The sequence below is a fragment of the Streptopelia decaocto genome, assembly GCF_964273445.1.
Source record: "Streptopelia decaocto genome assembly, chromosome: 2".
NCBI classification, from domain to species: domain Eukaryota; kingdom Metazoa; phylum Chordata; class Aves; order Columbiformes; family Columbidae; genus Streptopelia; species Streptopelia decaocto.
The window spans coordinates 46,911,013-47,055,191 of NC_138655.1; positions in this window are offsets into that span (position 1 = coordinate 46,911,013).

The following is a 144,179-nucleotide window of genomic DNA, read 5'->3' on the forward strand; positions in this document are numbered from 1 at the left end:
GAGCTACTTTAAAAAACAGTTTCAGTAGATATACATAAAATCAGCTTGCATTTTCACTAGTTTAGGAATGTAATTCTATATTTAGCCTGATTAGTAAATTTATAACAATTTATATTGAGCTCCTATCTGTTAATTTCAAATAATATACAATTTAATTCAAAATGCTTAAAAAGAACAGTTGTTCCTATTATCACATAGCTTTATTTCTCTTCCTACCTCCAAATAAAATAAATTGGGATTCTTGATTTCCTTCTCAAATCCTGCCCATCTCTTTTTCAATTAATGCTTCTGTCCTGGTTTCAGCTGGGATAGAGTTAAATTTCTTTCTAGTAGCTGGTATAGTGCTGTGTTTGGATTTAATATTAGAAGAATGTTGATAATACACTGATTTTTTTGGTTGCTGCTGAGTAGTCAAGGTCTTTTCAGCTTCTCATCCTCTGCCAGGTGCACAGAAATCTTGTGGGGAGCAAGACCAGGACAGCTGAACCAAGCTACCCAAAAGGGTATTCACTGTCATATGATGTCATGCTCAATATGTAAACTGGGGCTGGCTGAGGAGGACAATTATCACTACTTGGGAACAGACAGGCTTGGTGTTGTGGGTAGTGAACAATTGCATTATGCATGACTTGTTTTGTATATTCTATTATTATAATCATCATCATCACTTTCTCTTCCTATGCTGTCCTATTAAACTGTTCTTAAATTACAGGTTTTTTTCCTTTTCTGGGTCACTCTGTCATGGCACTTGGGAGGAGAGTGACAGAGTATCTGCGTGGTCCTAGTTGCTTGCTGGGGTAAATCATGACAGCTTCTTAAAATACGAAATAGTCATGGTGACTGGAAAACCATTGCAATGAATTCAGGAAGCGGATTAAGTCAAACTGAGATTGCCAGATGAAGGATTCAAGAAATGGTGGTAACAAATCTGGAAAACTGACTAATTTATCAATATACAGCTGAGACTAAAAGTTACTGTGCCATTTATTTCACTAGTTAATTAGTCACACTGCACTCAGCCTTGGTTTCCATTTTCTTCTTTTCATTTTGGGGATACAATGTGCTTTCCTGCAGGGTGTCAAATAGATTTGTAAAAGGCTATAGTACTATCATTACCTTTTCAGTTAGACAGTCCTTCATGACTCATTCTTTTTTTTTTCCCTTTTTTTCTTCATTTGCTCTGCTCTACTAAACCCTCAACATATAAAGTTACATAAAAATGAGAAATGTTGTCTCATCTACACCCTCAAATTGAAAAAGAAAGATTTTTTTTTAGAGTTCATCAAATCAAAGATATTATAACTATTACTAAAAGAAAAAAAAAAAAAAAAAAAAAAAGATAAAATGTCTAGCTCTTAAAAATAGAACAGAAATTTCACTCTTCCCTTTCCCCTCTTATACTAATTCATTGGAAATCTGACTCTTTTTTTAATCCATGCGTGGGTCTGAACATTTTTAACTACCTCATATGAAGTCTGGATAAAATATTCTACTTTCACAAAATGGACAGAGTAAATTTAGGATTATATACTCTAATATAAAGTTTTATATATGGATATTTATATACATGTATGACTGGAAATTTTCAAGGCAAGCAAAGAACTTTCTTTCTGAGAGAAAAAGAATTTTTCTTTTTAGACAGGACTTTTCCTATAACAGTGGTGCAGTACAAGTCACTTTTCCATTGTAACAAAGGAACAGGACCAATATATGTGTTTCAAATGAGTCAATGAGCTGCCACAGGAGTGCTCTTAAGTTTTGCTTGGTGTATATTTCTGTCTATTTAAATTAACTGGAAGATTAATTTATAGACTAACTGTACCCAGACATAGAAAGAGTCTGGGAAAGAGCATATTTCCCCTTTCTGTTGCTTATGAAATTCCTTGGGAAGAATGAGTCATTTGAGATTATGTTCTTTCAAGTTATCTTCATGAGGTACTGCTTTTTTCTTTCTTTAAATTGTCATCTCACCAAGGTAATTACCTACCTCAGACAACCAGATAAAGGCCCTATTGTTACATTTTGTTTGTTTGCTTGTTATAGTTGTAAAAGTAGATCATGTGGTCCCCACACAACCTACTACCCATGAGGTCCCTTCTCATTCTACTAGACCACTGGGGGCCATTAATTTTGGCTTGTCCAGTTTGTCAGAGGAAGTAAAGAATGATACTTGCTCACACTCTTTGCTTGCTCTGTGTTTCTCCTGAGGGATCACTGAGGTTGATCCCTGATATTCTAACTCAGGTAATCACAAATACATATACACATATTCCTGGGGCTTACAGACTGAAACCAGAATGTAATTAGTTTTTCATAAAATGGCAAGTGTATTGACCTGCTGACTAAGAACCTCCAATTTTGTTATGGAAGATAAGAAATACTGTGTCTTAAATGTTCTAAAGCACCTGAAAAGAAAAATGGGAATGACAAACTTTTTCTAAGTCTTTTATCAGACTCCAGAGAGATTTATAATGCCTAATGTCTAAGAAAAAGAATACAGTTCATAAACTAAATTGTAATACTTAATAGTATTATGATGAGCTACAACTCAATGCATTTTTTTTAAATGTAGTAACCTAAAAATCATACTGATAGCGATAAAGCATTGTTAAAATTAATTTCCAGCTAAACCATTTGTGTAAATTGAGTGAATTTTTGGCAAACAAAATACTTTAGTTGTTGAAAGATTATATTTGGTCAAATAATTTTATATTTGTCATCTCTTTAACTGTAAATATGTAACATCTATGGGGATTTAAAGTAGTTCTGTAACTTGTGTTGAAGTTGATATGTGCTGTTGATATGTGTGTTGATACTTCATTTGTATTATGTTTAACTTACGAGCACAGTGTGATGAACACATATTCTGGATATTATTTGGATTAGTAGATATACACAGTTTCCAAAACAGATATGTAAAATCTCTATCCTGAGGGAATTTGATTCTCAGTTGAACTCAAAATGTATGCAGAGGTGCTTTTCTCCTTTTGCAGTAATGTGAACGTTTCAACTGATACTAGAGTGAAAAGGATCTCACATCTAATGAAACAAACTATCAGGTTGTCACACAATGTGTCATTTTTCCCTGTGATAAAACAGCATATTAAAACTGAAAGCAGGGGCAGAAATAATACAGAAAGTTACTCTAAGTTTACTACATTTGACCATTGTTGCTAACTCAGCTCTTTTACAAAATAAAATGAACTAAAACCAAAGTAAGTAATGCTATCAAGCTTTTGGAATCTCAGTGGATAAAAATAGTTCTCAAAGGTTAATAAAGACTGCTTGTAATGGAACATGATATTACACAATTGTTATTCAGCAGTGGCTAAAAATGAAACAGATATGAACCAATATCATACAGAGTACGTTATTGCATTTTCATAATGCAGTTTAATTTTGCAGGCCTTCAACAATAAAAGTAAGTGATTCAAGTTTAATAGAAAAAAAATGGAGCCAAAGTGAATGAAATTTCTTACTTTCACAGCCATGGGAACAATTCATAATGTAGCAAATGCAAGTGTAATAATAAGTTATGAGAGCAAGACTGACAGGAAAGAAACCATTTTATAGTGTTAAGATTGTACAAAAATTAGAACTGTATTAAACTAATTAGTGAAATAACATCAACCTATACCTGAAATCACATTAGCAAAATGATTTGTATGCTGAATTAACATTACAAATGTTTTTGGTTTTGTTTGTTTGTTTGTTTGTTCGTTTTTCATTTTCTCTCTCATTAATGTATGTGTGTTGGGTTTACGTGGCAAGGTTTTGGTAGCAGGGAGACTGGAGCAACAGCTTCTGTGAGAAGAGACCAGGAGCTCCTCCCATGTCAGACAGAGATGTTTCCAGCCAGCTCTGAAACAGACTCACTGCTGCCCAAATCTGAGCCCCTCAGTGACACTGTTGGCACCTCCATGATAATGTATTTAAGAAAGGATAAAAAACACTGTGCAGCAGCTGTGAGAGACAGAGGAATGTGAAAAATATGAAAGAAACAGCCCTGCAGACACCAAGGTTCATGAGGAAGGAGTGGGAGGAGGTGCTCCAAGTGCTGGAGCAGAGATTTCCCTGCAGCTCATGGTGAAGACCTTGGTAGAGGCAAGCTGTACCCCTGCAGCTCATGGAGGTCAATGTTGGAGCAGATATATACCCTGAAGCCCATGGAGGACGCCATGGTGGAGCAGGTGGATGTAACATGAAGAAAGCTGCAGTTCATGGAGAGTCCATGCCAGAGCAGGCTCCTGGCAGGAGCTGCAGCCAATGGAGAGGAGCCCATGTAGGAGTAGTTTTCTGGCAGAAATCATGGCCCATGGGGGGCCTACACTGGAGCAGTCTGTTTCTGAAGGAATGTATCCATGGAAAGGACCCACACTGGACCAGTTCTTGAAGAACTACAGTCTGTTGGAAGAACCTACATTGGAGCATCTGGTGAAGGATCATATCTCATGAGAGAGACCACATACTGGAGCAGGGGAAGAGTGTGAAGAGGAAGGAGAGGAAGGGAAGAAGGGATGATGGGAGAAAGGTTTTTTAGGTTTTTCTTTCTTTGGCTCTATCCTACTCTGTTTTTCATTGACAATAAATTGAATAAATTTTCCCCAAGTTGAGTTTATTTTGTGTGTGACCGTAACTGGTGAGCAATCTTCCTGTCTATATCTCAGCCCACAAGCTTTTCCATCTTATTTTCTAGCTCAGTTCTGTCAATGAAGGTGAGAGAGAGGGGCTGGGTGGCAGGTTTGACATCCAGTCAAGATTAACCCACAATAGTATGTTTTTTGCTTTATTCTCTGTACCCTTAATAAATGGTCAATAAATATAGATATGTTTGGACATGGTCCAAAGCCCATTGATAAGCAGAGAATGTAAAGAAGCAGTTCTCTGAATTGTTCAGATAGGGTACTATCAGGACAAGACTCTGATTATGCCAGTTGTGGACTGAACAATGTTTTCAGCATCCACTGACATTCCTAAAGGCTAAGGTCACTTTAAGTGTCATACCCCCAGGGAGCCCCTTTAGACCTTAGTGGATTTTACATTAATCTCTGAGTCAGCCCCAGTCTTCCATTGCTAAAGATGACAGCAGAATTTACTCAGATGAACAGTAACACACCTTTATGCAATGCTCAGATGTTCAGTCTGGCAGGCACAAAAGTGTTCAAGTCCTTTTGTCTACATTTAAATGAGTTAGGGACTAAATACAGATACTAACTTCTATCAGGAAACTTTTCAAAAGGGTGAGTTAAATATACAAAAGGCAAGTTAGGATGTACCATAAGTTGTAAAAATCAGTTTCTACAGCCAGAAAACTACCTAAAGTTTCCTTCTGGTCTGTTTTAACCTTCAAGATTTTAAAGATTCTACTAACATAAAATGCTTCGTCTCTCACTTAGAAATATCCATTGTAGCTCAGGTGGTTATCTTCTGAGTTTAGACATCAATCTTAAATTCAAGTTTAAACCAAAATGCTATACTGACTCCTTGATTCTTTGTATGCCACATGGTGGCATGTCAGTTCCTTAGCTACTGCAGTCAGTGGGAACATGCAGATTTACTCTTGCACAAAGACTTTCCTTCCAAATTTAATATGGAATTTGAAATATTTTACAGCTAATTAGTCCAGAGATTCTTAAACTTCTGTATAGTTCCTGGAAGCCACGGACTGCATCAGACATGGTTGAAATAGGAAAGTGCCCTGGACAGAAAATCAGTGGTAATATTACAATTACATTCTTAAGTGCAACAGATACATCTACTTGGCTAAAGAGAAAATAAAATAAAAAAAAAAAAATCTAAGGAAAGTGGGGCAAGTTTGGGCACTGGATGACAGCTCATCCAAACTGCTTAAGTTTCCTCCAAGGTCCTTGCTTTTACCACTTCAATAGTGTGTCTTCCTAATGAATCTAAAGTATGGCTCTTGGCATGACTATAGCTCTCAAAAGGAACTTGTTCCAAAAGTCAATACTAGCGAGGTAGCACCATCTTTGGCTGCCTGAAGAGTTTTCTAGTGCTATTCTAGCAGCCTTTGTCGCTGTTCGCATCTTGGATGATGCCACATCTTCAAATCAGTGCTATAAAGCACTAGTTTGGCACATTCTTGGAAGCACTTGGAAGTGAGAAAAAAACACACAAAAATTACTATTTGTGTCTTAGGCCCACAGGACCCAGAGATAAAACCAATATTCTGTGACATAACCATCTCACACTAACTGCAAACACTGAGACACAGTAGGTGCTAGCTGGACTTTTGTATTTACTTATTAGGCTAACTAGAAGTAGCTTTCTGCTCATTTCACATACACTCAAAATGTCTGAAAGCATGTGAGTGCATTAGCAGCTGCCAGATCTACTCCATCCCACACATTTTTGGAACCTATTCTAGGCTTGAATTAAAGTACTCAGGGCCTCATAGGCTCCACTGATCTACTTCCCCAAGCTCTGCTGTCCTAGCTGCTGTAGGAATGAGAAGCAATGCAGGGACCAGAGAGAGCGAGAGAGAGGAGTAAGATTTCTTTTCTTTCTTCCTGGTTCTTAGCATTATGCATGTTTGGGCATCTTTGTGCATTTGGCAGTGGCAGAGAGAGAGAGAGTCAACCTGACTGGTAGTGTGCTGATAGCTAACATGGTCAAGGACAACTAATATTGTAGGCAAGGAACTTGCTTGGTCTCGATTCTTTAGGAAGAGATATACTCAGAAAGCTGCCCTGAAGCTACTGTAGAACTAAACTTTGCTGATCCATGAATTGAGGACAATAAAAAGGACTTTTAGCTATTTTTCAAAGACTCCTTTAATCAACTCTATTGATTCTAAAAGGCAGCAAAAACATATCTGCAATCACAAGAGCTAGTTGTTAGCCAAGTATCTCATGTTATCTAAAATATCACCTCTCCATGGCTCAAATACTTATGAAAGCATGGTAAAATGTTTGTGTCATCTGGCAAATGGATAACAAGTTTTGCTTGTGAAGGGCAGACCAACATGCCACCACCAATATGGAGAGGAGCTTTGATGGAGTGTTCTGATGAACTGTTCTTTTTCCCTAAAGATATTGCAGGGATGCAATGTCATCTTCACCTCCAGAGTTCAGTGCTCTTGATTTAGTCATACCATAGCTTCTACTCAGAACATGATATGCTGGTCTCTGTGTCACAGGAAATAAGTTATCTAATCCCAGATATGTTGCTACAATGAAAGCACAACCAAACATGATGATATAAACAACTCTGTAGAATAAAAATCTGGACAAACTCTTGTCTAATTTCCTTAACATGTCTAATTTCCTTAACTTGTCTAATTTTCCTTAACTTAAAGCAGAGAATTAAAAAAATGAAATAAGAGTTACTTGGACCTTAACTTTTTTAAACCTGAAAATAAGTAGGTACTATATATAAAATTGAACAAGAAAACACATTTTAATGTTCTCCAGTTCAGCCTTCCCACGCCCTGAGTTTGCAAGATCAGAGACCATCTTCCTTTTAATCAATCTCTATCCTCCTGAGAGACTTTTGAACCACCCATGACATCTCTGGATAAAACTGTTATTAAACCCTCCTTTTGCAGTCATGTTTTTTAACATGTTATTTTATCAATCTGCTGGAATTTTTGTATTTCAAATAAGGGCAAAGATATAGATTTGTATTTTTATACCATTTATATTTTGGAAAATATTTTAATTTTCTGTAAAGTATCATATCACCATTTTTTCCTTTCATTGTAAAGATATTAGCCTCTAACATGCTTATATTTGGTAAAAGTATTTAAATAAATTTATAAAATGATAAATTTAATATATAGTATCAGATTTTCTCAATATCCCTCAATATTTTTTGTATCAGAATAAAACACTGATAAAAATGTGCATTCAATATTTCACTCCTTTCTCATTATTCTAACCATATATTCTTGCTGCTCTGTTGCCTTCTGATTTAAACCTTTCTGATTTGTGCAAAGTCAGCAGCCAAGGTGTATACAGCTTGCCTGCTACAACATTTACCCAAATGAACACATACGGTAGGCATTCTTTATGAAATTAGGTACCAGTCATTCTGTAAGAGGGGAAAAATCCTAAATGGTGATCACGAGAAAAGAATACAAATTCTCTTCCATGGCTTCACTATTCAGTAATGTCTGGATGTACAAAATCTGATGGCCGTTAATGACACTTCAAAGAGACTGAAAAAACTCCAGGATCTAGCCGTGCAAGGTTATCAGAGGACCACAAATAAGCCTGTGGCTGAGATGCTTTATCAATTTCAAAATGGATCACCTTATTCAACTAAAAGAAGCATCAAATACCTTTGGGAGGAAAAGCTCTACACTGTTGTAATTATTTCCATTTCAGAATATCTTCTTTTATTCTTTCCCTTCAGTTTCTATGTCTCCCAACAGCATGTATTTATCACTTCTCTCCTACTTTAGATTCTTCTGGGTCTTGATATAAGGATCAAACATTACTCCATGGATATTGATATTGCTAGGTTATTATCACCTGGGTTTGCAGGTGATTCTAGACTTATTCATTATTCCTACATACACTGTTGAACTCATGCACTTGATTTCTCTCACCAAATATATGATAAAAATGAGATGTTTTATCTGTTTTTTTTTTTCCCCTTCTCCACAGGATAATAAGACATTAGGTGATATGTATACCTTAGTAGCACAGAAGTCTGTAATATAGTTTTTCATACTTCTAATTCTTCAGTACTATCTTTTACATTGTGAATATGGATACATAGACTATATTCTGTACCTGACCACCTGGGCTAAAATTTGCTTTTCAACAGAAGTGCAGTGAAACGTCCTGTGTTTCAAAACCACATACATGCATGTGCTTATCAGTTCTCTTGTTTACTGTAAAGAGTACAGAAAAGAGATAAGAAGGTCTTACATGCATCCAGTTTTCTTTCTACAGGGAGGAGGCATTCTGTGGTACTACACAAAAATGTGCCTCTCTTATTTTTTGTGGTTGCCTTTGTAGCCTTAAGGTTCTGATCACTTTAAGTATCATAGACATTTAGTAATACCTCTTCCCTCCAAAAAGACATAAAGCAATGGAAAAAAAAAATCTATTGGATGCAGTAGTGTAACAATAAATATGTCCATCTTAAATGGCAAACTAGCTATTAATAAGTATAAAGATATGGGAGTTCTGATAAACATTTCAGAAAGGAAAAAAAACATGCAGGTTGCACAGTCACTCATTTCTGTCATATTAGACCTGTACCTTTCTCTTGCTGGTTTAGGTTATACAGTAAGGTTTTTGTATGTTCACACATGACGAAAATGCCCTAGCTAAATCAGTTTTTCATGTTGCTCCACCAAATTAACACAACAGAATTCATCACAGACTGAAGCCAGCTCAGCCACTGTGTGTACCTTCTCACCTTGGTGATGTGTTGTTCATTTCTAATATTAACCTATTAATGATTTGTGCTGCTACAAAAGACAAATTTATCACAGAATTTTCATTTCCTTGTTTTAATAAAGGATTTCAAAATAATGAGTTGGAATATAATGGCCTAAAATTAGAGTGTATTCTTTTTTGTTTGTTTGGTTGGTTGGTTGGTTGGTTGGTTTGGTTTGGGTTTTTTTTGTTTGTTTGTTTGGTTGGTTGGTTGTTTTTTTTGTTTGGTTTGGTTTTTTGTTTTGTTTTGTTTTGCTGTGTGGGTTTGTTTTGTTTTGTTTTGTTTTTTTTGTTGGGTTGGTTTGGTTGGGTTTGGGTTTTTTTGCCTGCCTACAGGTCTATGAATACATTTTAATGTTGTTTTTTTTTAACATATGTGAATAAGTAAGCTATATTTCTACAATAGTTGCTTATGTTAGATCCATGACACCTGTTTTTCCTTAATAAGATGCCAGCCTCTGAATGGTAACTAGAAGTTGACACACCCTTTCCTCATCCTTGATAGGTTCTAATCTTTGCAAAGTCTGTTCTTCACAATAACTTTATTTTGGTCAGGACTCTTAGTGCCTCCAACAAAATGTATTGTTTTTTAATATTCTAGTTCACATAAAGTGCATTCAGTGTGCTGGTCAGTGCTCTCAATCTATTCTTAGTGCTCTTGTCAAGACAAAACTTTTCTTGAGCTACAGTCTTACACAGCTCTAATAATGACTATAATTTATAGGTATTTTCCTACCCAGTTTATTTCAGTCCTTTTTGTGTCCAACTGCAAATTACAGTATTTGGAAATTCTTCAGAAACCTCCCTTCTGCTTTTTTTCCACTGTGCATTAAAAGATGCTTGGGTCTTACTTTACTTAATTACTGCTTTGTGTTTTTCTAATATCATGCATCAGAGAATGTTGGTAAAAATCAGTTTCAATTTTCTGGATGCAGATATATGACTGGCTTTGATGGAATGAGATTATACCTTTGTCTCATCATGTAATTTCTATTCACCGATTTCAGAAGACATATTTCTCATTTGATGGGTGGGTCAAACATCCTGTCCACTTAGATGGGTACAGCTAGCCAGGGTGCTTGTTGCTTTTCCTAATAGAGATAAAAACCTTCCTGCAGTTCAGCTAGCCCATCTCCTCTGTGCCATCAATATGGTTTAGTAACACTCACATGATTAACTCTGCTTCACAACCTAGATTATTTTCTTCCTCTTGGCTCTCATTAGTAAGGGCAATTTTCCAGCCTATGTGCTAGATTTTCAATTTACAAAGTAGTGAAAACAACATTGTTTCCAAACTGTATTCCTCCGGTCATACCACCTATTTCTGTGGAAACATAATGCAATTGCTATTGCACTTAGTTTATATCCGGGGCTTGCTTGCTTCCTTCCTTCCTTCCTTCCTTCCTTCCTTCCTTCCTTCCTTCCTTCCTTCCTTCCCATTTCAAAACTATAATTCTGTTATTACTACTGTATATAACAGCAAAAAAGTTCAACATAAAGCCATGGCATTTTGGAATTAAGTTATGGAAATTCTCTTTTAAAAGAGCAACGAATTTTATTTATTTTTCCAGAAGTACTATATTAATAAATTTTGAAATTACAACTCAGTCCAACTGAAATATCAATTAATTTAAAGTATGGAATCAGATTATTCAGTTCAGATTTCTTATACCATACAATTTTTTATTTATCCTGAGATAATTATTTTGTCTTACAAGAAAAAAAAATGCAAGCTGTGACTTCCATATATGAATCAATAATATTTTTATGTGTACTTATAGTATGTTTTTGTTGATAATGCTGGACTGTTCTTGGCAATGGAACAAATACAAAGTAAACAAAAACTGGAGGTAAATGTAAGGGACTGCTTTCATTCAGTTATGTCTGTGAACACAAGTTCAAAAACACTGCACAGCCTTGATTCCAGGTACAGCTGATGATATGTTCACCGCAACATTAAGCAAAGCTCTTTCTATGTGACAAAGCAATATTTGGAAACTCATTCTGACTTTATTCAGTACACATTCATAACAGTGTTATGTCTTATCAGAAGCACTCTCCAGATGAAAATCAGTTATTGAAAATGAGAAATTACTCAAAATTCATTTTCAGAAAAGGTCAAATACAAGCAAGTGCAAATATCTAAAGGTCTCTTGATCTATTTGGTTAGCTATTTTATTTTCTTAGGTAGTATTAATTCTAGAAATAGAAGTCATGGCTTCAAGGGAGCTGCAGTGGAATTATGGCAATAAAATTCTTGTGACTATCAAAAATATACCAAACATAAACCCGGTATCATTTTAGGATGTATTCAAAAAGTGATTAAAATGGAGAAACCTTTCTTTTCCATTGCTCCTGACACTATTCTGACATTCCTTTCTTGCTGTAGACAGCACATGTGGGACCAGTATGTTTTATAAGGGTTTGATCTGGAGCATATCTACTGAGCATATTTGAGCTGCCCAGTCCAGCAATCATATGATGTCTCATGTGTATATAAGCATATACAGAGCAATGCCAAACCTGCTGCTAACAGGGGATGTTGTGGGTGGAAGAGCAATGCAGGAGAGCAGCAAGCAATAGAAAGAACAGTAAAAGTCCTGAGGGAAAAAGATACAGGCAGCATGGGAGAGGTTACAGACAGAAACTGGACTATAAGCTACACAGCTGGATAACAGCAACATGCATTGATAAACTTCTTTTTAATAATTTTCTCTGAAAAATAGTCCCAAGTCCAGAGGAGAATACTTCTGAGATACGCGGCCTCAAGAGATAAGAATTAAATGGAAACTTGAGAGTCAGGAATGGGAGTAATACATGTGACTCCCTGACATATGATAGGATGACTGGGAATAAATTTATTTGAGCATGGTTTTAAACTGTTCTCTAGAGTTGCCAGACTCATAAACAAACTTGTTTACTGAAACTCAGTGGAGCAGGTTAAAGGCAGACTGAAAAACAGAGTCTGTTTCAGCACAGGGAGGACAGAGTATGCTGGTATCACTCATCACTGCCTCTCAAGGTGATCAGGAAAGCTGTAAGAAAAGTGGATAGGGAGCTCCAAGACCATGCAGCCCCATGGGAAGGAGTCGATATCTCCCTAACTCCTCTTGGTAAAGGCTGTGATAGCTCTATGGCTGTCTGTGCCCTGTGGCTTGGGTCTGTCAGTGAAAAGTTGTTCAAAACATTGCACCTGAGAATTACTTAAAAGTATAATCTATCAATATTTTTATGGAACTTGGACTACTCAGTTACTAAAGGGATGGCAGAGAATCAAAATTTCAGTGCAGGGAAACCCAGATTAAAGCACTTTATATTCTAAACTAACAAAGAGTGCTGGATTCTGCCAGTTTTACATTTTTAAATTCAATAATTATGCATTACATGTGTGACTCTCAAATTACATGAGTGTTGCTGTTCTGTGCAGGGCTCTTACTTTTTGTAGGTATTTTCTCCATACCATGTTTACCTATACACTCACACTTACATGTACTCATGCAGACCTATCTGCCACCAACAAAAATTCTCATATTTATGTTCCAATCCCCCTCCCTTCAGCAATCTCTAAAAAACCTGACCCTGTCTCTGACCAAATTAAACTTAGTATCAGTGTTCTCTCATCAATTTCCAGTGTCTAGATAGCTGTATGAAGTCTTAGTAAGAAATCCCATCTGTGTCTGTGCATGGTGTGCCAACAAGGACTTCTTTCAATCCCTGTAACAGCTTCAAGTGCACTTATATTTAGCTTGCAAATGTATGTTTTTTCCATTCCTAATATTTCTGAGTTTGCTCTTAGGCTTGAGATCTTGCTTTGGACTTATTTCTTTCATCCCCAGCTTCACTAGTCCAAAGAACACACTACTCTCTTCAGAAGAACAGAATACTCAAAAAAGGAAGAAGAAAAGGGAAAGGAAGAAAAGATAGATGGAAATTTTCTGTTGCTTTTTTAATTGCTCCCTGTTTCTCACTCCCTTGAGAACCACACAACCACACCAAGCTGCTGTGTTGAAAAGTACCTTATTCTGAGAGGAGGATTATCAATTCAGTCTATTTGCATTAAAATCTTCTTTGCATTTCCATATCTCCTATTCTTAATTTCAACTAGATTTTAAAATGTGTAATGTGTCATAATTAATCACTATGAGATTCTCTGTGTGGAGGAAGATTTTGCCTTTTTGAAAGCTATTTCTGAGCGTAGGCAGGCAAAAATGATGTTTGGAAATAGCAAACAGAGGCTGACCAAGGTTGAATCTTGCCAGACAAACCTAGTCACCTTTCATGACAAAATAAGTGTGGATGAGAGAAGAGCAATGGATGTTGCTTGTTTCAGCTACAGCAGGACTTTCCTCATGGTCTCCTATAGCACCCCTATGTCCAAGCTGGGATGTTAAGATCTTAGATAAGGGGACTACTAGATGGGTGAAAATCTGGCTGGGTTGTCAGACGCAAAGTGTGGTGATGGATAATGGTTTGTATTTTGCCAGTTAGCAGAGTTCCTCAGGGGTCAATTCTGGGGCCATTCAATGTCTTTTATTCTGTTCAATATCTTTCACCTAGAGGAGGAGATGGGGTGCACCCTCACCAAGTCTGGAGACAACTCCAAATTGGGGAGTACAGATGAGCCATTCAGAAGGACTTCAACAGACTGGATGAATGAGTTGATATGAACCTCATAAAATTCAACAAAGACAAATATAAGGTCCTGTGCCTGGGATGAGACAATCTTCTTCAGAGATCTGCAGACAGTATATTGAGGGAAATGATTATTCCATTCTGAAAAGCATTGACTAGGTCACATGTGAAATATTGCATTCACTTTTGGGAGCTCCAGGGCAGTAAGGGTTTTGACAAATAGAAGCAAGTACATCTGATCAGGGGCTGTAGCACTTATCCTGTGAGGAAAGGTTGAGAAAACAGGAATTATTGAGCCTGGAGAAGAGACAGGTTTGAGTGGACCTAGCAGCAGTCTTCTCATAATTATAGGGAGGTCATTAAGAAGATAGGACCAGGCTCTTGAGTGAAGTACAAGTGAGGTCAAGGAGAGAATGAGAGACAGTGGTCATAAATTGCAATGGGGAACATTCTGACTGGATATAAAGAAAATTTGTCACCCTGAAGATAACTAAGCATTCAATTAGGTTTTCCAGAGAATTTATGGAATGTAGGTCCTTGGAGGTTTTCAAGACTTGTGTGGTCAAAGCCCTTAGCCACTTAGTCATTGAGTGTTGACCCTGCCAGGAGTAGGAGGCTGCACTAGGGACTCCCTGAGGCCCCTTCTGACCAGAATAATTCTGTGACGCTAAGGCCCATAGATCATTCCCGAGACACCAGCACTGTTGTAAAGCAGTAGGAAGCCTGTTTTTCTCATTTTGTGCATGTTGTGGGGTTGATGTGTGTCAAATTGCTGAAGCTGTTCCCCGAGAATGTCTTTCTGCCTCTTTTTCACCAGTTTAATATTTGGAAAAGGGCAGCTGATACGCCCATTAGTTGTGCTTAAATGATGAAATTCTTAGTTGACTGCAGTACTGTTCTGTGTGATTTTTCTTCTGCTTGTAACCACAATGGCAATATTTTCATGAACCGATAGATCCTTCAATCCAAAATCACATTAATGTTTCACAGATAAAAACATAAGTTAAGACAAGTTCACAGTGATTCTACTATGAGATTTCTAACACTGAAACCACTCTTATTTTTAGCTCAGTTTAACAATATGTTGACAGCTAATGGTTCTTGGTTCAGTGATTCTGTTTCTTAATGTCAGTGTTAAGAACTAATCAGAGCTTTAGTCCACAGACTTGTTAATAAACTCTCTTTCTGATTGAGATTGTTAATTACCCTCCAGACCAGGGATTATGAATGCTATAGGTGATGTGCTTAAACTCCTCCTTGTCTGAAAATTGTATGAATTGATGTTTTATGAAGTATGATTTATGTTCAGAAGTTTGGTATGCTGGCATGTTGCCTTTTCACAAGATTTTAGCATGGTAGGTTTGGCATATGTTAACGTCTCTTTCACTAAAACATTTTCAAGTGAACCTGCCTCAGTGAAGTGAGAATAATAGCATAGAAGAAGTACAAAGTTTTTTTTTAATTCTTCTCAAAGGCCTCATATAATCTGCAACGTGTTTGTTTCAAGGAAATACTATTTTTTGCACTATAAATATAGGTTATTTTATTTGATGTACTCTGTAGTTTCAACAGGCTTTAATAGTTCTTTGATGTACATCTTCATTTCAGATCACTGTAAGAAATATTTGGCCCTTCTCTTTCAGACTTTTCATTCTGCAAATGACCTACTTAGTTATTATTTTTATTTCCCATAATTTAAGAATCACATTCTCATGTTTTAGGGCAAGAGTTGGTATTGAGAGAATCTGTAAACTGATGGAACATACTTAAAAAGTACAGACTTGACCATCCTGTGATAAGAAATTTAACTATTTTCTGCCAGTACTTGTTCTCATGTCTACTTACAGTGGAATGAGTATCTGTTCACATGTGCTAAGAAATGGACTTCTATTTGAACTAGAAACTAATAACATCAAAACTTTTTAACACTGCTGAGCTGTATATCATGCACTGGAAAGACCTTCACATTACTAAGAAAAGGGCAGGGTAAAGATCAGAATCAAGAGCAGTTTTGTAGCTTGTTTCTATTTAAGGGGAATATAATAAGAAATCAACCCTAATCTACCATTTATGAGATTTCTTATAAGTTGTTAACTTAACTCCAGTTCACTGCTCCGTTTCTTGCCTTTCTTATTTATTTTTTTTTCCTCTCCTTAATTTATTTCTTATTTTGATGGAAAATACTCTGAGAGTGTGCATTTATTGATGGGGCAACTCTTGACTCATGATGTCAGAGGGACAGTCGGGCTCCAAGCACATTTAAAGAGCCATCTAATGGCAGGTCTAATGGTCCTAGCCCTTGACCAAAACCTCATCTGAAGCTTTACTTAGAAATTCTTGTCCTAGAGAAAGCATGATACTACTTCCTTCATATACCACTTGTCCAGGTTTCGGCTATTATTTTTCTTTTGCATTATACAGGTGATTCAGAAAGAGAAAAATGAAATCTAAAAAGGCAAGGTCCTGATACTGCCAAATTGTTTTACACAGGTTTCAGTACAGTCTGTGGGTGTTTCGTCATTGATAACACTGGGAGAATTGGGCTCTACATGCTCATTGTAATTCAGTGGCTCTGTTGAAGAGTTCACGGTGTCACTAATAAGCTCCCATCAGAGAACAGTAATGGGAAACTGGTTTCCTGGCACCAGCTGTGTACCTTACTGTGCCCTGCTACTGTTGAAAATGAAAATGACATATGAATTCTACTGATCAGAACATATTATAGCAACATGCAGGAGGGAGCAAGTTTCATTTTCCACAAAAGAAAGGAAGATACACTGTAAAGGCTAAATGTTCCAAAGGACAGGTATCCTGGGTATACTATGGGTAAAGGATAGGTGTCCTGGGGACACTTTGTATTAAAGAGAGCTGAGAGTCTGACAGCAGAGCAGGAACAGTCAGACGAGTGAAGCTGCCTGTAACACTAAAGAAAAAAAACTAATTACATGTTTAACAGAATCAATGACAAACATGGGATTCTTAAGATATCCTTATTGTTGTTTTTGTTGTTTTGGTTTTGTTTTGCTTTTTTTGTTGTTCTCCTTTTTTTTTTTTTTTTTTTTTTTTTAAACTGATTGATAGGCAGAGCCTTGATCTAAAAGGGCAATCTTATTATTCATCTCAATCTACACCTTTCACACAGGATGAAATCTCAGAGGCAGGCATAGCTGTAAGCACTCCTTTCAGTGCCTCTGTAGGCTGCCTTTTGAAGGTCAGGTGAGCACCAAAATGTTACCTTTTTTTTTCTTTTTTGATTTTACTGTGTACCACGAGATTCCATGCCTTATCTTTTGAAGCTTATGCTGTCTGTTGCTTCTGTGTTGCCTGTACCCCCTTCTAGTCCCCTTTACCTTTTCTATCTCCCTTTTTGATTTCCTGCTCTTCAATCTTTATTGTGAAATTCCTTGGAGCTCCATGCTGAAGAGACATGACTTGACTGCTAGTTTGCAAGAGTCACAAATGAAATGAGCTGAGGAACACTTCGTCTCCTGATGCCAAGTGCAAAAAACTTTCCTAAATGCTGTAGTTTCGTCAGTCAATTACTGCAGCCTGTGAGAAAAGCAGGGAGTAATAAAATTATAGGCAACACTGAAAGGAATACCAGAAAGTAGAAATAGTCTTGATTTAATGGAGAGAAGCATTATTGATTCCTGTCCTCCACAACAAAGCTTAAAAGCAAATAAAATCCATTATTTTCAATGGCAGACATTTTAAAAGCTACTGTCTGTGTAACATTTCAAAACACTACACTGGAGTTGCATTGTCTTTATTCTTGTACATTTCTGTCATACCATGAGCAACATTTTGCCATTATACCCCTACAAGAACTAATTTCCTGATGACTAGAATCAGTATCTCTGTGGATCCAATTGCAACTGGGTTGCCAGCTTTTCAAATCTTCTCAACAAAACAGGATCCAGCACTTCAAAATAAAATCTCCAAGAAAATCCTAGACCTTGCTGGAAATTATTTTAGAAACTTGGAAATCTCTGACTTTGATTCAGCATCATGTTCAGCCACAGTCTTTGAAGTGTTCCTGCTTCAACTAAATAAGACAAGATCACTTTTTCAAAAGCTGTGGTTTACTTGGCATTGTGTTGTCATCAGTTCTGTTTGTCCTTCTTTCTTCCAATTGTCCCTTGCAGTTTCTGCAACATTTCCCATGAAAAGCCCTTGCTGAATGAAATTTTGTAAAACTGCTGTATATTATCTTCTCTTGTTCTTCACCTTCATTTTTAAAATGGTATCTGTTTCTTCCTGTAGTAAAAGACACAGCCGAAACTGCTGTGCTTTGGTAGAAGAATGTCAGCCTCACCATCCTCATAGAAAGAGAAAGTACTGTCTTGAACATGACACTATAAGATTCCCTTGGGTACAAAAATTCATAAACACAGGGCATTATCTCCAGTTCTCTTTCTTCTTCTCCTTTCTTTTATCTTTTTTTTTTCTTTTGTTTTCTCTTGTTTGTTTTGTTTTTTTGTTTGGTGGTTGGTGTTGGGATTTTTATTTTGTTTTTTTGCTTGTTTGTTTGTTTGTTTGTCTCCTCTAGATCTTGGGACATTATTGATACTGTACTCTATACATTTTCATTTTTTATGAAAAAAAAAAAAAAAACAACAAGAAAAATGCAAACCATACTGCCTTGCTATTTTGAACTGTTGAAGTAAAGAACTGCTTGGATTTACCATATAACCCAGGTAGCTTTATCTCCTGCATTAATCAATCAGCATGATATGAATGTTCCCAGTCATTTGACAGAGAGGTGGCTGTGCAGCTGCACAATGATCTATCTGCATTATAACTAGACCTGACTACAGATTTACCTTCCTGTGTACTCTCGTACAAGACTATTTGCAGATCTGTTATTTTTCAATTACAGGAGATTTTTGTGTGTGTGTGTTTTACAAGATTGCATGTAAGGAATAATGCTATTTAACCTGACAAAAGGAGAAATCAAATTCCTTTCTGCCCTCTCACTGAAACTTTTAGCGAGAGGAGCTTGTTATCCCTCCTGAAGGACTGGTATCAGAATAAGCTGTTTGAGAAGGCAACTAAGTCTATATAGTATTTGCTTGAGCTATCCCTTCCCCAACTTATTTACTCCTATCCACTGTTGAGGACCAATGAGAAGTCTCACAGACATCTATCAGAATGGGTTTGTGAATAATTTTGCATATCATTACTTATTCCTACAAGTATGCTGCAGGGAATTATCAGACAGGATAATTCAGTGGGGAGAGTATAATACAGTTGGCCATCAACACTTCATACCTCCCTAGTGTTTCAGAACTGGAAAGAGCTGGCTCAATGTTTTTAACTTCTAACATTAATTAATTGTCCACAAGACTTTCCAATTAATTATGGTTTTAAAAACTGGTATTCAGGTTTTTGAGTGACCTTTCAAACATTTTGTTCTACCGAAATTGAGAATGTCTTTTCTTCTGTATTTTATGCAAAATGAAGGTCATTTACATAAATGAACAATAAGAACATTTGATACTATTGTGAACAAGTAAATGTATAAATATAATAAATGAAAACACAAACACACTCCTATATGTATTCACACATAGGTAGATAATCCAAATGTACATTCTTTCTCTTAGCTCTCTACTTGACATCGTAATTTATAAATCAATAAATCCACGGTAGGTGACAAAAATCTACTTTGCTTTAGTTAGAGCATTACTTTCCCTACCAATGGTATGCAAATATGCATTTATACAGCTTATCCTTCTTGTTTTGAATCATAGAGTCATCTAGGTTGGAAAAGATCTTTAAGATCATCAAGTTCAACTGTAAACTTATCACTGCGAAGTCCAATACTAAACCATGTCCCTAAGAGTCACATCTACACATCTTTTAAATACCCTCAGGGATGATGACTCAATGGCTTTCCTGGGCAGTACGTTCCAATGCTTGATAACGGTTTTAGTGAAGAAATTTATAGAAATAAAACTTGTTGGAATAAATTTTTTAAATTAATTTTTTGAAAATAAAATATTGAAATAAAAGAGACTTGAACAGACTTTCAGATGCCTTTCAAAATAGATTTCTTATAGATCTAGACTAAAGTAAAAAAGAAAATAATGAAATACTCCAAACATTTGTGGAAATTATCCAACAATAATACAAATTCTGTTCATATATCAGAGTTTTTACCATGTCTGATACTTATACTAATGGCGATGTTGATATTCCATTTAAATTCTCCGTAATTTAGACTTTTTTACCTCTACAGAACAGATCTCTTACCTTTATCCTCCATATAGTAAATAATTACCATTCTTGGAGATACTTTCAGGACTGTTACACTCCAGTGCATCTAGTATAACCTAAAAGCATAACTGATGAGAATTAGCAACAGATTCTAGTCAATTGCTCTCGAGATCATTGAGCAAGAAGCTTAACAGCCCTGATTAAAATATCCATTTACCAAGTGTTCTTGACAGCAGAGCTTGAAAATGTGCCATAAAAGAGATAAAATTAAGAATGCTTTAAATGGGCCTACACTTCTAATAAATTTATCAGTTACAGAACAATGTAGAGGCTTAGATCACTTTAGTGTTTATATACAATTACCTTATTAGAGCCATACTGGACAGATACAGCATGGTTGTGAGAGTTTTTGTGATTACACATATGAAAGAGTTCTTTGATGAACTTTGCAATCATTGTGCTCATAAATATAAATATCTAATACTTCCTTTCCTGTGGTAAGAGAGGTTCATGTTTTCTGTCTTTTTATTCTTAAAGCTGATTTCTATCAATATTTTTATAACCTGTGCAGAAGAAGTAAGATACACTCGGCTGGAACTTCTTAATTGTGACAACACTTTACACAGCAGGCAAAAAAAAAAAAAAAAAAAAAAAAGAGGATTTAAGCTTCAAAATCCACAAGGGATTTGGAATTGTACGGAATGTTTCCGGCTTTGTTCCATGGGGTGTGATGACACAAAAGCTTATATATAAAAATCTTACCTTACCCAACAAATTCAGCTCTTTAATTATTGCTATGATTTTGTATCTGCAGCTGTTTTCTAGAAATCAATTATCTAGATGAGATAAGTTCAGGCTGCAACCAAAATATCCAAAAAGATTTCTAGAGTCCACTGTACCCCACAACATTTACAGTTAATGAGGCTGGTACCAGTGATATCAACCTTTATCTTATTAGTATTTGTATGTTTTTAATGAGATTTTATGTTATTTTCACTGGTTTTAGTGCTTTAATAGTTTTCTATTTTCTTGCTGTTCAAATAAATTTGATCTCTTCTTCTGTCTCAGTAATGTATTATCCAAGTTATCATTTTTACTTGCAATTAATTTGTTTTATGCTATTAACTTTACTTGCAGCCAAGTTACTCTAACTTAAAAGAAATTTAAAATAAAAATAAAAACTCTTTGTATTTGTTTCACACATTTGAAAACCAAAATGGATCTTGGAAGACTTGAATTTCTTTTTATGTGGTTTTTTTTTCAAAAAAATGGATAATAAATTCCTCTCCTTCTGCATCTTTACTATAATGTATTGTAAAACCCAGTGTGAAAATGAGAGTTTTCACTCTCAAATGTCAGTCTATATGTATTTTGTAGAAGTGTTGACTTTACAGGTCCTTTCCAGACTAATGAAACAAGCTATCTGGTTTTATTTGCAAAATTTTTACAAAATAAATGAATCTGGTTTTACATTCCAGATTCAATAGAATTAAATATGGTCAGAATTGCAAAGCAATATATAATAATAAAGTGATACATATGTAAATAAATATTAGTGAGGTCAAGCCTTTATGTCCTGGCTTCAGCCCCATGTACTTGTATGTAACCAATGCTCAGAGGGCTACTGCTGCTGACTGTAGTCACTTCAATGAATTCTTTACCATGCTTTCTTTAAATAAATATCTTTGTAAAAAACCTCAGTGTCTTCTGGTATTGGAAATGAAATTGTATGAAATACTGGACTTAGGAATGTGTTGTGTTTTGTTGTTGTTTTAATATGATTTTAGATACCTTTAGAGAAAAGTGTTGTCCTCTGAGGAATAATTTCTCACTGCTAAATCAAGAGGTATAATTGAAAAAGGAGAAAAAAAACTATCTTTGGCTCAAGAATGGAATTCTTCTTGGTGGTGCCAGTACTAATGAAGGAAAAAATACAAATTCATTGAACAATTTATATTCTGTAAACTTCTTAGTACGAAGTAAATCGTCAGCTTAAGACTTTTGGGAATCCAAATGTAGGTTTGCTAACAGTAACAGTGTGATAGAGATGTGTTCATATCAAAGGGTTCAGTGATAAGTAGTTAGATATTTTATCAGGAACTTCAGATTGGAAGCAAATGTATTACACTCATTTATTAGGGCCTTTCATTCTTACACTGTCTTAAAATAAAAATTGCTTTGTGAAATACTGCTCTAATCAAAATGAAAACCCCAAGGAAATATTGACATATTCTCTCTGAGGGATTCTGTGAGGCAAAATAATAGAAACATGCACAAATGGCTGAACAAAGTTTAACTGCTAACAAATTTTGTCATGAGCTTGCTACAGCAAAATCTATGAGGCTCTACACCAAAGTTTTCTAGCTGGCTTCACTGTCTTAATAGGTCATGAGATTGTAGGGAAGTGAGAAAATACTTCACCTTTAAATTATATAGGCATTAGTAACTGGATATTTCCACTACTGTTCAACAGTACAAGAAAATAAATTTTGGGTTGACTAGATGAAGGAAAATAAACAATTTTCGTGTATTTTTAGCATTCATAGCTCTAGAAAAGTGAAAAAAAAAGAAAGATCTGAACAGTAGTTCTTGATTTGGCCATTAGGAAACAGTCTGAAATATAAGAATAATCCTGATTTATGACATTTCAAGTACTATTCTTGAAAATTACTTCCTGTGCTATGCAGGTCAACTCTGAAATGTTGATGAGAATAAAAAAGGCCCAAAAAAAGTCTAATAAATATTCTTTATATAGTAAGCAAGTGTTGATATGTGGTTTTAAGAACTTAAATATAAGCTCTTGCTGTCAAAAATATTGCCAAAGATCGGAAAGGCTGTCAGAGAGATTGTCTTTATTGAAATTGACACTGGTGTCTTTTTAAAATGTTCCCTAGTGAACCTCTCTCACGCAAAGTGGTGGAAAAATGAAACTTAGGAAAGATCACAGAGAAAACAGGGATCTGACTCCTCATAGATCAAAATTGAAAGTAAGGTCTGCTGAAGGACTGATGAAGCAAAGACATTGTGTTGTGCTCTACTTTTATTACAATAGTTAACCAGAATCCTAAGCACTAGTGCAAAATAGTTCAACAATATGCATATTTCTATATCCTTCCCTGTGCCCCAAAATAACAGATATCTTATCAAGATGCCTGTTTAGCAACCATTGCAGAAAAGCCACAGACTGTCAATAAATCATGAAGCTTTCTCATATTTCTGTTACTTTTCTACTACTTTTTATGAACTGGATGTTTACATGCATCCTTTATATGTGCATTTTCAAAACCAAATTGGGGTAAGATAAACTCTGTAAAACAAGCAGATATGAAACATGTAAGTTCTGTCAAAGTTAAGGATAGTTAAATCATTATTTGGAGGTTGCATGAGAGTTTTCCTAAACAATTTCAAGGGCCATAGGGCGTAAAAATATTAATATGGTCATTCTTTTGGCATTGATTTTCAAAATACATGCCAAGCAATTTGTGCTGCATATGATAAAAATGTCAGTCAGAGGTAGAAAGATGGCCATAAGGGATGATAATGTTAAAATGTTGCATAGTATCAAAATCTGGGCTTCAGTGGAAAAAAAAAAGAACAGCAACAGAAAAGTTAGGTTTCTAATATGGACAAAGAAAGTCATAATTAAATGAGATACTATAAATTTGACACTTTCTCCTCCTTACCTCAGCTCATACTCCCCCCACAAAGTCTTTGAATTACAGATTTAGTGATGATATCGAGTTAGGAGACACTAGCAGTCTTCTAGGTTTCACCTATTCCTCCTTCATACATTTCTGCATATGAAAAGAAACTGTCATGATGCAAAACCACCAAACGAACCTTTCCACATTGTTGATCAGATGGAAACTGATGCTGCTGAAGAATATGACCTAATAAAATGTCAATGTTTGTCGACAGTAGGTAAACAAGGTTAAGGTCTTCAGAGATCAAGATTCAAATACACTTCAGACTTAAATGCAGATATGTATGAAGGTGAATTTGGAAAAAAATTACTGCTCCTGATTAAGAAGAAATTAAAACTAGTAAACTACAAATGGAAAGCAAATCAGAAAAATATATTGGTTATTTTTTAAAAAATTAACACATGCTGTGTTAGAATCTAGTTAGAACTTCGAGTTTTGCAGATCTGCTCTTCAACAAATGTATTTTTCAATGGAAACTAGAAAGAAAAAGAATTACAGGTGTTTGTTTGTTTGTGTTTTTTTGTTTGGTTTTTGTTGGTTGGTTGATTGATTTTGGTTTTGTTGTTGTTGTTGTTTGTTTGTTTGTTTTTTAATAATACAATAAGATGTAGGCCTGCAATGCCGAAGTTCAATAAAAAACACAATAGTCATGTAATAATTCTATTTCTAAGGTATACAAAAGAATTATTTCAAACACATACACACACAGTGTATCTATAGAAAGATATACTGCACACATACAAAAAGAGAGAATAAGCACATATTTTAAAACATTCTTCAGGTCTTTCCAAGATGCCATATTCATAAATATGCATAAATTTTAGTGTTCACATAAAAATTATATAAACAGAAAAGAACACACAAATATAAACATGTATATGTGTGCTTATACATAAATACAATTTGTGCATACTGACAGGACATTTCTTTTGTCTGTTTTGTTTGTTTGTTTTTGTGGTTTCTTTTGTTTTGAGGTTTGTTTTTTTTATTATTATTATTTTAATTTTTAAAAATACAGAATGATAACCATAAAAGGGAGTGGAGCATCTCCCTTATGAGGAAAGGCTGAGGGAGCTGGGGCTCTTTAGCTTGGAGGAGGATGAGGGGTGACCTCATTAATGTTTACGGATACATAAAGGGTGAGTGTCACGAGGATGGAGCCAGGCTCTTCTTGGTGACAACCAATATTAGGACAAGGGGTAATGGGTACAAACTGGAATAGAAAAGGTTCCTCTTAAATTTGAGAAGAAACTTCTTCACAGTGAGGGTGACAGAACACTGGAACAGGCTGCCCAAGGAGGTTGTGGAGTCTCCTACTCTGGAGACATTCAAAACCTGCCTGGACACCTTCCTGTGTAACCTCATCTAGGTGTTCCTGCTCTGGCAGGGAGATTAGACTATATGATCATTTGAGGTCCCTTCCAATCCCTAACGTTCTGTGATTCTGTGTATGACTGTACAATATCATTTCAGTAATTAGACACATGAAAAATGTTGGTTTAATGAAAAATAGAATATCATTGACCCTTCTGCATTCTTCTTGATATAGTAAGCTTTCTAATATTTTAGTGAAGAAAGTAAACACAATTTTGACAGATATTGAATTTATGGTAATTCCTTACCAAGTTTAATGCTCTCTTTAGTCTTAAAATTGTGTCCTAATCTTGTAAGAGGAATGAAAGTATAGTCAGTGAATTCCCATTTGAAGTTAAAGTCTAATCTCTGCTACATTCATTGAATAGCCTTAATGTTGGGGTTATATTTAAACACAAGGACCATCTACATTCTTCAATGAATTCAGGAATTTGGAGAAGACCACACAGGAAATTACTGTAATATATGATGCCTGAAGTATTGAACAGAGCATTTATCAGCACACTTTGACTGTCCTAACTATTTCCATCCATTCGTAATACAACATCGTAATGGGAAAGCTCAGCAGAAAAGGCAGCTCAGGGTCATTGCTAGAAGAGGTCTGAAGCCATCTGCCCAAGGGCAGGTAGGAATTGAAGGCAGCTTTACCTGCAGCTCCACAGCAAGGTAATATTCATCCCTGTTGTGGGATCACCTGGAGCTTTTTATCCTCTCTGAAATGGCTCACATAAGACTGAGTATAGAAGCTGTAACTGCACACACGCCTTACTGTTTGCAATGAGGCTATAAGCCAAAGATTTATGAACACCTAAAGGGCTCATAAGAACATCTTTCTTTGAAGAACGGCAAATGCTACTCACTTCTCAAAAATGATATGAAAATACATTTCCTCCCGTCTTTTTAACAATCTACTATTTATAAATGCAGATACTTACAAAAATTTTGCAGTCATTGCATCAATGCAATATATTGATGTAAATCTTTCATACTGTTTTACAAGGCAAGTGAAAATGTATATATGATGCATATACATATATGTATTGTATACATATGTATAATCAAAAGTTGCCTTTGTTCTGTATTACATAAATTATGCTCTAATAGTATTTTCCAAAGTAATCCACATTAGAAAAGTCACCCTTTGCATATGTATCAGAGCCAGTTCCAAATACTTATCTCAGTCTTATGCTAGTTGAAATCACTTCATTTAAGTTGATTTACATTAGTATAAGACTGGTGGAATATGAGCTAGAAAGAAAGAATCAGGTCAACATTTTTAATCAGAATTTTAATATTCACACAGTCGATCTGGTATGTAGGTTAACTTCATAACAGCTCCATAAAGTGAATTGATATACAGTACTGTATCATGCCAACATAACATTCCAATCTATAATTTAAAACTTTTCCTTTGAAACTAGCTAAATACAGATTAAGAAGATAGATGGAAAAATTCTTATCATCCATCAAATAAATAAATCTATACATCAATGAACATGCACAGGCATTCTTCTTTGTCATCGCCTGTGCTCTGTGTGACTAATACATTCTTGATTAGCTGAGAAACTTCTGTAGATGTTTACAGTTTTACGTGTTTCATATATTCCATGGAGTAACATAAATTTATGTTTAATCATATTTACTATATGCCATAAGAACCAGCATTGTCTGTTTCTTCACAGAGAAAATGAATTGGTGCTATAATTCTTAAATGCTTAGTAATCAAGTTTCTCCACTTCTCAGCAGGAAAACGAAGTACCAAAACCACTAGTTCTAGAGATCATGTTGTGTAGGTGTCTGTCATATATTTTCAAAGCAAAGGGCTACTGCTTACATATTTTTTTTTTTTTTCTGCCATGGAAAACAAAAGTTGTCCTAGAGATTGGAATGTATCAAAATCTGACTGATTTTTTTATTTTTTTAAGTCAGAAAAGGTTGAACACTTTGGTCTGGTTTTGATCAAAGACAGAGTAGTTTCCATGCAGAATCCATGTGTTTGAGATTAAATACTGACAGCTTATCTGTTAACCTGTGCTGTGGTGATTGGTATTTCCTGGAACTGGGGCAACAAATGTACTCTTATGAGCATCCTGTTGGATCATAAAGAAAAATATATGCAGATGTCTTATCTTCTTTCCGCTTTGTTCACTCCTTTTGTTCATGTTGTTTATTCATGCTTAGATGCCCCAAAGGAGACACTCTGTATCCAAAATGACCATTCAAATTCAGTATCCACATTTCCAGGACATTCCTGGCTTTCTTCTTTCACCATACTTGCTTTCTCACCCTAAAAGAAGGAGTCTTGGTTTGGCCTCAGCTTTTTTCATGACTCATATTTCAGTGCTACATAACTATCTTCTCCATCTCTGCTCCCAGTGGGCTTAGTACAGTATATCTCCCCATTTCATCAGTCATTAACAGTGAACATGTATGTGAGAAATTATGTTGATGAGCCAGGAGGGAAAGCAGCCTGCTTATCTGACTACCATTTCCTTTTAAGTGATAAAATAAAGCATTCCAAAAGAAGAAAAATCACATTCTGTGGTTTACCAGAAAATGCTCCCTCTGTTCTTGTGGTAAATACACAAGGTACAAAGTTTATGAGGACTGCAGCTAACTATTTTATCAACCTTCCTTTTACAATGTGAGAAGTCTCCTAAGCAGGAGAACTAGCCTATATATTTTGACACTTTTTACAAGTACCTGTAACTTTCATATCCTTTTCCTGGACAGAGTGGCAGAGATCTGAAGGAGAACTACCATCACTGAAGTCTATGTTGTCAATTATAACTATTATGTGTCTGTTTATATCATCCAACCTTTCCTATCCTTTTGGCTTAGAAAAAAATACTAATGGATTGGATGTAAATTTCAAGATTTTGGTAGTGTGGGGTGGTCTGCAGGGCTAGCATGTCTGGGAGGAGGTCAGAGGCTGCCCTGGGCCAAACACAGGTGTTTTCAGCTGGCTCTGAAATGGCTGCACCACAGGACACAGGGAATTCCACCAGCAAAACTGGTGGCACCTCTAAGGTAACGTATTTAAGAAAACACCAGTGAGGAAGACAAGGATGGAACAAAATAGTGAAACACAACAGAAGAAACTATGAGGTCAGAGGAGGAGGAGGTGGTGCACACACCTGGAGGGAGTGTCACCCACGGAAAACAAATGCTGCAGCATAGGAAAAAGGCGATAAGGTCAGCAGAGAGACACCACTATGCACTGACAGTTGCCGAGCTGAAGACACCAAGTGTAACCTGCAGCAATAACACTGGGCAAGGAGAGGTGTCTGAAGTGAAGTTGAGCCTGGCAAAGGAAGAGGAAAAGTGTTTCACCAAGTATCTAAATGTTTGTCTTTTTGTTTACTAGTATGTGAATCAGTAGTTTAATGTTCATGTTAATTGGCAAATTAAATTCATAGAATCATAGAATGTCCTGAGTTGGAAGGGACCCACAAGGATCACTGGGTCCAACTCCTGTCCCTCAAAATTTGCATGTATCTGAGGGCATTTTCCAATCACTTCTTGAATAATGAGTCAAGACTACTTTGCCTGTGATAGCAGCTAGTAAGTGATCTCCCTGACTTTATTTTGATCCGTGAGTTTTTCTCTCTGTTCTTCTTGCTGTTTTCTCCTCCATCCAGCTGCAGGTGGGGGAGTGAGTGAGCAGCTGTGTGGGTGCCTGGCTGATGGCTGGGGTCAACTCAATACAGTTAGATAGGCATGTAGTTACCAAGATCCTCCTAGGTGAGTATCCTATCAGTCTTATCAAATGAAGGACTACTGTCCATTATGCACCATGTTGATTTGGCTTAGGATGTTTTAGGTTAAATGTAACACCATGCATATACTTACATACTTTTTATCTCCATGCTGCTTTAACTGTAAAATGGCCATTAAAAGTTCCATAATATCAATTTAATTGGAGAAGAAGGGGTTAAAGCACAGACAGACTTGAAATATTAGACTTAAAAGGAAAAGAATTCAAGTTAATGAAAGAAATGAAATATAAGCTGCAGTCAATATTGCTATCAAATCATCAAAAGCATTTGAAGGGACAAACCTCATCAGGTGAGAAACAGTTCTTTAATGAAAACCAAATGTCAGAAACATATGACATTTCATCACATTCCTTCAAAAAATCTGCTAGGAAGAGCTACAGTACAAATCACCATCTGTTGAATCACCTATGACATCCAAATTCAGTCTTTTGATAATGCCTTTTCAATATCATCTTTATACTTTAAACTCTGTTAAATACTGGATTTAAACAGTAGTTTTTTTCTTTTATGTCACCTTTGCTAAGGCAAAGATTCTTTTTTTTTTTTAATGGGGGGGGATCTTCATTGCTCTCTAAATACTTATTTAAAAAAACAAACAAACAAACAAACACAAACAATCACGTAAAGGTAAACAAATCTTTTCTAAGCCCTAAATCCATGAAATAGATTGTATGCATCCAAAGAAACCGGGTTACAGTCCTACTCACATAATAAGTCTGTTTTAATTACTGAAAGAATGCTACAACATCTTCCCAGAGCTTTCTTTTCTCCATGCTGATCAACCTCAACTCTCTCAGCCTTTCTGCACAGGAGAGGTGTTTCATCCCTCTGATCATTTTTGTGGCCTCCTGTGGACCCTCTCCAACAAGTCCATGTCTTTGCTGGAATGAGGACTCCAGAGATCAATGCAGTACTCCAGGTGGGGTCTCACCAGAGCAGAGCAGAGGGGCAGAATCACCTCCCTTGACTTGCTGAATTAGCTTCTCTGAATGCAGCCCAAGATTTGGTTTGCCTTTTGGGCTGCAAGTGCACATTGCTGGCTCACCAGCACCCCTGAGTCCTTTTCCACAGAGCTTCTCTCAATCCCTTCATCCCCCAGCCTGTATGGATACCGGGGGTTGCCCCAACCCAGGTGCAGGACCTTGCACTTGACCATGTTGAACCTGATTATGTTCACCAGGGCCTCTTGTGATAGGGCAAGGGCTAATGATTTTAAACTAAAAGAGAGGAGATTCAGGCTAACATGAGGAATAAAAAATTTACAATGAGAGTGGTGAAACACTGGCACAGGTTCCCAGAGAGGTGATAGATGCCCCATCCCTGGAGATATTCCAGGCCAGGCTGGACAAGGCTCTGAGCAATCCGATCTAGTTGAAGATGGCCCTGCTTATTGCAGGGAGATTGAACAAGATGACCTTAGAACATCCATTCCAACCCAAACTATTCTATGATTCTATAACATTTAATATTAAATAGCAAACATAATGTATAACATTTATTCAGGGAAAGGACTCTTATTCCCAGTACAGATTAATATCTTTCCAACATTTTAATACAGCTGCTTTGAATAAAAGCTGTACAGGTATTTCTCAGCAACAGCATAAAAAATCCTATTTTTTGACTGCCTGAGATAAATATAAACCAGTCAGAGCAGAGAAATATACTTAGTCATCCTGTGGTTACTCCTTGATCACCCTGTTACCAAGGTGCAAACTATGAGGATCTAACTGGCTGGATCAACTACATGTCTTGAGCTTTTTTTGAGGTGTTCAAACTCAATTATGTATCAGAGAGGTGAGCAAGGCACTGGAAAGAAACACTGAAAATTAATTTTTTTGAGTAAAATTTACCTTTTTTTTTTGAGTTAAGACTTTAAATAGATAAAATCTTTTAAGTACATATGTTTTCTTTTCCTTTCTTCACTTATTTTCACTGTTATAATTTGTCTAGGCTCTTCACTCTTAAAATTACTACCTACCTAGTTCATTAACCTAAGCATTGTTGTAGGAGTAGAGATATCTCTCCAGCCTTTCATCCCATGTATCTATAGATCGTAACCTACCCTAAGTAGAATGCAGGGAAGGCAATTCTCCATGGACATCTTTTGCAATTGACTAGGTAATTGATGTATTAAGCTTCTTCCTTCAAACATCATGAGAGGCTGAAATATCTGAGGATAACTGCAGCTCAGAAGAACTAGGACATAATTTTTTTTTCTACTTGGGCGCACTTTTTCCTTGATTCAGACCTCTCTAAAGAGATAAAATTTACCTTTATATTTGGAGGAGCACCTCTGCCAATATAAGTTAAAGATCCTTGCAGACAGGCAAACAGAGGAAAGGGGTTTAGAGAAGAGAGTATGTAAAATATGAAGGAAATCCAATGTCCAAACCATTTTTTTAATTATTTTTTCCTAAAGCCGGGTTTATCAATTTTAATTTCTTTCTTCTGCTTAGCTGGGTACTTAATGGGGAAAGAAAAAGAGCAACTGTATGGAGAAAGATAGGGAAAGGCATAGGCTGGAGTTGATTCTTGCCTTATCAACAACAGATATAATAATAATTTCTTTAGCCCTTTTCATCCCCAGTTATTCAGGGCAAGGAGTGTCTAGCACCTCATAAGAAGGAAGCATATTGAGACAGTGACAATAAACATCTGATGCTTGCAGCTGTCTTCAGTGAGTCTATTCATGTGATAACAGACCAACGGTTTGCATAATAATTGTATAACAGGCTCACATGATTGCCTGTAAAAGCAGAAAGAAACCCTGGATGGCCAGGGGATGCTAGGGGATGCTAGGGGAGCTAGGCATAGGAATGAGCACTGCTAATGAGTCGGAAGGAAGACTGAACTCAAACATTTTACAAATAAAGGTCCCATATCATGGTGGTGATAATGAGTACTATTGAAAAAGTATGCAACACATTGCTACAGTAGGAGAAAGAAATCCATATTGCTGCTACTTATGCTGTACCTGTCATGTGGATAAATACAGCAAAGAACTTCTGTTTTGCAAGGCTGCCAGTCTAGCAGCCTTACTGAGTACTACATTTCAAAGGGAAAAATAGCATTTTATTACTTCACTTATCTTCTCCCCATGGTATAAATTGCCGAAGAGTTACCTGGGGTTTCAGCTGCCCAGTTTCTATTGACTTTAATGATGAAAGCATGGTTAAAACCCTATGGATCTCTATAAAAATTTACCCCATGTGTTGCCCTAATCATATCTGCTTAGTTTACTGACAAAACCAAGTTGTTATTACTGTCAGTTCAGCACAGCCAATATAACTGTTAAAGAGCAAACTGAATTGCACTCTGCCTTGCATATTATTGACAAAATTGTCAGCCAGCTTTTGATTCCAGAGATTTTACAGCTAGTGATGATTAGTGTTGTGCACAGCTAGATGACCAGGCAACTCAGTTTGTTCTGGATGAAGCCCCAAAAGTTCAAAGGGTTCTTGAAACTTTTCCAAATCCCATGGTTCTGCAAAACTGAGCCGGCATTCTTGTGAGCACTGTACACCCAGATACAAGTTCACTAGTACTTTATGGTGCAGGTCAGTTGGAAAATGCCGTGAGAATCACTGTTATCTGTCACTCTGACTCTGCTGTCAGTGTTGTTTGCAGTAAGGATGTGAGAAGGTTCAGAAGTGTGGATTTCATATCAAAACATGTATATGTGATATTTATTAACAAAAAAAAAAAAAAAATTACTTGATCTGGAATAGAAGCATTGTCCCTAGCAAAGCTATGCAGAGTGCTCAGAAGCAGCAAGAACATGCTCAACTCATGGGAAACAGGTGTGAGAACAGGCAGTGAGTCAATAAGGTACTGCTGTAAGTTTAAGTTTTCTTTACTAGAATGGAGTAGCAATTCTGTCTGATGAGTGAAGGGTTATAAAGGAGATCATCACAGTCCTCATTAAGGCTTTTTGACTTATCAAAATGGTCTTTCCCCCATATCTTATCCTCATGATTGATAAAGATTTTTTTTCTGGAACCTCAGAACTAGAGCAATGACTGAATTTCATCCACCAACAGTGGTCTGTGGAAATAACATTAGGATGACAACTTTCTTGCTGGTATCTCACATGTTGTTAAAACCAAACCAAAACAAAAGAACACTTTGAGGGAGTTTTTCTGAATGTGTGAAATCTCAAAGTATTTATATATATACACTTCATAAAGCTATGATGTAAAATACTAGTGTTAACTTAATTTTACCAACACAGCTTTGAAAACAGATCAAAAATTAACAGCAGCTGGTTTTCCTGTCTTATTTTGAAATTTGTACTTCTTGTTATTATATATTGCTACTAGATGGTGTGACAGAAATATCTGGAACAGGAAGACTACCTTGAAAAAATAACCTCAAAGATCAGACTGCACTTTAAACCTCTGTAAGTCATGAGTCTCATAATGCCTAACAAGGAAATACAGAGCTAACAACACAGCTACATCTAAAATAAATTCAAATTGTCACCTTAACATTTGTTTTTGCTTTTTATGATGTCGTATGTGTGTTTGTGCAGTAAGGGCAGGGATGTTGTTTAAAACAAGTTACACACACAAAAAAAGAAGCCTTTCTTTTTTCTTTCTAAGATCTTATAATTATGAAAGAGAAACAAACAAACAAACAAACAAGAGATTGATGGGGAATGAGAAAGGAAAGAGCTGGGTGCTCAAATACAGTGACATGCATTGTTACATGCACATCTTGTCAGCTATTTGCTTTTATTTTAATTATATTTTTTGAGAAAATGTTCTGTCATTGGAGGAGATGAAAATCATGGGTGTTGTCAGAAGACAACAGGGAAGTCAAGAAAGGAAGGCCAGGGCAAACACAATGCACTAACAGACATTTCTGATGTGGAAGGCAGGATGAGAGTGCTTTTGGACACAGCAGCACATCCATTCTGCCTAAGTCTGATAGTGGTGTCAGTGGGTGACTCACATCAGAAAGCTCAGAAAAGTCTGCCCCCTTCACTATTCCTTTCACACATGCTATTTTTTCTGGAGTTCCTACCAAATTCCCTACTTTTTTTTTTTTTTTTTTTTTTTTTTTTTTTTTTTTATTTTATTTTAAGGCTTTCTTGTGCCTTAAATTAGGCCCACTCTGAAACAGATTTTCCCTAGCTTTTCTGGGGGTGTGCAACAGCGGAGACATGAAATCCACATGAGCATCAGGCAGGATTGTACTCTGGATGTGACACAAAGACAGCTGTGTCCTTGTTCTTTTTACAGCTCACTCAACCAGGTTTTAAGATGGTCCCTGGGATAGCACCCAGTATATATGACTGGATGTTCAGTGAGCTGTAATGAGTCTTATAAATGGGCAGGTTCTGAGGAAAAATTCTTCTTCCTTTCCATGTGAATTGCAACCTCCTGATGTTGCTCAAGCAACATCAGCCATCCCTCCAGATACAATGTCCGTATTTATTCCTTAGTTACTAGCAATTCAGGTCACATCTGTCTTTTCATAGTATTTTTAGACAAATTATCCTGGCCTTCTGTTCCTTTGTCCTGTAAAAATAAATAAATACATGGATATATCTTGGAAAATGCTGTGTAAAGACGGTCTTGAAGTTAACAGAGGATGGAGTACATGAAAATGCAGTTCTATAATATAACATAGCTTATCAAAATCTATTTCTTGAGCTAGACCTTCAATTTAATGAGCATGCTAACATTTCAGCAGTCATTATACATTGAAAAAAGATTCAATAATTAAGGATAATTGGCAGCAAAAATAAAATGAGCAGATGATAATGGCTTTGCAGCAGATTTCATAGCTTTCTCTTTCAATTTGTGTTGGGTAAGGCAACAGAGGCAAAAGTTTTTAAGTGGCAATCCAAACTGGTCAACTATGTCTTGATTGTTATTCACCTAATTTTCTATACTCTGTAGCTCTGCCTCCATTTTTCATTCACTTTGCAAGGTGTTCTTTCTATATTTTTTTTTTCCTGGGCTGCCCACAACATAATATTCCAGGGTTAATTACCAGCCAAATTAGGTCTGTATTTAATGATTATACAGTGTCACAATCTAAGCTTCTATTAGCTTTCCCTCTAATGCCATCATGCATAAAACTAGTCACTTTCAACATCCTGAATAACCTGTAGTGTCAGCTTTTATTAGGTTTTCAGATGAAATAGCTTTAATATGTAATAATGTTGTTGAACATATAAGGATTTTAATAGGCTGCACAGCATTTTCCACAGCTTATGGACCTTTTTTATGGTGGAGTAGGGGAAGAACAGGAGGACACTTTATAACATTATAGTAAATGCACTTCGTATCATGGTTGTGTCAACTAGCTCCACTGTGGTTAAAGTATTTCCACAATGTTACCTTTCATTTTCATTAATTTAAATATTGTCTGTTAAAAGTTTTTTGCAGAACGGAAAAGGAATACAAAAGGGACAAATTCAAGGACTAGAATCAAAGACCTTACAGTATTTGTTTTGAAACTAAGATATCCACTTACCCTTGAATCTCCCTATGATGCTGCCTATTGCAAAATGGTGTCTTTGTAAGAAAATTTAAACATAAAAAAAAAAAAAAAATATGTTACCTTTGTGCTTCAACCCTTCAACCTCAGGAAATGTTTATCTGGACACAGTTCTCCATTCCATCCTGCTGTCAATCAAAATGGCTCTAAAAAAATCCCACAGTTATACATGAATACAACAAAAATAGCGAATTATCTGATCTGTTTGTAACACCATAGCGTGACAAACCTAAAAATCACAGTCTCTGCCTAATTTCAGAGGGAATTTGAAAGATGTTGATTTGGGAATATCACTTAGTTGTTGAGTAAAAAAAGCTTGAAATTACCTATGCAGGTCATTTAAAAAGTGACAAGAGAGCTTTACAATTGCAATTTGCATCAATTTTTAAAGCCAGGAACTTTATTTACCTTGAAACCCCTTCACAAAACTCAGAATGAGAAAAATGCGTTTTCTGTTCATAATTATGTCATAGTCCTGAAGTCAGCCTCGTGAGCCCCAAAAGGGATAATAAATTGAATGAATCTCTATTTCTTAAAAGGACAAATCTTCTCCAGCACAGCAGAGACACAGTATCCAGTTTAGGGCTGAAGCTTAAGCTTTTAGTCCTAAAATGTTGTCACTAGGACTGAATCACTTCTGCTTGGCGAACTGTAGATGTATTATTAAGATGAGAGTTTTTATATTTCAGAGAAGAGGAAAAATGAGCATTTTTGAGATTTCCTGGTTTAAATATAACAACTATTTCAGTCTGCTTTAATGGTTTGCCTGTGGAATAAACAAATTGTTGAGTAGTAGAGAGGAGAAGCTGTGAAAAGTAATGCATAGATACAATTATTTTGATCTCATTAACTCATTGTTACCTTTTGATAATATCAGTACCTATATGGCCAACTGTGAAATGTATTTAAACCCCTAATGATTGTGATGAAGGGTTTAGTTTTGGTGAAGCTAGATACTGGAATTATGCATAAGAGTTTTCTTCATCAGCCTAAGCAAACATCAAACAATAATAACAGAATGAAAGTTCTTTTTTCTCTTTCAGGGAAATGAAGACATAGAACGGAAAATTATGCATCAAGTTATTCAATGTAGGACTATAAGAATATAACCAATACGTTTCTGTTTAATAAGTATCTATGTATGTAAGCATTAAGTATTGGGTATACAAGTACATATAATGTTTTCTGGGTACACAAAAATCTCATTTTAGCTGGTCATTTCAAGCTAAATTTTGTAGTTTTCTCTGGAGCTATTTTATGTATGAGTACCAAATGAATTAACTGTCTGTGAGATTCTTCTTAAACACACAGTTTGTGGCTTGAACAGAAAGAAAAATATATTTAAAAAAAAAAAGAAAAAAAAAGAAAAATAATCAGTCCTTTGCTAATTGTAGCTATCCACTCTTGAGTGGTTTGGAGAATTGACTGAGCCAGATTTGCATTAGAACGCAATTCTTTTTTTCAGTGTCAGTAAGTACAAATGAGTATTCACCTTGCAACTGGACATTGAAAAGTTCTTCACATGGTACAGGCAGCATCATTCAGTCCAAACTGTAATGGCAGGCCAGAAAACAAACCTCCTCCAAATTTCTTTTACTGGCATAGTAGACATATGAACATAAACACAGGGATCTAATTTTATATAGTGGAAAAAATGTAGGTAATATTTTGTCCAACTGGTTACACCAACTTCTGTGAAATATAAAAGTTATCTGCCATATGAATATAGATAATTTGATTGTTCAGTGTTCTACAGTTAGGTTTTAACATATTTTTTTTGTGTTGATTTACAGTACACATAGCTTTCTATAGGTTTATAAGGCAACTCAAGTTGGAAGGGACCTCAGGGTCTCTAGTCTAACTCCCAGTTCAAAGCAATGTCAGCTATAGAATCAAGTGAGGTTATTCAGGGGATCAAAACAGATTACTCAGGGTTTTTTCCATTGTGACCTTGAAAACCTGAAAAGATGGAGATTTCACAGCCTCCCCAGGCTTCCTGTACTGCTACTTTACTGTCCATTGGTGAAAAGGTTTCTCCTTATATACAATCTGAAACTCTTTTGCTACAATTTATGATTTTTTTCCTCTTGTCCTGCAACCATGTACTATTGTGAAGTGGCTGGTTCCATCTTCTACCCACAGGTACTGGAAAGGCTCCTATTTGGTGCATCCAAAGCCATTTTGTCTTCAGGCTGAAGTTTCTCCTCTCATGACAAATGTTCCACTTTGTGTACATCTCGGAGGTTTTCCACTGAATTCTGTGTGTGGTAATGAAGTACTCCGTGAATTGCCTATGTTTAACAAATGAAAAAAAAAAAAAAAAGAAAAAGGAAAAAAAAAAGCTTAATTGATATACGGGTAGAAGTTCTGTGCAGCGGGTTTGGGGAAAAATTCACCTAATTACAACTTTACAGAGGCTTATACTGATGATGTAAAGAAAAGGTGATATTTACAGAGATGTTAGACTCTGTACATGCTGTATATTGCAAGAAATATAGAATCAACTGATACTGGCTTCAGACTTCATATAGCATGAATTTTCACTTATTCTATTTTTTTCTCTTGCTAGATGTATGCCATTTTGTTTACTTGAATAGACATACCATGGTGAGGCACTTTCCAGCAATGGAGCCAGTTGATTTACCAAAACCCATTCTGTTGTAATCAATTACATCAGACAGAAAGTCAAACAAACAAATTGCCTTCCATCTTTTTATTCTCCTAAAAGAAGCATGACAAAGTGATGTCTAATGAGACTGGATTTTTTTTTTTTTTTTGTTCACAGTATCTGACAACCTATTTGAGAGATAAAAGATATAGCTGGCCTATCTGCCCAATCTGTTTAACTTCTCCTACTTATGGCTTTGGTCATTACTTTTTCTACCAGACCTTTAAGTTAATGTAATTGTTTGGGTGAGAGTATCTGGATAATTTCTGAAAAGGAAAAAAAAATGTTTTCATGATATGACATAAATAATATTTCACTCTCTAATGCCATTTTGTCCAATCTGTTCTGTCTTTGGCAATACTAATATTAGTGTTTGTATAATCGCCCCTTAATTTTTGTCTCTCACTACTTTGTAATTATCATACTAAGAATGTACTTTCACTCAGGGCAGATGACTTTGTACTTTGGCTATATTTAGATGAATAATTACAGATGTTTGACCCTAGCATTCAGAAGAAGGCTCAGATATCAGAAGGAAGAGATGGTTTTCTTGTATTTCAAATCTTCAAGTAGTCAATTGACAGACAAATGTACTGCCAAAATAAGCTCCTTTAACATAGGGGTCACCTTACCTGTCTTTCTGTATTGACTGTAAAGAGACCTGGGCAAAAGCAGACTCCTAACAGAGAACATGGGACTTAAAATCCTTTCTCACCTTAAAATAAGTGAAAATCATTTAATCAAATTCAATGCAGCCAGTGAAGAGAATACTGGATTTTCCTACCCAAGTGGTGCTCTAGGAAGGCCTTGAGAATTACTGGAAGAGTTCCAAACTGCTAGAAAGGCTTTAGGCAAAGATTGTAGTTTTAACTGCAGAGGAACTAATTTTTTTTCTTTCAGATTTCAAAGAGAAGTGCTCTCTGAAAACAGACCCACCACTCTGCTCACAGATTATTGATAAAATTAAATGGCAAAATAAAAATAGCTTTTTATCTCTTTAGAAAATAATTACATAAAAATTCAAATTTGAAAGGGATACTCACATAGAAATATTTCTTCAAATAAGTAAAAAATAACAGGAGCTGTTCCATAGTTTTGAATAAAAAAAATAAAAAGAAGGCAAAGGTGTGGTTTGGTTAATTATTTCCAATATAGATGATCAGTTCAATTCATCCTGAAAAGTTACAGCTGAATTCTTATTTGCAGTAAGACGTCTTTAAACTTCTTCAGAAGTGTACAGGGGCTTTGAAATGCACGTAACTAACTGAAGTTAGAGCAACATAAAAAGGTCTTAGTGCAGTTGAGAGTAAGGTCTTTAATTTACAATGTTTCAGATATGTTAAACTAACTTAAAACACTAAACTATATTAATATTTTAAAGTGTTTTAAAAAGAATATAAATCAAAGGGGGATGTGTTTAAAAAAACATAAAAACTAAATATGAAGAGATTAGTTTGCAATATCCACTAATCTCTTCTGGTAATTTTTCTCAACATTTAATAAGGTTTTTTACTATATTGTATAAAGCCTAATGTTCCTTATGTACATTTACAGCATTCAATGCGGTGGCTCTGAAAGAGTTGGTATGGCTTATTATAAACAAAACAACTCCCTTGGCCCTTAGAAAGAATCAATCTAAATGTAGAAACTCAGTTTTTGGATTTCAAATATTAGAACAATTTAACAACATGCTTAAGGATGCTATGGAAATCTTATAGCTTTAATATGGTGTCTATCCATCAAATAGTAATTTGCTGATATATTCACTTAGCACCAGATTAGGAACAGGACCCAGTCACTGTGAAACCGTTTATTCCAGATTAAGCACCAAGCTGTGGGTGTGGAAGTCGCATTGCAGAAGTTGGTTCCCATGACTGGGACTGGCAAGACCAACAGGCTAAACAATTTTTTTGGATTCTGGATCTCCTCAGTGCAGCCTTTAGTGTGGTAACTTTGTGGACATTGCACATTTTACACCCTGACACTTTGCCTTGAAGAACACAATATGTAGTTGGATATGTAGCACTCCTTTATTGAAAGGACAATGTTATCTTTTCTCCCTTCTGTGTAATAACAGAATGGTTAGAACATACTCCCAAGAAAACAGAGTTGGGTTCATTTGATCAGCAGAGGAGCCCTTCCTATTTCTAAGAAAGAACTCTAACCATCAAGTTATAGACTAGATCATGCACAAGCTATCCCTCTTCTTGGAGCTTGGCTGCTGTTCACATATAAGTGTAGGAATCACAGGACAAGAAAGAGAGCAAGTAAAATTCTTGCTCTGCTAGAGGCAGAAAGCGGACTGTTCAGCCTCAATAACTGCAGTCTGTCTGCACCAGTGGTCTTGCCTGGTATAAGTTTATTGGAAGAGATTTCCTGCCTAGAACTTCCAAGCAGATAAAGGAGATTTCTTACTTGTTATCTTAGAGTAATTCTACATCCCTCAACCAGTCTAAATTTCACTTCTGGCTGTCTATGTTCTTTGGAGATTGTCCTCAGCCTTTTCACATTTCAGCAAGTGTACAACTAGTTTGAATGATTTAAAATACTTGCTGAAAAGACCCAGGGTATACAAGAGTGGTTTTTTCCTGTTTACAAGAGGGTAAATGTTCTGGATGACTGAAGAGAAGGAGATGGAGAGTAACTTTATTGTCACATCAAAAGATCTTTGATTAAAATGAAAGATATTAGAGCTTCAGCTGAAATAAGAGGTCTAGACTGGTGGATAATGCAGTAGGCTCAGGTACTAGGTAGTCAATCAGTTTGCAGTAAAAGCAGAGTCTGATCAAACATGGTCCATGTTCCACTTTGCTGTCACATAAAGAAGCATAGTGTGATCACTCCATCTTTCATACAATACCTCTTCATATAGGAGAGCATAAGATAGCATGATACAGGTCCTCAAAAGGTCACTTACACTAGGATCACCACTGACAGGTACTCTGGTAAACTTCCCTGATATTATATGATTAAATGAGAAGTGAGCTTTGTTAAAGAGGTAATAACAAAAATGTCATACGAAAGCAAGTATACTGTTTTGGCTAACTGAAGCAAGCTGTAAGACTTTAACAATTAATCCTCTTTTAAGGAAGAATGTTTATCGTTGTTTTCCCTTTTCATTTACTGCCACTTAAACACAGAACAGGGAACCCAGTTTTCTACCACATAGACCATGGTTCCCTTTGCCTGCACCTATCAATGGGAGAAGAATCTCTAACCCAGATTCTGAGACTGAGAGGATAAGCAACAGAGTTAGGACTCTATACTTTAAGACTACAGACTTTAGTCAGAAACAGACTTTAGCCAGGAACCCCTGGGAGACCATGAAGATGAGCAGAGTTGTTTTGGATGGCTGCTGGATTTAAAAAAATAATAGTAACTATTAGTACTCAGGAACAAAGTGCCCTGTTCCACGGGAAGATAAGACATTTTTGCAGGAGGCTAAGCAGGAAATTCTTAAAGAACTGTATCTCAAAGAGAGAGGATACATAAAGTGGAATCAAGGACAGGTAATAAAAGAGAAGGGCAACAGCTTTTCTTAGACATTCAAGGGTGAACACAGAAAAGCCAAAACCCAGCTGGACTGAGCCAAACTATTTTCTTTAGAGACAGAAGATAAAACAAAAGGCAACAGTTACAAGTTAGGGCTTGGGATCTTCAGAATGTCACGAGGAAAAACTTCATTATAAAGTTAGGGCAGTAGAGAAACAGATTGCCCATAGTCCTTCCAAGACTCCACTAGACAAAACAATGTAATCCCGATTCAAGTTGGATGGTGTCTGGATGACTCTAAAATGTCCTTCCAGCCAATATTTGCATGATTCTAAAATGTTTATGTATAAGAACTTTTTGAAACCTGTTTCAGAGTCAAAATTAGTCACAGTAACATAAAAACAATGGTGTACTATCTCTTTTTGCTCTTTGCTATGTGCAAGGTCATCTTCCTTTTCACTCACCACTCTTCCTTGCATCCTTTCACTGACTCTTCTGTTTTTCCATTGCATCTAGTTCATCTGCTTGCTCTTACCTTTCATGCTTTTCAAAGCTCTGAGTCTCCCTACCTATTTGTTTTCTGAATCTAATGAGTTGGTCTTTGACATTTCCACTCCACCAGTGATAGTAGCCCAAACTATTCACTTGACACTTTCTTCCACAGGAGTCTTAGCACTTTCACAAATAGAGCATACTCCTTGAATTAGTGCATAAAGCCATTAACCTCTCATCTTTCAGTTCCCATCTGGAGACCCACAGGATGTGGAAATGGCCAACTGATAATGGCTAGGTAAAAGGACAATGGGGACTGCTGATGCCTATTTTGAGAGTTTACTATGGTGTAGAACCATCAGGTTCAAAAATAAGATAATAGATAACCTTTATTACAATTATTATAATCTTATTATAGCTCCTGTCCTAATGTTCTGTCTTATTGTAGACTTGCCCCCTACCTATACTTCATCTTATATTGCAAGTTCTGCAAGCTAAGCAGCACACTTTCCTTCGTCTTGACACAGCATTTCACAAAAAAATGTCATGTTCTTTTTAATCTCATATAAACTGATGAATAGAATAAGCCTCAGTGTCACTGTTTGTGTTTAAGAAAGTTATTTAATCTTAACATTGTTGTTTCAGAAATTAAGAATAATTCCAATAAGTATGGTTCAACAAAGCAGCTGTAATTTCCTGCCACTTTTTATGAAGAACAAGCAATTTTTATTTAGAAAATAATTTCTTTCATGACAAGGTCATCCAAAGGACCCACAGGTTACCATAAAAGGGAAGGCAGATAAAACACAGTATAAACAAAATTTAATATTAATATAAAATCTACATAAATGCAGTAAGCCTGGATAAATATTCACAGTGTATTGGACTCACTATTTGAGGACTGAACTGAGATTACATCAAACTCATTACCAGTCTTAGATGGCAGGATGAGAAAAAAGGACCTGCACACTTTTCAGTAGAGATGTTTTATGTTGGAGTGTGACTTGGCTATCTACCCTGAACAGCAGCAGTTCAAGGCAACAGTATCCCAGGAGACCAAAGGAAAAAATCATGGCTTGGAGGTCACAGTCTTTCCCGGAATTCTCTTTGCTCTGATGAAGATGTAAGTCACTTCATTCTTCCACATAAATCATCTTATTCTTCTTAGAGCATAAATTCAGCTATATACATAGGTTTTGCATCCCAAACTTCCTGCTCCCTGCTGATGTTCTTGCATGTAGAAAAATTGGGTGCAAAGTCCTTTTTGCTTTCTCTGAGGGAACTCCATGCAAACAGATCTTTTGCTTTTGAATGTAAGAGTTTATTCCTTCCATGGTTTAATCCCAGCTAACAACTAAGCACCACAGAGCCGCTTGGTCATTTCCCCCCAGTGGAATGAGAAAGAGAATCAGAAGAGTAAAAGTGCGAATACTTGTGGGTTGAGATAAAGATAGTTTAATAAGTAAAGCAAAAGCTGCGCATGCAAGCAAAGCAAAACAATGGATTCATTCACCGCTTCCCATCAGCAGGTGTTCAGCCATCTCTAGGAAAACAGGGCTCCATCGCAGGTAACCATTACTTGGGAAGACAAATACCATCACTCCAAACTTCCCCCTCTTTCTTCTTCTTCCCCCAGCTTTATATGCTGAGCATGACATTGTATTGTGTGGAATATCCCTTTGTTCAGTTGTAGAAACAGGGAGATAGAAAATCTATATTTTCTTCCACGTTCTCCTTTCTGTAATTTTGACCATTTTCCCATTCTGTCTTTGTTTTCTCCTTTATAAAATGTGATTAGAAACAATTAATGGAGTTTTTTTAATTAAAAAGGAAAAAAAAAGGCTTAACGATTTAGCTTTTCTTCCTAAGAAAAAAATGGAAAAATATTTCTTTTATATTTATGGATTTCAGAATCAGCTTGTGAAACATTCACAAGTATTTTTCATGGTTTCTCAAAGGTGTGAATACTATTCTCTTTTGATTATTCATGAAAAGCAACAAACAGCAGATGCACGATACTTTGTGCTTCATAAAAAAAGGAGCTACTGTAAATATCCTCCTTACATTATGTTTATTAGAACAGGATGAACCACATGATGATGTCTATTTTTCTTTTTACTCATCCCACAGAGAAGAGATTCCCACATGTTTGCAAAAACAGGTGAAAACCAAAATATGAAGCCCAGGTCCTCAGAAGCAGTTACTGCAATTGTCTCATTTGTATAACTTTTGTGGCTCTTCAGCTCAACTCCTCAACTGAGCTTTGGGCAGAAGATGTAGTTTGTCAAGTTTTTCTGTGGCATATCTTGGATCCAAAGGAGGATATTTTTTTGTTTCGTTTCATTGGTTGTTTGGTTGCTTGCTTGCTTGGTTGTTTTTTTTTTGTTTGTTTTTGTTTTTGTTTTTTATTTTGATTTTGGTGTGTGGGGTTTTTTTGTGTGTGTTTTGTTGTTGCCGTTGTTGTTTTTGTGGGTTTGTCTCATTTTGTTTTGTTTTGTTTTTTCCCAGTTTGTTGTTTCTTTTAAACTCATTGAAGAAAAAGCCAGCAGCAGACACAGTGGTGGCAGCAGTTCTTTGACTGCCTGGTCACAGGAGTTAAAAAAATGAGGGATTTCATTGCTGATCCGATGACCTCTGAAAGACTGTCTCCAAAATTAGTGCTCAAGATGCACAATCTTTGTTATAATATCGATAATGTGCATTCAAGTACTTTCTCACATTTTTCCTGTATATCTTATATTTTTCTATATATGTTATAAAGTCTTACATACAGTTACTTACACCAGTTATGCACAAAACTGATTCTTCAGCTATGTCAGGAAGCATTTCTTATGCTTGTCCATCAGCATAAGATTATATATACTGATTTGGTCCTGAGGTTCATAGCTGGGTCTCTTGCTTCCAACAGTGACTGTAGGAAATTTCTAGAGAAATGCAGAAACAAGTCAAGCATATTGATATTTCACCTTGACATACATTCTTTCAGCTCAGAAACTTGTAATAGGATAGTATCACTCATTATGTGATTGCCTTCATTGATTTGCAGCCTACACTATTAAAAGTTTGAAAATTCCCTGTCTTAACACAAGGACTGTTCATGAAAAATACATACTGGGAATGCTAAGAAATAATTTGCTTTTATCTCTTGCTAAGGTTGGACAGATTATGGAAGCATGGAGAAAAGGTCAGGCAAAATATGCTTTTACTTGCGTACATCTTATTCTGATCATTTGCTAATGAGCGCCATTAATGTTCAGCTTTGTGGGATTTATAGCAATGGAAGAGAAAGTTCACAAGGTTCAGTATCATAAACTTATATCACTTCATGTAATGGGTCTTCCTCCTTAAGCTATCACTGCACACCTTAGAAGTCTTACATGCAGCTGATAGTTTTAAGAAAAAGGGTATAATTTACAGAATAAAAATTAATCAACTCAGTAAATCTTCCAAAGCTATGAAGGATTCTCTTTCAATCATTTCAAAATGATGGGGAGAACTGACTAGCTACAGTCTCAATCACCTGATGTCCTCAAGACCCGTATTAATGTGCTGAGTGTTATTAAGACATATGTCTGTAGCTGTGTAAATTCCCTGTGATGAAAAAGTATCTGAATAAGCAGGAAATTAGTCCTGAAATGTTGTAAAATCCTGCACTGTTAATATACCCTGAGGAAGATGTTACAGCTGAGGTTTAGATGTACTTATATAAAGCTCCCTATCTTGGAGCTAATGAAGAGATACTGACAGTTTTGCTGCAGTGTCTGTGAAGTGTTTTAATGACTACAGATTAATCAGTTTCTAAAGCAGCATTCCCTAGTGGTTCCCCACCCCAAAAATTATAACCCAAAACAAGTAACTGAACGTCATTAATAATTAAAAAAATAAAGAGAAAAAAAACAAAAAGGAAAAAACAAAACCAAACCGCCAGCCCCTCACCTCTCGCTGTCATGAAAGCTGGAAATATTTATAGTTGTATTCTACACAGGAAAAAAAGCCAGAGATGACACTGGATTTAGTGAAGCAGTCAGTTAATTGTTACGGTGAGGGTTTTAATTTTCTTCTCAATGTAAATTACAATTGAGGAAAGCATCTGCCACCTCTGATATTTCCTGTGCAGTAAATTTAAATGGATTAATCACCCTGCTTGTTCTGAAGTTCTGAAGAACGATGGACACTTGCCAATGGGCTGTGGAGTCCCTGGCTCATTGATTTTTAGCTGTCTGTGGGGAACTGGTGGGCCTATGGAATGATTTAAATAGAAATCAAAAAATAAATCATGCTCAAACATTTTTTGCCCACCCATTTCCACGCCCTATCATCAGAAACTGATTAAAATATTTTCCTAGAGACTGAGTGGGTTTGCTAGCAGACTATCAGGATAAGATTATGCTTGATCAAAGCCAAATGAGGATTGTCATGTTGACTTTGTACAGGAACATTTTTACCAGCCCAATAGAATTCCTTAACGGAATACAATACAAAATGTCTCAGTCAATGGCTATTTTTCCAAATAACTTCAGTGAGATTTGTGCTCTACCCAAAATTTGTAACCCCCACTCTGGAGTTCATGGAAATCTGGCAGTTTCCAGAGCCCATCTGAACCATTCATAAACAACTGTCTTTTCACATGGTGCCTTTCTCTTTCTTTGCAATTGCTAAACCCTATTAAAAACAGAGGTTGGGGCATGGGGAAGTGAGGTGGAAGACAGCTTTCACAGTCTGCCCAGTATTCAACTTCCAGGTAAACTATGTCTGTAGCTGCAATGGGGTCTTGCACAATTCTAAATGTGAGAGAAGATGGTATGAGGAACAATCTGTCATTTAAGAAACAGGCTGCACCGTTGAAGAGAAACTTCTGATCCAAAGAAAGACAGAAAATATGAAGCTGGGAATTACAAAACACATTATGATTCACCTGTAAGAAACCCTGTGCTTTTCTAAAGAAGGTACATCATACTTTTGTGCTTTTGATCTTTTTTCATCCTTTTTAGAATGTCTTTGTGTTCCATATCTTCCTCCTTTCAATTTCATTTATTTATTTTATTTATGCATTTCCGTGCCTTACAGTGCATTTCAGAAAGATAATATATATTTGCCCATTCGCTATTTTATCAAAAAATGACTGTTCTATCAATAGACATTCTCTAGCATTTCCATGTGATTATTAAAGCGAAAAGATTTTTTTCCATGTGTTTTTTTTTTTTTTGTGTGCCTGAGCTAAAATTAATCTAACTGAAGGCCTATAAACTATTCAAAAACAAATGCTGCCAAAACTCATCAGTCTTGCAGAACTGAAATAATGGGAGGATAAATAGTTGCTTTGGCGAGATTAATCACATGTTTATGTGAAAGAGAAAAAAATAATATAAGGTTAGGTCATGAATGTATGGCAGAAAACTCTCCTGTTTTCATTTTCTAACTGACGCATTGATTTAAGCAGCCTGTGAAATAGCATGAAGTATAAGCAGATAACTGCTTTGGCTGTACAAATTAGCTGCTTTTAAAGGTATTAATGTCTATGTAGGTATGATAGAGAACATATTTTGCCTAAGGATCTCAATGTGCCTCATGTATATTCACTAATTAAGCTTCACAATAAGCCTGCAAGTTAAATAGAGAGTATGAAGTGATTTTTCCATGCACAAAGCCGTATCAGATTGGAAGACAGTAGCTATTTCTGAATGTAAACCAATATTTGTCAAAAATATGAAGGCAATTCAACTTTATAATTAATTTAAAATGGATGTGAGCACTTGTATGAAGTATGTCTTAGTAATGTTACCATGAAGAATGTAATGACCACAAGATTTAGATTCCTATCACTGTCCCAAGCATAACAAACAAACAAACAAAACCACAACAAAACAAACAGAAAACCTCCTTTGCAGGAGCATAATTTCATCAACATCATGCTGCCTTAGTCATGCTCAGATGAATCAGGATTGATTCACAGTAAGGACAGCCAGATGCTGTATTTTCCTATCCCAGTGCCAACATAGATATGTAGCTTCTTATTCAGGTTGGAAGTACATCAGAAAAAAACATATGGTTGTTTGAACTGAGTTTATAATTTACAACATGAATGGAAGGGTATAAATTACTTTGATTTTTCTACTGGGTTTATCAACACATGAAATAAAGCAAAGAGCAACAGTCTCCATGCCAGTAGTGTAGTATTTAATCCAGACAAGATAAAGACTGGATGATTAGGCTATGATGATGTTCCTAAGCAACAAAAAAACCTTCTTTATTTTTTTTTTGTTTTGCTTTGTGTTTGTTTTGTTTTGTTTTGTTTTGTTTTTCCTCGGAAATACTTTTCTAAAAATAGTTGGAAAAGTATTATCTTTTCTCTCAGCAATGCATTTGGTCTGACCAGCTCTTTCCTTCCAGTAGTGGACAAGCAATGACATTTTCTTCTCAGAAGGTATTTTGAAGTGGGATTTAAACGAGAAGAGATACAGGCTTGGTCAGACAAAGGGATGGTGGGAGACTGAAGGGCAAAGAAAGGACTGAAGAACACACAGAAAGGGGAATGTGATTTGTCTGTCTACAAAGGTGACAGGTATAAAACATCCCCATGTGTTTCCCTATACAAAGCATGGGATTATTAAAACAGGTAAAAACAGTCTTGGAAAAAAAAAATCACAGCAATAACAAAACAAACATTAAAAAAACCCCAAAACAAAACAAACAACTAAAACAACCAAACAAAAATCCAGACACAAATAAACAAACATAAAGGCACCTCTTGCTAGGAAATTCTCCAGAGAGTTAGGTTTCATGAGAAATCAGTGTATTAAGTGAATCTTAGTTATTCTGTAGGGTTGGTTTTGAATATGATTGTTTGTCTTCCTTTTTGTTCAGGTGTCTGCCTGGACAAGTGTATGAGACATATCTACATAAATTCCTTGATGAGATAAAAAATACATAATATGAGTCTGAATTGTCTGGATTGAGACAGCAACAGAACTTTATGCTGCTTTTGTCTGCCAGGCCATGGTAACTTGTGGCTGCCATGCCACATACAGCTGAACCTGTAGTGCGAGCCGGTGCAGGTCAGATCTCCCTGCACACCATTTCACCTCATTTCCCCCAGATCTTCAGAAGAATAGATTCTCCCAAACCAAACCCAAGGCAGAGGGAGCAGCAACAAACAGAGAGCAGCTAATGGTTCAAGGGAAAAGCTGGTTCTGCTAAAGTGAGAGCTCGAGACAGGTGTCCTGGGCTGTACTCTCCCATATGCATAATATAAATATATTTATACTGTTGTTTATGTATAGCTGTGATAATTCTAGGTGGGTAATAATGAAGTATATGGTAGATATTTGTAAATTTATCAGCGAGAAACCTGGGGAGAGAAGCTGAGAGTATACAGTCATATAGCTCAGTCTGATTTTATTTAGACAAAGAGAGCAATAGGGAACAATATAAAAATCCACTGGTGGAGGGCAAGGATTTGGGAATGCTACAGGCAATGTTATTAAGACAATATAACCTAAATTTTCTCTTGTTAAGTGTATTACAAGAGGATAAAAGACAGTTACAGTGGTTTTGTGAGGAAAAGATCAAAGACGTAAGGACAAAAGCTAGCAGAATTGAAAAGAGGGGAATCTTTTCAATTTCAATTTCAAACCAAGGCTATGGAATCTGAAATTTCAACATCTTTGAGGCCTCAGTATCAGGCCAGGTTTCATTTTTCTCCCTTTTTCTTAGCCTGTGAGAGGAAGAGGTTGTTGTCCAGCCTCTGCTGAGACCCTCATCAAGGTCCCGTCTGCTGGCCTGGACAAAGGGATCTCTAGGGTAATAGGACACGTCACAGCTCCTACTCACCCACTTCCTCAAGGACTGACATTAAGTGTGTCTCCTCAGATGGTGCTGACCATGTCTGCCCACGTTTGGTGGTCACCAGATGAGGCACCCAGTATCTGTTTGATATTTCTTTGTTTCTTCTGCTCATATCAGAAAAAAGCATCCAAGAAGGGGAGTTCTTAAGCAGAAGGTACATATTGCTTTTGCAAAGCTATGCCGGTGTGTGTAGCACTTCTGCTTGCTCTCTTTCTAAGCTCCTTGTGTGACTCATACATTTGGGAACCATCTAACCCTTAGTTTATAGGCTCTTTGGTGCTTTGAGTGTCTTTTATTCTCTTGTTCTGTACATACCACAATGTATCTCTGATTTTGATGCTCCCAATGCTCCTGTTGTAGAAACAAATAATAATAATTACAGCAATTTGTCTCCAAGAAATTACTCTTTTAAAAGTAAAATATGTGTTCATTTCAAAGAGTTTCTTATTATACAAATATGGCACCTGTGTTCAGCTAAGAGCAGGATCACAAGTGCTATGATTCAAGGAGTAGAGCAGAGACTCAGGAAGTTAATAAAATGTGTTGATTGCTTTATGAAGAAGTTGCAAGCTTATGAATGCTTAACATTGTGCAATTAGTGACTAGCAGTGAAAACACACCCTCCTCAGGACATCAGCAAATCCATGAATTTCAATAAAGTAACAACTAAACCAATTAACAAGTGAACACAAAATCAATTATTGTGAAACAAGCTAGAACAAAACAATGACAAATGTTCGTTTTAAAACAAGAACAGAAAACAGAAATTAGCATTTCAAACAGAAGTAACAACAGTCTACACGTATTAATACATAGAAGAATGATAAATCTCATACGAAGATTTGCATGTGCACACAAAACACATCTGAAACCACAGCATTTAAAACAGAACCCACAACCAGTCCTACCTATATAGATTGAAAGGTGATTGATCTTTGATCTCAGGTGATAAAAAAGATCCCAAACTTCTGGCTTAAAGGAAATAAATACTAATGGGAATAATATATGTAGAAAAAATATTTTCATCTTTCCTTTTTTAGAATTTCATAACAGCAGCTCTACTTACAAACAGAGAAAGCCAGCCATGAGGGGATATGATGCACTACAGAGATCATAATCCTTCCTTAAATGACAGCACACAGGAGCTTGCTGGCTTTTTAATTTTTATAATGAGGTGTTTCACAGAAATGTCTTATATGTGCAGCCTCTAAATATCTGAGTATATGATGTCACTAGCTCAACATATAAACAGGCTTGCTCTTGAAAATTATGTCAAATACTCATCGTTCATGGTCAAGCTGCAGTGACTTCACTGAAAGGAGTCCTCTCAGATGCCAGGTAATTAGGGAGCTAATGGAGACATTCAGAGACTCACTGCTTTGTATCAGATTGCTCCTGTTGATTACATTTAAAAGGCTAGATGGCAGCATTGTCAACTCTCATGATTTTTATCATGTTTTCTGATATTTGGTATTTTCCTTAAAATGCCAGGTGTCAGAATACCAACTTTCAATGAAAATCTCAGTGTTTATTTAAAGTTATGTTTTCAGTTGTCTGATTGTCAGAAACACGTCTGGAACTCAAAAAGGTGGCATGATAAAACTGGGTGGGTCAGAGTCTAAGGATAATTTTATGCAGTTGACAACACCGTAATCTAAATCACTAAACAAATCACTTGAAACACTGAACTAAATGATAGTGAGAGGAAAATAATTCTCTAGTTCCTCTCTCAGAAATAAGACGTAACACCCAGTGTAGATGAAAAAAAGAATTTACCTCTTTTATTCTCAGGATTAATGGTTATTTTTTAGGGTATCAACTAAAAGACAGTAATCTTAGACTTCCAAAGAGCTTTATCAATTAATCTGTTCTTATCCTTTCTCCACTTTGGCCTATTATCATTTTATATGAGATCCTCAAGTCAGAGATAATCTATTTTTATATCATTGCCAAATGCCAGATACAACTCCAATGTGAAATAAATAAAAAATCACAGTATTAATAATGTCAAGTGTTCATTAAAAACACTGTCACAACAATCTTCCAGGAGTAAATTCTTTTTATACTTGTAATCAGTTATGAAATATTCATTTGTTGTTGATCTTGTATACTGCAATTAATTTGCCCATAATTATATGAAGAAAGTTACTAAAATTACAGTGCTTGAATACCTATGCTGCTACCAAAGCCATACTTGGATTATGAGCTATCCACTACTTAATATATTTTAGCTTTCACGTGAATATCTCATTTAGATCACTTTACTTGTATTTTTCAGTTTCTTTAAATGGCATTAACCTTTCTTATACTCACATTAAATGTCTTCACTTATTTCAAATACATGAAACTCATTACATGATAAAGTAATTCATGGTATAACATATTGCCGTAAACTCTAACTAGGACAGTTCAGCTTTGCTTAAAGTTGCTGTAGAAGAATAATTCTTCCCAATCTTATATTGGAATTCTAACGAGTCTGTACTCACTTTGAATATGCTTTGGAATATTTTGAAATATCATGGATTTTTGTCCCCTTTTCATATTCAGCTTTCAACTTCAAATTGTGTATTTCATCATGTATTATGATTCAAGAAGTTTGTTTTTCAGTCTTCAACCTCTAGACACCTAAAAACACTTGCAAGAGAGCTCTGGATCCTAGCATAATTTACACGTATTGTATATTCATTTCACTACATTCCTTTCTCAAATGTCCATGGGCTGAGCATGCAGAGGCACTGATTTTTAGAAACATTAATACCAATAACCTCTCTTGATGAAAATATTAAATTGTGCAAACAATTAGTTCTGTTCACTCTATATAATTTAGTGCAAACACTTGCTTAAACTGCTATTGTTTAAAAATGTATTCTATATTGAATACAGAAAGCCAGGGGATTTGACAGCTGGCAAGGAACTTATGTTCAGAAGAAGTTTTTATTTAACAAATGTAGTTTTCGTTATATATAAGAAAATATATAAACCAATATAATACATATACGTAGCTATACAGGGAAATTTAGGTGGCAGATTTTATTTCAATATGAACTGACCAAAAGAAAAAATTTTTTTTTTTTAATTGCTTACCATGCTGTTTCAAATCATCTGACAAAATAAGCTGTATCACCCTATCAGAACATCACAGTATGGACGCTGCTCTTCTAGACCAAACTCCAAGAGGGTTAATACATTCCTATAGTGAAGTTTGTATTTTCCCATGGTTAAGTTTTTGGCACATTGTGAAAGCCACAGTATTCTGAATAAATGCTGTGAATTCCAGTAAAATGTTAGAACAATGCACAGACTTTAAATGTAGATTTTCATAAAAAAGTAACCCTTTCCTTAATGTAGCTGAGATAAGAGGCAATAAAAATATTATAAGTATAGTCAAATGATCCGACTCGTTCATAAACTTTATCTTATACAGATAAACTATAAATTATGTTCAATTACCTGGTTCAATGTAACAGTAAAGAAAGGATTCTTTGGTTTGATTTTAACCTGCATAAAAGCAGATATGCAAGGTATTAGGCTTCCCCCCCTCCAACACGTAAATAACTTTATCTAGTTTAAAATACAAATATAGGTTATTAAAAAAAAAAAAAGAAATGTGAAAGTTGAAAAAAAATTCCTCTGACTTGCAATTAAACTTAGGATCCAATAATCCATTATTGGAAATGAGACTTGAGACTTGAGATTGTTCATTCAACCTGTTTACCTATTTTTTTTTCTTTAAAAGGGAAAAAAAATATGGCTCATTGAAATAAAAGTAGTCAGATTCCTCTCCATCCTCAGATAGTACCCTGGAAATCTTCCTAGAAAAGTCAGATTAGTGTAATACTCCACCTAATGATTTCCAGCTATTTCATGCTAAAGGTTAAGGTTACTCTGGACTCAACATCTGGAAGAGAACCAGCCTAGAAAATTAAGTCTCGCATACTGCAGTCCTTTTTCGCTTTGGTGTTACAAGAACTGACCATGTGCTTGTTGCAGCTGCCGATATATTACTTTTACACCTAAACTGAGATGGATTTCAGAAATTTTTATCTGCTACCTCGAGTACCTCTCTGCTGAGCCAGCCACTAAATATCAGCCACCCAAATCCAAGGCTGGCCAGGGAGCAGTGGGGCGGGCTGCACTGCAGGGTTCAGGGAGTCCTCATCCACACAGGATGCAGCCCCACTATACCTCAGCAAGAAAAGCAGAGCAGGTCTGGTGATGGTACCCACAGCCACCCAGAACCCAGACCATCAGGCAGGACCAGGATCAGGAGGACATTATGATAGGAATGGACACAGTTGCAATATTGGTCAGGCAATGATCGAGTGCAAGGGTTTGGGTTTAAATGAAGGTTCTGAGCAAAAAAGGATGGAAGAGATGAGGGAGGTGGTCCTTCCTCTCAGCTCCACAAAACAGCTGTTTCCACACAACTTAAAGTTAAGCTGCTGCACACCTGAGAGCCAGCCTTGCACTGAAATCAGGGCCTCAACACTGTCACTGGTGATGAAAAGCATTCAGTTCAACAGGTGTACTATAGTATTTCCTATCTCCAATATCAGAATGAACAATTATAACAAATTTCCAGGAGCTAATGGTCTGAAGACTCTGTAATGAAATACACAACAAGGAGTAATAGCAATAGAATTTTGGTTGATGACAATGGACATTCAGTTAAAAGTCAATATGTATGGAAGAAATCATTACCATTTTAGCTATCTCAGTATAACCACCATGCCTTTATAAAAGACTTTACCAAGCCTTCATAGATCTGTCAGCCATACCTGCATGATATAATTTCTTATGGTTCTCCAGAAAAGTGTTCTCTTAGTGGGTGTCATTCAGCATCAAAACTGAAGGGGATGGTCTTTGAGGAAAAGTGAAATGAATCAGATAGATTTAGCTTCCCTACACAATAGGAAGACCTATAGGAAAAAGACATACTTTTCTGTCTTGGAGGTAGAGTGTAATGAGGCCCTTGTGTTGTTAAATTCAGGTAGTCCACTGCACTGCCTGTTATTCTGATCACTCTTGAGACAAATACAAAGAGCAATAAAAGGCTTATAAGAGATGAAAGAAAGAAAAGTATGGAGCCTGAATTTCAGCAGTAACTGCCTAATAGTCAGGACATTAGAAGGTTTCAGGTTATTATTTGATACATTAAACCAATGGGATTTTTAAGCAGCACATAAAGATTGTACAGAGGTTTCAGCTTCACTGCATGTGTCACTTAGGCACTCCAGGACAAAACAATTCAGAGTATACTGCTGGGAACAACTTAGCATTAGAAGAAGAGAATGATTTTGTAGCCTAACTCTTATGGCTCCCTTATAGTCTGGTTTCTTTGTGCAAGTGGCAGCTCGCCTGAGCAAAGAGAGTATAAGAACCGTGGGATTTGGTTTCATTCTCCACTATAGCTGTCATTTTGCAGTCCAGTGTGAGTCATCACAATGTCTTTCAATAACTATTGCATTTGATATACCCCCAGGAAATGTATATTAAGACTGTTATTTTTAACTGTATTTTAGGTCTCGTGAAGATATTGATTGTATTTTATGTTTTTTTTTCTCCTCCTCCCCTAAACTCTACTGAGCTCAGTTTCTATTTGTCGTCCGTATTTTAAAATGTCGACTTACTTTCTTGAAGCTGAAGTGAAGAGTTCTGACAATAAAGCACTTCTTCCTTTCTTCCTCCAACTTTCATTTAAAAGGAGAAAAAAGGTAGATTTTGCACTTCACAAAAATCATATTTTGATGACCGAGAACATACGGGAGATTGCTGCAAGTTATATGAGGTTGAATGACTACATTTAAGTGTTCATAAATAAAGCAAAATAAACAAACAATGGATTGATACAGAGGAGATCTAGAAATCTTGAGGGTGACCTATTGCTTGACAATGCATTAGCTCCCAGTTTGTTGTCAAACAGGGACCAGAAGTTACTTTTACTTGAAGTAAATGTGTAGTATCTATAATTTTGGCTTTTGATTTCTATGGTCATAATATTGAGCTGATAAAAATAAATGACTAAGCTTAAACAACAGCTTTAGGCATGAAACACTGCCTGAAAAAAAATTATTACCTTCTAAGTCTGCTTAGGCTATGAAATAACACATTTGTTATATACCTAGACAAAAATTTATCCTAAAAGATAAAAAAATGCATCCAGCAGTTGTGTGTGTTTTATTTTGTTGTGGTTTTTTGTTTGTTTGTTTGTGGGTTTTATGTGGTTTTTGTTTGTTTATTTCTTTATTTATTTTTTTTTTCCTCCCCTCTTCTGACAATCATTTCCTATTTCTGTTGACCACTTGGATGATGTCTCCAGAGACAAGTTTTTTACTATCATTTCACTGATGCTGTGATTAGCTCATTTGGGAGTTTCTCATTGCTGCCTCAGAACGCAGCAGCTTTTTCCTCTGTGAAGAAAATGTTCCTTCCTTGTAAGGAGATTAGTAATTTTTCCTAAACAGACAGTATCACTCTAATAATTTGAGCTTGGGAGTGGAAAGAGATTGGAAGCTTCTTGAAACCCTACTCAGTTGGTAAGTCCTTTCTTTCTCAAGATCAGAGAAAGGTTCACTTCTTTTCTGAATGTAACTGAAATTTCAAGAATTATTTGTTATAAAATTGTCATTTTCCTAATTACATGTTCAGCTGTTTCTTTTACGGTCAGATTGAAATCTCTGAACACATGTATTTTTGCAGAAAAATAATAGGCATATATGCAGAGAGAAAACAATAGCCCAATTCCTTTTACAGAGTTGCCTAGGTATGCCTTTGAAATTTTCTCACATTTTCCAAAATGCTAAGAAGATGATAACATTTCAATGATCTACATAATATCACTTCTCACTTTAGCAGCTCTTAATAGTTCCTCTGCATTCAGCAGTTTGAATATCCTGATGGCTTACTGATATGTTTTCGGCCATTGTTGCAGAGGCTTGATTCACTCAAGAGCCTAACGAGCACTGAGGCTTTACAATGAAGAACAAAATTGTCAAGCAAACTGAAGATCTGCAAACAATTTGGTTCAGTCTTACATTACACAAAAAAATCAGGATTCTGGAGCAGACCTGATTTACAATTTCTGAACTATATATAAATTTAACAATCAAAACAGTACAAATCACAATAGAAATAGAAAGGACAGAGACTCCTGGTAAAAGAGGCACTTGCTTGTACCTAGCAAAAGAGTTACAGGTTATGGAGATGTAATAATAGGGATGGAAGCTGATTCTATTTCTATTGTAAATTTGTATGTCAAAAAGGAGAAGATTCACTGGAGACTAGGGAGTGTTTTTCATATCTGACATTAGACAAGTGGTAAACATAGGATATAATCTGGAAAAGTCCTGAAAGCACACTTGTTTTATTTTTAAAACACGCCTTTACATTGAACAAAATATTATTAGTTAAAATAATCATTGAGTTATTTTTCCTATGGATCTAACTGCAAAAAATGCTTTCTATACAAATGTGTTGTACAGATCAACTTTTTTTTTTTTTTTTTTTTTTTCCCCCTCAGTGGTAGTGTTAGTACAGAAAGAGGAACATTTGAAGCAGTTTTCTTTTTCATTAATAAAGATTCCACCTTGAGCCTTTCAACATAACTCTGACAAGACAGCCAGAATAGAAACCAGCTTGTTCTTATTTTCTGTGCTTTACTAGTTCCATATTACAATGGAAAATACTAGAAATTACTGCTTTGCTCAAAGGAAATCTAACTCCTTCAAAGTCAACTGGACCTAGAAAGAGAAGCCAGGTGTGTTACACAGCTTAGCCCACATCTGACCTGGTTTCAAAGGACAGAATTGGGTTTGTGACCAATGAATACCCAGGACATAACTCTATTTATGTGGTTAAACCAAAAGGGAAGAAACTTTGCTAAAAGGTGTGCTGATATTAAAAGCAGTAAGTGGTTTTAATTCATATAAATGGACAAAGAGCACTAAGGATCCTGAAACTGAGTAAGAAACTACAGTCCTAAATATAAATCTCCTTATATCTCAAATAGGTCAGGTCTCACCCTAGACGTTTTTGACCTACTGGAATGAATATTAGTGAAGTGAAATATGAGGTGGGTCCTTCACTTATGCAGGTGCAGACTAAAGAAAGAATGAAGCTCTATACAGAATAAGGAATTGTCCTCAAAGTCCTCTGGGACATCTAAATTTTTTATATGCCCTTGACCCTCCATCAGGAGAGGGCTAGGAATTCTTGAAGGTTTTGAAGAGTGTTAAGCGGGAATCAGATAATAAGTCATTGGGCAGAGAAATTTAGGGAGAACTTTGACCAACTGAAGATGGTCTCTGGTTTATGAAGATTCATGTAGGGAGCAGGAAGGAGCCTCTTTACACCCACAAAGAGAAAAAGCTAAATTCTGTCAATGGAAACAGCAATGAGCGTGGAGTGATCCTCAGTGGTCTGATCCAATATGCATCTTTGTGCTCCAGCTGTGCATTTTCTTCCTGTGAGCTCTGTGCAATGTGTTTCGTCTGTCCTTTTGATGTTTCATTGAAAATCCCACAAGTTAAGTGGTAGCCTCCCTGGAAAGTGAAATCAAAGCAGTCAATATGTTGGGGTGGAGGACGAGTCTGAAAATATCTTTTAAGCTCATGAAATGACACTGAGTGTGTTTCTTATTTTTGGTAATAGCTTTTCTTTTGTAGCAATGACAAGGTGAGCTAGAAATAACAGTTGTTAAAAGTTTACAGCCTCTTTGCTGACCAGTTGTAATGCATGTTATTTTTATTGCACTAATACTTCAATAGAAAACTTTTTTTTTTTTTTTTAAATACAAGTTATTGGTACTGGTAAGTCCAGAAGATTTTATTTTGGCATGTATTTTGCAAATCCGATATCATTCCACCCTAGAGCTGAAAAAGAAAATGGTGGCTCTTAGGTTCAACTGTTTGTTTGGTTGTTTTTTTTTTTAATCTTGAAAACTCTTGATTTATACAAAGCATTGCTATACAAAGTATTTTTTTGACAAAAAAATAATGATTTTGTGTCATTTTAAACTTTTCGAGAAATACAGGTGAGAATCCAAACAAGGCTGTGTGTGACAAAAATCACCAAAATGTCAAATTTAAAAAATGGAAAGTTGATATACATAATTTAAAAAGTAAAACAAACAAACAAAAAAAATGTAATATATTTTCATAGTATTGAGATTATTTTTTTTTTAATTCCAGTGGAGTTCTTTCAGGATTCATTTAATTTAGATAGGACCGTAGGTGTTTCATGCACAACTGCTACAGTTTTCTATTTTTATTATCTGCTGGACATACATTAGTAGCATTTTAAGATGCACCAATTCAAACTAAAAAGGAATACAACCAGTTCCCCATCTCTATCTTAGTTTTTCGAAGTCATTATTCAACATACTGAACAAGTTAATCTAATGGATACATTTAGCTGAATTTTCTTCAGTTAGCGCTACTCAAATTATTTGGCATGTTTGCTTACACCTGAGCTGAGTTTCTGTTTGTACCCAATGATATCCTAAAATAATCTGTAATAGTTTACATGACTGTGAGAACAACCCAGTACATTGAAGCAAGAGCTGGGGTCCATGTCTTTGGAACCATTTTGGGGTTTGCAGGACTCTCAATCTGTGCCAGCATAATGCTGGAATCTGTGGACTAGAATCAAGGAATTACATTATACAAGAAACTGCAATAGAAGAACAAAAAACACCTGGAAATGCAAAAGGCTTAACACCTACAAACCTATCTGCCTTTGCAGAAGGCTATTTTGAGGCCTTGCTAGGGATGGTGTTGCACTGTGTTATTTTATCAATATTTCTCATATGGAGGTGTAATTTATAGAAACACCCTGGACGGGTACAGTAAGCTTAAACAATCCATTTTGCAGGTGAATGTGCACAGGGACCTAAGCCAAGAGAGACAAAAAAGCCAGTCTGATATTCCATCCTGTTCTTTGCTAACCTTCCTGTTCACAAAGCAGTGAAGCTTACCTCCAAATCAGTACCCATGTGAATGGATACACAAAATAGATGCACAAATAGAGCATTGTGGAAGCCTTATTTCCAGGTACTAAAAATCCTGGTTGGATGTTCAGAAGCAGCAGTGACTGCAGCTGATGTCAATGGCTTTTATAATTTAAAGAACAGGTCGACCCTCAGATTTAAACATGTCAGATTGCTGAATCTGGTGCTAATTGTGAATTTCTCAAACTACCAGACATCAGCAAAAAAGCACCTGTTATGCTCAGAAGTAAAAAGCTCAGCATACGACTATAATCATAGAGGAATACTGCTGTGATTCACAGCTACTCCTGTTTATTTTTGCTTATTATCTGCTGAAAACATATTAAGAAAATTTAAAACGAGTTGGCTGAAACTGAAAAGAGAAACTTTAGTCCTTCATCTTAAGTCTCTGAAACTGATTTAACATAGCATACAGGTTTAAATATGATCAAAAATTATTCTTTGCATCATTTTGCCATGTTCGGTAAACCTGGGATTACCTACTGCAGAACTGAAGTCTGAGTTCTTTGACTGGAGAAAGCATCTTGGTCCTCACCTGCTTCAAGATTAATAATATCACTCCAAAGAGATTAGAGCCATTACTCTTCCTGACCTGACCCAAATGGTACAAATGGGATTTTAAAGACAGCCTCTACTGAAAGATCCAGCAGAATGATGAGGTGCACAGAATAGCTACCATGAGGAATCAGCAGTGATAGACTGCCAGTGTTATAAAGAAGATACCCTATTAGGTTTAGCTATTATCCCAGAAGAAGATTATAGTCATAGATCCTGACCTTTAATTAAATGGACAGCACAAAGAGAGAGAGAAAGATAAACAAACTTGTGCAAAAAAAAAAGTAGCAACTTTTACTGTCTTGTAGCAACTTTCTGAGGCAGAAAAAAGATGGTGACCAATGGGAGATTTTGCAGATTGCTTTTTCTCACATTTTGTGAAGAAGCAAAAAGTGGTGATGACATAGAACAAAAAGTCATGAAAAGTTGTGCTTTATTGGCTAAATAGCAAAATAACTTGGGATTTCCACAATTAGAAAAGGAAGAGAGGAAGAGAGGAAGAGAGGAAGAGAGGAAGGGAAGGTAAGCCATTACTTATATCAGAACAGCACATATTTTGAAGGTGTCTTTGTTTTTACTTTGTAGAGGGCTAGTTCACTTGTTGCTAAATTCCAATTAACACAGGATAAGCTTTGGCATTCACTTGTCCTGAATGTCCCTCCCACTGGACCACAGTATGGCAGGGTAGCCATGCGCATCATCTCCTACCTCACATTTTCTGAATAGTGAAAATTATACTCAATGAGAAAAAATGTTGTTGACTTCTGAAGGTGACATGAAGAAATTATATTTGTCTATTTGCTTAAGGTATTTCTTTATTTCTTAATTATATTTTTGTATTTATTTCTTAAACTTTGATTATCCAAAGACACTCCCATAGAAAAATATCTGCCAGGATGTAATTCTTAGATACTTGTGCTTATTCAGAATGAACTATGCCTTACTTCATGATCAATCCTAGGGTCATGTTCTACTTGCAGAATAAGCTCATGTAAGCATGAGCAACACACAACACAAGCTAATCTGTCAATTGTTTGCAAACAGTGTGATAAGAATTTCTGAGTTCTCATAATTGTGTTTTGAAAAAAGACAAATGGTTTCACGTAACAAGACCTAAAATCATGATAGATTAAGGTTCTATTTGCTCTTACTCTGATCATCTTCATGCAGAGAAGCTAGAAAATCTGGAATTCTTCATTGTTATTTACTTTTACTGTTCTCCAGACCTGCACTATAAAAGTTGTAATGTATAAAACACCCCATGACTGAAAACCTTGAAGATGATGCAACTAGAAACAAGACTCTATTTCTGTGAACTCCAGGATAAAGGTTTGCATACCCAGCAGGAAAAAGCTATAGCTATTGACATGCTTGACAAGTAATGAACCTTCCCAGTTGATTTAAAACAGGTTCCACAAAAAGTAAAAAAAAAAACCAAACAAATTATATACATTAATGGCAGGTCTTATTGCACTTATTCAGCATATCCTGTTTAATATTTTATACATATGGGGGAAGTCTGATATAATTCACTGTAACTTATTTCAGCTATTTGAATTTGAGAAGATTCCCCAGGCATTGTGGAGCAAGCATACATTTCAAAAGTAATTCATAGCTGTAAAGGTTGAGGGCTGCCTGGGTTGCAGTGACCACGAGATGGTGGAGTTCAGCATCTCATGTGGCAGGAACAGAATAGCAAGTAGAATTGCAACCCTGGACTTCAGCAGGGCTAACTTTGGCCTTTTCAAGCAATTGCTGGGGGAAATCCCATGGGCAAGACTGCTTGAAGGAAAAGGGGCCCAAGATAGCTGGGTGGCATTCAGTGATTGCTTCTTCCACGCTCAGGATCAGAGCATCCCCACACGTAGGAAGTCAAGGAAGGGAGCCAGGAGGCCTGCGTGGTTGAATAGGGAGCTGTTGGGTATGCTCAAGCAGAAGAGGAGAGTTTACAGGTCATGGAAGCAGGGGCTGGCCACTTGGGAGGAATATAAGGCTGCTGTTAGAGGATATAGGAAGGCAGCTAGGATAGCCAAGGCCTCCTTAGAATTACAGCTGGCGAGAGGGGTCAAGGACAGCAAAAAGAACTTTTTCAGATACATAGCAGATAAAACTAACACCAGAGGCAATGTAGGCCCACTGATGAATGGGGTGGGTGCCCTGGTGGCAGAAGATACAGAGAAGGCAGAATTACTGAATGCCTTCTTTGCCTCTGTCTACTCTGCCGGAGGCTGTCCTGGGGAGCCCTGTACCCCTGAGACCCCGGATGAAGCCAGGTCAATGGAGGAGTTTGCTTTAGTCGATGAGGACTGGGTTAGGGAGCAATTAAATAGTCTGGACATTCATAAATCCATGGGTCCAGATGGGATGCATCCGCGGGTGCTGAGGGAGCTGGCTGAAGTCATTGCTGGACCGCTCTCCATCATCTTTGCCAAGTCTTGGGAAACGGGAGAGGTGCCCGAGGATTGGAGGAAAGCAAATGTCACTCCAGTCTTCAAAAAGGGCAAGAAGGAGGACCCGGGTAATTATAGACCGGTCAGCCTCACCTCTGTCCCTGGGAAAGTAATGGAACAGCTTGTCCTTGGTGCCATCTCAAGGCATATCAAGGATAAGAGGGTTATTAGGGGCAGTCAGCATGGCTTTACCAAGGGTAGGTCATGCTTGACCAACCTCATAGCCTTTTATGAGAATGTAACAAGGTGGATGGATGGTGGCAGAGCGGTGGATGTTGTCTACCTTGACTTCAGTAAAGCCTTTGACACAGTCTCCCACAGCATCCTCACAGCTAAGTTGAGGAGGTGTGGTCTAGACAATAGAGTAGTGAGGTGGGTTGCAAACTGGCTTAGGGAGAGAAGCCAGAGAGTGGTAGTCAATGGTGCGGAGTCTAGTTGGAGGCCAGTATCTAGTGGAGTGCCCCAAGGGTCAGTGCTGGGGCCAATATTATTCAATATATTCATTAACGACTTGGACGAGGGAATTGAGTGTACTATCAGCAAGTTTGCTGATGACACCAAGCTAGGAGGAGTGGCTGACACGCCGGAGGGCTGTGCTGCCATCCAGCGGGACCTGGACAGGCTGGAGAGCTGGGCAGGGAATAACCTGATGAAATTTAACAAGGACAAGTGTAGAGTCCTGCATCTGGGCAGGAACAACCCCAGGTTCCAGTATAGGTTGGGAGATTACATATTAGAGAGCAGTGTAGGGGAAAGGGACCTGGGGGTCCTGGTGGACAACAGGATGACCATGAGCCAGCACTGTGCCCTTGTGGCCAGGAAGGCCAATGGCATCCTGGGGTGTATTAGAAGGGGGGTGGTTAGTAGATCGAGAGAGGTCCTCCTTCCTCTCTACTCTGCCCTGGTGAGACCACATCTGGAATATTGTGTCCAGTTCTGGGCCCCTCAGTTCAAGAAGGACAGGGAACTGCTGGAGAGGGTCCAGCGTAGGGCAACGAAGATGATTAAGGGAGTGGAGCACCTCCCTTATGAAGAAAGGCTGAGGGAGCTGGGTCTCTTTAGTTTGGAGAAGAGGAGACTAAGGGGGGACCTTATTAATGTTTATAAATATATAAAGGGTGAGTGCCATGAGGATGGAGCCAGACTCTTCTCAGTGGCAAACAATGATAGGACAAGGGGTAATGGGATCAAGCTGGAACACAAGAGGTTCCACTTAAATTTGAGAAGAAACTTCTTCTCAGTGAGGGTGACAGAGCACTGGAACAGGCTGCCCAGGGAAGTTGTGGAGTCTCCTTCTCTGGAGACATTCAAAACCCGCCTGGACATGTTCCTGTGCGACCTCACCTAGGTGTTCCTGCTCCAGCAGGGGGATTGGACTAGATGATCTTTTGAGGTCCCTTCCAATCCCAAACATACTGTGATACTGTGATACTGACTGAGCAAAAGGATATTTCTTTTCCAGCAAAACAAGGAATTGCTACTTTGAGCAACCTGGAAGTTTCTGCCACATCTACTAAGATCTAGAACAATGGTGGGTTCTTAAATTTCTGGGTTCAGCTGTAACAACACATGATGCAGTGAGTGGTACTTCTTGCGCTGTGTGTAGAGTCATGATACTATAGCAAAGCACAGGGTCAGTCCCATAGCTCCAGCTGTAGTACCCAATGCTTTTTATGAACGGAAGACTCAATTTTCAGTCCCAGGTCATGACCAAGTCGGCAGTTGTCACGTAATACAACTGCTTATTATAGTAACCTAGTGACTTGCATCTGAATAAGAAAACATTTGTGGAGTTTGAAACAAAATAATAGCAAAGATACATGATATAATAATTTAATGAAATGTGCTTTCACCTCTGGAAGCCTAACTGCAAGTCCTGAACTGGTCATCTGAATCATTCATTATAACAAGTCCCTTGTCACATTTTCCTTTATTTCTCAGTGAACAGCAGTTTTCTTCAAAAATTGCAACATACTGGCAACCTTTACATAGCAGAATCAGAGGTCTAGAATAACAGAAACACCCTTAAGTATTAAGATATTTTAGTATCTAGGTAGATTGGCAAAATATCTGCCTGAAATATTCACCCTTTCAAGTGTTTAATTGCAGTATATAACAAATATACATATGCATGTTCTGATTAACATGATGTCAAATGATATTAACAGGCAGCTTTGATTTTCCATGGTTAGAAAAGATTGTTAATAACTGTTTAAAGAAGTGACAAAATTTCAAATCATGTTGCATAGAAATTTGACTTTTGGAAATATTTATATTTAACACCTATAGACCATTCTGCACATACAACTAATTTTAAAATAACCCCAAAGAAAAGACAAAAGTTAAAGACTACTACTAAGACAGGGATGAGGTTTCTGAAATATAAGAATTTACCCATGCAAACCCTTATTCATATGAATAATCACATTGGCCTTCATCAAAGTACTCACACAAGTAAAGCTTTGCAAGATCAAGCTACTATCTTGCTGACTATCCTTAAAATCAAGGACATTCAAGAAACGAGGGACACAGAACAATGATTCCACCATATTAAACATTAAATCAATGATCAAATATTAAATGGAGGATTACAGAAAATGACTAAGATGCATTGCTCTTAATTGTGTAAGTTATGGAGCCAATTGCTGGTTTCATTTCAAAAGGGAAATCATTTACAAGGTTAATTGCAGTGTCACCTCACAGCCTCCAGTTCTTTTTCATGTTGTGCAAAGCAAGTGTGAGCAGATGGACAAGAAGAACATCTGGCAGAGAGAAGCGGGATCAATGCTACTGACAGTCTTGACTGATTTCCTTTGGTGTGCACACAAAATAATCGGTGACTGAAAGGGCGGTCCAAGCCTAAAGTGAAACTTTGCTGATGCTGTTAGGGAACAAACTAACCTTTACTTTGATGTCTAAAACTACCATGCTCTAATTTAAGCTTAATTTGTGGAAAGGTGTACCTGCAAAACAAATGTAAGATTCTTCCTTTTCATCCACATATCACTGTGTCAAAATACAGTAGATCCTATGAACCACAGGTCTGAAAAAAGCATCCAAGACTCCTAAAGCAAACTTGTAGGATGTACATTATCCTGCAAGTTCTTCCAATTATTTAGAATAACTTTTAAACACTTATTTTAAAACGGTTGTAAAATAAGGACTTAGCTGATGTAATTTCATAACCACTCTCCAATATCTCGGAGTGGTTGTAGTTATGAGAAAGTGTCCCTGGTTTATCTTCAACAAATGCCAGAAGAAAGATTTGGGATATTACAAGCTAGACAGCCTTACCTCAGTTCCTGGGAACATGTCATCATGGAAGACATTTGCAGGCAAAAGGAATAAAAAATGTTAGGTAGAAACTAATAGCACAGACTTCCTATGGGGAAATCATTCTTCATCAGCTTGATAATCTTTTGTCATAAAATGACTAGATCTATGGCAAGGGCAAGGCAGTGGGTATCATTTATCTTGACTTTAACAATGCTTTCAACATAGCAGGAAGACAGTGTTCAGAGTGACCTTGATAAATTTGAGGAATTGTCCAAGAGAAACAGATTAAAGTTCAACAAAGACAAATGCAAAGACCAGCCTGCAACCTGGCATGGAAGAATCCCAGGTACTGGCACAGGCTAGAGACTTCTCTGCACTGCCAGGAGCTCTGGCAATATGAAGATGAGTCAGTCATGTGTCACTGTGAGAAGTAACCACATTCATAGCTAGTAGATCAAAGGATGTGATTGTTTCCCTCTCCCTGGTACTTGATGAGGTTGCATCTGAATCTCTACAAACAGCTCTGGACACAGGAAAGTTTTCAACAACCTCAAAAGAGTCTGGTGGAAGTATTTCTAAAAAGCTGAGGTAGCCGGAGCATGTAACATAGAAGAGAGACTGAGAATAGGTTTTGTTTAACTTGGAGAAGGCTAATAGGAGATCTATTTGTTGTTTTTCACTCCCAGAAGTGAGAAGATGGAGCCAGAAATTTCTCTGGGTTGCACAGTTAAAGGAAAAGAGGAAATGGTCACAAGTTGCAACAAGGAAAATTATTAGTCGTAAAAAGAAAATAAAAATCCTTACCTTGAGAGTGGTTAAATATAGGTTGTCCAGAGATGCTGTGGAGTCTCAATTTCTTGAAATTTCCAAAGTATAACTAGGCCATGAGAAACGTAAGTTTGGAACAAGCCTTGCTTAAAGAAGGAATTTGGACCAGAAGTCTTGAATTCTATTTCCAATTTTCCGTTATTTGATTTTCAGATTCTATAAGGCGAAGTCCATTCTATTCAGATCAGTATTCCAGAAATCCTGAGTCTTAAAGAACAGAGGAGAAACTGTTGAGATCTAGGAATCTTATTCCAGAATTGGTAAAATGGACAGAGATGATGATGATGATGACATAGAAAAGTAACAAGGGAATGGTGTTCTTATGAAGGACAGGGCTTACTACTCAAATCAAGAAGAGCAGGAGACCTGTATTTACAGAAGGATTTCAAACCTTTTTCATCTCCCTCTCATCCTCCCTCACTGAAAGTATCTGTCTTGTTGTGTTCCAGCATCAGACAACCCAGTTTCTTATTACCTTCCACTATAAAATCAGAGCTGAGACTGTCTATGTATGAAGAGTCTCTGCTGTTATAACTGGAAGAATCACTGTTATAGAATAGACTTGTTTGATTCTGATTTCTGGCTATGAGGAACTTGGGAGGTGACGTGGAGAGGTTACATCCTTTAGAGATCACAGGAGAATTCAATTTAGAAGGGACTTCAGGAGCTCTTTAGTCCAAACTCCTGTTCCAAGCATGGTCAACACTGGGTTGAGACCAGGTCATTCTCTCAAGCATCTCACCAGAGCGCCAGACCTCATCTTCTCAGTAGGCTTCCCATAGGCATTGGGGAGCTACTGTGAGGCTCCCTCCAAAGCTGTCTGTTCATCCCCAGTCCCAGTTCATCACCATCTCCTTAAAAGCCAAATTCTCCCGCCTCTCCTCCCCAACCCAAATAATCTTGTTGACCCACCAGTGAACTCATTCCAGCTTATCAAAATCCTTTGTGTCATGGAGGTCCCAAACTGCACAAGGTATTCCAGAGGCAGTCTAAAAGATGGGTTTCCAAGTCTTTTGCTCAACTGGCTGCACTCTTGTTGACACAGCCCGGGTTTCCATGAACCTTCTTTCCTACCAGGACACACTGCTGTCTGTTGTGTAGCCCACTGTCCAACAGGATCCCAGAAAGTGTTCAGCAGGGTTGGTCCTCAGATGGTAAGTCCCCAGCTCATACTTTTTCAGGCATTAGTTAATCCCAGGTACAGGAATTCACTTTTTTTTTTTTTTTTAATTTAATTTCATGAAGTTGCCCTTCATTCTTTTCCTCCAGCTTTTCTGAATATCACACCTGCTCTTGTGTTTATCAACTGCATCCCAGTCTGATACCATTTAAAAACATGATGAGAGTACACTCCATCTTTTCTGGGTTGTTTATAAAGTTATCACACAGAGCAGGTCTCAGGATAAATCCTTGCAGGATTCCACTTGGCAGGATATGAAACATTAAACACCTTTCTTTGATCCTGACAATCCAGCCAGTTTTCAACCATCCACTGGACCCATCATGTATACTATAGCAACACAACTTGGTTACAAAGCTTCTTTTTTCATACCTTAACATCATAACTTCTTAACTTCTTCTCTTCTCTTCCTCTTTCTCTTCCTCTTTCTCTTCCTCTTTCTCTTCCTCTTCCCCTTCCCTCTCCTCTCTCCTCTCCTCTCCTCTCCTCTCCTCTCCTCTCCTCTCCTCTCCTCTCCTCTCCTCTCCTCTCCTCTCCTCTCCTCTCCTCTCCTCTCCTCTCCTCTCCTCTCCTCTCCTCTCCTCTCCTCTCCTCTCCTCTCCTCTCCTCTCCTCTCTCTCCTCTCCTCTCCTCTCCTCTCTCCCTCACCATTTCCACAAACTCTTATGACATTACTAGGGCAGTAGTGTTTTTTCCCATGCTGGAAACTGCAGCACAGTGTTGGAGTAGGAACTTGAATTCTGATGTAATTTTCTCAGGACTATCGCAGCTTTCATGCTGGGACCTGCAAGATTTTGCCTGCTGAGCTTTGGTTCTTTGTAGGGGAAGATAGAATATGCAGGACCCAGGGAAAAGCCTGACTCCCATCCTTCTTGGTTCCCTATAAGTTCTGTGGAGAGGTCATGTGGGTGGCAATAGAGAAGAAAAACACATTAGGAAGTTTAAATAGGTCTGTATGTCCTGCAAAACAGTTCAGATTCAGTATCAGATTCCTATTAGGAGTGCTGTCAGTAGTGGTGCTTAATGATTTCTTGTAAGCTTGAAAACATAGTCTTTGCTGGCATCAATATTCTACTCACCACTCTAGAGAAATTTCTCTTTTCTGTCTGATGATTCTAAGTAGATAATTTTCTAAGGAGGTCCCCAAAGCAATTCATAAAGACCAATTTTGCTGGTTGGTCAACCAACCTGAGGGAGCCTGTAAGGGTCATTCTAGACACAGCCAAAAGCATCTTATTAAAGCCTGTGAGGCTCTATCTGCTCTAGCCCACTCAGTGATATACTACAGCATTTGTATTTTGATATAGAGAGGTGAAAAAAAACCAGAAAATATAAGCTCTTCTTGAAGACAGGAACATGCATAGGACTGAAGAGAAGGAGAATGAGTCTTGGCGGGATAATGGAAAAAATATGGGAGACATTAATGGTTCGTAAGAACTCAGAAGAAGTGAAAGGAATTTCTACAGGAAAAAAATGTGTTACAGCAAAATGGCCATTTTCTGGCACTGTGCCAGATCATGACAATTAAAACTAAGGCAGTCGTTGAGTATTTTTTCTTTGTACATAGAAAGCAGGGGAATGTAAAACACAAGAAAGAGAACTCTGTTTAAGATAATGAATATCAGAATTCCCTCAGAAAAATTCTGCATTCCTTGAATATGAATGAGAAGGAAGCTCTAAAATGTGGATAGAAAATACTGAAGAAATACATTAAGAAATATTAGACAACATTTAAGCACATAAAATAGATAGACATATGAAATGTTTGTATACCTCTTTATAAATGTTCAGAATCTAAAAATAAAAGGGTTAATGAAAATCTCAGGATTAAAATGGAAATATAGTAGATTTCTCTAAAGTTTGATGAAAGCAAGACAGTAAGTGAAACTATTTGTAACTAAGAGATAATCATGCCAGAAAAGACATGGTACCTTATGTTAACAAATGTTTAAGTCATATGTTTGTGTAATGCATTGATGACATCACAAAAGACCACAAAAAAATAAAGTTCTGTATTGAAGCGGGGCAAATACAGTATTGGGGTTTTACCATCAGTCATCTAACACAATAACAATGGGTGTGAAATGTAGGAGACATTTGAAAAGATGTAAGTGTACCAAACAGGATGTTTTGACTTTAAGTGAACTGAGTCAATTCCATAACACACCATGGAGCAATGATAACATTTTTGGCACCGTAATTGAAGATTTCTTGAACCAGAGAATTAGCAAATTCAAGATCTGCTACAGTCTTTGGTTGTGTTTTGAGAATTGTTTGGATGACTATTCAAGATAAAACTGCTAAAGGGAAGCTCTATATCGGTGTCAATACTGCAGTGAAATTCTAATCCTTGTAGGAAAAAAGGGGAAAAAATAATGTAGTCAATGTCTAATTTTAAAAGGGAAGTGAACAAAATGGGAAAGAAGAAAATCAAAAGGCAGGCCAAAAAGTAAAATACCTGTTTGGCACACAGAGAATGATCATTGCTGCCATAGAGGTTCAGTGGTACAAACCACATATCAAGTATGACTTTAAAAGAACTCAATAAAAGTTAATGTGATCAAATTGAAGTATTGGAAAATGATTACAAGCACAGACACCCCTCAGAAATAAAAAGTTGTGTCTTAATGGAGAAAACTGAAAAGAAAAAACTTTGATACCTTAAAAGTAAAATAAGGTGTATAAGAAAAGATTTTTATGGGCAGCTTCCTCATCCCAACATACTTTAAAATGCCACAGAAGTATAAGTTGAAAGTGTAAAGCACTAGGTCATGAAGCTTGTAAATTATGATGCTATAAAAGAGAACTAAAGTCTTTGCAAGACTAATTAACATTTTTCATTGGTTTACACAGAAAGATTTAGGGAGATTCTCACACTGATGATTTTTCCTCTGTACTTACAATGATGAACTGTGTAAAACTGAAATGTTGATAGAAATGTTTTTACAACAAATTGCTAAACTTTATAGAAAGAAATTACCAAATATTTTTAAGAAACTTATGTAAGACTTAAAAACTCTCTACAGTGCATAATCTGCTTTTTATTTTGGCTTGAGTGTCAGGGGAATAGAAGTTAGTTTTTAAAAATAAGTTACATTTACAAAAGCTACCACAGCCAACACAACGAATGAGTGTGATCCTTGCAGAGGGAAAGCTGGAAAGGTGGAAGTCAGGACCATAACATTACTTAGAGTCATAAAAGTGAATACAAAGCTCTGGGTATGGACATCAAGGGCATGGGGACCATGGTGGTCTCCTCAATCCTTCTGGTGAGGGAAAAGCGTGTGAGGAAAAGGGCACTAATAAAACAAGTTAATAATTGGCTGCAGAACTGGTGTTGGCAGCAGACTTCTGGTTTCTATGGCCATGTGACCCTGTCTGCAGAACAATGTCTGCTTGGGAGAGATGGGTAGCACCTTACTAAGCAAGGAAAAACTGTTCTTACCCATCAGATGGCTGACCTTATTAGGAGAGTTTTAAACTAGGAATGATGGGGGAGGGAGAGGGCAACCAGCAGGCCTGTGAGGGATTGCTGAGAAAAGGCCATGGAGCATTGTGATGATAGGCAAACACAAAATCAATCAAATAGGGATTGAGTGGGGTCACCTCCAGCACCTACACACAGTCAAGGGCTTGTATACAAGGTACCATTCTGGATAAATGCCCCAAACATTCTCTGGGAACTCCACATGCTGGGGTGCTCTGCCTAAGTGCCTGTATACTAATGCGCTTAGTATGGGGGATAAACATGATAAGTTAGAGACCTACATGCAGTTGCAGAGCTATGATCTTGTTGGGATCACAGAGTTCTAGTGGGATGGCTCCTATTACTGGACTGTTGCGATGGAGGGATACGGGTTCTATAGGAAGAACAGGAAAGGAAGACAAGGAGTGGGAGTTGCCCTTTACGTGAGAAAGCAGCTGGAGTGCATGGAGCTCTTCCTGGGCATGGACAAGGACTCAACAGAGAGCTTATAAATTAGGATTAAAGACAGGACAGGCAAAAGTGACATGATGGTGGATGTCTGCTATAGGCCAACTGACCAGGAAAAAAAGGTGGATGAGACACACAGGTAGGAGCAGCTTCACATTCACAGTCCCTCGCGCTAGTCAACCACCCAATATCTGTTTGAGAGACAATACTGCAGCACATTGGAATCCAGGAGGTTCTTGGGGTCCATTGATCACTTCCACTTCCAAGTGATTGCAAAGCCAATGAGAAGTACTCTGACAGACCTCATACTCACCAAAAATGAGAGGCTTCTTTGGGGATGTGAAAATCGAAGGTAATCTCAGCTGCAGTGGCTGCAATATTATGGAGTTCAGGATTCCGGGGGCAGGGAACAGGGTGAAAAACAAGCTCACAACCCTGGACTTCAGAAGAGCAGCATTTGGTCTTTTCAAAGCTCTACTTGGAAAAAACCCATAGGATAAGGCCCTGGAGGGAAGCCCAAGAAAGCTGGTTAATATTCAAGGACCGCTTCCTCAAAGCTCAAGAGAGCTTTATCCCAATGAATCAGAAGTCAGGCAAAAATGCACGGAGGTCTGCATGGATGAACAAGGAACTCCCTAGACAAACTCAAACACAAAAAGGAAGCCTATGGAAGGCGGATGCAAGGACAGGTAACCTGGGAGGAATACTGAAACTTTGTTTCAGTGTCCAGGGATGAAGTTAAGAATGCTAAAGCCCAAATGGAAATTAATCTGGCCGGGCATGTCAAATACAAGAAGAGGAGCTTCTATTATATAGGCAACAAGAGGAGAACTAGAGAAAATGCAGGCCCATTGCTTAATGAGACAGGGGATTTGGCTACGCAAGACACGGAAAATACTGCAGTACTCAATGCCACCATTGCCTCAGCCTTTACTAGCAAGACTGGTCTTTAGGAATCCCAAGTCTCAGAGACCAAGGGGAAAGGCTTGATTAAAGATGTACTCCTGGTGGAAGAGGACCAGGTTAGGGAATACCTAAGCGAATCAGACATACATAAGTCCATGGGCCCTGATGAGATGCATTACAAGTACTGAGGAAGCTGGTAGATGTCACTGGGAGGACACTCTCAATAATCTCTGATTAATCACGGTCACTGAGAGAAGCGCCTGAGAACAGGAGGAAAGCAAATATCATCCCTGTCTTCAAGAAGGAAGACCCAGGGAAGTGCAGGCCCATCAGTTTCAATCCCTGGAAAGGTGATGGAGCAGTTAATCCTGGAAATAATGTTGCAGGTACATGAACAGCAAGGAAATAATTGGGAGTAGTTACCATGGCTTCACTAAAGAGAAGTCATGCTTGATCAACCTGATAAACTACAACAAAATGACTGTCTTGGCATGAGAGGAGAGAGCAGTGGTCATTTTCTGCTGGGACATCAGTAAGGCCTTTTACACTGTATCCCATGAGATCCTCATAGACAAACTGTTGATGTACAGCCTGGATATGGGAACAGTGAGGTGGATTGAAAACTGACTGACTGATCAGGCTCAGAGGGTTGTGATCAGCAGCACAAAATCTGTTTGGAGGCCAGTGACAAGCAGCATACCCAAGGGGTTCAATACTGGGTCCAGTACTGTTCAACACCTTCATTAATTATCTGGATGAAGGGGCAGAGCACACACTCTGCAAGTTTGCTGATGACACAAAAATGGGATAAGTAACTGATGTACCAGAGAGCCATGTTGCCATCCAGAGGCACCTTGACAGGTTGGAGAAAAGGAGGGTTCCAGAGTCTCTAAGGAAACCTCTCTGGAACCTCCCTGGGCAACCTGTACCAGTGCTCAGTCACCCTCACAGTAAAAAAGTGTTAATAACCATCCTTAGGTTGCAGAGTCTCCAGCCTGGCTCAAGATGGCCCTGGTTGAGCAGGGGGATTGGACAAGATGTTCTCAAGAGGTCACTTCCAACCTCAGCCATTCTGTGATTCTCTGAAAAAGTTCTGTACTCAGACAGATAAACAAATTCACAAGTGATCAGTGAGAAATGGACAGTCATATGACAAAGCTTACAATAATACTGAATCATTTGGAGTTCAGCTAAAACAGATGGCAAGGTCTTACAGAAAGTTGAAGTTATTTGTTCCTGTTCAGCATGAGGAACAGGATGTTGAGCTGGGTGGACTTTTGATCTAACCATACATAAGCATTACTATATTATAGACAGTTTACCAGGACTAGAACATACAAATGGAATGTATATGGATTCTTCAAACACTTTCTAATGGACAGTTTTTAACCTCACTAGTGCAACAAGACAGACAGGAAAATGCCCACAGCCATTCACACAAACACCAGCCTCTTCAGGCAGGCCAGCAGTGCCTGAAAAAGTTGAACATTAATTCTTCGGATAGCAGTGTCTTTGAGTGAAACCCCTAGTGACGCAGGATTGTGTTATTTTTGAACCTGATTTATTCTGAAATTAAAGCAAATGCAAGAAGAAATAGGCTGTCACCTACATGGCACTAGTTCTCTCCAGTTTTATTCTAGATAAAATTTGTTGTTGTTGTTGTTGTTGTTGTTGTTGTGGTGGTGTGTGTGTGTGGATATTTTCACTTCAACTTGTGATATCCAGTGCTACAGCAAGAAACAAGAAAAAATCCCAAAGATACAGCCAGTAGGTACCAAGAGGCACCAGCTTGTTAGAGTGAAATCTGTTATAGGAAAACATAATTTTGGAAGAGATTTTGTAGAAGAGACATGTGTGCTTCATTAATTTTGGGGTTACTGCCAAGAATCTGTTCAGTGCAGAAAAATACTAGGAAGTAGGCCAGAGGATCTTTAGCACTATATAGATGGAGGATCGACACCTTTGATATATATAGCAGCCTTTTTGTATGTATCATCCTAAAATAGACTGAACAAATTTTTTTGTCTGATTATTTTTGCTATCATGATAGAGTGGATTAAAAAAAAATAGTCTTGCTTCCACACAGCATAATTTTTGCGAGATTACAAATGACACTGTAGCCTGATGATTTTGAATCCCATTTCACAGGGACTGTGTTATCCTCCCCTGATTTTTTCCAAGTCAATAAGTATTCTTACTAAACTGTCTAGGACTTTGCAGCCTCAATTAAATCGGGATGCCAAATGTTACCCACACATAGTAAGTGACTGGATCCTTTCAGTAAACACAAAAGCAGTTAAAGATTCATTGCTGTAGGTAGTGTTGTGCTGAACAAGTAAATAGATAATAATTGCATAGCCTGTCAGTAGGATGTGTTCTAGAAAAAAAAGATGTTTAAAAAAAAAAAAAAATTAAACTTTCCAGTAGAGGCCATTTTAAATGACAGAGATGCTATATTGAAGCAGCCAGTTGCACAGACACAATGCTCACTCTCATTTATGAAAGTCTAAAAGGAGGTAAGGATTTGTCTATTGTTTATAACGTGCTCACTTATCTAATTCAGAACAGGAAATCTAGATACTTTATACTTTGACCTATCAAGATAAAAGTGATTTGTCAGTGAGAATCTGCAAATATTTCTTGCAAAGTTCTGGCAGCACAACAATTACAGTGACAAGTAATATGGTATTCTAGAGCTTTCTTAGGAAAATAATTTCCATTCAGTGTCAAATGGACACTTGTCAAGCCAAGATGAATGTACATACTTAAAAGAATATCGTCCATCTAGCTTGACAACTTCTATAGGCTGAACAAATCCAATATGCTTCAGATATGATAGTTCAAGTAAATGTGTGAAGCACCATATGGAAGAAGTGAACACCTGCTGCAAGGTGTCACCTAGCAATATTGTATGTGTCTGATGGAAGATTGCTGACATAATTCACAGAAGGGACAGAGTTTGTCCCCTACAGATGAAGAAATGATGGTAAAGTGACTCACAGGGGACTTGAAAAAAGAGCAGATCCAAAATCTGTCACTTTTAGTAATGAACATCAACAATTGCAGTTGCTGTTTTTGCAAGGTGTTTTTTTTAAGTGTTCTCAGCTGCATGGCTTCCTTTAGTCCTTTGGTTTACAAACTTGATTTATGGGGATAGAGGACATAATTTCCCTTGGTATATGATTAGGCATTCTAGAAATCACATTGAGACCTTCCCAGTACATTCTTTCTTATCCTCACTTATACAGTCTCACTACATTCACATTTATATAATAAAGAACTGTTATGATAGAGAATTTGGATGATGCCCTATTTTATGGATTGTTTAGGGAAGGCTCTGTGCTCCTGAAAAGTAGTAGGAACACAAAAAGCTTTTGGCACAATATGATAACATTGAATAAAATGAAAGTGTTATCACACAGGAACACCAAAGATATTACAAATATACCTGAGGTCAAAGGGACGTAGAGGGCGTAGAGGTCTCTGGAGGGAGGAAGTAGAGGGGGGGATACAAATAACACCGTTCACTCAGGGTATCTTACCCTGAGAGGATAACCAACAAAAGAAAGTTGGCTGAGAAACTCAAGATGTACAGCACACTGAGTGGATAATTACTACTCCTGTAATTGTTATAGGGAAAAAAATAAGACTACTATTCATTAAAATAAGTAGGAAAAAGAAAAGTTTTCTAGCAGTGTTTTTGAGGAAGAACTTTTACACAAAGGGCAAAACACCGTCTGGCATTTTGACTAGCATCTGATCATTGTTTCTTTGTGATGGTTTATGGGGAGGATTTTTCTTTCTTGTAGCCAAGCATATCAAGCTTGGTGAGAATTTATATGAGTGCAAGTAAAGAAAAAAACATAGAATGCAGGAAGATGACAAAGGCAAATGGTGCTCCTGCTATTCATTCTGGGTTTTGCTCTTCATTTAGTTAGATTTATGTCATGAAAAAAAAATGCTGTACATAAAGTTCTGGGCTCTCCTACTTAGTCTTTCAACTGTATTCTACATCCAGCAGGACTAAAAAACAAAACAAAACAGAACAAAACAGAACAAAACAGAACAGAACAAAACCAACCAACCAAATAACAACAATAAAAAAATCAGCATGAATAAATTAACTCAGGTTATCCAGCCAGTGAACAACATAAACCCCAGTATTTTCACTAACAGTTGTTTCCTAAAAACAGCGTTACCTCTTTCTGAAAAATCCTTATACACAAATGGCTTTGGCTGTGTTCCTGAACTATTCCTGAATCAAACCAAGTCACAGAGATCCAGTACTATTTACAAAGATATCCTCCTTGCAGTGTGTATCCAGATAGGGGACAGAGAAACTCTTAATCAGTTCTCTGACTTAGGACTAGAGAGACAATAATGACCAGCAAATACAAATATACAGCACAGATTCCCCTAGACAAGCACCCCGCTTGCACTTTTGTCTTCTATGCATGACTAACTTTAATCTGTCATGATAAATTATGCATTGTAATTACCCAATGTTTAAAAGGCTTTGGACAGCAGGAGCCAGATCTAAAAGCAAAGCTAATGTAAGTCTGCAGCAGTAGCTAGATATCAGTGATACAAAGCTGACTCTCATACTTTTTAGTGTGATCACCATCAACAGGCAAATGAGTACCAACAATGTAACAAACCCAAAATTCTGTGATTTAAAACTGAACAACCAAAGAGCTGTTGATAAGGAAACAGTTGGACCTTGCCCTACTGTTTCCAACTACTTCTGTGTTGACCATTTTTATCTACTGTATCATATGACCATTTTCCTAAATTTGTTTTTCTTCCTGTTGAAAAACCCTGGATTAATTAATTCTCAGACTTTTTCATGCATGATTCTAAATATATTTTTATATGTGAGTTTGTGTTTGTCAGAAGATATTACTGTGAGGTAAATATGCATGACTGCTTAATTCCAGGGAAATAACCTATGCATCATCTGGCAAGGAATAAGGGCACATAGGTTATTATGAACCCTGCAGCTACATTAATTTAGCAAAGTTTTCATAAATGTGTCGCTACATTAACAAGGAAACTATTTCTTTGTCCTCTGTCTTGTGTTTGTTTTGCAATTGCATTCCTTCTGAGTCTACATAATGGAGAAGTCCATTTATACAAAAGAAAAGGTGCAATGAGTCATCAAAATAGGGTAATATTATAAATAAAAGGTTGTTCTGTAATAATTCGTTGCAAAGTTGGAAATAATTGAAAGCAATGTTCTGAACACTTTCCATAAATATGGCATTCTGGGTAAAAGAATTATTGTTATTTTGGAAATTAATCTAATTTTTGTCTGCACGTTGTCATTCATGTGAATAGGACTTGTCAGCTTGATTTGTTACAATGCCTGAATTGCTTGCTTAATACCCAAAATATAAATAAAACATTTAATTGCTTTAACTGGGAATGTTAACCCATTCAGTACTGCTGTCTGAGTGAGAATCTCAGGAGCAAGTTTTATTATTGCCTTTACACATTTCAAAATATGATCTCAATAAGGTTATTGGAAAAATATGAAAAACAGACATTTAAAGGAAGTATGACTCACTAAAGAATCCTAGGGTGTGGGGAACAATATTGAATAGAGATCAAGTCTCTTTCAGACCAGAATCATCCCTACAAAGAGCACGTGATATTTGCAAGTCAGCTCCATTAGCTATGGTGAACTGATCACAGCGGTCAGACTTATAGAGATGAGAAGGTTATCAGACAATCCTAGTCAAGGAGTCTGGGAGTTTTACATTAAGTTCTGTGTTTTGTGCTTTCCCTGAAACTGAAACACAAAGAGAGAGAATTCATATTAACAGTATTTCCAATTGGAAAGTTGTCCAGATAGAAGCACTAAAGACTGACACAGAATAAGTACCTGATGTAGCTTTTGCCAGTAGCATCCGGTATGCTAGTCCTGCCCTCTGAAACAGAAAAACAGTAGGGATCTTCAGAGACTCTTCTGCCTTCACGCTCAAGCAATTCTGAGAGCAGATAAATAAAAGATGGGGTGGAGCAGCCATATTTTACACTGATATTCACAGTTGTTCAGCATCAGTAGAGCTACTTTATTAGTACACTGGCAGCAGTTGCAGGAGAGCTAGTAATTGAGAAGCAAAAAGCTCAGGAGAGTTATCAGTTGAACTACAGCTTAAGAAAGCCTACAGGCTATCTAGATCTGTCAGTGAAAAATATTGCAGTGTAAGCACTCAAGTTTAACTTCTCTGAGAAGAATGCTGTGTACAGCCAGAATATTAGAATGTAGGTGGTATTTGAAATTTTGCTTTATAATGTTATATTGAGCAAAAGCTATGATCTTATTTGATTATTTTATCTTAAAAGAATTCTTATGTGTAATCCAGGTGTGCATTGGCAAACAAAAGAAGTTGTTACAGTTATCAAATTGCTTTTTTAGAATAGCTAAAGACTGTCCAAATATTAAGTAGGTTTATTTTTACTTCATTTGCTTATGCTTATAATGCTGGAATAACTCAACATATTTGTTCAAACCACAGGAAATCAGTGTTAGTTATGACTCAAGTAGTCCCATTTACACTCTACTTGAGAGAACAAGGATTATTTTTTTTACAGTAATCTGTAGAAAAATTAAGCGACTCTGATTGAATTTATTTCTCATTACATTTATGTTGCTGAATGGCATAAACTGCAGTTTTGAATCATTTTTATGCAAGATTTCTGTGCTAAAGCCATGTGAAAAAAACAAAACAAACCAAAACATTATAGATGACAACTGTATACTAACTACGGTTTCACGCTGGCTGGTAGTAACACTTCAGGAAACACTGAGCTTAAGAACATTTGTAGCTGTAATGTTAATATATAGTAGTGTAACTTTATCTTATCAAGATTTTTTTTTTTTTTTTAAAGAAGATTTTGAGGTTGTCTATGTGCAGACGTGGCTTTCAGAAAGGACTCACATCCCTATACTTTATTCATTTTACTTCTTTTCTGAATTGCTTCTAAAACCAGGAATCTTATTCTACAGGAGATGGACTGTTGGGAATATTCTGTGATTGTCCCGTCCCAACAGATGGGATGAGGGATGAGTTAACTCTAGACGCAACACGCGCCCTGACTCAACAGATGAGACCAGGTGTGAGTTAACTCTGGGTTAATTCTGCACAGTTACGTGAAGTGAATGACAGAGAATCACCTCTGGGGTCCAATTCAATTGTGAGTTTTACTAAAAGTACTTGTTGGAATATTGGTTACAGCGAATGGTGACTTGGCAAAAGTATAACCGAACTTATCAACACCTTAACAGCGAAAGTCCTACTACGAGCAGTGTATTGGCAACCATCAGTAGCTATAATATGAAATTTAACCAGAAATCAACAGCAGAGCTTAAAGATGGTGTTATCCTTATATGTACAAAGGGGAGAGCAGTAGAGAAGGAAGGAAAACTAAGGTACAAGGGAGAGAGAGAAAGAGTAATATATATATACAGAAGGAGAGGCAAAGAAATGGGGGTATAGGAAAAAGGAGAGAAGGAAAGAGCAGAGAGAAAGGAAAAAAAAAAAAAAAAGTGAGGGATCCAGTCTCTTACGGCCCCAGAGTGTGGATAATAGGACTTGTATGATGATGTGTAGCCTCGGTGTTCCACGGCAAGGATGCTGGGGTCAGGAGCACAGCGTCCTCCGATGTCTGGTTCAGAGTCAGGGTCCTCAGGGTGCTGGTATTCTCTTCGTGAGGCCAAGCTGGTATTCCCTAAACCATGCTGTTTTAGGTGAGCTTTTTATAGCTCCCAGAGTAGAGGAAAGTCGGGGAGGGGCGGGGAAGTGGTGATTGCGAAAGAGGGACAAGTCTGGAAAAGTCCTGGGCCACGCTGAGGGTCTCCGCCTTGACCCTTTATGTCAAGCAGAAATCCAGGGGGAAGTGGTGATTGCAAAAGATGAACAAGTTTCGACAGGTCCCGGGCCATGTTAAAAGGGTCTCAACTTTTCCCCTTTGTTTGCCGAGCTGGGCATATCACGAGGTGGGGCTATGTGCCCTGCAGCACATCCTCCATCTCCTGTCAGTCAGCCGGCCTGATCTGTGGCTCGTTAGCTCGTCGTTGATGTGTAGATCGCAGTTTCCCCTGCTCTGAATGTGTCTCCTCCTGGCTGAACTAGTTTTGTCACAATGTTTTCAGCCATGATCCTTATCAATGCTCAACAGTGATCAGCTACGCTGTAGTATTTTTAGGCTGGCAAATTGTACCACCTGTTAAGTTTTCATAAATCTAGCGGAAATTACTTTCCCAAGTTCACAGTGTTCTGCTTGAAGGTTGTAATTGTGTAAACAGCACATAAAAATCAAGGAAAATATGGAGTAGTTTTTCTGCAAAGCTCAATCAACTTAATTCATTTTATAATTTTATAACATGCTTATGGCATGGATCTTAATGATGTTGAACTATTGGCTAACCAAATCAATGATATATTGTAATACCACATAAAAAAAGCCGCCTACTAAAACCTCTATTCGTATCTTTAGGAGCTAAAAATGCCTTGAATATCCCATGGAACACAGTTAATTTTATTTGCTTTTAGAAATAGTGTTTGTTATGTTTGTGAGCCTAAGAGAAGGTTAATTAAAGTCAATACAGACATATTAAAACCAGAAAATATTAAGGCAACATACTTCCTACTGCAAAAACTAGTGAGTAAAGTAGGGGCTGTCTTGCTAATGGTCCTGTTCTCAATCTGAACTCACTGAAGGTACTTGCATGTGTATTATTATCATGCAAATGAAGTGGAGTGGCCTGGAATAAGACTCAAAGGACTGCAGAAACTGCAGTTCCTGGTTGTCTCTTCTTAATCTTGAGGTTCTTGCACTTGGAGGGTGCAAATGCTTAGCATCCCTGCTATTCTGTTTCTTTCCTTTCCCTTTCTGTAGGTTGAAGCTGTAGACTGGCTACCACTGCTCAGAGGGCAGCTCTTTGAGAGAAGACGAGATAGAGACAAGGATGATCACAGCACAAGTAGGGGTGATGCTCCCTGAAAAAGAGGACACTGTCCCTTGGCACCCCAGTAGGGCCAGCAGGGCAGGGCTCCTGGCAAGGACTGTTCCCACTGACAGTCCAGTGACCAGCAGACAAGCAGGAGGGGGTGGCCAGGTCCTCAGTGAAGGAGGGGCAGGCAGAAGGCCAGCAGCAGCTTGGGACAGTATTGGCCCCCACCTGCACTTGGTACAGCTCACCTGGGGCTGGGGACTCAGGTCTGAGCTTCAGAGGGGCTCCTGTGCAGGGAGGCAAGGGATGGAGGCCTGAGGAGAGGTGGTCAGAAAAAATTAGGACCAAGGGTGCACTCAGAGGCCTGACTTTCTGTGACTAAGTTGGTTGTTATTTCAGAAAAAAAAACACCAGTTCAGTAGGAAAATAATTTTGTTTTGCTTTTCCTCATTGTTTGGCTGGTTCCTTTGGTGCTTCCTCCTGCAAGCACACAGGCTTATGAAGAAGAGGCATCTGGAAGAAGTTCAAAGTGAGGAGAATGGCTTCATGTAGATTGCTCCTTCACCTATTTGCTGTGCTGCTAAGCCCTGTGAGCAAGAATGTCATCCCTGCTGTAGGTGAACATGTTGACTTTTGCTTCAATGTGTCTTTATGCTTTCCCTTCATTATGAGATTACCTAAGACAAAACTTGCTCTTGTTAATACTAGTTGAAATATAGAAGAACTTCCCAAAGCCAGCAAAAGCCAAGATTGCTATTGGAGTAAATAAGGAGAATTTAGTTAAGCATGCTTTTCCAAACTGAATATACTCAACAGTTTAGGTTTTACATTAACATTTTTGATTTTTTTTTTTTAAATTAAATGAAATGTAATAGCAACTGAATCTGTCATCTGGAGAGATCTTGAGAGGTCTCATTCCACTAGAAGTTTTCTAGAGAGAAAGAAACAGGTATGAACTTCAGGCTGTGCTGAATAATAAAAATTTTCCTTTTTCCCTCTGGTTATGATTCAGTGCTGCTGATGCCCTGATCTGCTTCATGAGGAGGTTTCTTTGCCTGAATTGTTCTCTGGCCACACTGGATAGAGTCAGAGAGAAAATATCACAGTACCATGGTTTTCTAAGTCAGCTTAAACTGATAGTATAGACAGAGAAAGAAAATGCAGAATTAAAGTCTGAAACTCATTAAGTCACTCATTGCTACTAAGCTAACGGTGTAAGAGTGGGATCATGCATACATGGCAGTAAGGATTTAACATATTTTTCCTGGTTATTAATGATGGATTGCTGTCATTATTAACCTGCTGTGTTCATATGTGAAAGTCATTTCACCTCCTTATGACTTTCTCATTTTCTTGGCTTTACCTTACATTTGTCTTATCTAGCAAAATTGCAAGCAGCATGGGAACCACCTCTCAGTCCTTGTCCACAAGCAGGCTTTACACAGGTGTAACTACTTCAGTTAGGAATAAAATTTACACATATGATTCTTTTCTTACAGGGTTGAAAGAGATCGATCTAAGCATTTTTATGCACATTTAATGTTTTGACGCTATGCCGCTCATAGTGTTTATGTTGTTTAGTTTAAACAATACAACTGTTGCATGTATAATAAGGTTTGCTACATTCTGCATGGTACTTAGTACACTGGGGACTTCCTCAATGCAGCTGCCAGGCAACTAACAATAATTATTGTTAGGAATAAAGGCAATTGCTAAGCACTTTGTACATTTATAATACTGCATAAAAAGTAGAAACCCATATTCCCTAACCCAAATGGCAATTTATCTCTAGCCACAAAGGTTACTAGTCTTAACCAGGCACATCTATAGTATCACTTTTACAGAGACATTTTAATGCATGGTTCTTCTACTATAGAATTGTAATGGAGGTTTACATGAAATAAAAAAATAATTCCTCCCAGAAGTTTATGTGAGTTGACTGTTCCACTGGAGCCATTATGGTCTATCACGTATTTAAGGCCTTCTAAAATATGAATTATTGATAGACTCCAAGGAGCAATGTTTTTTTATCATTTATAAATATTTATCTGCTGAGTTTCAGAATGGGTATTGTTGACTTCATATAGATGTTAAGGGCTCCAAGTGGTCTATTATGCAATAGAATATGACATTTTTAAAATCTCATCTTATATTTGGTGTCCTGGAAGCATAATAAAGTGTTATTAAAATCCAGAGAACAGGGTAACTTGCAGTTATACTTGCAACCTGCCTTTTTTAAATACACAAAAATAAAGTCTCAAATTCAGCTGCTTAACAATAATTTCAGGTATTTCCACTATTAACACATTCACGGGTACTTCCCTACTTTGCGCACATCTCAGAATCTTTTTTTTCACTGTGACCTCACTGAACACACTCCATCTTCTTATATTTGATGTTACTTTGATGTATGTGACAGAAGGTGTTTGTGACATCAAAGACCAAATTGTGATGAAAAAATTAGTTAAAGTAGCATAAGAGAGCCTTGAAATTTGAGGGTCAATGTTGACCTGTGCAGTCCATATATTACACTAGGTCAGGAGCCTCTCTGTTCAGACAATTTTTTGGGGGAAGGGGAGTGGGGGGGCGGGGGAATGATTACTTATGTTCTCTCTCTATACTACAGGGTTAAACTATTTTTAAAAAAATGCAGCTTTTAGTTCATATGCTAGAAAACCATCTCCTTTCTAATTTGTCCCTACCCATGCTAACAAGCCTTTTTTCTCAGTGTGAAGTAATGTTAATAAACCGAAACTTCTGAATAAACTTCTGAAATGTAGACTTGATTATGCTTATTTCTTTTAACTCCACATGCTGTACATCACATTTCTTCCTACAAGAAGCAAAGCTCAGTATGAGGGTTTCAAACACTTTTTACTTTGTATGGTTATGACATAAATAAATATTAGGTACATTAGTCGCTAGAGCTGTGTTATTGAAAAAGAGGCCTGGCATGACATTTGTGTGGTGACAAATGGAAAAGACTCACTGATTTGTTTAGGAGATCAAACATTTCAAGGAGCTTTGATGCTGGGCACCATTTCCTTAATTCCAAGACAACATGATATTTATAACAACAATTAAAGATGTCTCTTGGAATCAGAAAATGTGGTTTTATTCTTTTTCATATTCAGGGAAAAGCTGTAGACCATTATGATAGAATTCAAAAAAGTCTATTAAATATCACACCTGTGATGCAGGGTGTTTGAATTATAAAATAGTTGTGTTCAGATGGATTTTCCATATTATTTATAATAATTCATAAAACAGCCGAATTCCTATTGAGGAAAAAATAAAATGGAATAATTGGTGTCTCCAAGTTATAAAACTCAGGTTAAAACAGTTTGAGTAGCTTACATCTAAATGCATGTGTTCCCCTTAGTTTCGTTAATAAGCAAAGTAGCTGGATAAACACTACCATTTAGTGAGATAATTCATTTAAAATATAAGGACTGGATTCTTCCATCTCACTCAGAATAAGTAGTATGTAATTCCAGTGAAACTTTTATGATTTTCTTCTGACTTATTCCTTAGGCTAGTAGTAGAAAATATAAACAGGTTTGCCATAATTAGTCCTTAATAATATCATCTTCTTTAAGGAAAACATTCAGATTAGAGACTATGCTTCCCACTTTGTGATGTTATTTTTTATTTTGAGATTTTGAGTAATTGTGGATTCATGATCTAAACAAGACCGGATGTTTCATATTCCTTGTTATTCCAAAATCCAAAGTAGGTATCACTGGCAATGTAAAACAAGAGACCCTTTAGCTTTATTGGCATTTTAAAATCTGAATTGTGACAAACTGGGGAACTGAAATTTCTGAGCTTGTGTTTATGCAGTGTGTGAGGGAAACAAGCTTCTTCCCAGCCCTTGTTTTACTAAAAAGCTCAAAATATCTCTCCTCCTCAAGCAGTAAAAAAAATGTCCCAGAAGGCTCTTTTCAAGCAGTTAAGAGTGTGAGACAAATTAAATTCTTTCAGAATCTAATATGGAAAAGCTTCTTGAAGAACACTGTTGCAAGTAAAGGCTGCTTTTCTGAGTTACCAGATTTTTGGGAAGGAACACAGCAGTTTTCAGCTGATTTGACTGGAAGTCTAACTACTGGACCAGTTTTTCCATTTCTGTGACTTTTGAGTTATGCAAGCTAGTTATACAGGGAAGATTATAGAAGAGGTCCAGAGGAAGAAACAGAAGAAAAGACTTTTGAAATTCGCTTGTTCACTTTTTTTAAGTAGGACTGCATAGGACATTGAATGTAGTAGAGAAGTGAAAAGAAAAATAAGAAATAAATGAATAATAACTCTTAAAAAAGAATTGGCAACAAAAGAGTCAAGAAAAGCTTTATTGGGGTGAATCAGAGAATCCAGATTTCAGGTCCTTGGTTTTAATTTCACAGAAAATAATGAAATGAATAAGTAGTGTAAAAATAAATAACTTGCTTGTGGCAGCAAATAGAAGAGCTACTACTAATGGAAACATAATTGTAAAATGAAAGTGAAGTTAAATAAACTGAACACTGTTACTTCTTGCATTCATTGTCAATAGTGTTTTAAATAAAATAAAAAGATTAGAAAAAGAAACACAGTGTAATTGGTAAGAAGTTTGACAATTTTTAGCTTCCAACAATATATAGTGATAAAGGTATCTGCTTGTCAAGGTTTTAATTTCTTTAAAGTAGGATCCTCATGGTCTGGGTTCCTAGCAGTATGTTTCAGTAAACATAGGCACAGTTGTGAAATGTTCGAAGGGTGTAAATCAACAGATCATTGTTAAAGACAATCATGGTACAGAAAACTCTTATATTTTGCTGGTTTGCATTGTTTTCACAGTATTAAGTGGCTGTATATATTGGATGTTTAAAGGATCCATTAAACCAAGCTTACAGCTGCACTGAAGTAGTGTCTATCAGCCAAAAACTTACTGGGGAATAAGGTTTAATAATTTTTAGGCAGATATTATATATAACAGTTATCACCTCTGACCAAATGAATTTAACCATGTAAAATGAGAAGGGAAAATTCTTTGTTCTAGATTTTGTCAACTTCCCAGCATTTCTGTTTTGGAAAGAAAGCAAGTAAGCAGCTAAACGTGTGTGCGTAAAGTCTCTAATTCTGACATAGGTGTGTGCAGCTGGGAACTATTTTAAAAAGTTTTTGCCTGTTTGTCACTAATGGTTGATGCAATGATGACAGATGTTCAGTTAGTCAATTATCTATTGAACACCATGTAAATATAATAACAAAAAAATCACAGTCCTTTAGTTCTGATCAACTCTTTCATAGGTAATCAAAGAAGTATCATAGCTTTCATGATTAACTTGATTCATCAGTTTCAGTGGTTCCAGGGTAAAACCAGCTTTTTCAACACATACAACCAAATATGCAGATTTTTTTTCAATGTAATGATTTTTTACTACTCCTACTTTAAAATTAGCAGTGTTTAATGTTGAAAGTTACTTAGTCAAAAGGTATCCCAGTAACTGCCTACCTTCCTACTCTTTTTTCATGACTGGTACATGTTGTACACATACTTCACAGGGAATGACATTCATTTCAAGTTGAAAGTTGGAGGAAGGTTTTGCCATTTATGGTCTAACTTTTTCATTTCTAAAAGAGTTCTTTCTCTCTCATTTGTTCTCCACACTGACAGGTAGAAAAAACTGGAATTCTCAGACTGACAGTTTCCATATTTATTTATTTCAGCTGAAATTTTGTAATGCCACTAGAGAACTTTCATCACTGTAATGTACTTTTCGCAGTTTGACTGCACCACCTTCCTTCAAGTCCCTTATGAGGAAAGGCTGAGGGAGCTGGATCTCTTTAGCTTGGAGAAGAGGAGACTGAGGGGTGACCTTATTAATGTTTACAAATATATAAAGGCTGAGTGTCACGAGGATGGAGCCAGGCTCTTCTCGGTGACAACCAATGGTGAGACAAGGGGTAAGGGGTGCAAACTGGAACACAAAAGGTTCCTCTTAAATTTGAGAAGAAACTTCTTCTCAGTAAGGGTAACAGAACACTGGAACAGGCTGCCCAGGGAGGTTGTGGAGTCCCCTCTGGAGACATTCAAAACCCACCTGGACACCTTCCTGTGTAACCTCATTTAGGTGTTCCTGCTCTGGCAGGGGGATTGGATTAGATGATCTTTTGAGGTCCCTTCCAATCCCTAACATTCTGTGATTCTGTGATTCTGTGGTATTATAGGATCTCTTTATTTTTTAAAGATTTTATCTGTTGGGTGGACCAAAAATTTGGTTTTGCTCACTCAGATCAGACTGTGCAGAAGGACTATGCCAAGAAAAAATGGATCAAGGAACTCTTAAAAATCTCTAGACTCTAAGTAGATTGAGAACAGAGAAGATAAAAATAATATTAATACAGCTGTATTAACAAACAGACCCTTTTAAAAAATGGAGTTAATTTTTTATCCCATTGTCCTTTTTCTTTTTTTTTTTTTTGTTGGACAGAAGGTCCATGTTCTACATGTTTCCTAATGCTCTAGATTGTTTTGGACAGCCTAATTTTAGCTCAAGAAGTGAGGCAAATAATTCCTATTATAAACCTGATATTAGCAACCTGCTAAGAACACCTGAGTGAAGCCAGGGCCAGGTGCTGTGGGGTGATGTAGAGTCTACCAGTTCTACATCTCACCAGACAGAAAGGCTGCTTGTCTCTTCAGGCTTTTTGAAATACTGGCAGGACCAATATGCAACCCAGAGAAAATATTAAGACAAGCTTAACATCAGTGTAGCTCTCTTTTTTTCCCCAAGGCTGTGAAGTGTTGTATTTTTGTGGTGTTTTTTTTTTTTTTTTTTTGTTTTGTTTTTTTTTAAAAAAAAGAGCATGCAGTATAGAATTTCAGCTATTATGTTTAGGAAATAAGAAACCATAATCCATAAGAGGATTTCTGGATGTAGCTGTCTAGACTCCTATTTTATTTATTTCTATACTGCCCATCTTAATATTCTTTCTTCAGAAGTCAAAAGACAATAACAAATACATAACTGAACAAGTTCAAGCAGCATTCAGTGCACATAATGCATGGACAGAAACAAAGAAAGTGGAAAAAAAAAGGAACAGCTAAAGAAAATGAAAATTCCACTGGTGAAGTAGAAAAGCTTTGCACTGGCATTCATTTTCTGGTAAGGTTTTTAACATTTTATTTAACCACAATTAGCTGATAGATGCAACTTCTGCCTGGAGTATTGAATTCAGTGCATTCAAAACTCTACTGAGAATCATGGAGATTAGATCAGAACCTTTAAATTGACCAAAACATCACTGATTCTAGCCACAAAATATATGCTGTATTTGGGCAGTAGGCAGAAATTCTCTTGCTTAACCATTGAAGAAATTTTCATATCATGCTCTCATTCTAATTTGAACAAGTAAAATACAGTTAAATGTCCAAGCAGTAAAGAAATTTTCTTTTAACCACACTACCTCTTCCAAGCAGAAGTGTCCATCTTCTTTAGAAACTATGTTTTGGTTAAAAGACAGAGATAATTCAGAAGCTATTTCATTTGATTCTGCCTGTAAAATAACTAGAATACTTCAAAATGCTAGCACTAAAAAAAAAACCAGACATTGCATAGGTTTGAGCCTGTCTTTGTATCTCTCTGGCTGTCATGCCAAGAAATCAATGTCATTAGCCATAACAATAACACATAGCTCTGTGTCTCTCTTATTTATCAAGAAATCTAAGAGCTTTGCAAAAAGTCCTGATAACAGCTCTTCGTAATTGGAACATGCAGCATCAGCTTGTCTTTGTTAGATCACTTCTTAATGCCACTCCACCATACAGAGATATTTCCCCAGGAATCTCTAACCTTCACAGGCATTGTCTGATTCGAAACCTTAATGCAGCCTGGGGATTTTCATACGAAGTTACAGAGAATGCAAGGAAAAGTTCTGATAAGTTTTCACTGTCGCTGTGGTTATCTCTAATTCTATGTCTGTGTCAGTTCACAGAAGAAAATTGAGTCAGATTTGCTACTCTTGCATTTCCTCTCATTTCCCACTCATTTAAGAGGTATTTCCATTTTCTTTAGTAAGCCTGAATCAAAATCAAACTTTATATCAAGCATCAGAATATATAGTTAACATTCAAAAAAAAATCACTGTATATAATTATTGGATATTTCTATACTTCTGAGTTCTGAATGAGTAAAAGAGTTTGTATTTTGCACTAACTAGAGGCAGTCTCTGCAAGAAAACTCCAGAGAAATTCTGTCCTTGTGTGAATTGCAATGATATTTTTCCTGTTACCAAAAAACCTTTACAGTACAGAATTTTAAAAAGAAACCTTCTATATATTTTGAGTGCTCATATGGGTCTAATAGAAAATAAAAAATGCTTTTATGGAACCCATGTCATACCTAATTTAATTGGAAAAAGTTCCACTGTTTTAAATACAGCTCTACTATTTAATGCTAGTCATGGATTCACTCCTGTTAGACTCCTGAGTACATTTAATAAATCTGAATAATAGACTTGAGTTTTGATTCTTCAGTTCATTGAGTCACTTCTGTGGAATGAGCTAACTTCACAGACAAGTTAGTTACAGTGGTCTAAAATTATTGTCACAGATTAATGAAATAACCCCAGTTTGACCACTCAAATCAGCATTTGGTAAAGACTCTAGTGTAAGATGTTCTCTGTTTTACATGTATTTTGAATAAAGTGGGTCTATGTCTATTGTTACTTGCTCAAGCATAAACCAGGAGTGCTTCCATTAATGTCAGTATAGTTATATCAATTCAAAATTGTCATGACAGCAGAATCCTTCATGGAAGTCACAGAGCCAGCAGAGTGCATCTAGCATCAGGCTGCAGATGTGATTTTTAAAGAGGTGAGTTGTTACATAAAAAGATTCATCCTTGTTTCAAAGGATGACCTGATAGACCTTGTGAGTCAGACGAGGTGAGAAAACACCAGTAATCTGACAAGAGAAGAGAGGATTAAATCATACTTCATACAAGGAAGAGTGAACATGTAGAGGCTGAAAGCAAAGGAGTGTTTTTGGCCACTACACATGGCTAAGAAGTTTTTATAGCTCAGATATTTGTCCATGCAGTTTGGTGCTCAAAATAAACTGTTCAAAAAGCATCAGTATCATTCCAAAGGCTAGGAGTAAGGCTGATACAAATGTTATGATCAAGTTACTAGCGCTAGGCTGCTTTCTTTTTTTTTTTTTTTTTTTAAGTGGTTAAACAGATGCACACACATGTGCATACACACATATACACAGAATATTTATGACCTCTTGGGACATGTACAAAAGCCTGACAAGGAAATAACTTTTCCTTTGAGCAATGACTTGCACTGAATACGGTTATAAAGCATCAAACAGCATTTCCTCACCCAGCTGAGAAAGGATTAATTCAAATACTTGTATGTGCCAGAAGTTTAAAATCATATTCTTTAGATGAAACACCATTCCTCACAGGAAATCATATTTTAAGATGGCATACAAAACCACACTGAGGTTAATACATGCTAATAATCTACAGCTTTGTTCTTCACTGAGCAGTGAGACAGAGAAAGCAGCGGAGAGCAGATGAACAAGGGATGAAAATTTTTGAGCAACGCAGCGGGAGCAGGAGGTGCATGGGGGGCCCCGCTTCCCTCTGCACTGTAGCCCCTTTCTGTGGTAGCACTTCAGCTCTATGCAGCATGTGCCCCTTTCTGTGAATGGCTTCCACTTTGCTCAGACACTTTGCTATTCCACTGATGCTGTAAGATAATTACCCTCTTTAGCTGCAATAATGTTCATGTATATTCCACTGTCTCTTACGAAGGAGCAGCAGTAGGACACATGGCTACCCCTTGCACTCTTTTGGTCAGAGGGTGCTGTGATAGTAGGAGAAGAGCTATCACACATAAGCTTCTTTTCCTAGAGATCTGCGTGTTTTGCAGGTCCTCATGATATTTCATTTATCTCTTTGTTCCCTCACATCTCTCAGGAGGGAAGCAAACTTTGAGAGTGCCTCAAGCTGAACTTCTCAATCTTCCTTGGCTATGCTTTCCTTACTTAAAGTACATAATGTTTATTGCTGAAAACCAAAATGTGTTAACATAAGGAAAGCGATATAAGTCCATAAAAAACCTGTGTCTCTTTTTCTCTGGTTTACTGTAGGACTCCTACTGTGAAATTAAAGAGCTACAGTCTGACATAAATATAACTAGGTTTGAAATTACAGTTACAGTCAAATCAAATTTAATTTATCCTATATTGTGAATTAAATAACTTACTGAAAAATTTGAATTGAATTTCCCTTCATTTCCTGTTCAGATACACAGACACCTTGGTACTATTGAAAGAAGGGGAATTCTTGGGGAAAAAAAAATGCAGTTTTTTATATCCATATGCAAAAGAATATTGTGAATCAAATTGTATCAAATGTGAAAATCACAGGTTTCCATCAGCTGTGGAAATAAATTATCTCAAGAGTGAACAAAAGGCATTCAATCTCATTATATCTCTAAAGATGAAGAACACAGAGAGATAGGTGAGGCTTGAGGATGCCTGCCAACCTTGCCTACATTCAATTCTACATTATATTCTTATTCACTGAGTTTGATTACATAAACATTGCTGTCCGGAGCCTGTTCCAATTTCAATGTATATACTTGGATGTGAAATACGATGGGAGCGATTTCAGAACACGCATGTATTCATCATGATCAACTGATACTAGAGGTCATCTATTTTTATGCCACTCAAAGTTGAAGCTATTATCACTGTGCAGCTGGTCTAGGTCCAATACTGCAGAGCATTCCTAATGAACAAGAGGATCATTGCAAAACTAGGGCTTGAAGTAATAGTATGTGAAGTCTGCTGATCCTCTAGTAAGGGAGCTGGAGAGGCACTCCTTTTCTCAACTAGGAGTATTAAAAGAAGTGTTGTGAGAGGGCCCGAAGGCCAAGTCATATATTTTAGGAAAGGTGTCCCCAGTTCATCCTCTTCTGTTGACTGAAGGAAGTTCTTTCTGATAGGGTGTTAATATTAATATGTATCTTTCAGTTGTTTCTGCTTTTAATTAATTAACTCAAAGAGCAGCAAAGTCCAAAATCAGTCTCAGTGAAAGTATTATATCTTGACCTTTTTCCAAGAGTGATCAAGTTTTTTTACCTCTACAGCCAATTTTTATGCTCTTGTCCAAAATCTTCAATACAGAGTTAATGCAGATGAGCAAGCCCTACCCCAAAGAACTCAAATATTTTCTGAAGTTGAATTTGATTAGAACACATTAACCTGTAGGTAAGGAAGGATGTTCCTGTTCCCAGAGGATTTTCCTTCATTTGGGAGTAGAATGAGTGCCAAGCAGCGTACCATGGTGAAGTAGGCTGCATTATGTTTCACTGTGTGATAAGGTACATAAACCAAACAGTTTAAGAGCGAAATGAGCATTTTGCCTACTCACTTCTATGCATTATAGTCACAATCACAACTGTGTCATTTTTACAGTTTCTAATGCCTTTCTACATGATACCTAATGATAGATATTTGTTTAGCAAAATCCTTTGTCTTTTATACCAAAGGAACATTAGTTTTCCTGCTCTCCCAGTCTTAAGTCAAGATGGTATTGGAGTGTGAAAAGTTCTACCATTTAGCAGACAAAGAAATACTAAGACCAAATTTCAAAGTACATGCTGAATATTTTTAGGATTAGACAAAAATATTGTGTTGATTAGAAGTATGGTAAAGGCTTGAAACGTTTTACAAAGATCTGTGTGGATTCTCTGTAATGTGAGCTTTTAAAATGAAAACAGAACATTTTCTGAAAAACACTGTTTCCTTTCAGAGGTTATTTACTTCCTTTTCTGTGAGTATTACTAGGAGAAGTTCTATGACCTCCATTGCTCGAGAGGCCCTAATGGTGTCTTTGGGTCAACAATCTTACAAACCTGTAAATAAAACCAGGAGACCTCTATGAGTACCTAGTTATCTGTGAGTCATTACTCCACAACTAACTTGCCTGTTCCACCCAAAGTCTTGCTGCCAGCTATTACTTAATCACATACACACACAAAAGTAAAAAAAAAAAAAGAACCTACATAGCATGTTGATATGTCACAGGCTCTACAGCATGAATTTGTGAGGTTCCTTCAGTTTCAGCTTTACATATGATGCTAAATAGATACATTTAGGGTGACTACAAATCTTTTCTTACTTTTTATGCTTAACTGACTTAGTCCAGTTTTGCTGTGAAGCTTGAGTCTTAATCAATTTCTCAGTGCCCAACTGGTTGCTTTTAATAACACAGAACTTTCTGAAATAACTGTACACTTTTTACAAATAACTAATACAAAATAAGGAACTTGACTCAAGTGAAGCTTTCCATACATGCTGCTTAATCTAGACACCTTAAGGCTTTCCAAACAAGTAATCTGGTACTAGTGGAGGATTGGTGAAGAAGGTGCTACTTTTTTGCTAAAGATAATAAGTGAAGCTCTAAAATTGCAGAAGCATTTACTGGATTTCTTGATTGCAAAACAGGCAAAGGCAAAATCAAATTCATTAAACAGGGTACTACATCCGCTACGTGTCTGTTGCTAGTTTAGAGATTTGTAAAGATGTTAGAAAACCTCTTTGATTTCCCTTTTCTAGTTTAGACATTCTTAGATGCAGTTAATACTGCATCTGTGTATTCTGTTATGAACACTGAAATATGCACTGAACAGATAAGAGATTTATAGAACTCTACAGCAAAGGATGTTAGAAATGCTAAAAATTTGTGTGGCTTCAGGAGGAAACTGGACAAATATGAGCCAGAGAATCTCTAGATAATTACCAAATATTACCATACCCAAAAAAGGAAGATACCTAGGATGGAATTTTTGTAGACTGGGAGAGCAGGAGGGGAAAGTATCATGTAGGCTTAGCCTGCCTTTTCTCTGCCTTAGGTATTTCCTATCAGGAACAGGATCATGGGCCAGAGTGACAGGATCTAGTTGGACTATTCTGATGTTCTTATGTACAGGAGCATCACCATCTTTCAAAAGTGCTTAGCAAGGCCTTGCAGGATCTTTAAGGCCTCTTTCTTTCATAACTATGACCACTTCTGTTGCAGAGGTATATAACTACAGTAAGTCACTGAAGAAAGAATTCAGTTGTAATATTTTCTTAGCACTCTTGCCTTTGAAATACACAAAAGGAAGGCACATCATACTCTTCCCAGAATCATCTTTTTTTCTTTCAGATTCTCTATATCCATAAATTCTTAGAGACAAAAACATCTCATTCAAACTAAGGAGCCTTCTTGGAAGAGTGAATGGCCTCTTGAGGAGTATATTAATCATTCTCCAGGTGACTAGGTAAGGCCATCTCTCATCTTGCAGACAAAGCAGTCCCCACTGACAATTCCAGCCACACAAAGGTACAATGTTTTCGTGACAAAATATTCAGGCACAGAAATCACCATTCTGACAGAATATGATAGAAATATAATATCTGGGGCCTAATCTAATCAAAATAGAGACATATTTGGTCATGGAAGTATTCCACGTGGCTCTCCAGAGAGAAAAGTAGTTTATGAGATCTGACAGTTTCAGAACCCGTATCTTTTCTTCCTCATTGATATAAATGATAGTGAAGAAAAGATATTCAGGTTTGATAACCGCCCTTTGATATGTGCTGAAGAAAATGATGCAGGATAACCTAGACAGATGCATGTTCCTTCTTTCTCAGTGGCACGGAAAAACAGTTTTACTACACAGCACAACGTTTTGCCCTACCATGTGCTTCTTGACTGAATTTTGCAAAGTGAATTGATGGCATACAGAAAATAGTTCATAAACTTGTGCATATTGCTACATATGTCAGAAAGCTTAAAAAGCAACCAAAAAGCAACCAACAAACCAGCCAACCAAGAAAGGCTAAGACTACCACTATTCAGACTACCACGGCAGTATATTTGGGCATTAAAAGGTGATTTCGGGAAACATCAACATTTTGCTGTCAACTAGAATCTTATCTTCATTAGGCTACCAAAGGTAATGAAAAAAAACCCCACAAAACAAAACAAACCAAACAAAAAAAAAGAAGTAGTGTCAAAGTTCTGATTTGATGAAACAAGCTGTGGCCTCTATTATGCTATAAGAACAATCACAATATTGTCTTTATGTAGATCCTTCAGCTCTGAAAAGGCTAAAGGAGGTTTACTGATATTGGCAATGGAGGCATCCTAAGTCTCTTTGCTATTTACAGAAGACTCCTACCACGGGCAATTCTCATCATGCTTGTTTACATGAAGAATACTTACCTAAAGATATTTCCTGTCTGTTTGAATAAATATTTACACTTGCAAGTAGCTTTACATGTGTGAGTAGTCTCGTGTGATTTCAGTAGGGCTATTGACATTCTTGTGAAATGAGAGCAATCTTTTGTAGGCTGTGAAAAATCTATATCCTCTCTACCTATTTCTCAGCTTGATAAAACTCCTCCTATGCACTCTAGTGTCTGAGCAAGCCCTGAAACTATCCAATATAGACATATAGACATAAATTTATATCCATTAAAGCAACCTAGAAAATATAGATGGAATGCCTTTGGTTTAGAAAATCTAGTTTTGCATTTTTTTCTATTGTGCAGCTGATTGCTTATTATTACAAATGTCAGCAGTAAACCAATATTCAAATATGTAATTTACTGGTATTTATCATATGAAAGAAAACTTTTTTTTTTTTTTTTCATGTTGTCATATACTTAGAACAAGAAAACAATTTGTAGTGACTGCATTGTAATTCCATGGAAAAATGTTCTTTGCCTCTGTACATTCCTGAATCTGCCAGCAATTAGATAGATTTTTGAATAGAAGATAAAACAGGCACTGCCATTCCACAGCAAATTCAAACAAGGCATGCATTGCTGAAATAACTGAAAAGAATCTATGAAATGTATTGTTAAAGATGTTAAGAGTCAAATATATTCAACAAATTATTTCATCTTTCATAGAGCAACTTGAGGTCTGCCTTCCAGATGTACAGGATGCATTTTCTCATGCAGGAAAAAATAGATTATTTCAAAAAAACACAGAAGGAAAGCTATTCTGTTGTATTCATATAAATATAGAATTTAAGAGTTTCAAGTCATTAAGTTCTTTGTAATTTTAATTCATTTTTCTTTAACTGATATTAGGAAATACTATATCTGAGTTTTTTACATTTATAGCAACAACTGGATATGTACTGACATTTGAATGCCAGACTATACACTTTATAGTTTTAGCAGTTTCACTAGCTCTTTAAAGAATAAAAAGAAGGAATTTAAACCTCCCTCTGCTGGAGCAACAGAAACCAGCTACCTGGTTACTTAAACTGAATCTTCAGATTTGGCTAGATATTAAACTAAACAGAGTAAGGTCCTACTTGTTACTGAAAATTAATTGAAATACATAAAGTATTCAGAGGATTATTTCTTTTCATTTGAATGAATTCTAAGGACATCTTATTTTGTCCTCAGATTTTTTTCATTTTTTTTCCAAGACCATACCTTCCAAAGATAAAAGAATGCAGAAAACAAAACAAAACAAAACAAAAAAACAAAACCAAACAAAACAAAACAAAAAACCCCCGCAACTTTAGAAAATGTAGGATAATAAGACAAACTCCTGCTAGTTTCATTCATTACCTGTGATTATAGCAGGATTCTGTGAGCAATACTTCTGTATTCTTCTCATCCACTGTCTTCACGATTTCGTACACCTTGATGACATTCTCATCCTCCAAACTGATGATTCCCAACATTTTAGCCCTTCTTCATGTGTGTGTCCTCCACCCCTTTAGCTATTTTATCTGCTTTTCTCTGTATGTTCCCTAACTCTGCTACAAATTTCTGAAATACAAGCACCAGAACAACACACAGTACTCAAGATGTAGCAGGTACCTTCTCTCTTGCTCTCAGTGATCTTCCTGATGCTGCCCAACATTTGGATATTTTGGCTGCCAATGGACATTTGGATTATGGTTTTGGAGAAACGTAAATGAGGACTCCAAGTTGTCCTTCTTATGATGCAACCATCTGTAGACAGGAAAAGATTAATCATGTAAACAATGTCTTTTCAGGAATGGCTCACGCTTTTAGCTACTCAGACAAGGTCAGGGTGGTACTAAAGCATGAAAGTTGTATGTACCAATTCGATTTTCTATTTATTTTAAAGTTGTTTTGTAGAGAGTTCTAAACCTCCAAAGTGACTGAAAAAATTGGTGCATTTTAAAATATCAGGATATAAAAACATATTATTAAAAATATAAAAGCTTCTGAAGCTAAATTTTTATGATTCTACTAAGAAAATTAATCCCAAAAAGATGAGCACTGAAGCTCAAAAAGGAAATTAAAATGTCATGTTTTGTTTAATCAGCTTCTTTTCTTTGAGATTCTATTTCTTACAAGTGGTGATTCAATATTATTGCTAATACTCAAAACAAAAGTTTATATTTTACTTCTTAAGAATTTTACGCTTTATTCTTTAAGAAGAATTAACAGTCTCAACTATGTCTTGTCTTTAAAATAGGAAGAAGTCCAGGAAATCTAGCATTATTTGGCATATTTGGAGAAGTACCTTGCATCACGTAGATGTGGATAGTGCATCTTTTAGCCAGTGAATCATGCAATAGCATATTTCTTGGTGTTGAGTTTGAAGATTATTATTGTGCTAAGACATATCAAATAATTGAATGTATCGATAAGAAGAAAAGTTCACACTGTAATGTGATTTACTCAGTGATTAAGTGCCAATGGAAGGGAAAGATCATGATATGACTGTAGTCCTGGGACTACTTCCATGGCATGGAAGTGATATGCATTTGTTTCAGGATGTGTAAGAGTAGGTGATGAAATAAACAATATTCAAGAGAGTATGATTATTCTCAAAGAATAACTCTGTGAAAAGTTTAGTGCCTCCAGAGGTCTGGTATACTGTCTAGAATGGATCCTGAAAGTTTGTCCCCCTCAACACTGATGGCCAAGCTTTTTTTCATTCTAATTGGCAGAGAAATTTGGGGTAGCAGAGAGCAGATTTCCTTGCAGATGCACAACACATTTACATTGTATAAGCAGCATTAGGGAAATTCTCAAACTCTTTCTTCTAAAAGTAATAACTGTTGGTCACCCATTGGTATCTGACCATAATTCTCCAGAGGTTGTGCCACAGGACTCCTTTTAAAACCTTGCACCTGCCACTGTTTCTTTATATCACAGTCATGTGATACAGTATGTAAGAGTTTTATGATGGCATAGTTTTATTGAGGTAATTTGATAAAATTCAACCTGCCAGAAGCATTAATAAAAGGAAACATCCCTTTCGGATTTGCTGCCTTGAATAACCTTTGCTACAAAATCCAAAACACACATTAATGTGAGCTAATTATTGCATCTGAATAAGTACATAATATACCATGGTACATTTTTGATGACACAAGTCAGTGCCATTTTGCCCAAGACAACTGCTAATGGTGACTCATAGTAAATTGCAATTAGAAAGCTTTGTTATGTCATGACTTTTGCAGTATTTCTGATCTGTGGATTCCAGAAAGGAGCAGTGAACCATATACTCTGGAACAATCCATTTCTTTTTGGTACAGAGTCAGGCAAGCTACTTAGTTTATTTAGCAGAATTTTGTATATGTAAGGAAAATTGTGTTGCAGTTAACGACTTTGTACATCCATGTTGAGCTACCAGTCATCAACACCAGAAGAGAGTTTTGTTAAAAGAAAGTATACAACCTGATAAAAACATATGTCTAAAACGAACATATCAAATTAAAAAGTTGAAGAATTTTTCCTGAAAGAGATTTGCATGCTTTCAAATTCAATAATGTAGCCCAGTTAGTGACGTTCACACTAGGTATAAATTTAACATTTTAAAGTAAATAATTTGAACAACTTACTAACAAAGTTGTTGCATTCTTTTTCAGCAGCAGTCTTTAATGAGAGGTGGGTAGCTTTTTAAAAGAAATACAAGGCTCGACCAGAAGTCAGGAAACTATAAAGTCTATTACTCTATTATTGAATGCATAATGGAGGTCCCACTTTATTATGTCTTATCTGAATTTAGGGAAAAACAAACAAACAAACAAACTACATTTAAGTAGATATTTTTGTGGGTTCAGTTTTGGAAACTGTAAAGCTTAAAAGTTATCTAAAATTAAACTTTCTAAAGAAATATATCTTAATAAAGGAAGCAAGTAGTAAAATAATAAATAACAATTAAACAAGTTTTTTAAGCAAAAAATGTTGTCTGTATTCTGCTAACTAGTTTTCAACAGCTAACATTAAGATTTCCCTGGGATACAGCTGTAGCTGGAAGAGTCTCACAGAATCACAGAATCACAGAGGCACTCTGGCTTGCCTCTCAGCTATCAAAAAGCAAATGGAAGATACAGTCACCCAGCATGTCCAAGGAACACGCAGTCTACTGCCAGGACTGGGACTGATGGTTAGCTTTCTAGTTTTTAAGGTTGTTGCTAAATTCATAGTAACCATTGTGCTTTTTAGATTTCAGTTTTCCCACAAAAAACAAAACAGGGAGTTGAAATTTTGCATCAATCACATCTTGGCTGTAATACATTAGAGTTTATTGAAATGGCATTTATAGATTTATAGGGGTTTGGGATGAGAAGAATTATTTGGGGTCTTTAAGTAATGCTTCTCAATCTTGAGGAAACAGTGTATGTTTCTAATCAGAAGCTATGGAGAAAGGGCAAGAAGGTAAGAGATTTACCTGACCTTTTGTTAAGAATACTGCAGTTTTTCCTGATGCTTTGCATAAGACTTTAATGTTGTTAAGAGAAACAACTAACAATCTACATACTGTGCTTCTCATAGACACACAGCAATAAAACCAGCAGGGAGTGGGGCTTCTTAAAATATTGTTATTTTGCAAGACAGTTGGAGTGCAATTGAATTTAAGACAAACCCTTTACATGAGTAAATACACCACCATATGTACATACTGTTAAAAGAGACATGTTTTATTTTGCATCAAGTGTACCCTTTAAATTTCTCAAAATAAAAGACCTTCATTGCCAAACTTTGGGCTTTATCTGGCATGTTGTTGACTTGCATTCCCTAATGTTTCAACACATTTGTTACTTAGACTGAAATGTTCTTCTGGCTGTTTGAGATTAAAGTTTTGGATTTGGGAGAAGGGGGTTTCAACACCAAGTGGAAGAAGCTTAAGTTACTGCCATGTTAGCAGCAAAGATGGGGTTTCTATCTGTACAGCAATGCTTGTTTGTTAGAAAGAGACTTCCAGAATTAATCAGCTATCAGTTTGGGAGAGGGTGTGGAGGGTGGAATGGTGTTTGGGTTTTTGCTGGGGAGGTTTGGGAGCAGGGAGGTGTGTTTTTTCTTTGCAATAGTTTTCTTGCTTGTTTTGTTGGGTTTTTATTTACTAGACCTTAGTTCTTGATATTGTGAAATCCTAAACTACCAGTGATGAAAGATTTCAAGTCATTTAGTTATATAGTTATAGATATGTTTATATTTACTTTTTAAAAATCTATTTTCTTGATGTTTAATAGTATCTCCTGATTTCAATATAAAAACATTTGTAGTGAAATACAATTACTGCTTCCTCTTTCTCATACCACTATTGTATTCTGGCTCCAGTTTGCCAGCTATAGTGGTTTCAGTGGCAAGAAGCTCAGATAAACAGTGTCATTTGTATTGCCAACACAAGTACCAGTTCTGGGACAGATCATCACAACTGGTAATCTCTTCTTTCAGAAATCTCAGCCCACGCAGTAGCATCCAGTGAGAAACTCTGCCTCCGGAGTTTAATCTAATCAGGGACCAAGCCAGAGAACAAATTCTCCTGCTGCTCACACAGCTATTTCTAAATGCAGAACCTTACGTGACAAAACCAGCTACAAAACAACATATTTTTCAAAGTCTGATCACATGCTAAGGAAAATGACTTGGAGGAATATGTAGAAAAGCCTTGCTGCTGCTTGTTATTGTACTGTAAGCACTAAATCTTGTTGCAAGGATTATGTACTGTAAGAAATGTCAAACTGTGAAAACGCCTAGGAACCAAATGAGAAAATACTCGTGTAGTATAAGGGACATTCCAATAGTGAGAATGACGTCTCTATTTTCCAGGCTGGAGACATGTATTTGTATTTCATAGACTTTTTTTTATTCTCTTAGACTCTCATAGTCTCTGTAACAGCATTTTGTGTGTGATATGGTTGTTTTGAGGATTCCAAAGTTTGATCAGTCTGTGGCACTGTGACATGCTATTGTCTTTTAGCACTGGTGGGAATTAAGGGCCATATGAATCATAACTATAATGAAACTCCTTTTTCCTCTGGCTTATACAATATCTATAATTACTGCATCCTCATCTTTCTGCCCATTAATTGGCTTCCACTAGAAGTGGAATGTTCTGTCAAGTGAAGGCCTACTGCGTTCATGTTTAAAATTTTAAATTCAAATCAATCTTTAGTATGCTGTTACCAATGTCCAAGTTTACAGTTCCTTTTCATGGAAATTTTTTCCTAAACAATGGATTATCCAGGATATCCCATCTGTCTGGTCATTAAATTTTAAAGAGCAGACAAATATGAAGAAATCTCATTTACATAGATATACACATAGATATACATTTATAATTTATACACATATATATGTGAGGATATGTATATGATTACATAATATGTGGATTTCCTAATATGAACTGTCATCTGTTTGCTCAACTATATAATTGATAATGCAAATTGAATTTGAACCTTCTGGGCTATATAGATAATTATTCCATTTCAACATCAAAAATATCAGGACAGAAGGTATTTTCGGACTTCTATAATGATTATGCCTAAGCTGAAGAAATTTTATTAAAAGTCATTTAAGTAAAAACCCAGAATGTGAGTTTTATCATTTAGACACTTATTTAAAATTTAGATAATAACAATTCAAAGGAAAGGATAAACCGCCATATCAGAGTCCTAAAATTATTTTTATTCAGGGGAGAATTTTCTGACCTGGAGGGTAAAATCTAGAGGACACTATGAAAGCCTGTAAAGGAAAAAAAAAAAAAAAAACATTCTGGTAAAGATACATTTCCTACTTCTTGTAACATTCGTAGAAATGGCATATAACTAGAAAGGAAGAAAATCCTAGTAAGGCATTTCAAGTGCTCCAAAGAAAAATTTTCTTGATTTCCAATTTCTTGTATTTTTCATCTTATATGCCCTGACTGTAATTTTTTAAACTTTATTGTAGTCTCTAGTTTGACATTTATGAAGAATGTGAAGATTTTGAAGTGGACAAAAACCCAGATTCACAGATAGAGGCATAAATATTCCCAATAATATTTTTTCATCAAATTTCCTTCACTTTCTCTGTATTCTAATCATATATCAGAATGTCACACTTATGATAGACAATAGGCATCACGTGAAATTAAAATTTTAATAACATTATAAGGCATACTTCGCACTGTGCTTAAGCAAAGAGAAACCTATATTAACCAAATTTTTAAAAAATCATTGTTTTGAGGAAGGGTACTATTTCCAAGCACAATAATTATCTTGATAACAAAAAATACTGTATGCAAGAATATGATAAGAAAATGCAAATGATGAGTAGCAGAAGTAGTAACAGTAGCAGTAGCAGTAGTGGTAGTAGTAGCTTTAAATGATAATTTGATTAGCCAACATCTACACATAAAAATAAATAAATAAATAAATATGAGGTAAAAAAGTAATAAGTAGATTTGCAAGTGAAGCACTAGATGATTCCCTTATGGAACAGTCCCTTAGGATTTCTAAGCAGTCAATAGTACTGGCGACAGTCAAGTCTCATTTGTAGATGACTTGAGTCAGCACCTGTTCCCTAAAGGCTCCTCTGTTGTCTTCTTCCAGGCTGCTCAGCGGATGCAGACTCGGGAACGCCATCAGGCAAACAGCTGCCTGTCGACTCTTACAAGCTGAAGGTGGGTGTCTGTGCACCAGCTCCTGTCTCACACTCTCTCCTTTGCTGTGTGCACTGAGATGTTGCTCGCTCTGTCACTCCACATGCCAGCCATCCTGTGACAGGGTCCGTCTGGCACATGGGTCACTTACTGGAAGAGGGATGTGGGGTTGCATCTAGGAGTTTACTACCTAATGGGAGAGCACCATCCGAAGACTCTTGGAAAAGGTGAAGACAACGACAGCCCAGACCTAACACGTAACCTACCTGAGTTTCACCTCTCATCATATTGCCCAGTGCTTGGGTCTTAAAGGTTGAGAGAAGAGAAATTAGGATATCTTGAACAAGTGCATTGCAGCCAGTTTCTATGAGAAGTACTGAAGTAAGAAGACACCCTACTTCCGTAATTTAAGTAGCATGTTCAAATATTTCCATGAAGCAACTTGCAGAGTACCAGTTTAACGCCTTCAAACTTTGTTTTTTAATTGATGATACCGTTTTATATTGTGGTGGTACTCCTGTTTTTTCCTATATAATGTTACAATGTGATTTTTTTGGTTTTGCTTTCTGTATTGGGCCTCAGACCGTACAAAATACATACAAAATCAGAACACGTGTTTTTTACAATGATTGCAACCTATAAAACTGGCCATTTGCAGACTCTTTTGGAGGCAGAACTTGAGTTCTAATCAAGTCTCATGACTGAATGTCTGTGAGATTTATTCATGGGTATTCACATATCTGGGTTACTGTTACTTTTGTCAGTATTGTCTGTTTACAACAGAAGCTCTCAGGAAGAATGAGAATATCTCTGATTCAAATCTCCTTGACTCTAATAGATTCCATCTGGAGGGACTACAAGCTTGTAAAAGCTTTAGTACAATTGAGAGGGCCCTTTGTGTGGGTACTTTAATGTAGCCTTCTGAAAACTTTAAACATTTCCAAGACAGGTCTCTATTCCATTCACTTTCAAATGAGTTATTCATTTCAATGAGATTACTTCAAGTCTAGCAGCATCTTTTACATGACAAAAACTAAACCAGAAATCCAGATAGGATCCACATCACGAAACAGCATAATATTTGGTCTAATGATTAGGCTAAGAGCCAGAAAGAGTTGGTTATGCAAGCTCAGAGGCAATGAGCTCTCACTCTTCAGCATCTCACTTCTTACACTGATTTATAGCAATGATTCTGTGATTTTGCAGCCCTTGATTTTCAGGATTGCCATTAAATTGATCTTTGAAGTTGGGCAACAATTCCGCTTAGTTTACTGCAGATGAAGTTATTGCATGTGCAACCTTACTTCTACATATCCTAGATCCTGATTAAAACATTGACTCCATAACCACACTGTTCTTTCATACACTATAGCTCTATAAAACTGAGCTTCTTATCTTAGGACACTAAATAACCTGAGAGATACTTAACCCTCCTCAGTTGCTTGAGGGTTTGATTACTTACTGCATCACAGTAATGATCAAATCCAAGACAAGAAAATCTAAAAGCAGGGAAACTATGCAAAGACAGCACTGTAACAATGTAAAGATACTAAAAATAGTTCTTACTCTCTGAAGTAAGAACTGAGAATTTTTGCTGTGATAAATAAATAGAAGTATCTGTGATCCAAAATACCTGAATAGCCTTATTCAGACCTATAATTTTTTAACTCACATATTTGATGATTACTTTTAAAGAGTTATTTTCTTAAATAGAGTGTTATGATCCTCAAAAGAATTTTTGATTAAGTACTTCCCACCTGGTTTTATTTTTTTTCTTAGAACTAGCAGGTTGCATTCTATCTGTAGTTCAAGTGAGCTCTTCAGATTTAGAAGTGTCAGAATTTAAATGAAGTCATTCATTTCTGTTTTCTTCTCTCCAACAGCACAAATAGGTATTCGGTATCAACGTATCTGGATGAAAAGATCTTCATAAGCAGTAGTGAAACCCAGCTGAGCTGAAAGAGATTGGACTGGCAGGGGAAATCACATCAGTCCAGAACACCTAAGGTTTGCAAAGTACAGCCACCTCTACATACCTCTGGAGTCCTGACTTCTGATCTTTCAAGCCAGTAACCTTCTCAGTGTACACTGTGGCTTCTATCCAGCTCTCTTCTGCGAAGATAAGGGGTGTCTGAGCAGAAAGATTGGCATGCATGCTGGTATTAAGTGGATATGGAGTTGGGTCTTGTCCAGGGTATATACCTAGTTCAGGTTATCAGCCTTTTGGAGCCAGCCAAAGTCAAGAGATGAAGTAACCAGTTCCTGAATACTTATGTTGTTTGTTCATGACACACTAGATCCCAAGCATGTACCAAGGACTTCTTCAGTCATGGTGTCTCCCTGCAACAGAAAGGGTTGGTAAAACTACCAGACTGAATGAGAGACTACTAATCTTGCAGATTGCAGCCCAGTATAGAAAACATTGTCATGAAATGCCCAGTCCCTCTTTAGCTGTATTATACATATCAGGTTTGTTCTGTGAAGTTATGATGGTTAGGTTTAAAAATGTGTATTTATATATGCTGTGGATTATGCATCTTGACCAACATTTGATAATGTTAAAAAACAGTGTCTGCCTGTAATACTGTAGCTTCACTGACTCCACACCCAGTCATAAGCTAACAGCTATTCTGGCTACCATTAAACACCAGCTCGGTTTGACTGGTGTGTTCCAGTAATTGGCTTTCTGAAATCTCTAAGAAACAGTACTATCAATGTTTTATATAGAATTAACACAACTCCAAAAATTTCAGGAACCATAGCTTTGATTTTTTTGTCTTGACAACCAGAACCATATATTTCTGCCTTTTAAAGAAGTCACCAAAAGTGATATCTGTGTAAATGTTTTCTAGAGTTTAGGGAGAATTTAAGGAGTTGTCCTTGATAGAATAATTTTGTATGACTACTGAGATAAATGTGGTCATTACTGCACCAAGAAACATCACAAATATTGCCCTGTGTGGAGGAAGTGTTCAAGTAACATTTGGCGATATAGATAGATATACACATAAAAACACATATATAGATCCATATTCCAACTATATATATATATATATAAATGTAGGATGCACACACAATGTGGTTTTGCAGAAAACATCTGTTACAGATTGTGGTTTGACTTGCTTCCACAAGGCATTAAGTTCCTTTATCATAACCATCTGTCATTTCTGCCGTGTACACTGAATTAATTACAGAATGTTAGACAGCTCATTTAAAACAAACCACAAACAAAATTATTATCTGGTGAGAGCAGTTTATGAATAATATGTGTATTCCTACTGTGAGGACAGTAGCCGCTGTTAAGATTCAGTCATTCAACTCCTCTGAACCTTTAGTCCTCTAATGTAAAAAAGCTCATGCAGTTATGAGCAAACCCCAAATCCTTCAGAATTGCAGAACCACACACAAATCAAAGTAAAGGGAAAATAAATTTAATCCTTAAACTTCATTTCTTCGTGCAACAGTGGGAGATAAAACCTTTGAATGGTGCTTTGATGACAAATTAACTTTTGGCATAAGTAGGAACTATCCTCTGAGTCAATAGAAAATACCATTTACGTTTGCTGATGTAGAGCCCTGGATTTACTTTAAATCTCCTTTTTTCAGCACAGGTACAGGAGGTTTGCTTTTAAAAAGCTTTCCTATCTTAAACCTCTGTATGTTTTAGGATGATTTGAAGTCTTCTTATTATCTCGATCAATGCTATAATATTGTGGGGTAAAGGGGCATATTGGCCCCTGTACAACGCTTTCTCATTCCAGTTTCATGCAGGATAAAATGGGAGCAAATACAAAAACTGTGACCGTCTCTTCTGTATGTGAGCATTCATGACTAACCTGCATAATAAATATTAGAAATGGCCAAGCTATTTTGTTAAGAAGGCATACCATCTTACATTAATTATTTCTGAGAGAGTACACAGTGGAAATATTTGGGTAAGTGCTTGCCAAGAGTCAGGGTTGAACAGTCTAACTCATTATTCTAATTGTGTTCTTTATTCCTTTGTTTTTATAGTCTGTACCAATTACAGAGACATTAGTAAGATTAGATGTCCCCAGTTCTGCCAATTATGTGACAGTACATCCTGATTTTTGATATGGGTATGGTTTCAGTTGAATAATATATCTGGTGATTCTTATCCTTCCACTTTTCAAGACAGCCTCTGACAGACTATAAACATGTGGTTGGGCTACTTTATGCCTTCATTTGCTCTCTTGTAAAAGCTCTCCACCTTCCCACAAATTGCTAAACAATTACTTTGCTTATCATCTGCAATGTGCATTATAATTTCAACATTTTCAAACTGTTTTTTGCTGAAGATCATGGGTTCCTTTGATCTTTGAGATAAAAGTAAGTTTCTCAGTAAGTATGCCTTTACTGGCATCTTTCCAGCTGTCTTTTTGTGTTCTCTATAACCAAACAACTGCATCTCAACATTTTAAAATACGGAGCTGTCAGTGTTTTAAATACTCGGTCCCATTTGCTCTTAATTATCACACATTTAAACTGAAAATTCTACATTTCTACAGATGATATAGGCTTGTGTATATTCTAATTAGGCAAACTAAATTCATTTTGACTACATAATGAACTAAAGCAAACAAAAAGAAAACTAAAGTTGGAAATAAGTGTACAGAAAAATATACTTTATGAATACATTAAGAACTTTTAATGCTAGAAAGTTAGGAAATGTCATAATCGAAGTTGCCTATTCATTAAATGATTCATGATAGTCTTTAACCACATAACCTTACAGTACTTTTTGTGCAACTATAGGAAACACATGCCTTGAAGATATTATTCCGATTCATCTGTAGAAAAGGTCTGGTGCTGTGCAAGCTTATTTTGGGAAAAAAAATAGTGTGACCATGTAATTAAAAATAGTATCATATAGTGTACCACAAAAGTACAAACCTAATTTAAATCCTCCTTTCTGGAATGACTTTATAACCCTGACAGCTGTCATTAACAGCTTTATTCTGGTGTGTACTGTATTTAAGACTCCTCTTTTCAAGACTGATATCAATTTCTGTCTTATAAAGTTCTATATGGATTACAGCAACAGTGTGAATCCTTATAACCATTTAAACTATGGCTTCTGATGGCACGTGTGTCATTATCTGTGCAGGACATGATCAGATTTAGCCAAAAGGTGTCAGAAATATTTACTCAATAGAGAGGTATTCTACTGACTTTTCTTATGCTCTTGTCCTATTGTACTTTTATCAGCATATAGAGGCCAAGTTTTCTTGTTGGCCAAGTCACCCTAGGTCTGAAGGCTTGCTCATCAGTGTCATGAAAGTGACATAGCTGCTCCACCTGAACCTCCTGACTAGTCCACCGTGCCATCCTGTGCAACCCCCTAGGCTTCATGGGTGGGTTCACACCCAGGAACAGAACCAGCAGAAGTGGTCCCGGGCTGACCATGCTTATCCCAGGAAGCAGGTTTGTGAGGTTTACAACACCTGATCTTCACATTTCAGCTTATTTGAGTACATAGCCCTGGTTTATCTGCAAAGCAAAGCAGCTTCCAGTGCCATAAAATCTCCTTTCCATTTTCTACACTGCCTTTTCTGTCACAAGAGCTACAGGTTTCTGTACTCCAAAACACTTCCATGTGAGACCCACTAAAGAAGGTGACGCACATATCCACAGCAGAGGCCAGAATATTTGTCATTCCTCTCCCAGTGGTTTAGCTTTTGTGCACTGGTTTCATCTGGAGCCTGTGGTCTGGCATTGCCCTTGAGCACTGTAACCACAGATGCTGAGAAATTCAAATTAACCAGGCAACACTGGTGAAACACAGTATGCTGGGCCAGCCAGCATCATACACAAATGCCATAGTGCTTATGCCAGATACCACTGAGATCCATAGCAGTTACTCTACAGTTCCTGCTGGTACCTGCCTAAGCCCAGTCTCTCCCTGCTGGTAGATACTGAACAGCCCAGATACACTAAATTTTAACAAGCAATAGCCCACACCTGCAACAAGGGCCCCTTCTTCTTTTGTCAGGCATAGGAACAGGCTGGTTGAGTGGAAGTGGTTGAGGGAAGTGGTTGAGTCACCATCCCTGGAGGTGTTTAAGAGATGGGTAGATGAGATTCTTAGGGACATGGTTTAGTGCCACTGTTAGGTTAATGATTGGACTCAATGATCGTGAGGGTCTCTTCCAACCAAAATGATTCTATGATTCTATTGTCCCTCACCAGAAATACAAGTAGAGAATGGTCTGATGAAAAGCAGAAAAGAAATTCTTTACAGAGGGTACAGGAACTGCTGCCAAACCCCAATCCTACGCTAACAATGTTAATATGAGCAGTCTTATGCTAACAGTGCTGTTAATACAAGGAGTCAGGCAGAGTCCTGAGGCAGCATCCAGGAGCATCTCATACAAATAGATCAGGGGAGAACTCATAATGAGTTACCAAGATGATTGGTGTACCAGTGGTGTGGCTGAGGATACTACATATGCAATGCTGCAGGAGCACAGAACAGAGCAGCAAGACCATTTAGGAGCAGCCTAACACCAGCCCCACTGCAGTGCCTGCTGAAGATCTCAGGTTTGTGTGTCCACATCATTCTCCTGTCATCCTCCTTCTTCTCTCTCCAACCCAGCAGTCCCCGCAGCGATGGCATATGAGTAGCTGGGTGAACACTCAATACCATAAGAGGCTCAGGCAGGTTCAGGAAGGCTGAAATTTCCACAGATTTTAGCACATAAAAGACAGACAAAATATAGATTAAACATTTTCTGAAATGCAAACTCGCCTATTACAGATTAAAGAGATTCTAGCTCGAAAGAGGGCACCTTTGAGGAAGTTGAAAACCTGACTGACTCCATGTCTGTGTGTTGTGCAAGACTGAAAAGACCCTTCTTCCAGACAAGGCCAGTCACAGTACAGTCATGTGCATGTATGTGGAGCATATAGTCAGTTATAAAAACCAGTGCCAATGAACCCTTTTAATCAACAGGTCACTATCTGTGCATATAATGAATATAATCTGTATTAACTGTGTATCAATATAACCACCATGTCAGTGGGTTGTTGCTTCTGAAGAAATATTTACATTTTTAACTGGGAGATAAGTAGTGAAGGTCTTAATTTAGAACTGATTTTATTTTTCATGTTCTATTTATTTATAATTCTGCTGAGAAATATACTACATAATGACTTTACATTTTGTTCTCAGAGAAATGTATTACAAGGCTGCATGCTGACATTTGTACAATTTTATACCACATGGTACATACAGAATAGACTAGGGAAATTAGTATGAGATTTATAAACAAAACTTCTTACACAAGTGACTCATTTCAGTTGAATGTGGATGGCCCTTAATGGGAACACATATGTTTATGCTAAATAACCTGTAATACCAACTGAGGTGGCACAGTTCTCTCTGCCATTAGGAAGATTGATTTTGCCTTGGAGTACCTCTGTTCAACAGAAGTACCCTTCAGGTAAGCTGAAAAAGTTATCAGGCATGTAGTGCAAATGAGCAGTAGAGATTCTGGAGGTGGAGGGAAAATGTAGCGTGTCACTGAAAACCATTTTCAGTTCCCTAAAATGCTAAATGTTTTGCATTAAATAAATAAATAAATTTTTAAAAATCACCGAATCACAGAATGGTTTGGTATGGAAGGGACCTTAAAGTTCAACGAGTTTCAATCCCCCTGCCATGGGCAGAGACACCTTCCACTAGACCAGGTTGCTCAAAGCCCCATCCAACCTGGTCTTGAACACTTCGAGGGATGGGGGATCCACAACTTCTCTGGGTAACCTGTTCCTTCAGTTCTAAATTTTTGACATTGTTTTGACTTAAGCCAAAACAAAGTGGCAAAATAACGAAATACTTCACAGGTCAGTCATTCCAATAGAGGAATTAACTTCTGTGGAGGAATATTTTTTTTTTAGTTTTCTCGAGACATACAAACCATGTTTTTATCCTATTGCAAAAAAAAAAAAAAAAAAAAAATCTTTTTGCTCCTTGCTTTTCCACCTATTCTCATGGAGCGAAAAGGATTGGTGAGAGGAGGGAGGGAATAAAGAAGGGAAAGCTTGATTGAATCACACAATTGTTCCACAAATACACATAAAAATCTACTGTCCCAGGCCACTTAAGTCAAAACCCAATTAATAGCTCAAGATGGACTGTAAAGTCTACTTGTTATCAGAGTGATGTCAAAACTGAATCTGTGAGAGTCTACATAAACCATTTATTATGTGATGAATGGGATGATTGTTAGTTCAACAGAAACACTGAATCCACTGACTGTTGTGAGAAGTAAAGAACACAAGAACAAAGGTCCTCTAAGCAATCAGGAAGCAAACAATATAGGATGCTGAAGATCAGTTGTCAAAGGTTATAATAATAATAATACAACTTCATAATGTGTCAGTGTAGTCTTTGAATGGTGGTGTAACATATTTCTTATGCTAATGCCTGTAAAATGTTGACTGCTACTCATTAGAATGTCCTTGGCATGTCCATTTAGGACACAAACACATAGGACAAAGGCAACAGTTCCTAAATCAGGAATGGAGACTGTCTGTACACAGTAAAAAATAAACATAACAGAATGACAGATTTTTTTTTTTTTTTAAATGTTGTCTGTTTGTATTAAAGGGGAACAATATTTTCCAGACTTGGAGGTCTCCACACTTGCTGACATTTATTTATCTATATATTTATTTAAATCAAAGTGTGCCTTTGGACATTAAACATACCTGCATCCATACTGTCTACAAGTTTCACATGCAAAGAAGATTTTTGGCTTCCGAATGGACAAAGTAGTCAGGAAATCATCCATAATTTTCTCTACAACACCACTGTTCTCCTCTGTGTGCGCCTCTTTGCTGAAGCGCACAGTAGAGCTCTGACCTTTTGGAACTATTCAATGAACTGTTCACAAAATTGAATCTGTACATAACCACAGTATGTTCATTATATACAGTGCAAATACATGTAACCATAGTCAGTCATATAAGTAGCTGCCTGACATCTTCAATGAGTGAATGCCATACAATTCATTTGTTATTATTTCTCATGGAGACTTTTCCTCTCATCTTCTAAAGTGGTTACTCACATTTTTACAGAGAACAAGATGAGATCTTTGGGTAGGAGTGTGACCCTTTCAACATGGAAACTTCATCTTGTACATATCTTTAGAGATTCAAGATACAAACAAGTTTTCAGAGCCCATCGATGTATTGCATTGGAGACCGCTGAGCAAGCTGGTATGTCTACACACCAAACTGGGGTGCTGAACATACATACTTTCCAAAACAGCACAGCAGGATCAGCACAGTGCTACATCCCAGCTGAATAGATCTGCTTGTTAGCGGGGCTTATTAGTTCTCAGCAATCACAGGCATCTGTGTGTTTATACGTCTTGCAGCTCTGGCATTCAAACAGTTTCTGCTAGCTTGGGGGCCTCTGCACTGCAACCTGCTGTGGAGAGCAAAAGCACCAGTCTCTGTGCTCTAGCCACAGAGCTCTCGTACACAGTCTGCAGAGCTCAAAAGGCAGAAGGACCTCACTCCTTCCAAGTTTATTTCCTCTGCCAACAAAAAGCAATTTAAAGAGCTCCATGATTAGTGAACTCCAAAGACTCAGGTTAGCAAGTTACTGGTCCTCAAGTTACCTGCAAAACAGCCAGTATTTTGCAGTGTATATTAGAAGTGCTGCCAATATCGAGATCTACACATAAGATGGTAATCTGCTAGACTATTATAACATCCTCTCCCTGTGAGAAAACTTTTCTCCATACACTGAGAAAATATTTGATAAAAATGTGCAGATATCTACCGTAAACAGCTCTACACTGATTGTGCCTAGAGGAAATTTTACCTTTAATAATTATCCTGTATATAAATTTCATTCCAAAGCTCTACTTAGCATCAGAGAAGACCTTGGGTACTCCCATAATTTTTCTTCTACATGTATAAAATATGGATCTAATATAAAATGCATTAGAAAAGTCATATCTCCTGACTCTATATGGCTGACTTTTACTAATAAGTTAAAACTTTTTTACCCTTGGCACTTTTGGTTCAGCTTTTGAAAGATAACACGATGTACTTACTGTTATCATTGCTTAGTGTAAAAAACTTACTCTGCAATTTCAGAGGCAGCTATTGAACACATCAATTAATGTGCACATTTTATGCCTGTATATTTCTGAGTCCTTCTAGCTGATTTATTCAGGCTGTACTCTATGTATCTGCAAGGAAATTGTTTTTCAATAAAGACATGTACCCTGATTTCTTAAACAGATGCAGCACAAAGGGTGTGAGTTAACAAATAAGGAGCTTCAATACACAATTGCCAGATGTGCAAGTATTTTCAAACACAACTGCTCCACTTTCACTCCTTGTTAGAAGATCATCTTAGAAATCTGCACTAGTAGGTATTAAAGAAATGTAGCACCTTTTATTCAGTATTTTTTTCTGTAAACATGGAGTAGGCCTAGACAGATACTGAAATATTCAACTTCTCTTGCTGCCTGAGTAGTTTCACGGATGCATAACCTAGACTCAAGAGCAGCAGGCTGTTTTTCTTCCTGAAAGCACTGCCTCTGAAAGATATAACTTGCAGGAGTAATGTAGAGAGAATGGGAAATGTGTCCTGCTTCAACTACCAGCTCTAATTCAGCTTTCTGGAGCTATTGCTTTGGTGCTGCACTGGGATGACACTGGAGTGCTGAGCTCAAGTTCCCTTACTGCTAACAGTAGCCATTACCATGGCAAGCTTGTATTCAGTTTTACTCAAAAAGAGCATAATGAAATTGACCTGTTGGTAGGTAATATGGAACATGTGAATGTTGATGAGCAAAGACTGCAAATTAGATATTTCTCAGCAAAAGATGAATCTTCAAGACCACATTAACACTTCTTCCAAAACTAGAATGAAGCAAATTAAGGGAGTTCCTAAAAGTGTATTCCAAAACCATGAATCCTTTGTTCAAAGTGGCTATTCAACTGTTTTGTCAGAGGATACGATAGAAAAACCTGCACACTAAAATTATCATCTTCAGTTTCAGCTGAAAATACTCTAAACAGAATTAAGTATTTGAAAGATCTTTCAGTGGTTGAAAGTAAAAAAGATGTCGAAGCCAACATGGCGATTTTTTTTATTTCTCTAACTCTATCTTGCTTAAAGCTCTTCTGATCTTCATTTATTGTATAGCCCTTTGGGCATTTGTGAAGCTCTATGATTTAAGTGACAGGCACGCTAGCAGATCCAGAGGCAAGATCAGGGCACAAGGTGGTTCATAAATAAATGTAAGAAATGCAGCCTCTTGGGCCTGTGAGATTTGCAGCTACCAGTTTCTCATTTGGGAGCAAAAGGTAAGTCTTAGCTTTCAGTAAATACGGAAAGTTAACATAACAGCTCCTCTCAAAAACGTATGTACATAGCATAATGATGAAAACTAGCCTTAGTCAGAATGAGCCAATTATATGTCCCAGATATTCTACAGTTAAGTGTGAGTCCTGGACATTGAGGCTTTGATCCTTCAACAGCAACTGTGCTGTGCAGTGCACCAGCCCGCCCTCACTCCTCAGGCTTTTTCTGGTCCAGGAGCCCCTGCTCAGTGCTGACACAAGTGTTTATGCAGCCACAGAATGGATTGGATTGATGACCTAATTTATGGTAAATTACCTTTGCAAAAAATGTTTGAGCTCTTTTACAGCTGGATCAATTCCCCAGTTCAGTGCATGAACAGCTGGATGCAACTGTGGGTAGCATCAAACAGAAGGCAGTTTGATGGTGGGAAAAAGTGCTTGGGAAGAGGGTGGATATTAGCTTACACAGTCATGTCACCAAACAAGAATCTAGCAACCTAGCAGAAGAGAAATGGAGCCTACAAAACATACAATAGGTTAAGATACTGCTGTGATAGAAAATGTGGTATAACATAATTTTATACATTTTATTGTCTTAAACTAACTTCTAAAGTTGCAACTTTTGCTGTAAAACTTATACCAATTTAGCATTAAGTTGGATTCAGTCATCAGCCATGATGACTACGGTCTATTATTTGTCAGGTAATAATGGCTCCTCAGCATCATTCAGTAAATACAAACTTCAACATATAAAAGAAAATTAAGGTATCCTAGGGCCTAAATATTTATCTTACTGTTTGTATTTGCTGAATAATGTTACACATAAACACAGTATATTTGAAAAGAAAAGCAAAAAGGGATACAAAAATCTTCAGTGAGAGAAGGTGTTTATGGTACTTAAGTGGTAATCTGATAATTACCCATGCATAACCACTCAATTATAAATATGGAAATGCTTAATTAATTAATGTATTAAATTAATCATAACATAAAGATATCAAAGGCTACAATGGAGCATTTAGCTAGAACTTTGATGTTTCTGTACAGCTGCAATGATCCTGGAAAAGTTTAAGGACAAATTATAACTGATGGTACCACAACTTCAGAAACCTCTATATACAGGGTGTTTCAAAAAGATGGACCTAATTTGAAATCACTGTATCTTTGAAATACTGAGGAATTTCTCACACTCCTGAGGTGCTTTATGTTTGTTCTGAGGGGAGACAGGATCTTGCCTTTTCCAGATTAGTTAAACACACAGGAAACACTTCTTTTTTTTTCTTTCATGTTCCCAGCTGTGGGAATACTGAAGTCCTCGGGGTTCTTCAAGAGAGAAGCTAGGGTAAAAAACACTACATCATCTGTACCTCACGGTGGTTCTGCAGGAAAATCAGAGGAATGCTATGAATAACATATATAAACATTGTTTACATTGTTCCTTACAACTTAGGTGAAACTGAATGATTTCTGCTCCCAAGAAATCTGAAAATACTCATTTACATTTTTAAATCTATCACTGTGGCTGCACATTAGTGTCATTTGTATCTCTGCTGCTGTTCAAACTAACAACTTTGTTGGCATGTTGGAAACTGAAAGTTTTAAGTAAACATTAGGGAAAATTATAAAAAATAACCTTTTATTCTTACTTGTGTGCTTACCCTGACTATCTGATTCCAGAAAAAGTATTAATTCCTACAAAACTCCAAAACAGAAGCTGCAGTGAAAGATGTTGTTAGCAGCTTTTTCTGGTGAAAAAGTGCTAGATAAGGGTTGTATGTTGTGCTTAATTTGGTGAGTCATGTTCAAGCAGTGGTTACATGGGATTGATTCTCTAGGTTGAACAGGTATCCTGAAGCACAACCAGGGCAAGACTGAAGTAAAAAAGCTGAGGCTGGAGAAAAAGGTTGGGAGGGTGCAATGTTGCTCTCTTGATTTAATAGTTAATTACCATGCTGTAGTTACTATCAGGTTCCAGTAGTACTTAAAACAGAGGCACGATTTTAGACCTCCAGCTGGCATCCAAATTGTTATAGAGCAGCTCCAGTCAGCTTTTTATCTTCTGCAGTTACTTTGTGATACAGACTCACTGTTTCACATGCTTTTATTTTCTATGCATTGTACAACTCTACTGTACAAAATATACCATGCATTTAACACACTCTACCATATAGTTTATACATCATACTATTACACATAGCACAAATTAATAGTAGGATAACAAAGTAATGGAAACATACCCAAAAACATCTTTATCTAAATACCAACTAGCACTGTATCTTAGTACTATTCACAAGGCAAAGATGTTGAAATGCAAACCAGATGTTCAGAGATTATCAGTGATTGTCCATTCACCTTTTAATGGAATTTAAAGAACTTGGCTATGGTGTATAGTAATTTAAAGTGGCCTGAGATTAGTTTATAAGAAAAATCAATCACTGTCCCTATACTTTATTACCCATTGGGTCAGCAGAAATGCTTTAAAATATTTTCTGCCTTAATAAAAAAGCACAAGATCTGTAACTTGAACTTTACGATGCAGACATTGGAATATTAAAACTGCTTTCCTCTCTTGACCATAGTCATCCCAATATTGTGATTCTTCAGGGAAAAAAAAAAATAAAGGAAAAAAAAAAGGAAAAAAAAAAAAGGTGAGGTTCTAGTTGATAAATTACAAACTAAGGATAATGATTTACAAAGTTCCTATGAAACAGGGTTTTTTTTTCTATTCCTGAGGTTTACTTTAATTATACTTATTCCACAATGACTAACAAGTCTTCACTATTACAGTAAGTAAACAACTCAAAGGTATAAATACTAAAACTTAATTAAAAAATCTTGAGATTTGATGTATTTTTAAGCTCTTAAATTATTCAGAAGCCTAAATCTTTTCCTGATACTGCATTTGAGACTCATTTTCCATGATATGCAGTAAGATTTATGCCAGTAATTGAGTAAGTCATATGTCAGAATAAGGCATGGTCCTTTAAATCATGTAATTTCATTTATTATCATAACAACTTATGAATTTCAGAAAAGATAACACTCCTTGTTAAAGTCAGAAATTGTCTGTATTAACAGTAGTAGCGGCAACCATTGTTATGACAGCAACTTTGTCAACTAGCTAATTGAGTATCATTTACAGTGTTGGTAACACTGAAATTTTGCAATTAGTTTTATGCTCACAGTCTGCTACTCACTTCAAAGCCTTCTGGGCCACCAAGCCGGGGCCAGGATATGCATAGTTGTGAATCTCCCCAAAGAGTCCTCTTTCCAAAGAAGATAACTGTGAATTTCACTTTATACCTGTAGAGTTGAAAAGGAAAGAAAAAGAGTAACAATCTTGTAGAAATAATTAATTTAATTTGGTTCCAAGACCTCAGAAAAGCACTATGAGCATGTGATTTTCATCATCCTACTGCTCTGATGATAGGCAAGAGATGAAAGTCTAATCTGCTGTGTGACACTGTATAGAGCATTCCCATGCTGGTTTAATAACATCATTATCTATGATTACTGGAGCTCCAGCTATACATAGAGCATACTAACAGAATCCTAATATGACATTATAAATCAGGGCAACTATTTGGAGAACCTGGGCTTTTTTTCTTCAGGAAGAAATGAGTTTATGTATGTGGTGATTGTGTATCAAATGGGTCCTGCAGAGAAACAGGGACCCCAAGAGGACCTGAGACGGTAAGGTATGGATAGGCAGTGACCCCAAGGAAGGATCTGTGGGAACACCTAAAGCAACAGTCCTATAATCTTAGGGTCCATGGCAATCAGGTCACTGGACGCCCTTTGGTATCATCAACTGCTAGTCACATTTTTCTTTGTCAGGACCTTCACCTCTACTAGACCAGTAGAAGGATGGCACTTTGTTAGGTCAAGCATACCAGCTGAATGTACATCAGTTGAACCCCCTAGCTGTAAATTTGAGCTAGAGGTTCCAGTTCTTCACAGAAATTGCATGCTGTTCATATAATGACATATACCAGCGACTGGCGTACATGAGGCAGGATGTCAAAGCTCTATAATTTTTCATGTTGAAAAGTAGCTCTCGAATTGTCAATATGATTACAATAAAAACCAAAAAGACAAATAATTGTCTACAATAAAAAAAAATAAAATAAAATGATGAAGTTTATGGGTTACTTTTGATTCTACATATTTGTGAAAAAACAAGTACAAATTCTGTCTATGGCTTTTTGGCCTACATGCAACTTCAGTGCTACTCTTCAGGCATTTATACTTAAGTACTCATTAAACTGGGTTGAAACATCCAACAGCTTTAGTATTTCTTACCTGCAGTTCCAAAGTCTTGAGATAGTCTATTTTAATTCTTTTACAAAACAAAACAAAACATGGAAGAAACATGCAAATTTCCATGCTTTTCTGTATGTAGATAACAGTTATTAAAACTCATTACCTTCAAATAACCAGTCCTCTAACTAACAATCCTCAAAATGAAAAGGATTTCAGTAAAAATCACTCTAATTTTACAGTATTTCCTTATATATGTAACTTGTATTACTCAAATTCATTGAATCCATGTTTAAATCCAATGTTCAGAGCAGAATTCAGAAAAAATAGAATTCTACTTGAGAAGATGCAAACAAAATATGTACTGAAAATAAGCAACCAGTCTGTGGATACTGACGTGAAATTTTCTACTGCTTAATATACAAGCTAGAAATGACACTAAAAATTAAAATCAACATCTGGTATTTAAAGAAGTCAACAATATGAAAATAAAGCCACAATTAAAATTTAAAAAATGGGATTTTTTTTACTTTTTCTTTTTTTTTAAAAAAATAATTGTACTTCTTAGAAACTATTATTATTATTATTGTATTAAAAACTTATAAGCAAAAAGACCTTCATTTATTCATATTCACAAGAGATAACCAAATAAATGAAAGTTAATACTAGTCTTGTATGGGTTGCCTTGGTGGCATCTCAAAGCTGAAAAGCAGTCACCATTTTCTTTATCTCAAAGGATAAGAGTGTCAAACAAACAGATTTTCTTTGGTTCTTCTCTTATCTGAATAGTACTGGATACCCTTAATAGCACAATATAATATGGCTTGTATGAGATACTTGCCACGCTGCAGCCACTTGTGTAACTTTATAACTCTGAAATTAGATGAATTAATCATATAAATCTCAGAGAATATAACATTGTTATATCTATGTTATGTTACATGATGATTAGTTTGGAAACAGGACCAATGACCATTTGCATGGTAATGAAATATTCTTTTTAGGGTGTCAAAAACAATCTAAGAGGCTAATGAAATTTTATGCAAACCACCTGCTGGTCACCTTCACTTCAATTAAATGTCTTTGAGGGAAACAGGAGAACCTTTCTTATTAAACACAAATTAGAACGCAGATAAACATCAGTAATGAACAGAATAAAATGTAAAGGAATAAGACCAGTTGTGTTGTATAGAAGAGCAACCATGATTACCCTATAACAAGAACTACAATTTGTTATTGTTGAGGGATTAAAAGGACAGTAGAGACACTTCTGTGTGAGCAGCATTTATATAAAAATGTCTAAATCCAGAACAATAACTCAGTCATCCTTCTGGAATCTGCATTTCAAACAGAATTTTTAGTTTCTGTAAATGAGTCAGTGCCAGATCACAGAAAAGTGTAAAGGACAACAAAAGAAATAACAACAGAATCAGAAAAAAAAAAATAAAATAAAATAAAATAAAATAAAATAAAATAAAATAAAATAAAATAAAATAAAATAAAAAAAAAGAGAATTCAATCTTTCTCTTATAAAGCCAGAGTTTGTTTTCCCGGTTAAAACATTCTCAGGTACACAGACACTCAGGACTACGGCATCTCATCAAAGCCCATGGGTTAAGAAAAAATGCTGTGTACTTATTGTGTCCTTTTAGCAAGATATTTGGATTTTAGGCAGGCAGCAACATTAAGAATTTCCTATTGTCATATACTACCATACTGAGTCAATTTTCACTCAATATTAATTTTATTTAAGTATTTAAAAGTACATCATATGATAATATTGAAAACCTTTCAGAAAGATCATTCACCACAGGTTCTTAAGATTTTGTGGATTAATAGTCAAATAAATGATCACTTTTCAAGCACATTCCACAGGGATTTATGCCTGGAGTTTCACTGTTCACCATATTGAAAAATAATATGTAGAAGGCGGTACTTAGTGAGATGACAAAGTTTCCTCGTGATCCAGAAACACTGAGAATAATAAAACCAGTTGGCTCTAAAAAGCTATGGAGAATAACATGGTATCAAAGGACTAAGTGGTAAACTGACAGATGATATTAAGGAATAATAAAATCAAAGTAATACATATGGTGAAAAGAAGCCCTAAACATATGTGCTAGGTGATGTGTTCTAAGCTACCTACTTCACACAGGAAAGAGATCCGAGAATCATTCTGAAAAATGTTAATCAAAACAGTGTTCAAAATGCAGAAATTACTCAGAAATGAATAGAGAATTAAATCCTATGCATCATTACACAACTGTGTAAATCTCTGATGTGCCTGCTTCTTGAGTGCTAAGTAGTGAGAACGTGGTCACCATAACTCAAAATATATATAGACAAAACAGTTGCCTTTTCATGAGTAACGATCAAGTTGGAATACAATGTAAAAAAAAAAAAAATCCACTTTGAAAAGAAATAATGAAGGGAGATGTTATGAAGAGCCATATAATCATAGGAGGTGTGCAGATACTGAATGATTATGCAATATTTCTGATAATGAAAGTACTAAAATTAATGCAAAGAAATCATTATGCAGAACTTTAAAACAAAAGCAAGTACTTGTTCTATGCTGAGGATAGACTGTGAAAGAGTCTCGTAGCAAAAGGAAATCATTAATGTCAGATTAGAAATAGATACCAAAAAAAATAAAATAAACACATTAATTAAGTAAAAACTATTTAAAGTTTTAAGCCAAAAGATCATATCCTTAACTTAAGAAGATTCTAAGCCATGGGGTGCTGGAAGATGGGTAAGCATTACTGTATATTCTATATTCTTTGCTTGAGGACTGCTATCAGCTTCTGTCATGAAGTAGATAATAGTCTTTCCTGACCCAGAATTACTTGCTTATGGTTCTTTATACTAACAAGTCATGTGTCCTTGAGAAGAGAAATTATATATTATTGTGGGGAAAGAAAGAAAGAAAGAAAGAAAGAAAGAAAGAAAGAAAGAAAGAAAGAAAGAAAGAAAGAAAGAAAGAAAGAAAGAAAGAAAGAAGAAAGAAAGAAAGAAAGAAAGAAAGAAAGAAAGAAAGAAAGAAAGAAAGAAAGAAAGAAAGAAAGAAAGAAAGAAAGAAAGAAAGAAAGAAAGAAAGAAAGAAAGAAAGAAAGAAAGAAAGAAAGAAAGAAAGAAAGAAAGAAAGAAAAAGAAAGAAAGAAAGAAAGAAAGAAAGAAAGAAAGAAAGAAAGAAAGAGAGAAAGAGAGAAAGAGAGAGAGAAAGAGAGAAAGAGAGAGAAAGAGAGAGAAGAGAGAAAGAGAGAAAGAGAGAAAGAAAGAAAGAAAGAAAGAAAGAGAGAGAGAAAAGAGAGAGAGAAAGAGAGAGAGAAAGAGAGAAAGAGAGAGAGAGAGAGAGAGAGAGAAAGAGAGAGAGAAAGAGAGAAAGAGAGAAAGAGAGAAAGAGAGAAAGAGAGAAAGAGAGAAAGAGAGAAAGAGAGAGAGAAAGAGAGAAGAAAGAGAGAAAGAGAGAAAGAAAGAAAGAAAGAAAGAAAAGAAAGAAAGAAAGAAAGAAAGAAAGAAAGAAAGAAAGAAAGAAAGAAAGAAAGAAAGAGTCTCAACTTTATAGGATCATGGAAAAATATTTTACTTCTTTTTGTCGTTTACTTTTACACATTCAGAATTTTAGCCTGGAACAGTCTTTATGGGTACTTTTAAAGTTTAACATCTATTACTAACATGTTTTTATTGTTTATATCTAAAAAAGCCACATATTTTAAGTCTCAACTAGTGAAGTACTATAACATTTAGACAAGGGTTTGAGTATTTTCCATGTTCTGCCTATGCATTTATGAATGCAAAATAGATAGCAGATGATTCAGTTGGTTTAGCTGGGTGCTTAAAAGCCTATTTTTTATGCACAGTTTTACTGAACAGATGTGAATCTGAATTTCGTGTTTGTAATTTCAGGATCTAGAACAACTGCATATTTGTTCCTTACCTCTTTTAAGTAGTTTGAAAATTACTTTCCATGAATTTGGAAGAATTTATTGTAAACTTTTCAAGTTATTTTGTTTTTTTCCCTGTAGGAACACATTAAAAGAAACAAAGCATTTCCTAGAATTTGAGAGAGAGATTAATAAATGTATACTTTTATCAAAGGATTTTAGTAATTATATCAGGCAGGAGAACAAGATTAAAATAAATGAGAATTTATAAATATTACATATAAAAGGACATAATCAATCTTTTCATGTTTCTAAGACGTCATTAGAATTAACAGAGAATAAAAGAGCGTCAGCTTGTAAAACAAAATGACTTTTACCTAGAAGCTTGTTTTGTGCTCCTCGAAGGGCAGGGAGAAGAAGAACATCCTTTCTTATAGGAGTTTTGAGGGCTGGGATCTGCATGAAAAAAATATTTGATTTTAGAGGCTGTAGGTAGAAATTCAGGTGTACTAAATGTGGCAAAATAATGTGCTTTGAGATTTTGCCCAAAATTCTAAAGAAAGCTATCCCAGACTAAAAAAGTGGTTAAAAATTTCTGATAGAAGCAAACAGAGAAAACCATATTTCTTTCTAGCTCTATTAAGGCTAACTTCAGAAGCATGTAAAGACCAGTGTTTAAATCTCCTTTTTGTCTGTTTCTTAAAGAAGTACTGTCCCAATAACATCGCTATTATAAGAAAATTAACATAGTAATGGTATATTTAGTGAGATAGTTTATCACATTAGTCCATCTATAATTTCTGCTTTTTATCTGTTTATTTTAAATCACTCCTAAGCAAGTATTTAATATGACCCAACACTGCATGCAGGAAGCAGTTTTGGGAGCATTCCCTAAATTCAGGTCTAATCCTGAAACTCAGTCACTGATGGGAAATAAGAACGTCTTTTCCCACCATTTCCCTTATTCTGTTCAGCTCTGCTCAGCAGTTGCTTGTTAATGCTGCTTAGTGTCCTTCCATGGTTAACTGATACACCCAGAGACCAAATAAGGCACCAGAATCTACTTTCCTCTTTTGTAAATGTTCTCTCATAGGCTTGTAAAATTTTCACTACTTGCAGCCAAATCATTGCTAAACACAGACCATTGATATAAACACCACCAATTTAATTCACTCTATTTGCCCACTACTAAAATACCACCTTTATCATATTGTGATACTAGGATATTTACAAAGTATTTGTCTATACTACTGCCTACAGCAGAGTGGAAACTTCCCCCTCAAGTATAGAGAACATTGACCAGAAAATACAGAAATCTGTGTGCTCATAGAATCATACTCAGTATGTCTGCTCTGTAGCAAAAATTATGCTCTTCCTGTCTACATTTATCCAGGCATTACAAAAGCTTGCTTAAAGCAAAGCAGAAAGCACATTGCAACTTGCTGGAATTTTGGTAAAAAACAAAAACAAAACAAAAAACACACACACAAACAAACAAAACCCCAAACAACAACAACAACTCCATGGGATTTAAATTCACCCGAAGCACAGCAGCACATCTCTCCAGTTCAGTTACAAAATATGTAAATTCCAGGTAATAGAAAGTGATTAGGAGATGCTGGGATTAACCACTTTATGAACCTACTGAAAATTACATTAACATAGACACATTGGTGGTGAGGAATATAAATGGGCTTACAAAAGAAGAATACTGCTAATTTCCCACAATAGTTATTCCTCAGTTTAACAGCTCTGAAAGGAGTAAGTGAAAACAGACACAATCCATTAAAAACTGATTACAAATAGAAAAGAATATTTAACTATAGGCCTCTATCTAGTACAAAAATTTACTGAAAACAGGCCTAATTAACACTGGAAAAGTTTTCTTCCCTAGAGGTTACTTGCATTAATGGAAAAAGAAAGAGATATGTGCTTATTGTACACAAGTACACTCCAGAAATGCTGCTCTTATCAAAAGAGCAACAAACTCAAATTACGTTGTGGTTCAGTGACTGCAGAAACTCTTAACTAATCTTTAACATCTGTTTTACTGCTGTTTTTTCCAAGTCAGTTTTGAAAGCATGTTATCCTCCTTCTGAAAGCTCCTCTGAAAACAACATGAAAGACTCAGTCTTGAATTTATCAGTTGGATACTCTTCCCTTACCAGTTTTAAGTCATTGTAACACTTTTGATTATACTGGGGTTGGTTATGAATAGCAAAAGCATGCAAACTGAACCTAACCTGCTAGATTTTCCATTTTTGTTCCCTTTCATTGTCATATTTGTTACATTACCTTGGGTGAGATGGGAGGTTCCCTTCTCCTGTACATAAGGATAGGGAAGAAACAAAGAGAACTCTAAATTTTTTATTGTCTGAGCACATAAAAGGTGCTGGAAAAGATGTTATCAACATTTAACAGTTTTCTATCCAAAGTAAACATAAGAAGCTAGGTAATTTTTATTGTCTATTTAGGTGCCTACTTCCCACTGAAATTTCAATATTGGAATAATTTTAAATTTGAAATGAAAACTGAACTCAGATTACCTAATGTCCAGAGCAGTTTCTTCTCTCAACATTTTAGTCACCAGAAGTTTTCATTAGCTAGAATGATGACAGAGTGTATAAACATATCTTTCATGGTAGAAATAATTAAGGAAAAAAAATAGAAACATCCCAGCTTGTTCACAAACATAAGCTTCTGAAAAATTATAGCTAGGCAGCTAAGATAATTTTTAGAATAGAGAGATAGCAAATAGCTACAGAAAAGCATTTGAAACTGACTTTAGAACAGAACAGGAACTTTTCTAACTTTTTTTTTTTTTTTCCCCATCACTGGATTCGCCCAAGAAATAGTGTCCCCATATCTTACAGGTTTTAGAAATGCCAATAAATCTCATGTTTAGCAGAGTGAGATTTGTGTTCTTTGGTTCTACCTCTTTAATTTGCTTCCTTTCAGTACCGAGCACTAGGTAATACTTTAAGCCTAAAAAATTTCTGCTGATGATATCACCATTAATCAGGAATGATTCAGTAAACCTGGTACCCTTGCTCACACAACATCTTTGATCAAACCAAAAAGGTTAGGCATGCAGTATATGAAAAGGAGTATGCGTTAGACAGGCACATTATCTACAGTAGCAACAGGCAATGTTATTGCCATCTTCGCAAGGTAACATACTACGTTTTTGCAAAAGCCTAGGAGTTTAATGCTGCCAGTAGCTATTGTTTCCAAGGAAGATAATTGACATCCAGTTACTACAAGCTGGTGTGACCCCAGCTTGTGAAACCACATGCTGCTTATTGTCTGGGAGGATGATGTGTGTCACCACTAAACATTCAATTTCTGGTTCACAAAGGAAGAATCTTGTGGTGTATTCGCACACTAGAAAATTACATGTTAAAAATGTGGCTGGCAACACCTCCTTTTTTGATCATTAATTAATTGTAGCAGCTTTCTTTAATGAAGGCCTCACACCTGCTTTGTTTGTTTCTTTGCTTTCTTGTTTTTTAGCAGAGCAAGAAATTCAGTATTTTCTTTCATGAAACAAAAGCTAAATCTGCAAGCTAATGTGAAAACAGGTCTCCACATTTGTACTTGTACAGTGAATGGGAAGGAGCAACCTTTATCTTCCAGAAAATTTAAGTAGTTCATGCAGTTTAATGCCTTTTATGTCGTCATTTATACATTGAAGATCTTGTGTATGAGTGGTGACACGCAGGTGGGCTGCTACCCTCTTGTGAAATCAGTGGGGCTACGTAGAAGGATCACTGCTTACCATGCAGGAAAAAGGAAACAGACATTAAGTTTCAGTTGTATCAGTGAAGGAAATAGAAAATGGAAGCCAGATTTTGAAAATACAACCCCTGAGGTGAAAAATCAGTGGATTTGTATACATATATGTATGTGCATGCATGTGTTCATGTGTTTGCACAGTAATGAGGTGTAGTAAAGCTGACATTTGCATTAGATTAGATGTGCATTATTTTATTATAATTTACAAACTTCAAGAACATGATGGAAAAAGCAGAAATAGAATTATTTTCTTCTACCATATTAGTGAAAGTAAACTCCATCACAGAATCCTCAGGAACTGCTATCAGCAACAGAAAACTGTTAGCACCCCATTTAAAATATGCTATGCAGACTTCTTACTCCTAAGGATCTCAAATCAGGGTCTGACAGAACAAAATAGCATTAGCTCAGCCTGGGGCATTGTGGAAAGGTGAGCGTATTTCTCTTCAGGGTTTTCTAGACACATGTCCATATATGTGTGTTTCTTACAGGGTAGGCTTATGCCTTTCCTCCAGAAGGAAAACCTAAGCTGACAAAAGAGAAGGGTCTTCCCTTTCATAAGCATTTCTAGTGCTGTCCTCCAGCACTGAGAGGGACTGGAGACAGGATTCTGGCCAGCCCAGTGACTTCCCTGGAATAATGAGGAAGCAGAAAACAATCCCAGTCCCGTTCAGTCAATCGCAGTAGCTTCCTGCAAATCCCATTCTGGTTCTGTCAGCTTCTTCCATACCCTTTTATGTTCGTGTAGTCCTGGTGTGATGCCACCCCACATTCTTGTCTTTATTATCTCTGAAGAAATCCAGCATATTTCAGATTTCTCACCTCTAGCAGGCGGAATCTTGTGTAAGGATAGAAATGAGGTATTTCAGCTACCCTTTGCCTATGTCCCTACCCTTAGGCCGAAGAGCTCTACACAGTCCAGCACAGCATCACGCACGAGCTGGATGCTGGTAGAGAGGCAATACACAGACTCCAGAGCTGATTCATCATGTAAACCTTCACCTTAATCTTGAGTATGCCCACCATAGGGTGAACATTTAGGTCCCTTGACTCTACACACTGGGGAACACTTCCCCACTACACACTTCCCACTTAGGGAAACGCTGGGGTGGAGAAATAAATGGCCACGTACAAGACGCTTTTGGTAGCCATACAGCATGGGATCATGTTGCTTTCTTCCTCGGTCCTCAAGTATTGCCAAATCTCTCACCAACTTCATTATTATCTTCTAAATTGAATTAATACTTCATCACTCAACACACTTTGTAAATAATATGCTCTATTGCTTAATGTTGCTTATATACTGCCTATTACTATTCAATAGGCAGCATTTTATTAGATGCAATGGGCCCAATCCTGCAATTGCTATAGACGTGAAAAAAGCTAAAAAGGGGTTTAAGAATCATGCCTGCAATAACAGATATCCTCAAAGAAGCAGGCAACTATTCTACCTCACCACTTGCAGTTTCTTCTGACTCATGTAGGTGGAGAAAGTATAATCATACTATGCTTCACTCTAGCCACCCTAGACAGTAGGAGTGATATTAGGATATATTTAAAATGCTGTTAAACTTGAATGTAGATGCAGTTGATCTGAATTGCACTGATGGTCAAATCCTTAAAATTTAGAAGATCACTGATATGTGAACAAAAAATGGCTTGTGATCACGTAACTAAAAATTACATGTATGTAAAAGATAATATCAATTTGAACAGGCAGAGTTAAGTCTGAAATTTCCTAACTTTAAAATAATTTACAAGCATAGTGTTCATGTGCCATTCTTATATTTTCAGTAAATTCTCAACATAGCAAGAAGTGTGCGATCCACACATACAGGGGCACAGGAAAAACTGCAGTACTGAATGATACCCTGCTCTGCTTTGCAATATACACTCTACTGTTTGAAAACAGTAAGTCCTCCTTAGCAAGTTCTTAGTTATTTGTAATAGTATGTTAAAGATGAGAATAAAAACAAAACAAAAAACCCACAAAGCCGACAAAATAACTACCTGCCATGAGATTGAAAAGGGCCAGTTCATGAAAAATAATTAAGGAACTCGCCTTTTTTTTTTTTTTCTGTGAAGTAATCTAAAAAATGAAAGACAATAGCATATACAACAACTTATGAAGGATTCTGTTACACTTGCCACAGAGGCACTCCCCAGACAGTCTGGCACCTTCATAAAATGGTGACAAAAACATCTGAATGCACCTTTAACATAAAGGTACTATACCACGTCAACTGGGGCACAGCAGACACAAGCACACACAGAGACCTGTGTTCAGAGAAAATGCTGCCTGGAAAGTGCTTTGAGAGTCACAGGGAGTCAATCCTGTCTAACTCATTTTGCCCAGTTTCTAGAACAGGAACTACCTTTTTGCTGTTGCTTTGGAAGCCTTTGTTCCATTGTTCAAACACCTGAGGATTAGAGAGATCACTCTGCAAGTAATTAATGATTTTCTGACATTTAGGTCTGTGATGCACAGATCTATCCTTTCTCTTTTACCAATATTGGTAAATGAAAATACAGTATTCCTTAAAAATTTCATTGTCTTTTTGGCATATATCCATTTTCGTTTAAAGTGATTGCTTAAAAAAATTGAAAGGTTAATCTTAATTTCTGGAGGTATATTAAACTATTGGAAGAATTGCAGAAAGTAAGCAGAATTTTCAGACGCTTACAAGATATCCTGCATCAAATTTTGATGCCATCAGGTACATAGCCATCTGACATTTCCCAGGAAATAAAACAAATAATGTTTCTTACTTATTTCAGTTTGGGTTTGGTTTTGTTTGTTTGTGGTTTTTTTTTGTCAGTTTGTTTGTGGGTTTTTTTGTTGCTGTTGTTTTGTGGGGTTTTTTTGTTTGTTTTTTGGTTTTGAGCAGGGGTTGGTTACGTTTCCATGATGTGGAGAAAAGTAGAAGAGGGAGCTGAGTGAAGAAACGTATTCATCCTTTAGAGTCCCATATGGGCTTCTCTCTTACTGTAAATGATAAATCTGGAATATTTGTAAATATTGATATTATTATTATTATTATTATTATTATTATTATTATTATTATTATTATTATTATTTTTCCTCTTTTGGATAGCTAAATCTTTAATATATTGAAAGCACAGGCACTCTCCCAAAAGCAAAGAAGTATCAGGCTTCAAGCACACTCACAGCTGAAGAATTGAAAAACCATGACAGAAAGAACAATTATCACATTAGTGATAACGGAATAGAAAGTTTATCATGTGCCTATGAGTGGTGGAATTTTGGGACTGACAAATACCAAGTTATCTGCATGAGACTAGCCTCTAAGCCAAACAAATTCCTTTGTATGACTTTACTAATATTACTGGAGTTATATCAACAGAGAATGTGATCCTCTTTATTTAGGTGCCTCAAGGTCAAGAGAAGTGTCCTTATTACACAGCAGACACAAACATGCCATAGTTCCCTTGCTTGTGAAATTTGCAGTTTATTTTTTCTCAGTATTTTATTTCCCTTGCAATCTTTGGATACAGATTCTCATATCTGAGACCCAGCTTTCCCAAGAACTACATTATATTTTCTCAAGCTAAGTCATATGGAGCAGAGGAAGTTCAGGCTGAAATGTAGTAAGAAGAGAAAATCCAGTAAACATAATTTTCTAATTACTAATAAAAGGTCTTAGGTTTTTACTAAATTTCTAGGGCATCTGCGCGCAGTGGGGGAACAAGTTAGGCCAACTCAATGTGAGTGATAACGCATTGTTCAACTTTATTGCTGTTAACGACACATATTTATAGAGGTTACAGTAATTATGCATACTTGTCACCTGCTGATTGGCTTATGTCCAAAGGTTACATTTGCCTTGACCCTCCTACCTGCGGCTAGCTGGCCGCCTGAGTTTCGCGCCTTTTCAACTCCCCCTCCCTGGAGTTGTTTACAAGACTTGTCAAGGTCACAGTGTCCTTGCTGTTCCCTCATGATCAGCAGTCTCTGCTGAGGCCTACTGAGGCATTGAGGCCTGGTTATGCTAAGCTCCTAAAACATGTCAGACCATTAACTTATCAGAACACAACTCTTATTAGAACAAACTCTGATTGTGCAACTGCTCCAAGGATTCATGTCCTTTATCTTTAAGCCACTCTCTAACAGGCATCAGGACTTGTTGGGCTTATCTGGGCTTGAAATGTTTTTAGCTTATTTTAGCTGTGACAACGATCATGTAGTGGCAAAATGACTATTGCCTGCACTTGTTTTAGCTTTGGGCAGTTACGTGGTGTAACATCTTGTTATTTACTGGACAGGAATAACAAGTAGTTAGTCAATGTGGAGTGAGGTGTCTATGAACCTAGAACACAAATATGGTGCAGGAAAGCAAAGATGCTTGGTGATACCAGGAACACTGCACTGTCAGCACCAAGCACAGTGGTCAGTTACTGATCACTGAAGGAGTACAGACTTGTAAGCCAGTGACCATCCATGGTCCCAAGTGTGAGGGAGAAGAAACCCCTGTCATATTTCTCCCAGCAAACGACTCAGGATGTTGACAACTTGCTGTAACTCCCATTCTACCCCTTCTTCTTGAAGCTCTTGCCTTTGAGATCTAGAGAGATATTTAGAGGGTGAATTTACACTGGAGGAAAAGATTAAATACTAGAAAGCTTGTGCATAGAAATCTTCAGTGTATTATTAGTTGCAAGAGTTAGTATCATTGTAATTGTGCTAATAATAACTAGTAGGAGATTTAGTTAGACTGTTCAGGCCTTATTAGTCTAGAAATAAGTTATTCAATAAGAGGTTTTCCCTTTTTCCAACACAAGATTAGTAATAACTTCCAAACTCTAATATGCAATAGCTGTCCCAAAAGAAAAACTTTGAAACATAACAGTGGACACAGAGGAAGGCAGAGATAATTCAGTGCACCAGAGGTCTTTATTTTGTATAAAAATGGTGACAGCAAGAATGACAATTTAGGTATACTTCCACTCTCTATTTCCATCTGGTCCTCCTCCTTCTTTCTCAATAAGCATAGTGTTTTTCTGTTTAAGGGTTATTCACCCATTTCCCTAGTTTTATTTAGTTTTAGTTTAAACAAAATTTCATCAGCTATTCTCTGGATTATGTTATGTAATGCCAGAAGTACCCACAGTGCTGAAGATTATTATGTTTTGTACTTCCTGTGGTGAACTCACATTCTTTTTCACCTGTGCTACTATCTTTAACAATTTTGGTTTGAAAGAAAACATGAAATCTTAAAAATCTATAGAGACAGCCACACATTTTTATATTTACACTCCCCTTGAGACAAAAAGGGATCAGAGGAGTCAGAGATAATATGAACTCTGGTTGCACCTCCACAAGGGATCCATATCAAATTTGGAACTCTTTAAGTTCCACCCCTGATTGGCCTTACCAAGACAGTGAGGCAAGCAGAGATATCAAGGTGGCAAGAGAATGAAGAAGACAGTTTTTAACAATAAAGTTTTTTATTTTAAGAAACAATGCTGACAGTAAAACTGTCTGCCAGAGTTTACCAGTAGTGATGGTTATTGCTGCTGCCTGTTATAGCTAAAATTTGGCTGCTTCTATCCCAGACCTCACACAGTGAAAATAGCATCACTTATTTTTACACAGTGTGCACTGCAACTACAAAACGTATGTTCCCGAAAACTTTTTGTGGCTATGATTCTCAAAGAAAAGCTAGATGATGGTTGAGCACTTTGCAAGTATTGCCGTTATCAGGTTGATCAGTATTCATGTAATATTTTCTTGTGCTCCAGCAATCTGTACTTTATCCATCCGTTGTCAGTCATTTTTGGCTGAAAGCTTTTAGAGGTGGCACTCTCTTTTGATCATTCATTTTCATCGGATCTTGCACAATGAAGGTACTATTATCAATTCAAATAAATGATAACACATCAACCGCCACTGAAATAGCTGTTACCCATCCAAATGGAGTGCAAACAAGTCTTAATGTACCTCAGCTACATATTAATCTACAATTGAATAACCTGAAGAATTCTTAGGGTTTTTTTCTGCTTACTGGAATAATACCAGGTCTGTATTAGTTTTCTTCATTTCTACCTGATATTACATGTAAGAAGAAACATATTCTGATGTTGTCTATTATGCTTCCTAGCTTCAAGAGGCTCCTATACAGAACTGCTACATTCTGCTGTGCTCACACATACTGATAAACCGTAATGCCAGCTTTCCTCTTCTCTCATCTCATAGACCCCAGGGTAAGCAATCACCCTGTCACTAGTGGCTGGTATCACTGAGGCTGAGGCTAGTCATCTCTTGTGCTCCTTCCTTTTGCAGAAGCCAGTGTTGATAGCAACAATGTTGGAAGATGTCACTGAATCCAAAAGGACCCCTCATGTAAACACAGGGCTGAAATAATCACCTAATCTGAGTTTTCCTTAGCTTTACTTTACATAGCGTATTTTTATTCTTCCATAGAGATGTCACTCACTCAAATAGTTTTCTCTTTAGCTGTTGAAATTCAAATGTGGTATATGTTTTAAAGAAGTTAACCAGAGCATCCTTTTTAATTTCCTCAGATGTGTCTCAAGGCTAAAAAAGCCTCCCAAAGCATTCTCTGCTCTTGGTTAAAATTGTATTTGTCACTGTTCCCATTAGTTTTCTAACGCAAGCATCATCAAAAGCCAATCAAGATTTCATCAGTAGAGTTTACATGCTGATATACAAAGAAAGAAAAAATAAATTAAAAAAAAAAAGAAAAAAAAGAAATGAACACTGTAGATGAAGTCTTTTATCAAGGTATTTAAAAAGTGGTGAACTTTTACATGTCTGATTTTCTTCTTTTTTTTTTTTTAATTTTGATACAGATAAATTGTTATCTAATACCCTGACATCTTTTACATCACATCCATAACAATAAAACCTTATTCTCTAAGTAGAGATTTCAGATGAAAGTGAATAATGGAAACAGCTCCAACTTTTTAAGAGCACTTAATTTTGAATTTAAAGAATTCTTGGAAGGGAAGTGACTGATCCCTCAAATGCATCTTGCCAAGCTCTATGCACACAATCTTTTTGTCAGTCAGAATTCTACTATCTTCAGTATCCATGCTTTAATTGTGGACAAGACCTTGTTATCAATGATAGTTTATTTTGCAATAGCCATTTGATCTCACATCTATTATTGTACTATACTGTCAAATAAGTACATCATGTCACAAAACCATTTTCAAATTGCAGACAAATTGTTATCTTTTGGACAGCGTCACAAGCTCTGTAGACAGCAAAGACTGCAATTGTGGAAGCAACAGAATATATGGCTGCATTACAGTCTGCTTCATTATTTATTTATTTTTTTTAATTTTCTGAGTCCTGATGATGTTGTGGCTGAAGTCAAGCAAGCTGCGAATGCCAGTATTGAAGTTTAACCAGTGCTTTGATACTCTGCCTATTACACGTGGCATATAAAACAAACATACAATATCAGCTCTTTCATGCTTTTCAAAGGATTGTAGAAAGTAAAACAAAAAAAAAATGCTGAACAAATTCAAAATATACACAACAAAAGTGAAAAAATAGATCTGGGATGAGAATGATTAACAATTTATTCCATTGAGAAAAATGATGTTGAAATAATATTAAGACCTTTTAGAAGAAAAATGAAGCATAACTAGAATAAAGTTTGATATGCTTGTCTGAACTGCCAAGGTTAAGAATAATGAAAAGAATGCAGTGTAGCCAGTGCTCTCTGATTCTTCATATTCTTGGTTAAGAACAGAATACTTGGTACCCTATTAAATGTTTCTGAAAGTCTCCATACTGGAAAAGACTTCCTTCTCAGTAAGAAGTTCACAGCATCTTGCAGTTGTCCAATATTTTCTAAATAGATTCAGGTTCATTAGAAGCTCCTGTCTTATACAGGTACAGTACTACCAGAGCTGCAGTACAGAAGTACTCTAGCTAAGTTTTCTTTCCAGATAGTTAGGAAACAGTATGCAAGCTAGAATCACAACAAAGACATGAATTCATGATACTTTAACATAAATACTTGCAATTTTGCCTCAAGAGTCTGTCCTTCACTCTTCTAGGCAGTATCAATGCTGAGAGGAGTTATTGGATACTGCAGTAATACAAAAAAAAGGGATTCTCTATATAGCTTTTCCTCTTGTGAGGGCATTAATAACATTTGTTTTTTGTCTTCTCAAACCTGCCTTCTGTATTCCTGAAGCTTACAGAAACTCAGTATCTTTGAGACTATTAATCTGCTGTGAAATATGATTAAAATTAGCAATTTGATATTAAAATTATGAAATACAGAATGGCAAACACATGACAAAGTAAAGAGCACATCTCTTAGACTCGGCTAGACCTCCTCAGAATCTGAGGAAGGCAGTTAGTTAAACTATCAGCAAAGGGAGAAATATGCTGTGATAACAGCTCCTTCCACTAAAAGCACTTGATCTGCTGAGCTGAACACATAAATTAATAAGATGTCAGACAAAGAGTAAGAACAGGACTTGTAATTTAACCTACACCCACGTGTCTTGTGAATTTTAGGAATTAGTCTTTCTGGTGTATCAGCAATGATATATGCTTGTATTTGCATTGTAAAATGAGATAATTGTGGTCTGATAACTATTCCAGAATTCTGAATGGCAAGCATTCATCCAAAAAGGGGTCTCAAATGCTCTGCTTTTGAAATACTTAATTATTTAGACTTATAAACGTTAATATCCATGAAGGGTTTTGAAGATTAATGTTGCTTGGCAAGAGAAGTTCTCTATGTATATTACAGAGCTGAGACAAAAATAGCAATTCCATTTCATAGAGGACTTCAGCATTCCAGAAATTGAGTTTCATGCCAAATGTGAACAAAACATCTCCAAGATTCTGGAGAGAAATGTCTATTCAGATTTATTGAAATGTTACTTTAGGAAAATCAAATCTCACGCACACACACCTTCTAGCACAATAAAAAACTTCAAAAACATTTTCTATAACAAACTTCTAAATGTGTCATGAAAAGGACACTTAAGGATACTTATCCATGCTTTCTGGCAAATTTTGCACACTTTTACAGAACTTTTTACCCCTGATGAAATGTTCCATCAGCATAGTAACAAGCAGTTCTAACAGCATGGACCTTTTCTGAAAGACTGCAAGAGAAGTTACTCTTACAAAGAGACATAACCAAACTTAGCCATTTTACCTCAGAATTTTCTTACTAGGTTTAGGACATTTTCCAAATAAGTTCATATCATGCAATTTCACTGATGTTTTCACTGCAGACAGTTGAAGATACTATTGCATCATAACACCAGCCTCAGATTATTCTTTTGTTCACCTCAGTAGGTGAGTACTGAAGTAAATTATACATTTCTGGTAAACCATCATGACCTAAGAGAAATAGAACAAAGTTACTTCCTCTCTTTAACATGTCAGTGAGACTACAGCTGAAAAGGAATGAGATGATCGAAGGGCTTTGCTTGTTAATGAATTGTGTCTAGGAGTACTCATAGGAAAAAAGGTGTAATTCGTGACATGACTTTTTTTGGTTGCAATGTCTCAGAATGAAACTGTATTTTAGAATGGAAATACAAGTCTATCTGCAAAGGAGCATATCATTCATATCATCATTTTACATGCTGGTATGCTCTCCGTAGGTTTGTAGTGAAATCCTTGGAGTGTCATTGTATCACTTTGAATCCAGTAACGGAACCATCACACTGTCTCTATGGATTTGTTGTGAAAGTATTTTGCTATTGCAGCTTCATATTGTAATGGCTTCATAAAGGAATCCCCTTAGAGTGATATGGAAATCATCTTACCATCATCAGCTCAGATTCTAAATGGCACCATAATAGGGTCTTCATTAAAGAGGTGCATTAAAATCTTATAGAAATTGTTACTATGTTATTGTCCCACCAAACAGACTGGGGATGTATCTTGGAAAACTACTGGCAATGTTCACTAATTACTTTCCAAAATGACCTTTAATATTTTTAATACAACATATTTTATTTACTCTTTTTACAGTTTCTATTATCACTATAATTTTTATTGTTCTCTGATGTACTTTAAACACTTTGTCTTTTTTGTAATAATCGCTGATATTTTTTTAAAATACGTGTAGTTTTTTAAGTCTACTAACTGCAAGATGTTTCTTTTAAAAAGCATCGATAGCAGTATTTAAGAAGTATAAAGGAGGTTTCAAGAGTACTGTCAGAGAAGCAAAGCTCTGTATAATTCTTTCTTCTCATTCATGTGACCGAAAAATGTGACAGTTCAAACCCAGTTCTGCTGAAAGAGAAGAAAACAAAACAAAACAAAACAAAACAATCTCCTGAATCCCAAAATACCGAGTTGTTTGTTTTTATATTATGGTGGTTGCAATCTTACTGTTATGTTCAAGAGACACCAAATCTCTCTGAATTTTGGAATATTTGAAACATCCTCTGAATATAGTTGAAATGAGATGTTTACCCACATGCTTTACATACAATGTATGGACAGACATGCTAGTGGGATCACAGCTTTATTTGAAGTCCATGTTCAAATATATTCAAAACTGCTGCCAGGCTGGATGGGTGGGAGTGAGGGCCTTCCCCAAACTGTGTCACAGGGCTTCACGTGTTTGACAAACCTGATGCAACTCCATTGGTATTGAAAAAGAGACATTCTGGTTTTCAGCATCAAAGAGGCCTAATAGCAGTACCCCACTGGTGTATTTTTCAAGAATTGCATTCACAGTTAATATTAATCAGCAATGAAGAATGTCCCAGAGGATCCAGCATTAGACTTGCTTGTGAGGATTAGTTGTGGCAAATTACTCAAGGGATAAATAATGCGTTTAAATTACTTGAGGTCTGAGTGGTAGTAGGAAAATCTGAGTTCTGTGCATTGCTGCCTGGAAATACATAGAATAACCTTCTGACTACTGGAGGCAAAAGGAGGAAGACACTGGAAAAAACAGAGATGCTAGTAAGAAAGGCAATAGGCACTATGTTATTCAAGTTTTGGTAATGCTTTGTTGCAGATGGAAATCAATTAATGCTGAATTACAACTGAACTCCTAAGAGATTACAGATAGCAACCCTATGAATACTAAGAGAATTCATCATGATTAATGGTATTACTGTAAATATCAGAGAAAGGAAGATATACTATTTGTGTTTGCATAGCTCTGCAATATTTCTTTTATTCCATTAGGGGCTTTATTGACAAAAACATACACAGGCATTACACACAAAAATATGTATATATATATATATATATACACGCATATATATGTATACATTTATGTGTGTGCATAAACATTCACATGGATGTATATGAAGGAGGGGTCTTATTTTTATTTATATTCAGTTTCACATTTTTCTAAATGACAACTATATCTCCAAAAGGAACACATCTTGTTATACACACATTTCCCTGTCCTATCAAGCAGTCCAAAAGTGATTCTAGGAAAAGCAAGTGTTACTAACACTTTTAGTTCTGTGTTAGAAATGGGCCTTCTGGTAGTGTTAAATGGCTGATGTTGAATATGACAGGGTGAGAGAGCTTCTGAGGCTTTTTGTCACACAGCCAGACCCGGAGATTTTGGGAAGATGGAGAAGAAAAATCTTGCAGCTCGTAAAGAAATGCCTGGAATCTGCATTTTAAAGGAGAAAACAGGATTCATATTTGGATCCATACAGCTTTAAGCTCTTTGCAAACCCTGTCTGTCTAGAAATATGAACTTTAGTTCAGCTTTTAGCAATGCCCTGAGAGCTGTTCTCAAAAAAAACCCCAAACAACATGATCACCTTAATGACTGAAACCACATATGTCATCTGGTATTTTCTTACAATCTTAGAGTTACTTTCTGAAATTTGTTTTTTTTAGGCAGTATCTTTCAATAGCCTTTAAAAAAATCATTCAGGAAATTCACAATTTTATTTCCTAACAACCACCTCTTTTTATTTTTTTTCCTCTTTTTTTTTTTTCCTGCTTCATGATAACAAGGCTGGTCTGAAGCAAACTGAGTGATTTAAATAGTGGTTGTTAAAATTATTTCAACAGAAAAAAACAAATTGCAAGAATTTATCAGATTTGTAATGTGAAATGAATTATTTCAGCTGAGCCTTGAACTGAATTAAAATACAAATTATATAATTTTGGCATGCTTATCAAGCAGAATGATAATTCTGGTTTTGGTTTCTGTATTCATTTTTAATTTGTGGTCTTTACAGAGCACTGGGTTCAACAGATACTTTTCAAGAAAGAGAGCCAGTTGTGTGATACTTGGGCACAATGCAAGTAGTTCAAAATGCTGAGGGTACAAGCTGAGGCTTTCTTCAGGTACTTAGCTCATCAGCTAATTAAGAGGTAAAGGAAATTAAAAAGCTCACTTGTTACTTTTGTAGGCTAATTAACATTTAGAAAAATTTTATTCCCAAAGGCAGATACAGCAATGATTAATTATCATATTTTGATTAAGTCAGTGATATGATGTATTTTCTCATTATGTGTAGTAATGTTCAGACAGGCTTCACAGTTAGCCCCAGGTTAAGGTCAGAGACCAGTTCACTTAACACGAATAATACTTGTAACCTGTATTCAGTCTAATATATCCAGAGTGCCATCCTCCAGTTTTGTCTTAAGATTTTTTTTCAATAAAGTGACATTTTTTGTCTTTAGGTTTTGATTTGAAGTCATCTGAGTCTCACTGTAGTGTCAATGACTTTTTCATTGAGAAGTGATGAGATTATAACAAGATTATACTGAGATTTTTTGTTGTTGTTGTGTTTTAATTGAGAATTGGCTCTGTAATTTTTGCAATGTCTGTGATCATTTGGACACTAATTTCTTAGCTATCAGAGTTGAAAAGTGCACTGTTACCAAAGATCCTTGGCCTTTCAATTCTTCTTGCTTTTAAGCCCCAGGCTGATCACAACTGCCATTATCTCATCAACCATGAGATTATTTTCAGTATTTTAGCTGGTAGGACTAGCAGTGGATTTTCTCAGACCATATAAAGATTTTAATTCAGCTGAACATAGTGGCAGCTGCTACTACTGCCTCCAGCTACAATTGCTTTAGCCCTAAGACAGTCTCTTTTGCATGTTAAATATGCAGTGTAAGTGCCAAGTTATCTTCAGCCTTTAACAAGGTTTTTTTTTTTCTCCTGTTTATTGTAATGCAATATAACTCTTCATACAAAGCAATTTAAGCAAAGAAGAGTTATGAATGGTATCTAGCCAAAATCATGAACTTCCATCATGCAAATGAGAATACCTAATTAAGAGCCAATGGTCAAAATTTCCATAATGATGTAGCCAGATGAAATGTGTTCTAGGTTCCCTCAGGAATCTGGATAGTTTGTCTTGCATTAATGTCTATTACAGAAAAGCACCTTGCATGAAGATATTTTTTTTAAAACACTAGGGCTAGGAAGACTTCTTTCTGTTTTCTTGCATTTTACTAAATCAATCTTTAAAAGTTAGTTGACTTCTCTCCCTGAGATCTACAGCAATCTTGAAATTAATGAAATGTCAACATCATTATACAATAAGAATGACTAAATGGATTCATCAAAGCTGTTTATGCATTATGTAATATTTTGAAATTGTGTAATTTGGCAACTGGAACAGAGTATTTTTATGCCTTTTTAAATTATACGTTATTACTCAGAGTGCATTATTTTGGACATTGTATCCAACGAATGTGATCAAAACAAACTCTAAAAGAGGTGGCTTTAAATTAATATGTTATAATTGAAAGATTCATGCCAGTGAGATAACATAATGATTTAGTGAACAGAACAAATGACTATGGCCATATCCAATATGAAATATTTTCCAGATACACCACCCTTCATTAATTGTAATGAACTGAATAATTTAAAGCTGTGATGTAGACCAGTAAGTGGATTTTATGGAGCTCCTCCAGGTCAGTGTAGCAGCGAGTATTTTATGTTATCATACACTTAAAAGTATGTGCCTGGAATCATATATATATAAAATAATTTCTGTGTTGCAGTGGTTCATTCATACAAACACAGATTTTATACAACACCACCCATCTACTCATTCAACCACTCCCCTAAAATTATGAAAGCATAGAATCATACAATGGTTAGGGTTGGAAGGGACCTTTAAAGATCTCTGCCATAGTTAGAGACATCTTTCACTCGATCGGGTTGTTCAAAGCCTCATCCAAACTGACCTTGCAAATTCGCAGTGACAGGACATGCACAGCTTCTCCGGGCAACCTGTTATATTGTCTCACCACCCTCATTGTAAAAACTTCCTTGCTTATGTCCAATCTAAATCTACCTTCTTTCAGTTTAAAACCATTAACCCTTGTCCTGTCACTACAGGCCTTGGTAAAAAGTTCCCATCTTTTTTATAAGCCTCCTTTATATATTGAAAGGACAGAGTAGGTTCTTCCTGGAACCTTCTCTTCGCCAGCCTGAACAACCCCAACTCTCTCAGCCTGTCCTCACAGGAGAGGTGTTCCAGTCCTCTGATCATCTTGATGGCCCCTCCTCTGGCTCCTCTCCAACAGGTCCATGTCTTTCCTGTACTGAGGGCTCCAGAGCTACATGCAGTACTCCAGGTGGGGCCTCACAAGAGTGGAGTAGAAAGGCAGAATCACCAGTTTTGACCCACTGTCCATATTCCTTTTGATGCAGCCCAATACACGATTGGCCTTGTGGGCTGCAAGCGCACTTTACCAGCTCACTTCCAGTTTTTCATCCACCAGTACCCCCAAGTCCTTCTCCACAGGGCAGCTCTAAATCCCTTCATCCCCCAGCCTGTATTAATAGTGGGAGTTGCTCTGACCCAGGTGTAGGACCTTGCACTTGGCATTGCTGAACCTCATGAAGTTTGCATGACAAACATTCCTGGCTATCTTTTTTAGCACATCTACTGTGAGTGTTTGCATGAAAGAACATTGAGTTCTATTCATGTGCTATCCTCAATCTTTTAAGTTAAATTTTGGAAATACAGGAAGTAAAATAATGCCATTTGCAAAGTTGTCTCTTTCACAACATAGAACATAGATCTTGCTTCCAAGGCCTACAAAACTTCTACTTATTTTCCCTATGACCAGAGTCCAGGGGAGCCACATGCATAACACCACATGAATCAATGAAGTTTTATCTGCAAAAATTTCATGCTCTATTCTAGATATTAATGAAGTAAAGAATTGATAAGAAGCAGTGATTACATTTTTTGAAATCATAGTATTTTCATAAAACTGAAGAGAGTAGAACTTCTCCTCTCTAAAATGCATATCAGTTTATCATTACATATTAACAGTATTGTTATTGATGTTGTTTATAGAGCCTTAGTCACAGACCTTGGCTTCTCTAAGCCAGAGAATACAAAACAAACTAAAACAAAACAAAAACAAAACAAAAACAAAAAAACCAAACAAAAAACTGTCTTGAAGAACTGAAAATCAGTATTTGTGGAGCTAATACAGTTATGTGGATAAAGTAGCCCATGCTGATTCCCATTTACTCTCAGAACCAGGCTGCTTCTGGTACTTAGTATGACTGTGCACTGTGGCAAATTTGAAGTATGAAAAAGAGATAGTATGATGCAGAGAAAACCATGAGATTCTTAGAAGACCATGATAAGCAGTGGTCAGCCCTGCCTGTACCACAATGTATGATGCATTTCATTTGGGGTATCTCTTGAAAAGTGTCGTGTAGGAGAATCGAAGGAGAAAAATGAAGAAGCTTTGCTGATATTTATGATGATGATATCCAAATAAATAACCTGCTGGACTGAAGCTGGCAGAATGGGTTAAATTCTCAAAATTTGTATGTGAGATATCTAAATAAGGTAGTACTAGGCCATAAAAGAATTTGAAAATGAAGACAAAAAGTTATATTTTACACTCAAAATATTTACATAACTTCACTGGCACCAACAGTTTCTAGAGAGGAAAAAATAGTTTGGCTGTTCAAAACATTAAACATGGAAATTTTAGACATCAGAACAGTAAAAATGTGCTCACAGTGGAATATTAAAGGAACTTTTAAAAATGTTCTAGATTTCGCTTTCCCTCCTAATCATGTGGTCAGGTAGAAGGAAAATAAAACCTAATGCTAAACGCAGAATGGCTGTACTATATAGCAGGAAAGCAAGAGAACATTAACTCTGGGAAAAAATAAAACAAAACAAAAAACCACAAGTATGTATAGTAAGGCAGATACATTTCTACTTACTCAGATAACAATAATGCAAAATTTGCTGATTTTCTGGCCATTGTTTCTTTTGATTAAAAATGTATTTGTATATTATATTCCAATGACTGACCTATAAAGTTTCTGTCCTTACAGGCTGCACTTGAAATGGATATTTTTAGCATACAAAGCATGAATAGAAATAAATATATATTTGTGTATTTATGCTGAAAATGTAGATCTCTAGCAATACACACCTTACTTTTACCGCAGTGCTTGCCAAGGTTGTCTCTGTCATTGGCTGCATCACTAATATAGTGTTTACTAATAGCTCTATAGAGGAACAGTATTTCCATAGCAACAAATGAACAATACTAGAGTTATTAATTGTTTCTACATTATCTGTGTACAGTTTGCTGTAAAGCAACATTTTGTAGTTTGATAATTGCTAGACTGGAGGGATTTTACATTACAAAATAATTAGCATACACACTTAAGAAGATGAAGAATGCTTGTTGAAAAGGAGAGAAAACTGACAAAAAAGTGAAACTATATTGCTAATATTATCATAAGAACCAGCAGGAAGGACTAACTTTAACAT